The sequence below is a fragment of the Eurosta solidaginis genome, chromosome 4 (genome assembly GCF_040869045.1).
Source record: "Eurosta solidaginis isolate ZX-2024a chromosome 4, ASM4086904v1, whole genome shotgun sequence".
Taxonomy (NCBI): domain Eukaryota; kingdom Metazoa; phylum Arthropoda; class Insecta; order Diptera; family Tephritidae; genus Eurosta; species Eurosta solidaginis.
In genome coordinates this window covers 263,625,307-263,769,485 of record NC_090322.1, presented here as the reverse complement: position 1 = coordinate 263,769,485, position 144,179 = coordinate 263,625,307, and the positions used below count along the sequence as shown (strand labels likewise).

Sequence of the window (144,179 nt, the reverse complement as noted above, 5' to 3'; positions counted from 1 at the left end):
TGCGTACCCACTCCCAAGAATACAGCATATCTTAGATAGGCTACGTAGCGCGCGTTTTATAGCAGTCTGGACCTCAAAAATGGTTATTGGCAAATCCCGATGGAAGAAGATAGCAAGAAGTATACAGCATTTACCGTGCCCGGCCGAGGGTTGTATCAATGGAAAGTGATGCCGTTCGGTCTACATTCCGCTCCGGCTACGTTTCAGCGAGCACTCGACCGTGTTATTGGCCCAGAGTTGGAACCAAATGCGTTTGCCTACCTGAATGATATCAACATCACCAGCACTACTTTGGAAGAGCATATAAAGCACCTAGGGGAAGTATTTCGGCGGCTACGGAGGGCGAATCTGAAGATCAACCCAGAGAAATGTGAGTTTTTTAAGAAAAGTTTGAAATATCTAGGACACGTCGTCAGCGAGGAAGGAATACACACGGATCCCGACAAAGTTGCGGCTATCAAGGAGCTGACGCCACCACACAACATACGAGAGTTAAGGCGATTTCTGGGGATAGTTTCTTGGTACCGGAGGTTCGTACCCGACTTTTCACAAGTTGCGCACACACTGACGTCAATGTTGAAGAAGGGAAGTAGGTGGAAATGGTCCGAAGAACAACAGGTGGCATTCGAAGCGTTGAAGAATGCACTAATACAAGCACCAGCACTAGCTTGCCCAGATTTTACGAAAAGATTTCGATTACAGACAGACGCGAGCGATTATGGTCTCGGAGCAGTTCTCACACAGGGGTTGGATGACGAAGAGCGAGTAATAGCGTATGCTAGCCGCCGGCTGAATAAAGCCGAGACGAACTACTCACCAACTGAGAAGGAATGTTTAGCAATCGTGTGGGCAATAAGGAAAATGAGACCGTATTTAGAAGGGTACAATTTCACGGTTATCACCGATCACCTGGCTTTGAAATGGTTGAACGCGATCGAAAGTCCGTCAGGCCGGATCGCTCGATGGGCGCTCGAGTTACAGCAGTATTCGTTCGACGTGCAGTATAGGAAGGGCAAGATGAACGTGGTCGCAGATGCACTGTCGAGGCAGCCACTGGAGGAACAGCTGGGTAGCCTTACGGCACATGAAGAAAGTTTGAGTTGCAAGTGGTACACGTCAAAGATGGCTGAAGTAACGAGGACACCAGAGAAGTTTCCCGAATACGTCATAGAGGAAGGAAGACTATACAGACGAATTGGAAGTCAAATGGATGGTGAGGATGCGGTACCGTGGAAGTTATGCGTACCGAAATCGGAGAGGCGAAGAGTGCTTAACGAGATTCACGACACACCAAGCGCGGGGCACATGGGGATACGGAAATCCATCGCGCGTGCAATGATGCGGTATTACTGGCCTGGGATGTTCAGGGACGTACGGAAGTACGTGCAACAATGCCACGCATGCCAAGTCTACAAACCCAGCCAGCAACAAGCTGCAGGTAAGATGCTAACGCAGATTTCAGATGAACCTTTTGCTACCGTTTGTGCAGATTTCGTTGGACCACTCCCTCGTTCGAAGCATGGTAATACGATGGCATTAGTTTTCGTGGATAAATTCTCGAAATGGGTAGAGATCATAGCAATACGGAAGGCGACGACGGAGAGTGTGATCAGAGGTATGAGGGAGAGGATTTTGGCCCGATTTGGCGCGCCAAAAATTCTAATCACAGATAATGGAGCACAGTTCACAAGCAGGAATTTCAAGAAGTTTTTACAAGAAGCCGGCATAAAGCACCAGCTAACGGCACCGTACACACCGCAAGAGAACCCGACGGAGAGAGCGAATCGTAACATCAAGAGGATGATAGCACAATTCACTGGGAAGGAGCATAAGACATGGGATGAGTTGTTGCCAGAGATGACACTAGCACTGAATACGAGCGTATGCGAGTCAACAGGCTACAGTCCAGCATTCGTGGTACAGGGTAGGGAACCGAGGATCCCCAACGCCCTCTACGATGAGCAAATACTTGGCACAGGCGAGGAGAAGGTGGCTCTCAGCGAAAAGATGGCGAAAATGCGAGAGGTATATCAGATGGCACGTTGTAGACAACAGCAAGCGTCAGCGGAGCAGGCAGGGCATTATAATTTACGTAGGAGGCAATGGCAACCGGCGGTGGGCGACTTGGTACTAGTAAAAGAGCATCAGCTGTCCAAAGCAGTGGACAATTTCGCAGCAAAGTTAGCACCAAGATACAGTGGGCCTCATCGTGTAACGAATTTCGTATCGCCCGTAATCGTCGAGCTAGACAAGGTGCATAACGGCAAAAGGAGGACGGCACACATAAGCGAGCTAAAAGCATACCATCAAGCTACAGTCGAAGAAGAAGCAAGTCCAGAAACAGAAAGAAGAATACGTTCACCCCGCGAACGTGGTAAGTCGAAAGCGCCCCGCCAAGCCCCGAATTGGGGCTTCACCGAAGTTCCCATCGGGGAACAAACGGGACGACCGACGATGATAGCAACAACACAACGCGCACCATCATCAGCAACGTGTAGTAGAACCTCGAACCAACGTTCTACCGAGATATCCATCGAGGAACACACAGAGCAACTGGCCGTAGTAAGAGCAACGCCACGCGCGTCAACATCGCAAACAGTCCAGGTCACGGAAGAAGATCAGACGGATTACAGCACGGTAGCGACGTGTGGTTCACTAGCACTCGCCAATTCAGGTGCAAATGATCTCGGAATCGAACGCGCAGACATAATCAACAACCAACAGGTGGTAGATGAAGACCGGAGTGGGTGGCACACAGCACGAGCGCAAGCCCCAACCCTAGACAACGGGATCCTGACGACGATGAACTACGTCAACCACATAGCCAGCCAATGCTATAACCTGGTGACGGAATTCTGCATAACATTTCATTTTAGAACAAGACCCAAATCGCGAGAGATTACCCTATAAATAACGCAAGTATTGACCGCTACGAGAAATTGAATTTTACAATGGTGACAGTAAGTCACATTACGGCAGGTGAGGAGAGAGCGTGAGGACCCAAATTCATCGGCCTTGGGGCCACACACACAAAACCACATTTTTCAAATTTTACAATATTCAAATTTACCGACATAATTTTTTTGAAATACCCTAATGTACATATACGTATAACTTTGAATTTACATTCGTATATTGGTACATCATCATTCCGCAGCAGTAGGACCACATATACAGCGAAAACCAAAGCACATAAAGAGATCCAAATATCCTGCAACAACAAGACAACGTACCCAGGAAATCATGATGAGCGCTGCCGGGAATAATACCGTTAGACGATCCGCGAGGACTCCTATAAAAAGGGAGCACAACACCGAAAATAAATCAAAAGTTTCTAAACATGGACAAAAGCGACAACGCAAGTTATACCACCGAGAGTGCTAAGGACGGTTCACTCCGTATCAGAATCCGGCGGGACCTAAGCCAGCAAAACCACCATACGACGGGCCCAGTGCCACCAGAAGAGGAGGAAGTTGCCTACGACGGCGAGACCGACAGTCAGGGCACGGAAACGTTCGGGTATCTCAGGGGCGACGAGGGCGGCCCGATACTTAGCCCGAGGTACGAGACGGTGTCGGAGTGCGACTCGGCAGGGTCACTCGTCGACATGGGTAACGAGATCCAGAGCCCGACATACAGTACTGAGTACGGATATGAACCCGAGGAGCGTGCCGTGGTCCGGGACTCTACCCCAATTCCCATTTCCTCAGACAGCGAGGAAGAAGGCGACGAACCACCACCGAAGCAACAGGGCGAGCTTTCCATACGCCAAACCGACGAAGAGGTACAAGGCCGGGGGTTTGTCGAATACCAGCGGCACATCACCCTCCGCATGCGGATATACGACGCCAACGCAAGCACGGAACCCCCGACCAAGTGGAGGATCTTGGAGGCGGTAATGGGACCACCAACGAACGCCAACAACGACGACGAAGTATTTAGCCGCTTGACCAACGAGGTCAACGGCAGCCTCAACGACGACGACGAAGTATTTAGCCGTTTGACCAACGAGGTCAACGGCAGCCTCAACGACGACGACGAAGTATTTAGCCGTTTGACCAACGAGGTCAACGGCAGCCTCAACGACGACAACGAAATATTTAGCCGTTTGACCAACGAGGCCAACGGCAGCCTCAACGACAGCGACGTACTAAGTCTCAACGCGAGTGACGGCAACATAGGCGAAGGTGAGGATGTGCTCACAGAAATCGAGAGGTGGCTCGAAAAGACAACAGCGGAGGCGACCGAGACATGGACCAACCGAACCGGAGTCGAACCCCTCCCCGAGGAATTAGCGAGAGACATCAGGGAGCACGTACATGTAGTACGGACGAAGCGGCGGAAGAGAACGTTCCATCGGAACATAGACGGCCACACGTACCGAGTGAGAATCACTAGGACCGGCCTGGTAACGGTAACCCTGCTTGCGGCAGGTGAGGGGAGAGTGTGAGGACCCAAATCCACCGGCTTTGGGGCCCACACATTCGAACCTACAAATATTTATCAAAACTCATTAAAACGTGTATAAATCCTACTTGAATTACAATGAATTTATACATATAGCATGTAAAATGTACAAAACTAAATTATATGAATTAAATTTACACATACAAAATAATCATTTTTGAATTACCCTAATATACATGCAAACATTCATGACAACATCTAATTTCTTCGTTTAAATAATTATCTCTGCCCGCATACGGTAAATATTTTGGTTGAACATTATAATTTCCACAGATAACCCATAACCGGCTGGAATTGTAAATAATGCTGGGAATACAGCAATGCAATAAGCAACACACATAAGCTCCCATTGCAAGAACACCAAAAACATACAAACATACGTATACCAAGCCATTGCGACCAAGCACAGCAGGCATTAAAGCGAACCGTCGGGGCGGACATCGCACAAAGAGAAACGAAAAAATGCAATGTACTAGGAAGCGGTCACGTTAGCATACCAACAACACAGCGTGGGTACTAGACACAAGTTACCTACGAAGGGCAACCAACTCGTCGACAACAACAAGACCCAATAAGCAAGCAGCAGAGGGAAAACAAAAATAACTATGCTAGCTAACTGGAGATGCGTACCAACGAACTCACATGTTAGGGGGGGCAGTACAAGAGGCATTTTTACATACGCAATTTGGAGATAAATACTTATAATGCGATATATGGGTAGAATAATACAGTTAAATGTAAGATACCTTAAGTAAATACATATAATAAGTAAAATTTATTGTTGCAGGATAACTGTCCACCTGCGCGTGGACAAGTATAAAAGGGCGACAATTTCGCGAATTGAGACAGTAGCCAGCTAGGTATAGTAGCCTGCTAACGCCTTGTTTAGCGGTGAATGGGACTCCTGGGATTTTTCCATCTCACGAGTTCTTTATTTTAGCAACTTTGGGGGTTTTTCCAACCCCATCGTTAGAGGGATTGTGGTGGTTTTTCCACCTCCGCAACCTTCAGAAAGAGCAGGGTATTCTTAAGCTATATACTCGGTGGGGGTTTTACCAACTCCACCGACTGGGAGGAAGTGGTGGTTCTCCACCTCCACTTTCTTTACGAAGTAGGCTGAGATTTTTAGTTTAAGCGTAGTCCCGGTGGGGGTTTTCCCAACCCCATCGGCGTAGAACCGACGGTGGTTTCCCACCTCCGTCGCCATAGCTTTAAGGGTAGTTTGAATATTTCGGAATAAAGAGTTTATAACGTTTCTTTTTAACAACAAATCGGGATCTTTCTCTTTAAAAGGAGACGATAGGGATTCTTCTCTAATTCCACAGGGATCCTGGACGGACTGAGCATACCCCGGCGCAAGGAAAAGTCCGTCACAAACTATATATAGCTTCGATCAAAGTGATTTTTTCAGGATATCTTCTATGATATATTAAAATATATATCACCGAGTTTCACGTTTATACTTTCTAAATTAAGGGAGAAATGGCCAAAAATATTTCTATCTGAACGATCGGTTGTATGGGATATAACTATATATAGCTCCGATCAAAGTGATTTTTTCAGGATATCTTCTATGATATATTAAAATATATATCACCGAGTTTCACGTTTATACTTTCTAAATTAAGGGAGAAATGGCCAAAAATATTTCTATCTGAACGATCGGTTGTATGGGATATAACTATATATAGCTTCGATCAAAGTGATTTTTTCAGGATATCTTCTATGATATATTAAAATATATATCACCGAGTTTCACGTTTATACTTTCTAAATTAAGGGAGAAATGGCCAAAAATCTTTCTATCTGAACGCTCGGTTTTATGGGATATAACTATATATAGCTTCGATCAAAGTGATTTTTTCAGGATATCTTCTATGATATATTAAAATATATATCACCGAGTTTCACGTTTATACTTTCTAAATTAAGGGAGAAATGGCCAAAAATATTTCTATCTGAACGATCGGTTGTATGGGATATAACTATATATAGCTCCGATCAAAGTGATTTTTTCAGGATATCTTCTATGATATATTAAAATATATATCACCGAGTTTCACGTTTATACTTTCTAAATTAAGGGAGAAATGGCCAAAAATATTTCTATCTGAACGATCGGTTGTATGGGATATAACTATATATAGCTTCGATCAAAGTGATTTTTTCAGGATATCTTCTATGATATATTAAAATATATATCACCGAGTTTCACGTTTATACTTTCTAAATTAAGGGAGAAATGGCCAAAAATATTTCTATCTGAACGCTCGGTTTTATGGGATATAACTATATATAGCTTCGATCAAAGTGATTTTTTCAGGATATCTTCTATGATATATTAAAATATATATCACCGAGTTTCACGTTTATACTTTCTAAATTAAGGGAGAAATGGCCAAAAATCTTTCTATCTGAACGCTCGGTTTTATGGGATATAACTATATATAGCTTCGATCAAAGTGATTTTTTCAGGATATCTTCTATGATATATTAAAATATATATCACCGAGTTTCACGTTTATACTTTCTAAATTGCGGCAGGAATGACCAAAATCGTCTTATCTGAACGATCGGTTGTATGGGAGATATATGTTATAGTGGTCCGATCCTACCGGATCCGACAAATGTCTAATATAATACAAAAATACATCCTTGTGCCAAAGTTGATTAAGATATCTCAAAATTTGAGGGAATGGTTTGCGTAGACAGACGGACGGACAGACGGACAGACGAACATGGCTATATCAACTCAGTTCGTCGCCCTGGTATACTTAACGGTGAGTCTATATTCTATATTTCTCAACGTTACAAACATCGGACCAAAGTTAATATACCATTTCATGTTCAGGGAAGGTATAAAAATAAATTTAAGGCGCGATAACCTCCGAAGTGATCTTGTCTTCCAATTTGTGTCGTGCTCCTCTTGATTTTCTCTACAAATTGGCCGGACGGGATCTACATGTTTTATGCCGACTCCGAGCGGCATCTGCAAGGCAGATGAGTTTTCACTGAGAGCTTTTCATGGCAGAAATACACTCGGAGCGCTTGCCAAACACTGCCGAGGGGCGACCTCACTTAGAAAACTTAATTTCTAAAATTTTGATATTGCTTTGCCTGGGGTGTGAACCCAGGGCATACGGTGTGGTAGGCGGAGCATGCTACCATAACACCACAGTGGCCGCCGAGTTATTTTCTTTTAATAAATATACTGCTTTTAATTATATTTTAAAATATTAAATAGAAATATTTTAATTACTATACTTACTAACTAGTCTTCAGCAAAGCACTAGCTTTCCCATATCAACTTAAGTCACCATCACTATTAATTGGCGCTTAACCGCTTAAACTATTTTGGCAGTTTCTTAACAAATCACGCCAGCTATCCATGTTTTACCATAACTGGTGCCAATTGGGAGCACCAATGGAGGTCAAGTCTTCCTCCATCTGCCTCCCCAATTTCATTGGAAGTCTTTCCCTTCCTATAATTCCATAACATGACCTAGTCGCCTTAGACTTTGGACTTTCATTCGCTGCACTATCTTAGTATCTGAGTTAGGCTCACATAACTCATCCTTATACCTTGTCCAGCGAGTATCATTCTTCGTAATGGACAAGAGCACGTATCACCTTAAGAAGGAGCGAAAAACTCGCCGTCTTGTCTGCAGTCTTGGAGGAAGCTTGTTGGCATGCCAAGTATCGGTGCAGTAGCACAGTTATCTGTGATGACGTTCGTAACTACTACCACGTTAGGCTTATTCAGTTTCAGAAAAAGCTCACTACTTTCCCTTCCAGGAAACCCTTCATAACTCACAATCATCTCTCAAATAAAGCCAAGCCCCCAATTCGTCTTTAGCTTCTGTCTGTTTTATTTTGCCTGCTTTATAAAAGAAAACATTTTCAAGCTTAGTGTCTTGCTGCATCATCTTTTTCTATTTTCTCTGCAGAACACTTTAGTCTTTCGGGTTGAGATATAAAGCCAAGCCAAGGGTTGAGATATTGATTGTCCCATGCACCGAAGTCATAGGCTAATGCGCATAAGGCGCTTACATAACTCAAGGTTTCGAGCTACACAGGAGCTAATACGAATATGATGGCGGCGGATGGTTGGCCATACCATTGATGACGTGTCGAAAATGGAAATCATCGAGATAAGCTTTAACTGAGCAGCGCTCACGAAATCATTCATTTCAGAAGATCTGGCTAGATGTCTGCCTGTATTGCGAAGACGGAGCCGCAGACACAGACAACTTATGGGATTACTGGCAGGTCAGTTAGGATGTTATAAACTGATGACAACCCAATCAAGGAATATAATATCATTCATTCGTAGCAATTGAAGATTTAAAATAGATTAAAATGAATGCGAGAATAGGGAAATTGACTGAGAAAAAACGAAAGTACTTTAATATGCATTATTTATTTATTTATTTATTTATTTATTTATTTATTTATTTGGATTAAAGTCGATACTGACACGATGCGGTCGACTAAGATATTTTAACATAAAATTAATGTTATAATTAAAAATAATTAAATTCAAATTTATATATTAAATTTAACCATACATATGAAAGAAAGTAAAATATCAGGCCAGACGTGAGAGTATTGAATTATGCAACGCGGAAAACGAACATTCAAAGGTGATGCAGTTATACAAGTTGTTATAGTGCGAACACCAGTTACGCAGTGGATTTTTTTGGAAAAATTTTGCCGACAAAGTGGTAAATGAAAAGGCACGAAGTGCCTGGACATTCTACTAGGAACAGCAAAATTTATTCGACTAACAAGATCATAGGAGTCAATCTCGCCCATAATGAGCTTATGGATGAACATTACCCCGAGTAAAGTTCTTCGATTTTCTAAAGTTGGCAGATTAATAAGGAGAAGCCTATTTCTATATGGTGGCAAATGCACACTTGAATCCCAGTTAAGACCACGTAGTGCAAATATAATGAATTGCTTCTGTACCGACTCAATTCAGTGGTGAAGGATCAACTTGTGGCATACTTAGAGAAGCACAATGTGATTATCCCAGAACAATCGGGATTCAGGAAGAGCCATTCTTGTGAAACAGCGTTGAATATGGTAATTGCAGATTGGAAAGAAGACATGGCGGACAAAAAATTTACGGTGTCTGTCTTCTTGGATTTAAAACGGGCTTTTGAAACTGTCGATAGATCTGAGCTATTGGACGTTATGTTTAAAATTGGTATAAGAGGAAAGGCTTTGGAATGGTTCCGGAGTTATTTGGGTGACAGAAAACAGAGAACGATAATTGGAAAGGAGGTTTCATCAGTGGTGGATGTTAACATTGGTTTACCACAAGGCTCGGTCTTGGCGCCAATATTGTTTACATTGTATATCAATGATATCAAAAGATGCTTAAAATATTGTAAAATACGTCTATTTGCGGATGATGCATTGCTTATCATAAGTGAAAAATATGCAGAATGTGCCATGCTGAAAGTACAGGAAGACCTGGACTCGCTATACAAATGGTTATGCCTTAGAAAACTGAAATTAAATGTCGAAAAAACTAAGTTCATGATATTTTGTAAAAACACTAATATCATAAGTAACAATAGTTTAAATAATATTACGCTGAAGGTAAAAAACATGGAAATCCAAAGAGTAGACAAAATTAAGTATTTAGGAGTTTTGATTGATGATAATCTAAATTTTGGAGAGCATGTAACTTATCTGGAAAGGAAAATTGCACAGAAAATAGGCTTCATGTATAGAACATGTAAACATATCAGTCAAAGTCATAAAATATTGGTATATCGTTCAATTATTGAACCACACTTTATTTATTGTCCTACTATTCTGCTATTAAGTAATGATATATATATTAAGAAACTTCAAATACAGCAAAACAAGGCAATGCGATTTATTTTAAAATGTCCTCCAAGAACGCCAAAAATTGTAATGCTCAATAGATTAAACTGGCTTAGTATTAAACAGTCAGTTAGTTATTTCACATTGAAATTTATACACCAACTTAGGTTAGGAATGTTACCGAATTACCTGAGTAGTAAAATACATTATAATCATGAAATCCACAATTATGGAACAAGAAATTGCAATAATATAAGACTGCCTAGAATAAGAACTGAGTTCGCCAAAAGGTCTCTTGAATATTTAGGGTATAAAATGTATAATGAGTTACCTTCTGATTTGAAAGACTGTGAAAATATTAGTAAGTTCAAAGAAAAATTGTTTTTATATTGTACGTCACTAAATGTGACATGAGTATTTATGTTTAATCTCTTATTTTAACCTAAACTAGGTCTTAAAGACGGCCACCGTGGTGTGATGGTAGCGTGCTCCGCCTATCACACCGTATGCCCTGGGTTCAACTCTCGGGCAAAGCAACATCAAAAATTTTAGAAATAAGATTTTTCAATTAGAAGAAAATTTTTCTAAGCGGGGTCGCCCCTCGGCAGTGTCTGGCAAGCGCTCCGATTGTATTTCTGCCATGAAAAGCTCTCAGTGAAAACTCATCTGCCTTGCAGATGTCGTTCGGAGTCGGCATAAAACATGTAGGTCCCGTCCGGCCAATTTGTAGGGAAAAATCAAGAGGAGCACGACGCAAATTGGAAGAGAAGCTCGGCTTTAGATCTCTTCGGAGGTTATCGCGCCTTACATTTATTTTTTTATTTATTTAGGTCTTAAAGACCGTAATAATAAATAAATAAATAATAAATAAGAGTTCGGGAATGTATGAGAGTTTGAAGTAAGTCATTTATAAACAAGGTAAAAAGTAACGGACCCAAATGACTACCCTAAAGCACACCAGACGTTACATCAAAAAACCTTGAAAGATTATTTTTAAACAAAACTTGTGGAGTCCGATTCGCGAGCTAGCTTTCGAGCCACAAAAGTAAATGCTTCGGAAACCTAAGTAAATCAAGTTTGTAAACTAAAATCTCATGATTGACAGAGTCAAACGCTTTACTGAAATCGGTATAGATTACATCCGTTTGCCTATTGTTTAAAAATCCATCCATTACAAAAAAAGTAAACACTAGCGAGTTGGTAGTGGTTGATCTACGCGGCACAAAGCCATGCTGGCAGGGCGATAATATGGAGCTACACATGTGCTGAATCTGACATGTAATTCTTTGCTGAAATGCTTTGGGAATAGCTGAAAGCTTAGCTATACCTCTGTAGTGCTCGATACTAGACCTATTACCTTTTTTGTGCAAAGGTATAATAAATGATTTCTTCCAAATTAATGGAAAAGTGGCAGATTCCATAGATAATTGGAATAATTTCTGTATTGGCTCAGATAAATTAACTGCACACTATTTGAGCACACAACTAGGAACACCATCTGAACCCCGAGAAAAAATCTGTTTCAAACTTAGAAAGATCTGAAGAACAGTATTCTTATCAATTACTGGATTAGGAATGCAATTGAAACTTGCCAAATTGTACGAGTATTGACTGGGTTGAAAACGTTTGGATGAGTAGGCCGACTTGAAGAATTCTGCAAATAATTCCGCAAACTGGCATTCTTGCAATCAAAAGAAAAGGTAGCTGGAAAACCAGATGTTTTCCTCTCAGAATTAACAAAACTGTAAAATCTTTTCGGATTGTTGAAAAATTGAAATTTTCAACTGCTTAAGTACAACTTATAACATTGTTGGTTTAGAAAATGAAAGTTGAACGAGCAACTGAATAATTAGAAAAATCGGCAGAAGATCCTGATCTCTTGAAACGTTTATAAAGCCTAGATTTAATATTATCGAGTCTTATAAGTTTTCTTCTAAACCAAGGTGGTTTATTTGTTCCAGCACTAACACATCGAAGGGGAACACTGCTTTCCAAGAAGCCAGCAAAAATACCGTAGAATAATGAAGTCGCTAAGTCGACTTCGTTACACGAATAAAGATCCGACCAGTCATGAGTAGCAATCAATTAGACCCATAGCTTTCAAAGCTGATGTCCGTTGATGAAGTATCTACCATTTATCGAGACACGTCTGTCATTGTGGTAGGAAATATTCAAATTTACCTTATATCTTCATCATAATCATAGCAATTTTTCCACTTTCCCACTCTCACTCCCACTTCCGATCCCACTAGCACTCTCCTTCTACATAATTCTCAATGGCAGACGCCACGTGCAGTCTGCTACAATGGTCAAAGTAAAATAACGATATATTGCAGCTGAGTATATAGCTGTTGGCTTAGCACCTACTTGGCTTCCCTTCTTTACTTTTTTTCGCTAAACGTCTAGTACTTTGCAGATATACTTGAATATAGAGAAAAATATGTTCTTGTCCTCTTATAAGTACCAGATTATGCTGAGATTGCATGGCTCCTCAGGAAACACCAATTTAGAAAGACCGCAAACTACTAGTGCAAATCTGCAATAACAACAATTTAGTGAAAATTGAGTAGCGGTGAAATTAAGTTACAACGAAAATGCAAACAATGACATAAATCTTAACGAAATGATGCTGTTACATTCATGCAAGTGCCTTAGATGTGAATGTGTGAGTATGAAAAATATTTTTTGTGCACAATATAATATATATATCTACGTATATTCCTACATAAGTAAGTGGTAACGGATAAGATTATACTGCAAAGGAGCTTAACGAGTAGTTATAGCATACATAGACATACATACATAGATATGAACGAATATTACATTACACATGCGATATAACACATACAAAGGCTGGAGAAAGCGCGAATAAAAAATGCAAAACTGATTTTTTAAGTTCATTTCCCACTGCCAGTTTTGGTCGAAAAACTGGAGATTAGCAAATTCTCAAAATTGGATGTTCCGCTTAAAAGTCACTCATACGCCAAGTGACACTTACTTTATCCCGCCCATGTCGCATGGGCCATAGTCCAATGTGGCGTGAATGCTATAACTAAGCGATATATTCATATATGTACATATCTACTTACGTAGGCTTATCGTTTGGAAGTTTACAAATATTCATGTACCTGTGACTTTGTCACAGCGATTAAGAGATCACTGATTAGATGTCGTTTTATAATACTACTGAGGTGCCTATGCTACCGCTTTTGATTTCAGTCGCTTTCTGCTGTTAGATGTCTTAGTAGGCTAAGAGCTTGGGCGTTTGTCTAGCCGCTTTCTTATAGTTCTTTTATGTGAAATCTAGAATACATTGATTCACATTGTCGCAAATAAAAGTTCTTCTGTAATTGGGCTCGTGCTTTCCGTTATTGGAAAGAGTGATTGACAACTAAGACTTGGATCAAATTGCTCTTCTGCACCTGCTTTGTGGTAGTAGCGTGCTCCGCCCACCCCACCGAAGTTCCTGAGATCATCAAAAATTGAGAAAAAAGTTTTTTTAAGCGGGTTCGCCCCTCGGCAGTGACTTAGTAAATACGCCGAGTGGAAATTCATTTGCCTTGAAGTTGCTGTGAGAAGACGGCATAAAACATCTAGGCCCTGTTCCGCCAATTTGTAGGGACACGCTACAAATTGGAAGAGGAGCTCGCCCTAGCTTTCCTCGGAAGTAAGTCGCGCCAATTATTTATTTCTATTATTTACACCTGTTCAATAACAATCATGTATAGAACTTTTTAAAATCTCACAAGAACATATTCACCTTGTGCTAGCTAGTATAGTTTTCCCCAGCCAAACTTATTAGGTTTATGTCCGTTTCCCTAAAATGCCTAACCAACTCTATTTGAAGAGCTCGTTCCCCACAGTTCAACCAATATTTGATCAAAAGCTTTCCTGGCTAAGTCATGCCATAAGAATGGAAGGAGGCGGCCTGGCACAGAAACTATATCTCTCTTTACCCGTATTTGGGAGCAGAGGAGGCGGGAGGCATCCACAAAGCTTGTGTAAACGTTGGTGTGACTCGTACGCATCGGTCAAAATCGCGTAGATGATTGTGCGCCAATTCATGACGATTATGAGTACTCGAGAGCTGAAATGTTAAGCTTAGTTACATGATAAATCCTGTTATTGGCTCTACTCATATCCAGCAATTATTTAGCCTTAAGTAAAACATGGCCATGTCCGTCTAACGTTCAGAGCCCCTGTGTGTCACTCCAGTGATCGCAATACATGGAAGTCGTTTTACCCATCACCTAAACTCAGCGTTCGAATTACTGATTCATAACAATGGGTTCTTCAGATCCCACTTTTTCCTAAAACTGTTTTGTACGCATACGGATATTCGTAGGCCTATTTGGTTTCACAGATACTGATGTTATATCGGACTACCAAAGAAACGTAATTCTTGACAGCTTACTTGATGCTTGGGGCTCAATCCTAGATGTGAAGTGCACTTGCTCTGACTTCGAGGAATTAAAGCGTGGATTTTGGAGTCACCCTGTTGTTTTTGTTTTTATTTTACCTTGATGGCGACACCCGGTACGTTCTGGTAGTAGGAGCTTTTGATACAAGCTGCCACAAGAGCTATTTGCTCGAAACTTCAGTTGAAGTTTTCAGTTTCAAAGTGGATTTTGTCGAAAGCTGGTTTGGCACTCAACCAATTAAGAGTAAATTAGATGCCAGAATTCCTCTACTAAGGAAGGCAATCATATTTATTCCCGTTTTTTGAGTCAGACACAAACACCGTGACAGAGAGCCGTGACTAGTCAGGATGACGGGGAGATGAGCGGTAGTTCACTAAGGTTCAGGTTTAAGTTAGGGGGTAGCATGTGGGTAAAGATGAAGTCGTAGGGCGGTGCTAAAACTGCCAGTGTAAATCGGTAAACGTATGGCTGATGATACCATGGCGGAACGATACAAGGTGGCAGCATGGGCCAGCTGATTATAAACTTTTTTTATTTGGTTTAATACGTCAACTTACGGCGCAGTACGATTTTGACATTTGTCCATCGAATTTACAAAAACAAAGTACATGGCATTTTTATTTATGTTTGTAGGTATGTCACCATGCTGCCACCTTGTATCCTTCCGCCATGGATGATACATTCAACTGGTGTAAGGGGTTAATGGTGAATCGATTAACGGATCCGAAAAATAACTGTTAAGCAGTAGACTGTGGGGTTCAGAATGAAAGGTGGAGTAAGATTGTGGTGAATAAACAGCTGGTGGGTGGTGAATAATGAGCCGCTGACTGGAGTATGGTTAAAAAGGAATAGTGGATGTTGGATGGTCGGTTGGCAGATAGATATTAAAAATAAAACATACCGAACTTTAATTACGAATAATTTGCAGCAAATCCCGAAAACTATCCAGAAATAATGCCGGAAGGGCCTCAAAATCATCCCGAAATAGTCCCGGAAAAGTCCCGAAATTACCCTAACGGTATCCCGAAAACCATCCAGAAATTATACCAGAAGAGTCCTCAAATGATACCGAAATAAACCCGACGCGATCCCGAAAACCATCCATAAATGATCCCGCAATACTTCCGAAAAAGTCCCGAAATAATCCTCACGGAATCCCGGACGGATCCCGAAAACTATCCAGAAATAATGCCCGAAGGATCTCCAAATGATCCGGAAAAAGTCCCGAAATAACCCTGACGAGATCCCAAAAGTCATCCAGGAATGATACCGGAAGGATCCCCCAATGATCCCGCAATAGTTCCGAAATAACTCCGACATATTCACGTACTTAGCATTGAATTCAAGATATTTTTATATACAAGTGGGTGTGACTTTAATTCGATTTTAAAACTTTTTCCGTCGGCATGTACAAATACAAATATGAAGTTCGCTTACCAATTTGCAAAAATATTGCTCAAAGTATGTACGAGTTATCGCACTTGAAGGTCCAAAAAATCTTATTTGGAAAGTAGTTGGTGCCACACCCATTGTCCAAAAAAATTATGTGGATCAACTACATGCAATGTCAGTAATTTGCATGCCAAATTTCAATAACGTGGCTTAATTAGATACTCAAATATTGCATGTTCTGTGCGGAAATTTCTATATACAGAAAAAGGCGTGGCTACTGACCGATTACGCCCATTTATTTTTTTGGAAAGCTTTCCTATCCTAGCAGAATGCGGTTTACCAATTTTCACTCTAATAGCTGTATTGGAACGAAATTTATTGCAAAAATCCACTGCAAGTTCACCATTTATACTACGAGATTTTCGATCTAGTTTGTTTATGATAAATTTCTAGTATTATTAACAGAAATTTTCAAAAGTCTATAAGGTTTTAAATTTTAGGAATCCAGGTGAATCGATTGGTACCAAATTTTTTTAATTCGGATAAGCCGTTTCTTTGTTATCAAGCGGCATTTTATTTCGGCCTTAAAAATTAAAAGTCTTGATTTAACTTTTATTTCGGGAATTTTATTTTTAAAAGTCCGAGTTTAACTAGTTCTATCGGACTCAAAAAATAAAAATCCGAAAATAATTTTTATCTTGATCCAAATATATTTAATGTCCAAAATTAATAGTTTTGCAAGGACTTATATTATAAAAGGAATAACGGTTTTAGCCCCTGCTTTAAATGATTTGTCTGAGCGTGTGAATGTACCACGTGGGAACCACAACATAATGTCCTTCATGACAATCGCCAAATTTCCACTTACACGTGTAAGAAATGCAGCTGAAAAGGATAACAGAGAAAATAGAAAATATTCATTTCAGCTTGCAAGATATTTTATTGAGAAAAACTTTCAAACTAATGCGCTTGGAAGTAGTTCTAAACCATATTTTTTTGGGAGATTCGAAAATAAGCATTTTTCCGAAAAACTCTGAGTTCAAGCATCAGGCATGGGTACAAATTTTATTTTCAGACCGTCAATCTTCGATTTTAGGTCTCGTTTCGGCAGTGGTTTCCTGTTTCTTGTAGTATCTAGATTTCTCTCAAAATAACCGGCCTGCCGTCAAAAATTTATGCCGCTAGTCTATTCAACTTGTTGGCACTTCCCATGCCCAAGAAGAAATTACTTCAATCTACATACACGCTGGCAGATGGCATATAGCCCCCTTTGAAATGCTTATAATAGAATCATAAGTAATTACACCCCTAGCTGGGAGACTGCATCAGTAGCATTACAAAGAATCGCGCCTCAAGTCGTCACTAATCACTCTGTTACAACCGGTCAGCAAGAAAATGAAAGACACAAACTCTATGCAAGTACACGTTTCATGCGAACCAATCATCCTCTGAGATTGTGCAAACTTCTCAAACATTTTGTAATATTTTATATTTAAAATATACCAAATTGCGGGGGGAAACCTGTACCTCGGGTAAAACGACCACTTGCCTTGACCAGCACCAACCTTCCACTCTCGATTGTTTTACGTCTGTTAGTGACCCGGGATGCCAACCAGTTTTGGACCATCAGAGAATAATAATAATAATAAACCCAACGGATTAATACACTCCAAAACCCGGCCAACCGACACGAGGGGCGCACCCGCATTTCGCACGGATTTTCTTTTTGCCGAGTTGTTGATAGGCGGAGGTTTGTTAAGCGTCGAGATCTAAAACTGCTCAGCTACAGTTGAAAATTATATATATTTTTTTTTATTTTGTTACGAGTTAAGATAGGATAGGACAGTTTTCCTTATAGTAAAAAGTGAATCCGTTATATCAAATGAATTCGAATGAGAGTTAAAATCATGACAAAAACACCGAAAAGGTTAATTTAATTCGAAATTAGTTCTGCACTGCATCAAAAGAAGAGGTTTGTAATGTCTTGACGCTCGTGATGGGACATTGAAGCTTATTTCATTCAAAAGAAAGGGCCTATAAATTAGTCCATTCAGTAGTTTAGCCATAAATAATACGCCTAGCATTTATCTACGACTAGCGAGAGTTGGAAGATTAATAAGCTTTAACCGACTAGTATAAGGTGGAAAATTATATGCAGAGTCCCAATGAAAATTCCTTAAAGAAAAAAGTAAAAATTGCTTCTGTATTGACTGCATGAACTTGATATCGCGGATTCCAGACTATTGATCCGTATTCTAGTATGGGTCTAACTAATGTGGTAAAAAGGGCTTTGGTTACATAAGGGTCATTAAATTCTTTAGACCGTCTCTTCACGAATGATAGAACACCTCCAGCCTTATTGGCAGTAGTCATAATATGAAGGTTGAAACTAAGTTTAGCATCCATTGTGACTCCCAAGTCAACAAAATAATTTACTGATACAAGACAAAAATTATCAATTTGGTAAGAGGCTGCTGGCAAAGATCTCCGAGAGAGGTACATGAATTTACATTTATTGATGTTCAACGGCATTGAATTCGTGTTGCACCAAGCAACTAAGCAGTTTAAATCCGCTTGAAGCAAGGGACGTTCTTCAATAGGCGTATAGGACCTAAAAAGTTTTACATCATCAGCATACATTAAAATATTTTACTGGGAGTAAAGGTGGTATGTCCACCACCTAAATACAAACTGGCCCAGACCTCCGAATAAATTTGAGTTTCTTTTCATCATTCACCGAAGATCCGGTTATTGTACACACTCATGCCGGGCATACCGGGCTTACTATCCGTCATCTGACATTAATCAACAGATATCCACCATTATTCAACACTTTCGCCGTTCTACATCTACTGGTAACATTTTCACTGATGTACTCTCATTGTTCCACTATTGACGGTCTCGTCATCTACTATCCGTTATTCGCTTTTGACGCCTATCAGCCAATGATTCATTATTTACCACCCATCATGTGCATGGTCGCCATCACTTGGTAGCATCTGCTCACAGTCTTACCGTTCTCCGATTTCCCAAGCCGGTTGGCTTGAGCATGAGCCATCCGTTCCCCGATCCACCGATAATTTTGCTTATCTATGAACCAATTCACCTGTAAAAATCGGTAGGATTTAGCATCAGCTGTCTATTCGCCTTACGAAATTTCTTCCCACGGCTCTTTGACAGAATCATCGACTTTGCCACTTATCTGGCACCAGCGACCTACCTATCTACCTTTTATCTTCCCATCAACCCGCTTAGCTACAATTATCCGCCACATATTGGTTTGGCTTCGTATTATCTCATCCTTAGCTGAAACCCACCTTTCACCACCACCCACCTGCCACAAAAAATAACTCCCATGCACGCCGGTGTCGGGCGTGTCTAAATTACTCAAAGTTTCTTACTACTTCCAAAGCCCTGATTTGTCATTGCTTTCTGTAACTGTTGCTATCCCAACGACAGTACACGTCCTGTTGGTGTTTTCCTGATCACAGAATACAAAACCAATTTCACCACGTCCACATTTAGGCTAGGCGCAGCACTCTACGGGGCTCAATTATCGACTTGGACGACTACTTTGGGACAGCCAAGATAGGTCTCTATACAGCGAAGAAAGTGCATGCAGTGACCTAAGAAAACTTTGCCATCGAAAAGCTTCTCGCTTAAGAATGTATTCTTATCCGAACTCATATTTGGAAGCAGACGCAGAGGGAGATCTTCCCTAAGTAGGGAATTTGCATCAGTTATCGACAAACAGGAGTAGCTGGTGTGGCTTTTTACGTTACATCCAAAATCGGCTAAGAGGTTAAGCGGGAATGGTGGTGATCTTATCTTTTTCCTGATATAAATTCTGTACGTTCCCATACAACAACCAAGTGGTATTCTTCCGACTATCCGGAAGTGATTTTTTGAACCCTGTCGTATATTTAAATCATCTCGTCTTGGTTATCTGTTCTTCAAATGATGCATGGAGTTTACACATAGTGTGTCACTTAACGTGGAGGCCTTATATTCGTAGATAATTATGAAAGGGGAAGAAAGTTATTGCCTTGGAGTACAGTACTACCTTAAAAAAACTAGTTTAGTGGCAAACTGTAATAATCAATTAATTTTTCTATGTACTTTATATAAGGCTTATATCAATTGCTTATACGCCTTATAATTCGAGGCTTGAAATCTGTCAGAAATATTCGGTTTGGTTGAATTGGATGGTCCTCGGGGACCTCACATAGAATGATTCGGATCGATCCAGTTAGATTTTATTATGACCCAGAACTAACTGGAACACCCTTATTAAGGTCATTAGGTAAAAAAATTAGAATACTTTCCCTGAGAGGCAACCCTATGTCAAAGATTGACTTGCCATGTAAAACTGGCATAAGGTCTTATTATACTCATTGTTAAATTAAGCAATGTAACCTCTTATTGCCACTCACGCCACTTTTTGTTGGGTTTTCTGGCTCTACCACAGTCAGGTAAATGTGTGAAACTAGAAAAGCTGCTGCAACAAATGACATTTGCGTTGTGCCATTTTTGTCCTGTTCACTGTTTTATTTTATGTTTTTCCTGTAAAGTTACCGGTTGTTATTGTTATCATTTCTACTGCATTTGGAGAGAAAGCCAAATCCAACAGAACTAGAGTTGTGCTTTTTCGTTCATTTCAGAGATTCGGTTATTTCGTTATTTTTCTGATGAACGAACCATAGTGTACCTATACCAAGTGTGTTCACTAAGCGATAAACGTCAAAACTACAAACAGCCTCGCTCACCTGATGGAAATCTCAGGTCTAGAGTCGCATTTTTGGTCTCAACGACAACATTTTTGACTACCAATCGTATCGACTTTTTCAATTTTTCAATCATTCGGCGCACTCGGTAATGGTATCCATTTTGAATTCGCTGTCATTCCGAATCCAGCGAGTGCCTGTCAGAATGCTTGACAGATAAGTCAACACACTTGTACTTGTACACTATGGAACGAACAAGTTGTTCTTTTTCTTCATCTGTTCTTTTTTTTTCAAGCAAATTTGCTCACTGTTGCTCGCACCCGCGAAAAAAGCCAACAATGATGGGGGTGTCTATGCAGCAATGCTTTGTGTAGGTATATTTAAATGTGTTATGAATAAATGAGTTAATATATATGTATAATTAACTTCAAAAAAAGTTCCAAATTTCGGAAGATCCAGGAAATTGAAAGAGTATAGACACAAATTGTAAATCTGAACTTTTCAAGTTTAATAAATGTAATAATTAGTTTCTTACAAAATATGTTTTTCATAAATAGTCCATACATATCATTGTGAATGATAACTAAGTGTGATATCTTCTGCATAGACGTCAAAATTTTAAAGTGATTGGATCACCTGATTTGTAATTGACTATCGCTGTCTCATTATGTATCTCTTTCTATCACCCGCTGAAGATAGGCGCCGCCATATTGAACACCCTGTCAAAACGCTAAAAAGTAGCCATATTGAACATCCTGTCCGACATTTGACAGATAAGATATCACACTTAGTTATCATTCACAATGATACATATATTGTTGTAGCAGTGCCACACACCCCAGCGGGTTAGGGGGTCAGAATATTCCCGCGGTAGGTATGCCTGTCGTAAGAGGCGACTAAAACACCAGATTCAAGGGGCTGTGTAGCGCAACCCTTCAGGTTGCCAGCGCAATATATAGCTTCTCCAAACCCAATTGTCAACCTCACCTATCCGCGGCGAATACTGTTTAACTAACAGACGAGGCTCTGGCGACCCCAAGCTCCTCATGGAAGGGAGGCGATGGCCTGAAGGTTTAATGTGGCCACATAAATCGTTCCCGAGATGTTCGGGCTAGCACCTTAATGATGCTGTGGTACCGGAGCGTACCGGATCTGTATCCGGCAAAGGACCATTACATCGATAACATTCCCCAAAGCCTTCGGGGAGCAACCTTATCGCTACAACAACAACAACAAAGATGACCATCTTTAGTGTAAGTGGCATCATCGACATTCGTGCTCACTGTGAATTTCTGCGTATGTATGTATGAATTTACGTATGTATGTTCGCGAACGAGATGAGAGAAAGAATAACATTAGATAAAACGAACTAAAAGAACAAATGAACTAAAAGAACAAATAGAACCGAAATCGAAGATCTAGTTCACTTGTTCAGTTGAGAGACCCGGTCAATTGAACAAGTTCACAACTAAACGACCCAACTCTAAACAGAACTCGGCTAAGAACTCATGCATACGTACTTGTACTTTTTTACTTACATAGGTATGTATCTATTTATATTTTGCATGTCCTTGCACAGGTGCATATGCATGTATGTATGTATTTAGTGATTTACATATATATGAGAGCACATACATAAATAAACGCTCATTAAACGCTGAAAAATATGAACGTGGGGACAAACTTATGCATGTACTTTTGTGAATTAGAATGCCTCATCCGCCGCGGAAAAATGAGTAGAGGATGAAACCGTTCAAGCAGTTCACTACTTCGAACGCTTGCGCTCAACTATCCAACGGATGGCCACTGAACACTTGAGCTTAAATGAATAGGCGACAACCTGGTAAAACTACTCCGACATAATCGCTTTAAGGAATAGTTGTGGGGATTTATCGGGCGAATCCATCTAACGGGTTTCGACCAAGCGAATGGATTTGTATACATCATCATCAACATCATTACCCGCGAAGCAGGTTGAACGGTGTCTTTGGGACCCGCTACATAAAACCACATTTCAACCGAAAGAAAAACCAAATCCGTTAATGGGACCCACTCATTTTTATAACCTTTGTAAACATACCGTGGTGTCAAAAACATGGGATGAACGACAAATGAAAATAAGAACATACAACATATGACATTAACTTTAGCGACCATGTACACAAACGCAGTTTCGAGGAAGGCTTCATCGCCCAGTACTGCAGTTCACGCATATGGACAAACGTCTCGCCACTATTCACATGCAAGCAAATATCCTTAATATATCATCAAGAAGGATAATATGAAGGAAAGGGAATTTCACGCGCTTTACCCTAGTTGTGATGTAAAAATCGTGCCTGGCGCCATCAGCACCTGTGTGGGCAAAGAAAGTGTATTTGGTGCTACAGTCAGAAAGTTCAGCCTCTACTACGAAACCTCGTCTAATAGGTATATTGAGGCGAACAGACTTCGAAGTCACCCGAGACATAGTCATTATCCAACAACAGGTTTTAAAATATTTATCAAGCAAGCCGTCCGGTAATTTTATACGAAACCATGACACTCTTAATACACTTCCAAAGACGACAGAAATAAAACGCTTCCCAAGGCCGTCGGTTCTATATACCGGAGCGACTCGGGATTTTTCCCTACCAAGGACTGCCATTTCAGTGTAACCCCATTTAATTTGTTGCGTCCCTCCCACAAATTGTGATCCTCCCAGCAGCTCCTTGCAGCGGGACTGCTCCATATTCTCTTGCTCCGGGAAGGTATCGAACCCAATCCGGGTCCGTCGCCTGACCCCGGTCCTGAGAAATGGTTTTGCTGCATCTGCCGGAAAAGAATCTTTTTAGGACGGTCATACTCTTGTCAGTATTTCTCGTGTAAGGGATGGTTGCATCGGACAGGTTGTTCTGGGCTAGACCCCAAAACCAGACGTCCACGTAACTTTTATAAATCTTTTGTGGCTCCTTGCTGTTCACGTCCTGGGACGTCCCATAGTCTGCGCCTTAGCGCCCCCCCCCCCCCCGCTACCTTCCGGCAGCCCCGCTGCTCAGCAAGCCACAACAAGTACCCGCTGTCGCACGCGCCCCACGGCGCCACCAACTCACACGGCTGCTCCCACTCCTACCTACAATCTCCGTAGTAGAGTCGGGAGCAATTCCGAGCATCAGCCCCTGCCCCCGTCTTCTTCCCCCCTCTTTTCAGGAAGCAATTGTGTAGGTCAGGGAAACAGAATATTAATATATACGTTTGCGACATCCGCCCAATGCATCTCCTGCCATGGACGGTGCCTCTTTCCTAGATGTTCTGGTCTCCACGACGGCAACCCCCCGACGGGTTTCATTGCGCCATGTTGCCAGGCCGCATACCCAAATAGACCGGGTACCCCAATGCCTACCCAAGGAAGTCTAGTCCCAGGGCCTCAACAGCAATCGCGTCCTGGCCTTCCACAACCCAGGCGTAGTCACCCGTCACTTACTCCCAGAGTGACGACGTCTCCCCCTATACACTTAAGAATTCTGCAGTTAAACTGTAATGGATTAACTGGGAAGATCACGGATATAGTCGACTTCATGAAGCGGCACAACATCCGCATTGCTGCGATTCAAGAGACTAAACTCACAGCAAGATCTGCATTGCAGACCTGTTCTTGGTATAATGTCCACAGAAAAGATCGCGAGAGCGGAAATGGAGGCGGCCTCGCATTTATCATACACCATACTGTGCAATATCATATATTTGATCCCGACATCGACCGCAGGGACAGTGTCTTAGAACGTCAAGGATTATCTGTCCGGTCAGGCGATGCAAATCTGGAAATCATCAACATCCACATCCCTCCTGTCACCTGTTGCCCCAGTGGATACCGCCCTGATATCAGCGGCGTACTCACTGGAAACAATCGCATTATCTTAGGCGATTTCAATGCCCATCACGATCTATGGCATTCAAACTTGGGGGTGGACAGTAGGGGTGGAGTGTTAGCGGATCAAATAAAAGAAACGGCATTCTGCACTATAAACGGAGACGCCCCCACACGCATGGTAGGAAGCTGTCACAGTTCGCCGGATATTTCAATCGTGAGTGCAGAACTCGTAAACTGCGTCAACTGGCAGCCGATGGTAACATTGGCATCCGACCACCTGCCTATACTTATTTCGCTCGAGCGTCCCGGCGACTTCATCGTAGCAGAAAAACGCACTTTCATTAACTTTAAAAAAGGAAAGTGGGACGAATACAAATCCTTTACAGACAGCCGCTTTGCTGCCCTCCCTATCCCAACTGATGCCCGCCAAGGGTAGCGTGCTTTCCGCAAGGTCATTGAATCCGCTTCGGCTCGTTTCATCCCGCCGGTAGAATTCCCGAAATTCGGCCCCAGTTCCCGGCGGAGGCCGCAAGTTTAGCGAGAGAACGTGACCTTATAAGACAGCTCGATCCCGGCGACCCCCAAATTAGGGATATAAACCAACGCATCAGATTGCTTGTGGATGAACACAAGCGGGTGAAGTGTGAGGAACACCTAAGCGGTTGTAACCTCTCTGCCGGTGTTGGTAAACTTTAGTCCACTGTAAAGTCCCTATCGAATCCGTCTAGGCACAATGACAAAGTTTCCATCGCCTTTGGCGACAAAGTGCTGTCGGATGCGAAAAAATGCGCGAGCGCTTTCTGCCGACAATACATAATGCATTCTACGGTCGACAAAAATAGACGGAGGGCCAACAGACACGCACGTAAACATAAGTGCAGCACGTCACCAATTACCATCACCCCAAAGAGGTTGGGGATGCCATCGGTCATGCTAAACCATCCAAAGCAGTGGGCCCAGACGGCATAGCCATGCCGATGCTTAAAAGCCTAGGGAAAGAGGGTTTCAAATATTTAGCATATGTCTTCAACCTGTCTCTTTCCAACTTTGTCATACCCGAAAAATGGGAAATGGCCAAGGTGGTGCCGCTACTAAAGCCTGGGAAACCAACTAACATAGGAGAGTCATATCGCCCGATATCTCTCCTATCACCAGTAGCCAAGACGCTTGAAGCCATTTTGCTCTTCAAAGCAAATTTGCAGCTAACCTGTCATCAGCATGGCTTTAGAAAACTCCATAGCACCACCACCGAGCTGAATGCCATTAGCACCCAGATAAATTGTGGTTTAAATCAGAAGCCCCACCATAGAACAGTACTCGTAGCGCTAGACCTATCAAAAGCTTTTGATACGGTCAACCATGGCACGTTACTGCCAGACTTGGAAGGGTGTACCCTTCCCCCATGTTTTAAAAGGTGGACCGCAAATTATCTGGGAGGTCGGCAGGCATCGGTGCAATTCAGAAACGAAATATCAAAACCAAGAAGAATTAAACAAGGGGTGCCTCAGGGTGGTGTCCTATCCCCACTTTTGTTTAATTTTTACATATCAAAACTACCTTCGCCACCAGAAGGAGTTACTGTCGTTTCTTATGCCGATGACTACACAATAATGACCACAGGTCCGGGCCCAAAGATGTTGTTGTTGTTGTTGTTGTAGCAATGCTCGCCCCACCTAATAGCCGCGACCGATCACAAATTGTCATCAATATCCTCTAACGGGAGTCCAAGGAAACTTGCCGTTTCAACAGGGGTGGACCAAAAGGAAAGGGGTGTTAGAGGCGTTGGTTCCACATTACAATTGAAGAGATGGTTGGTGTCATGTGGGGACACGTTGCAAGCGGGGCATACATTTTGTATGTCGGGGTTGATTCTGGATAGGTAAGAGTTTAACCTGTTACAGTATCCAGAACGAAGTTGAGCAAGAGTGGCACGCGTTTCCCTGGGGAGTATGCGTTCCTCTTCCGCAAGTTTTGGATAATTTTCGTTAGCACTGGATTCACCGGGCAATTCCCGGCATAAAGGTCCGACGCCTGTTTATGGAGTTCACCAAGGACCTGCTTGTGTTTTTTCACTTCACACGGCTGGGTTCTCAGGTGCCGTATTTCCCCAAAATGCTTACGGAGATGACTCCTTAAGCCCCTAGGCGGTGCTGGTTCATCAATCAGATGTCTGTTGGGATGCCCAGGTTTCTGGGTATTCAACAGGAACTGTTTGGTCAGCATCTCATTTCTCTCCCTGATGGCTGATGGGGAGTATTCTCGCCTCATTATGCAGATGGTGTTCTGGGGCGATTCTGAGAGCAGTATTTTGGCAGGCCTGTAGTTTCTTCCAGTGGGTGATTTTTAGGCTTGGCGACCATATGGGTGACGCGTAGCACGTAATCGGCTGGCTAATTGCTTTGTATGTAGTCAGGATCGATGAGCTTTGTAACAAAATAAACGGCTACCTCCCTAATCTCTCCAGTTTTTTCGCCTCGCGAAACCTGGCATTATCACCGACATCCACGTCGATGGCACTACGATACCGACTGTCCTACGCCCCAAAATCTTGGGTGTGACGTTTGATCAGGATCTACATTTTGGTGAGCACGCAGCCGCAATGGTTCCGAAAATCCAGAGCCGTAATAAAATGCTCAAATCCCTTGCTGGAAGAAGCTACAGGCCTGCCAAAATACTGCGCTCAGAACCGCCACGGGATGTCTTCTTATGTTCCCAGAACACCATCTACATAATGAGGCGAGAATACTCCCCATCAGGGAGAGAAATGAGATGCTAACCAAACAATTCCTGTTGAATACCCAGAAACCTGGGCATCCCAACAGACATCTGATTGATGAGCCAGCACCGCCTAGGGACTTAAGGAGTCATCTCCGTAAGCATTTTGAGGAAATACGGCACCTGAGAACTCAGCCGTATGAAGCAAAAAAACGTAAACAGGTCCTTCAACCTCACAAACAGGCGTCGGTACTTTATGCCGGGAATTGCCCGGTGAATCCAGTACTCGGGGAACAGTACCCAAAACTTGCGGAAGAGGAACGCATACTCCCCAGGGAAACGCGAATCACTCTGGCTAAACTTCGTTCTGGATACTGTAACAGGATAACCCTTACATATCCAGAACCAACCCCGACATACAAAATGTATGCCCCGCTTGCAATGTGTTCCCACATGACACCAACCATCTCTTTAATTGGAATGTGGAACCAACGCTTTTCATTATGGTCCACCCCTGTCGAAACAGCAAGTTTCCTTGGACTCCCGTTAGAGGATATTGATGACAATTTGTGATCGGTCGCAGCTATTGGGTGGGGCGAAACATTGCTACAACAACAACAACAACAGAAATAAAAGTTTCAGTTTCTGCTCGGATGACGATGCAGCTAAAATCCGTGGCCGACCGGTCAGGTTAAAATCTCAGAATAAGACACACAAGGAATGCTAGACGGCCAAATACTGCAACTACAACACAATACCCTTGGCAACTGGGACCACAGACCTGCTCTCTGCGAGCACAAGCCAGCCCGATGGAATGCATGAGAAAAAAATTAGAGCTACTCTTCTAGCTACTCTTCTCAAATTGCTGCGCATAAAATTAGTACTACTAAATTTCAATACGCATTATACTCAGATTCAACTGAAATATGTGTCTATGTTTCACCTCCACACTAATTCTATGTATCACCTCTTGAAATGGTGCGTGCCCACAATTTATCGCAACTGATTCAGCTATATGTTATACACTATGGCCATCAGAGGGTTGTGTCTCCGCTTCGCGGTACACCCTGTAGTTATTATTTCACCACTGCCGCTAGATGGGTCTCATAAGCATTATTAAGCGAGGTTAAGCGTTTTTTTACGCGCAAACGTAAACGTATACGCGTGTAAAAGAAAAACGGCTAATGTAATGCCTTGCCGGTGTTTTTGTTACGCTGCGTCGCTGAACCGACTAGTTCAATGAAAGACTGCTCTTATTTCTTACTACACAAAGCTTTTGGAGTGTAATGCGGTGCAAAAAGTTGAAACATATTTTAAGGCGCTGTCAAAGTGTAAAATCGAAGTAACGCTGCAAGAGTTCTATGTAAAACCGGCTTTACTCCGTGTCATATTAAGCACCCTGTACGTAGTGTCCAATCAGCTGTTCCGTCTGTTAGCAACTTGCAGCAGATATCGCCGAACAAATTACCATAGATATTTTATTCCTTTATAAATAAGCCATTACCAAAATAATAAAAAAATATGCCTTTTATGATAGGGGAAGCGCCTATTAGGCGTACGCTTAAATATTTAAATGCCGGTCGCTTAGTTTTGAAGGACAAAGTTAAGATTTTTAGCGTAAATTACAATATACACGGCCCACATCACAATGGAGCGAGGTTACTTAACTAAATTTATTAGCATTAATACTTATCTTATTAAAACAATCTTTTATATTTTCACAGAGATTTCGTTTTTTGGAATTTATGTCAGGTTCAGTATAAAAATCCAAGTGTCCAAGTTATAACTTTTAGAAACATGACACCTTCGCCCTTTGTGCGTTGCTACTTTGAAGATGGACGTGATATGCTGATAGATATCGACAGCCGTAATATGGACGAGATAATGGATCATCTGTGTAAAGTAGTTGGTAAATCAAAGTAAGTCAGCTCAAAAAAGATCATGTTAACTAATACAGTCAAAAAACTGTTTATGATGATGGTTGTTTTTGCATTTTCAAAAATGCCATTTCTATTTCCAAATAGTGATAATAAATCTTTGTTTATAACTTTTTAGAGCCCAATTGGATGCTGAGGCGCATTTGGCGGAGAGTAAGGACAATCCTGCTAATTTCGGTTACGGCTGCGATCGACATTGCCTTTGTGAAATACCTGGTCAAGTTCCTTGTCCTAGCATTGTAAAATTACCGGACCATCTGCGTGGCAAACATATATTTGCACCGAAATGAAATTTGTTCAATGTAGTTTGAATCTGATTTTATTTAATTTAAATTTAGATAAGAAAATAAAACTACATAATGTCAAGAAATAAAACACTTTATTTGGCTTAATCCCGGAACACAGCAATTGATAAGTACCTTTAAGTATGTATACACATAAATATCGTGTCAATGAACAAATAAATAAATAATGAGAATGGTGACTTTTTAAAAACTGATGGTTTAAAAACTAAACAGATATTTATATTTATATTATATTATAATTATAAACGAGCTTATTCTATTTTCGTTTCGGTCGTTGCTGTCTATTATATGGCGCAGAATTATATGGCTTTGTATAGGTACGACCGCTTGAGGTACTACTGTTTGCATCACGATCCTTATTAAATTGATATCGCTGTATAAACGATGCCTTAGAGCTAACTGGAGTTAAAAGATTCAACTCCAAGTCTTCGTCGCCACTTCGCTCGAGTGCACGCAGTTTGGCTTCTATAGCTCGTATCGCTTCATCTTTATTCATTTTATCATCGCATGAACCAGCACCTAGTGCAGGTATTTCAATTTTCGGTTTTTGTTTGTTAAATTCGTCCTACAAATCAAAAAAGTATATACATAAAAGGATACACAACAAAGCCTGAAATTCAGGCATGCTTACATAATTAACACTTTTCGCCAATCTAATTACCAGTGGGCGATTTGCTACTATTGTGCCATTCAATTTTTCCAAAGCTATCAATGCAGCATCCGCCTGAACAAAAATAGTCATCATTAATTTATGTTTGTAGTATTGTAAGTGAATAGTATAGAGTATAGCTTCAACTTACTGTGCCAAAAGTGGCAAAGGCATATCCCCGCGAATGCCCAACCATTGGGCCGCTCTTATGAAAGAGCATATCAAACTTTTCGACAGGACCGCATTTTTGCAAAATTTTCAACAGTTGATACCAATAATAGCAAAGCATGAAAGGAAAGTTAACAGATTAGTTTCATATGCCATATAAGAGCATATTTTTAGGTAGAGGTAGACACTTACTCGGTTAGTCGTGTGTCTAAATTGCCAACCCAAATGCGACGGTCCTCCAAGACGCCACCACTGCCGCTGCTCAAATTTTTTGTACTTATTGGTTTTTCCTAAGAACAAATATTTTAATGTAATGTAGCCCAAAGATTTGCAATATTTACTAACCATTACTGATTTATTATTTTTTATGAAATAATCGTACTGCTTAAATGTGTGGGTAGATTGCAAATTAATCGATAAGAAATGTCACAGCTGTATACCAAAAATAGATTTTCATCGAAAGCGTTCGGAAAACCTTTGCATGATGTGGTGAATGGAGAGTTATATATGGTGAAATGTTTTCCTTAGTGATGTGCTGAACCGGATATTATTCGATCACCAACTTACAAGAATCGTTAGAGACGCTGGAGTTCTTATTTGGCTGTTGTTGTTGTTGTTGTAGCGATAAAGTGGGGGGAGTGTTATCGATGTATTTGTCATTTGCCGAATACAGATCCGGTACACTCCGATAACACAGCACCATTAAGGTGCTAGCCCGACCATCTCGGGAACGATTTATATGGCCACATTAAACCTTCAGGCCATCCCTCCCTCCCCACCACCAAGTTCCATGAGGAGATTGGGGTCGTCAGAGCCTCGTCTGTTAGTGAAACAGGATTCGCCGCGGATAGGTGAGGTTGACAATGGGGTTTGGAAAAGCTATATATTGCGCTGGCAACCTAAAGGGTTGCGCTACAAAGCCCCTTGAATCTGGTATTTTAGTCACCTCTTACGACTGGCATACCTACCGCGTGTATATCCTGACCCCCTAACCCGCTGGGGATTCTTCTTATTTGGCTCGTTTATATTTATATACCACTCATTGATGTCACCTTATAGGAGATCTCGTGGACCTGTGTGTCTCACATGATTTCTATCATTAAGGCTGCTGCTCGGCTGGGAAGTAAAACCGGATTTCCGGGATAGGGATGTAGATGTTGATAATTTCATTGCTGGCATCGAATGGCCGAACAAAGGTCAAATGCAATTAATTACTCGAAACGATGCGTAAAGAACGGGAGACTGCCACCATTTCTCTCCTGGCGATCTTTTCTTTAACGTTACAGCCGTAGAATGTCTTCAAATCAGATTGCGGTAAACTTCGTCCCTTGTGGCGCAGCAATCCTGATGCTGTTTTTTCCTAAAATCGATTATCTCTTATCTTTCTGTGGTTGTTGTAGCGATAAGGACACTCCCCGAAGGCCTTCGGGAGTGTTATCGATGTTCATGGTCCTTTCTGCCGACAATATATAATGCATCCTACGGTCGACAAAGATAGACGGAGAGCCAATATACATGCACATAAACACAAACTCAGCGCTTCACCAATTACCATCACCGCTAGAGAGGTTGAGGACGCCATTGGTCGCGCTAAACCATCCAAAGCAGTGGGCTCAGACGGCATAGCCATGCCGATGCTTAAAAACCTAGGAAAAGAGGGTTTCAAATATTTAGCGCATGTCTTCAACCTGTCTCTTTCCACCTTTGTCATACCCGAGAAATGGAAAATGGCCAAGGTGGTCCCGCTACTAAAGCCTGGGAAACCAGCTAACGTAGGTGAGTCATATCGTCCGATATCTCTCCTATCGCCAGTGGCAAAGACGCTTGAAGCCATTTTGCTCCCTTATTTCCAAGCATATTTGCAGCTAGCCCCTCATCAGCATGGCTTCAGAAAACTCCATAGCACTACCTCCGCGCTAAATGTCATTAGCACCCAGATAAATTGCGGTTTGAATCAATATCCCCACCATAGAACAGTACTCGTAGCGTTAGACCTATCAAAAGCTTTTGATACGGTCAAGCATTGATCGTTACTGCAAGACCTGGAAGGGTCTACCCTTCCCCCATGTCTTAAAAGGTGGACCGCAAATTATCTGGGTGGTCGGCAGGCATCGGTGCAATTCAGAAACGAAACATCAAAACAAAGGAGAATTAAACAAGGGGTGCCACAGGGTGGTGTCCTATCCCCGCTTTTGTTTAATTTCTACATATCTAAGCTACCTTCACCACCGGAAGGAGTCACAATCGTTTCCTACGCCGATGACTGCACAATAATGGCCACAGGCCCAGGCCCAGAGATCGATGAGCTATGCAATAAAATAAACGGCTATCTCCCTGATCTCTCCAGTTTTTTCGCCTCGCGAAACCTGGCATTGTCACCGACTAAATCTTCCGCGACCTTATTTACAACATGGACGCCCCAAATGTCGACCATATTGAACATCCACGTCGATGGCACTACGCTACCGACTGTCCTACACCCCAAAATCTTGGGTGTGACGTTTGATCAGGATCTACATTTTGGTGCGCACGCAACCGCAATTGTTCCAAGAATTCAGAGCCGTAATAAAATACTCAAATCCCTTGCTGGCAGTACCTGGGGAAAAGATAAAGAAACGCTCTTGACCACATACAATGCAATTAGCCAGCCGATTACGTGCTACGCGTCACCCATATGGTCGCCAAGCCTAAAAACCACCCACTGGAAGAAACTACAGGCCTGCCAAAATACTGCTCTCAGAATCGCCACGGGCTGTCTTCTTATGTCCCCAGAACACCATCTGCATAATGAGGCGAGAATACTCCCCATCAGGGAGAGAAATGAGATGCTGACCAAACAGTTTCTGTTGAATACCCAGAAACCTGGGCATCACAACAGACATCTGATTGACGAACCAGCACCGCCTAGGGACACCCCAGCGGGTTAGGGGGTCAGAATATACCCGCCCGCGGTAGGTATGCCTGTCGTAAGAGGCGACTAAAATGCCAGATTCAAGGGGCTGTGTAGCGCAACCCTTCAGGTTGCCAGCGCAATATATAGCTTCTCCAAACCCAATTGTCAACCTCACCTATCCGCGGCGAATCCTGTTTCACTAACAGACGAGGCTCTGGCGACCCCAAGCTCCTCAAGGAACTTGGGGTGGGGAGGGAGGGATGGCCTGAAGGTTTAACGTGGCTACATAAATCGTTCCCAAGATGGTCGGGCTAGCACTTTAATGATGCTGTGTTACCGGAGCGTACCGGATCTGTATCCGGCAAAGGACCATCACATCGATAACACTCCCCAAAGCCTTCGGGGAGCAACCTTATCGCTACAACAACAACAACAACAACAGGGGCCTAAGGAGTCATCTCCGTAAGCATTTTGAGGAAATACGGCACCTGATAACCCAGCCGTATGAAGCGAAAAAACACAAGCAGGTCCTTGGTGAACTCCATATACAGGCGTCGGACCTTTATGTCGGGAATTGCCCGGTGAATCCAGTACTTGAAGAAAAATATCCAGAACTCGCAGAAGAGGAACGCATACTCCCCAGGGAAACGCGTGTCACTCTTGCTCAACTTCGTTCTGGATACTGTAACAGGTTAAACTCTTGCCTATCCAGAATCAACCCCGACATACAAAATGTATGCCCTGCTTGCAATGTGTCCCCACACGACACCAACCATCTCTTTAATTGTAATGTGGAACCAACGCCTCTAACACCCCTTTCCTTATGGTCCACTCCTGTTGAAACGGCAAGTTTCCTTGGACTCCCGTTAGAGGATATTGATGACAATTTGTGATCGGTCGCGGCTATTAGGTGGGGCGAGCATTGCTACAACAACAACAACAACAACATGGTCCTTTGCCGGATGCAGATCCGGTACGTTCCGGTAACAAGCACCATTAAGGCACCAGCTCGACCACCTCGGGTTGGAGAAGCTATATTTTTCTCTGGCAACACCTTGAAAGGGTTGCGCTACACAACCCCTTAAAACAATTCGGTATTGTAGTCACCTCTTACGAGAGGCATAACTGCCGCGGGTACGTTTTAAGCCCCCTAACTTTCTGTGGTATTTTACACGAGTCGATATAGTGGTCAATTTTTTAGCTTACAAACTAAGTTAAAACGAAAGAAGTTTTAGAGTTTAGAAAGTGTTTTAGAACTATAAGTAAGGTAAGTATGGACAATGTTAAAAGACAGCTGTTAGTAAAAATAACCGATTCACTCAGACCGGCTATCAGCGGAGGATATGTTGTTGTTGTTGCAGCAGTGTTTTGCCTCATCCAATAGGTGCGTTTAGTCTCCAGTCGCAGCGATGGGGATGTTATACCGCTTCATGAAATCGACTATCTCCGTGATCTTCCCAGTTAATCCATTACAGTTTAACTGCTGAATTCTGAAGTGCAGCGGGGGGGACGGCGTTACTCTAGGGGTAATTGGCGGGTGACTACGCCTGCGTAGTGGGAGGCCGGGACGCAATTGCTTTTGTGGCCCTGGGACTGGACGTCCCTGGGTAAGCATTGGGGTACCGGTGTAGTTGGGTTTGCGGTCTGGCAACATGGTGCAATGAAGCCCGTCATGGAGTTGCCGTCGCGGAGACCAGAACATCTATGAAAGTGGAACCGTCCAGGAGGAGCTGAGCGGATGACGCAAACGTATATAAATTAATTGCAAACATGTATATTCTGTGCTGGCAAACGGTGCAAAAGGTGGTAGGGACTAAGAGTCTGTTTCCCTGACCTACACGACTGCTGCCGGAAATGAGGGGAGAAGAAGCCACCGCCCGGCATTGCTACCGACTCTACTACGGAGATTGTAGTTATGAGCTGGTGACGCCGTAGGGCGACAGCCCTTGGTCAGGAAAAATCCGAGTCGCTCCGGTACATAGAACCGCCTGCATTGGAAGCGATCAGTGGAGGATATCGTACCACGTACTTATTTATTATTTTTTAATCGGTCGTATCCCACGAAGATTTGAGATATTTCTATTTATGCAAAAAAAACATTGAATTTGAATTCATTTTACGCAAATTTTACGCATTTGCACATGACTAACCCCAGCGGGTTAGGGGGTTAAAATATACCCGCGGTAGGTATGCCTGTCGTAAGAGGCGACTAAAATACCAAGGAGATTCAAGGTGTTGTGTAGAGCAACCCTATAAGGTTGCCAGCGCAATATATAGTTTCTCCAAACACAATTGCCAACCTCACCTATCCGTGGCGAATTCTGTTTCATTAACAACCGAGGCTCTGGCGAATCCGAACTTCTCATGGATCTAAGGGGTAGGGAGGGAGGGATGGCCTGAAGGTTTAATGTGGTCATACCAAATAGTCCCCGCGTTGGTCGGGCTAGTACCTTAACCGTGCTTTTTACCGGAGCGTACCGGATCTATATCCGGCAAAGAAACATCGATAACACTCCCCAAAGCCTTCGGGGAGTGTTGTTGTTGTTGTTGTAGCAGTGCTTCGCCCCACATAACAGCCGCGACCGATCACAAATTGTCATCAATATCCTCTAACGGGAGTCCAAGGAAACTTGCTGCTTGCTGTTTCAACAGGGGTGGACCATAATGAAAGGGGTGTTAGAGGCGTTGGTTCCACATTACAATTTAAGAGGTTAGTGTAATGTGGGGACACATTGCAAGCGGGGCATACATTTTGTATGTCGGGGTTGATTTTGGATAGGTAAGAGTTTAACCTGTTACAGTATCCAGAACGAAGTTGAGCAAGAGTGACACGCGTTTCCTGGGGAGTATGCGTTCCTCTTCCACAAGTTTTGGGTACTTTTCGTTGAGTACTGGATTCACCGGGCAAATCCCGGCATAACGGTCCGACGCCTGTTTGTGGAGTTCACCAAGGACCTGCTTGTGTTTTTTTGCTTCATACGGCTGGGTTCTCAGGTGCCGTATTTCCTCAAAATGCTTACGGAGATGACTCCTTAAGCCCCTAGGCGGTGTTGCCTCATCAATCAGATGTCTGTTTGGATGCCCAGGTTTCTGGGTATTCAACAGGAACTGTTTGGTTAGCATCTCATTTCTCTCCCTGATGGGGGGAGTATTCTCGCCTCATATGTAGATGGTGTTCTGGGGACATAAGAAGACAGCCCGTGACGATTCTGAAGTGTCTTCATTGTTTATACAACAACAACAACAAATGTACAAGAGTTCAAACAAATCGCTCCAGCGGCAGTCGAATTTATATTCAAAAATTTGAGGGTTTTAGATTCTATATATATATTAAAGGTCATATCTCTTTTGAATATAATGCTGAAGTGAATTGCGTATGATGCACATGGTATAGGGTATAGGTTTCTTTTAAATGAAAGAAATATATTTTTTTTATACAAAATCTATTTGTATACTTATGTTATTGTTGAAACTTTTACTTGTACACTCTATTATAATGTTTTCTGCGGCGATCCTCTTCAAAGGTATTATTTCGAGCCCATTCCTTAAGATTGCCCTTCGACCGCAGCATGGCAGATTTCGAATCAATATCACGCATAACGAAAGGTGAAAATCCAGCAATATAATCTTCATCTAAAGCATTTGTTTTGGTTTTTGCAACACGTGATGGCATTTGTCTGGGTATGGGCTGATCTTCAAAAAGAATAGGATTACGCGAATGTTTTCCGCCCTGAAATCTTGGCAAGCTCTGATTCTTATATTTTGATGTTAATGGTCGACGTGTGTTTATGTGTATCTGAAAGTAAAATAATCACAAAAGCAATTTATAATTTTTATAGCAATTGTGCGTACAAATTTGCTACTTACAACCTGCTTTCCATTTTCATCTAAACTAACAGCAACTCGCTTCAATGTTTTATTACCACAATTCGGACAAAACACTTTGGTCATTATACTTGTTGTTTTGTAACATGCATAACACCGTAAAATATATGTGCGCAAATGTTTAATAACACATCCATCTAAGGCGCATATTTGCAAATTCATTTGTTTTAATACATTTTGTAGTGCATAATCTGTCGACATACATGCAACAATGGGCACATAATCAGATTCCACTTTACCTTCAAGAGATTTCTTAACTTTTTTTATGTTGGCTGGTGTAATCCAGCCACCATCTAGGTCGTCACCCAATTCAACATTTGATTCGTCTTTAAGTTCATGTTGGACAAATTTTCCATCACTATCATCCGCAGAATTCAACTGTGCCTGTTCATCGTTGTCTTCTTGGCATTTCGGCACCAGTATATTGTAATCAACGGCGTCATCACCTGAATCACATTTCAAATTTTCTATAAGCTTTTGTAGTTCTTCTTGCGTTAAATCATCTTCAAAGTTAACGCTTTCATTCGGGTTCGCAATTTGTTTTTCGATTGCATCTTTAACAGCATCGGTATCATCCTCATCCCCTACTTGCTCATCGTTAGATTCCTGCCCATTTTCACTGTCGCTTTCTTCGTCGCCGGAATCACCTGTCGGATTATACCAGCCAGCTAATTTTGTGCTATCTTGAAATTCTTCAGGTTTATCTTTAGATGCAATAACTTTCGATACGACAGGTTCAGTACGCAAATGTTGAATGCCAACAGTGTCGGACTCAAGTTCATATGCTAACGCAATAACTTTAATATCTATTCCTGATAGACTAACATAATCGCCAGTCTTTTTTGCAAATTCCACACAATGTTTTACACTCTCTGTTCGAGGTTCACGCACTTGCAAATCAAATGGCAACACGCAAAGCCGTCGAATCTGCCTTTTATTGCGTACCTCTTTGATAACATCAGGAACTGTGAGCACATTACTTGCATAGTCCTGAAGAGTTTGACAACTTATTTTAATGGTGGAGTAGAATATATCGCATTTACACTTACGTTCAGTTGAACCGCGTTGATGAATGCTGTGGTATCAGCCACCAAATACTCAATTTTCTTTCTAGTTTCGGCCATTGAATACTTCAAGATGTTTCTGTATTGTTGTTTTTATACACGTGGAAATATATACAAGATCTATTTGACAACTTGTGGTCAACCCATATGTTTTTTTTTCTGTACAAAAACCAAATAAAGCCGAATTTGAGCAACTTCGTGTTGACAAGGAACAGCGCTTTATTTATCTAGAGATGGATGCTTAACTCGGTCTATCGAATCTTTTGTGTAATGCGCCAAATACACGACACGAACATTTCCGTGAACATTCCCGTTATGTCATGTTTCGCCGACCTTTTCTGTCGTGTATGGTGGTGTTTGTTAAAATATTTTGATTTTTGGCGAACATTTGTGCGAACTGTTCGTGCGTGTATGGCGAAATAGCTCATATTCGTAGTAATTTCTGAACGGAACAGACGTGAGCGGAAAAGTAAAATGGACAATAAAAAATTTCTGAGTGAATTTATTGAAATGTATAAATCTTTGCCATCATTGTGGCAAGTAAAAAGCAGAGATTATTGTAATAGAATTAAAAAGAATAATGAATATGCGACTTTAATTGCCACAGCGAGCAATATTGCTGCAGCATAATTGTTGTCCGTATTCATCGCTGTCTGAAAGAAAACTAATGTTCGGCCAAAAGTTCGTATGGTGTATGGCCAAAGCTGCGAACAAGATTGCGGAATGTTCGCGGAAATGTTCGTGTCGTGTATTTGGCGCTTAAATGTCCACAGGGCAAAGAGGATAAATATAATAAGAGTCGTCACTCGTTATTTTTTAGGCATTTACTCGATGTAAACTATGAGATAGTCGCTACTTTTTTTTTGGGCGAGATGTTTATAAATGTCTTCTATACATTTTCATGGGGTATTTGTGTTTATTTTTCCGACTGTTTTTAATTAATTATTCAATTCTCTTTCCAAAAAACACGTTTGCATAAAGTGACAACGCCGCATGGATAAATGGAAGACAATTCAAAAATGTCCCTCATGTAACAAAACTGGCGACTACCTCACAGTTTATATCGAGTAAATACCTAAAAAATAACGAGTGACGGCTCTTATTATATTTATCCTCTTTGCACAGGGTACGTAGTTCGTGCTTCGAAATATATCACTACTTTGCTCGGGATGTGCCCAATTCCACAGGCACCTTTCGCCGAAAGGTGCTCGCTCATTATTTCAGCTTACTGCCCATTTCAATATACAACAACATGAATAACAATTTTTATTAACGGTAATAATTTAAAATAGGGGTCGACTGCTAATACGCGTCCAAATATACAAAAATATCGGGAGAGGTGTCAAGAGCTGTCTTTTGTTAAGAGCTAAATGTAAGCCGCTAGTTTAAGTTGGCTGATCACTGCAGTGTATTCCAAGCTGAAGTTGCTGCGATTGAGGATGCGGTGGATGGAATGCTATCCAGTGCTACTACGGTAAGGGAATTTAACATCTACTCTGATAGCCAAGAGGTTATCAAGGCCTTGAGCTCAACTGCAGTGAGTGCCTGACCTCGCTTGCGATTGCATCGAATTATTTTACAATTAAGATTATCTTGGTCCCGGGCCATAGCGATATCCCGGGTAACTGTCAAGCGGATATCTTAGCCCCCATCGATACAGCTGAACTGGATGAAGATGGCTGTAAAGATTTCGGGATTCCCCTGGCCACCTGTGGATTTGTTCTCCATAGCTGGGCCTCGAGTCAGCTCAGAAAACGTTGGGCGGACACCACGTCTTGGAGGGTAGCAAGATATTTCTGACCGAAAGTGGATGGCAGGAGGTCTGCTGAAATAATTGGCTTCACTAAGGCTCACCTATCAATGGTCATTGGGGTTTTGACCGGGCACTGTCCCATGGGTATCCATGCGGTACGTCTCAATATACTCCAATCCTCAAATCACTTTATGCTTGATTGCCCAGCTTTTGCCAGAACTAGGCGAAAGTACTTCGGTCGCGACTCACTTGGATCTCCCGAGGATTTATCTAAAGTTGAGATCGGTATCATTCGGAGCTTTATCGTTGCTACTCAACGATTCTCTAAGTAGCTAGATCTAAGTCACCGTTGTTTTTGATGTATGTGGTATCAGAACGGACCTTCGTGTTGTCCAAGTGAGCTATCCTTATCAGGGTAGCTACCACCTAACCTAACCTAACATAAGAAGTCCAATGTCTATCTGCCTTCATAACTTTGTATCAAATTATTAGCGCTAACATTTATCATCTTACATATTTTTATTTCCATTGCATGAAGGAAAAGTTCTTGAGAAACTTGAACTTCAATGATATTTCTAAATGGGCGATTATGGATGGTCTTAATTACATTAAAGTACATCCCGCCTTAATCAGATGGATCGGCTGCATGGTAAATTGTAGGAAGATTACATCACAATGAGGATTGTACGAGGCCACGAAATCAGTGGATAGGGTCACGCCGCAGGGAGGGGTGCTATCACCTCTGCTGTGAACGCTGACCTTCAACCAACTGCTCAGGCGATTCGATGAGGGACCCGTAAAATTTACGGCTTACGCAGATGACGTTGCAATTGTCATAAGTGCGAAGTGCCTTCCAACGATTAGTTCTTTGATGGATCAGGCGCTTCGGGATATTCATACCTGCGCATCTAATGTTGGGTTGAAAGTCAATGCGGAGAAGACGGATATGGTATTTTTTACAAAGAGGTACAAGGTCCCAGGACCAAGCCTAAGTAAGGAGGGGTGTCCTTACAGGAGAAACCTTGCACAAAATATCTAGGAATCATCCTAGACAGTAAGCTGTCATGGAAGCTCAACGTGGAGGAGAGGGTCAAGAACGCCTCAACGGCACTCTATGCATGTAAAAGAATGCTGGGGCTTATCGCTCTCTCTTTCTCATTGGGTTTTTACAGCGATTGTAAGCCCTATTCTATACTATGGAGTCCTTGTTTGGTGGAAAGCCACACAAAAAACAACATACCTCAAGAAATTAGAGGGGGTATGCAGACTATCGATACTTAGCATTACGGGAGCCCTAAAAACAACCCCGACAGCTGCACCGTATGCCATTCTGCACATTCCACCTGTAGACCTGGTAGCAAAGAATATAGCATTAACAACCGCAACCAGGCTCGGTGCCTCGGGGCAGATTGAGCGCCGACCGTATGGCCATAGTAGTATACCGTCATCAATAACAAGATGAACAAACTACCTGATTCCCTATCTGCGCTTCGAGGGAGATCTTAAGGCCACAATAGAGGTGGACGGTTGGCGCAAGGGTGCGCAAATGGCGGACGAGGCGATACATGTGTACACAGATGGTTCCAAAGTAGTGGAGGGAGTAGACTCCGCGGTATGCTGTGCTGATCCGGAAATAAGCAGATCGTACAGGCTGCCGGACTACTGCAGGGTGTTCCACGCGGAAATATTAGCCGTAACCAAAGCAATAGAAACCCTGGAAGAGAATAGCTTAAGCTGCAATCGTGTTAACTGTTATATTGACAGTCAAGCAGCAATTAAGGCAATAATCTCGCACAGCACAGCATCTAAATGCGTTAGAGTGTAAGCAGTCTCTGGAGAGAATCAGGACCGGGAGAAGCATACATCTATATTGGGTCCCAGGCCATATGGGAATAGATGAGAATGAAAAAGCGGAAGAACTAGCTAAAACGGGCGCATCCATTGAAGCTTGCTCCGTTTACGTCTCAATTACACTTGGCGAGATTAAGCGAAGGCGAGAGGTTTACATGATCGATCAAGCGCGGGGCTGTAAAGTATCGAAGACTATGTGTGGGTCTTACAACCTTAGACTAACAAAGTTGCTTCTATCATTAAAAAGAGAGGACTGTATACTCATGACGGGTATTCTGACTGGACACTGCCTTCTGGCGTCACATGCCTTTAAATTAGGCTTGGTCAGTGAAAGCAGATGTAGGAAGTGCGCGTTGCAGGAGGAAACGATCGAGCACGTTCTGTGCTCGTACCCTGCACTTGCCAGGATAAGACTCCAGCTATTAGGAGTGATACAGCTGTCAGATCTAGAAGCAGCAAGTGGCTTAAGTCCTAGGAAGCTTCTAGTATTTGCCAAGAGGACGGAGTTATTTTATAACATAGGTCCTGGTTTTTGATAGGGTTTTTCAGTTTGGTCGTTAAAACAAACTTCTGGTAACACGACGGACTCAATCAGTCTATGTGAGGTCCTCACGGACCGGCCAGTTCAACCTAACCTACACTTCTGAACTTGAATTGTAATTTTCTGAACTTGAATTTTAATTTTCCGAACTTGAAATGCAATTTTCTGAACTTTATTTGTAATTTTCTGAACTTGAATTGTAATTTTCTGAATTTAAATTGGAATTTCTGAACTTGAGTCGTAATTATCTGAACTTGAATAGGACATTTTGAACTTTAATTGTAAATTTCTGAACTTTAATTGTAAATTTCTGAATTTAAATTGGAAATTCTGAACTTGAATTGTAATTTTCTGAACCTAAACTGGAAAAGGTGTAGTCTGTAAGAAAGCATGTAGTTATCGACATGTAAGAATTGAAGTAGATTATGGTCAGCGCAAAGCATTTAGCAAACACCAAAGGCATGTCTCAATTGGGAGAATCCAATTTCAGGGGGTTGTGTTCGCAACCCTCTCAAGGGGTTGCCAGCGCAATATATAGCTTCTCCAACCCAATTGTCAACCTCACCTAACCGTTACGAATCCTGTTTCATTGACAGCCGAGGCTCTGGCGACCCCAAGTTCCTCATGGAATTAGGGGGTTGGGAGAGCGGGATGGCCCAGAAGGTTGAATGTGGTCATATAAATCGTTCCCGAGATGGTCGGGCTAGTACCTTAATAGTGCTTTGTTACCGGAACGTACCGGATCTATATCCGTCAAAGGACCATCAAAATCGGTAACACTCCCCAAAGCCTTTCAATTGTTATTCAAATTGCTTCACTTTTTGTTCCGTTTTGAAGTGGAAGCATTAATTTTGTTAGCATTATGCAAAAAAAGCTGCAGCAAAATTTCAAACCTATTTTATTTTGACTATAGCTGTGTTTTTTTTTTTACATCTATAGACGTTTACGCTTAAACTTTATATAGACTGCTAAGCGTCAAACTTTAAATACACCTCTGAAATTGCTGCGCATAAAATTAGTACTACTAAATTTCAATACGCATTATACTCAGATGTAACTGAAATATGTGTCTATGTTTCAGTTCTACACTAATTCTATGTATACCTCTTGAAATGGTGCGTGTCCACAATTCATCGCAACTGATTCAGCTATAGGTTATACACAGACATACAAAAGGTTCGTGTCTCCGCTTTTCGGTACACCCTGTGCTGTAGCTAGATATTTAACCACTGCCGGTAAATGGGTCTCCTAAGCATTATCTAAGCGAGGATAACCATTTTTTTACGCGCAAACGTAAACGTATACGCTTTTAAAAAAACACGGCTTTATATCGTAAAGTTATATGACCATCGTTCGTATTACCCCTGTTTTTTTACACGCGTATATGTTTACGTTTGCGCGTAAAAAAACGCTTATCCTCGTTTAGATAATTCTTAGGAGACCCATCTAGCGGCTGTGGTGAAATAACTAGCTACAGAACAGGGTGTACCTAAAATCGGAGACACAAACCTCTGGTGGCCATAATGTATAACATATAGCTGAATCTGTTGCGATGAATAGTGGATACACACCATTTTTAGAGGTGATACATAGAATTAGTGTTGCGGTGAAACATGGACACATATTTCAGTAACATCTGAGTATAGTGCGTATTTGAATTTAGTAGTGCCAATTTTATGCGCAGCAATTTCAGAGGAGTATTTAAAGTTTGACGCTTAGCAGTCCATATAAAGTTTAAACGAAAACATCTATAGATGTAAAAAAAACACAGCTATTGTTACGGTGAACAAGGAGCATATTGTAACGTAGTATTTGAGTTTATTTGGATGACAGTTTAGCGAGACGAAACGGTAGCCGAAAGCAAGGAGTAATCGAAACTCTTTCCAATATGCAGCTATCGGTTGCTATCGCCTATTTATAGCTTGTCGCATCTCAAATAATTAAATCCATTTTTTGCACGCAAAAAAATCGGGCGGTTTTTTTTTGTCCGGAAATATTTTGAAATATTCAAGCTGCTTAATCTATAAATAGACAATAGACGCCAAGTATATTAAGGGACAAATGTTTCAGTGAGATTGTTGTGAGTAATTACACACATATATCAATAGCGCAATGCGGACGAAGGCACGTTCAAAACGCGGGGTTGCAAAAAAGTATTTATGTGATCGTTGTGGTATTATATTCAATCAATGGAGTAATTTGTTTCAACATTACCAACGTAAGCATACTACAGATGAAGAACAACAAAGAGTCGAAACAAAGAAACCGGATAAAAAGTTTGAATGCGATATTTGCCACAAACTTTTCATTTCACCTTACTCTCTGAAATATCACATCTTACAATTTCACACTGACGAAAAGAAATATCAATGCAATGATTGTGGTCGTCGTATGGCAAAAAAGTTCATGCTTATCCAGCATATGAAATGTCATTTTCCTGGTAAATTTTCATGTGTGCATTGCGAGCGAAAATTCACCAGAAAATATGACATGGAAGACCACGTCAAAACTAAGCACATGATGCGATATACATGTGTAAACTGCAATGACTGCTTTGCAACACCAATGGCCTTAAAATATCATGAACTGATACATAAAGTAGAACCACCAGCAGATAAGGAATATGACGCCTGCATGGGGCAAACTTCTTTGGATAATTATCCTATATCATATCTAGAATTTACTGTCGACAATGAGACCATGGACACCTTCGATCTATGTGATGTTCTTTCGGATCAAGCAACTCAATCTGATACCCTGGTAACTTTTAATGGTGGGCCAAATTTATGTTATTTAGGTCCCACAACAACATATGTAATATTAGAAAACTGGAATACACAGTAACTTGCTCTTGGGATGACTTACAGTAATAGAAAATGGTTAACTGTTAATAATAAGTGCAAAAATTTCAAAGATGAGTGCCTTACTTCAGATCAAATATATACACCACACGTATTACAATACTCAAATTACTGACAATGAAAGTCGGTTTATTTTATAAGCATTTATTCTAACTTATTTATGATAAAGAATATACTATATTAAAATTGGTTCTTTTGATCAATTGATACATTTAATATAAAAATAACTACCTATTGTGCCTTTTCAAGAACTTTCGAGAAAACTGGAGTGTACAGCAACGTGGCATCGGGATGACCTACCGTAAAATAAAATGCCTTTGTATTAGGAATAAGTGCAAAAAGTGCCAAAGATAAGTGCTTTTATTCAAATCATGTACCAAATATAGACACCTTATATGTTACAATACTCAAACATTATTATAACGATACCCTAGATTAAAGTAGATCAAAAATTGGAAACTTGCTAATTGGTTAAGCTGTTCAATTGAATAAAAAAAAATACATATTGTGTTTTTTTCACTGGAATGTAAAGCGAATGTACCAAAGATGATTGCTTTCAACCAAATTAAACACCAAAAATCCATACCTGATGTATTACAATACTCAAAGAATTATTGACTATGAAAGTAGGCTTATTTTATAAGCATTAATTGTAACCTACTTATGATACACTAGATTAAATGGAACAATGATTGGAAAGTTTGTTAATTTAATTGGATAATTAATCTGATAAATTAAATATATAAATAAATGTGTGTATAATAAGATGTCAATAAAAACTTATTATGTGCCTTTAAAAATGTTGTTTGTACTGTCTCTATAAATTACTTAAGCTATCACCGGGGACATCAATTGTGTTAAATTAAGCGGAAGTTAACAATTGTCACTGCAAAGGGAAGGCATGTCCTAACAGCAACGCGATTTCTCTTAATTTTGCGCCTATTTTCATACTATGCTACAAGGGCGGTATCCCATACACAGCGGTTAAACATGTTTGAATGCATAAGCGCATTCAAGCATTGCGTACAGTATTGATTGAGTACGTTGGTTGCGAAAGGGGGAAAAGAAAACGTACAGTCAATGCAAAGTAGGGAATCATTGAAGATCTTGTAATAATTTCGTACATATATCGGAAAAGTTCAAGTCCTTTTTGGAATGAAATGTGTGCTAATCTGCTAAAAACCCAATACCTTTTGGCTATGATGTAGGTACTACTTCTCAACAATTTCAGAACTATGGGACTTTTTCAGAGGCATGCTGGCATGATTATGGACATTTTCGCAACCACTTGAGAATAGCCATGGTTCAACTATAATACATTAAAGCGATGTGAAACTATTTCTTAATAAAACATCCACCACGGCCGTAAACAAATTTTGAAATAGGGCGTTATTCAAACTCTTCTAAGATAGGGCGTCTTCGAAACGGCAGTTGAGGTGCGGTGACATTCCACTCAGCAGCCGATAGGAAGTATTATCTGAAAGGTTAGAACTTAACCGGAAGTTGAGGAGCATCTTTCAGACTCCACACTAGAAGGGGAAATTGTTGATAGCATGTTTTACATACATACATCAAATCTAAATGTATACCACGAGATCCAACGAATGGAAAAATTTGTAAAAACCGGGTCGTTGAGTTCTGTAACGTCTAGAGAAGGCTGTACTTTACCCAAAAAAGGGGATTTCTTATGATTTAAAAAAAAAAAAAAAATTAACCATCCATCAGTAAATGTTTTGAAAAAAATGGTTCCAGAATGCCGGGATTCTGGATCGGAACTCCCGGGTCTCGATGCCTTACTCTTAACTCTTGGTTAAAGGGGTGTTTCCACGCAAATGGAAAAAGTTTCCAAATCATACCGAAACAAAAATTACATCGAAATTGCTCCATAATAGAGTAAAGCCCGTGACGGCCAGACCTTTGTCATTTTATAAAAGTTGGAATTTCGTCAGTGCATACTTCCAACTGAAGCAGGATCGTTGGTCTATTATAAAATTTGAGTAATGATGGCTTTAACAGATATGCTGAAAAATAGACCTTTCTTTCGTCATTTTATAAAGACTGATGCCACTAGCCTCATTGCCAGACACTTTCCATAGTGGCTTTGATTAGCCAGACACTTTTAATCCTTCTAAACTTCCAAAGTAAACTTCCAAAGAGCATCGTAGAATTACCAAATTAAATTGGACATAAACACAAATTTAATAAATAACAAACATACATATAACTATAATTTGAAAATAACCTGGCGTGGTGCCATGAAAAAACCAGTTTACAAAGCACATAGTTAAATACAAATAGCAAGCTACTACACATGGTTCTGGCCAGTTGGTATTACCATTGTGTACTAGTGGAGCCTAAATTACTTGCATACTTTGGAACAGGCATGCTTAACCAACGAACCGATATCATTTCGTTACGATAATTAACGTTAATAAACGAAACAAAGTCATTTCGATTCGTTTATTAACGTTAAGAACGTCAAATTAACGAAATGATTTCGTTTCGTTTTCTGCCATATCAAAACGAAATCAAATCGTTTAAGTTGATTATTATTTTCAAACTATGCTGGCAAAGCTGATTGATGGCGGAGTCATTAAAGGTGAAAGCATTAGCCAAGCTGATTGCAACTTTTCTCATGAATTTTGAAAGTACGAACATTTCTCAGAGTATTTTTGACATTACCACCATCGAATTACACAAACAAACTACATGGAGTTTGTGTGTGTATGTCCGCTCGCTGTTACCACCTTACGGCTTCACCATGGATATAGCATTGCCAGCACAATTCAAACATAAAGTATCACGTTTTTGTTAACGTTTTTAACGTTAACGAAAGTTTTTCGTTTCGGTTAAAAACGAGATACAATTTATCTTGATAATTTCTTTATCGATAATATTTCGAAGTGTTTCAACGGAAACGGTGGAAATTTTTTGATAAACGATTAGCTTAACGTTAAGGTGCATCCCTGCTTTGGAAAGTTAATCCAGAAATTAATCATTTTATGCATTGGACAATAACCTGGAACTGGGACTTTCAAATATAAGAAGGTCCTCCTCCATGCAATCAAATCTCTAAAAAAAAAAAAAAAAAAAAGTTGACAGGCAGGCTGCATGCACGGCCGTTGTGAACGAATTTTGTAATTGAAATTTAAGTAACTTCCCGATAAGCTACAAGCTTGAAACTTGGAATATAGTTCAGAACCCGATGACAATGCAATAATAAGAAAAAAATAATTGCCGCAAGGTGGCGCAAGGATCGAGGTATTCCCAAAATTCGCCTTTATGGTCCGGTTTGGCTCATATTTGGAACACATAATACATGCAAGAATAGAAATCGACCTGTGAAAAAAATCGCCACTAGGTGGCGCATGGATCGAGATATTCACAAAAATCGCATTTGTGGTCCGATTTGGCTCATATTTGGAACACATAATACATGCAAGAATAAAAAGCGACTTATGAAAAAAAATCTCCGCTAGGTGACGCATTGAACGAGATACTCACAAAAATCGTATTTGTGGTCCGATTTGATTTGGTCCATATTTGGAACACATAATACATAGATGAATAGAAAGCGACCTATGATGCCCGATTTGGCTCATATTTGGAACAAATATTACATACAGTCCGGTAGAAGTGACATCAAAATATTTTGGAGTTGGAGGAAGGACAAGCATACGTGGCGCAGAGTCGAGTAAAGTCTTTGGAAGGATTATGTATTGAGGACTTAGGTTGTAACAAATTGTCAGGAAAGGGTCCTTGTAATAATGAGTCACAAAATGAACTAAATAGAATGAGAAATAAAAAAAATAAATAAAATTAAATAAAGACTAAAAACTTGAAAATTAAATAATTAAAAAAAATTTTTTAAGTTAAACGGTTTTATTGAAAACAATACTTACATGAAGTAGTAATAATACGAAAAGCTAGAAAATAATTAGGTAGGTCCTAGGTACAAGTCATCACACTCCTTATCAATCTAGGGCGTTGATCAGACAATTAAATAAAAGCGTTGGACGCGTCATATTTCTATTGATAGTCATAAGTAAAACCAACTGAACCTTAATCAGGTTATGCTACGCCTCACATTTTTAGAAATTTCACGCGCCCAACGCTTTTATTTAATTGTATGATCAACGCCCTAGATTGATAAGGAGTGTGGTGACTAGTACCTAGGACCTACCTAATTATTCTCTAGCTTTTCGTATTATTATTACTTCATGTAAGTATTGTTTTCAATAAAACCGTTTAACTTAAAAAATTTTTTTAAATTATTTTATTTACATCTATATACGTTTACGCTTAAACTTTATATGGACTGCTCATCATACAAAAAATGGAGGTAGTTCCATTTAGTGTGACGTTAGACACTTGACTTATGCGGGGACAATGACAATTTCACCAAAAACAAGCTACCAGATTGAAAAATGTTACGAATTTTTCTAATCTTGATGGATTTCATATTAACGAATACGACTAAATTACTTTCATAGTTATTTTAAAAATAAAGAAAAAAATTTGCCCCATACCATGGAAATATTTTAATACGAAATATCAGCATAGAAAAGAAGGCTTTTAATAAGTTTTCGAGCTCCCGAAAATGGTTTTGGTGGAAAAAACATAGATCGAAGTATGCAAGGAAAGGGAATATAGCCTTCTTAAGTGTCAGAACGTTTTCTCAGAACATTTTGACAAAACATTCACGTTTGTCTATTGCTTGCTCAAAGGAGGTCCTTATAAACCGACACCGCAATTTTTTATTTTTTAATTTATTGTATAATTCAAGCATTGCGCTTTGGGAGGGAATTGTTAAACCATTTTTTAGGGAGAACATTGCCCTGTAGCTCTGCAGGTTAGACACTAGTTATGAGAGTGTTTTTGCCCGTTTTACCAGGGGTCACCTTGGGGCAGCCCCACCTATATACATTCTGTGCCCTTTTAGCATTGACATAGATGTGCAGACTTTGGAGGCACACTTTTTCTTAACATGCCTTGAGAAATATTAACTGTAGTGGCATGATAATAAGGTCCTGCTAGAACAACAGGATTTTTCGTGTATTTTTTTTTCTTTCTAGGAGTCAAACTGCCATAAAGATATGAGTCATTAACCATTGCGTGAGCCATTATCCACTATTTTTCAATAAAATTGCATCTTTTACTGTATTCTCAATCGATATGTATGCACATAAATCGCCCTAAAGCATATTATTATTGTCTCAGTTGACCATTGCGTTTTCATCCTAAAGGAATTTTCCATCCCGAAAAACCACAATTTCTCCTTAAATAGTAACGGTATGGCAACGCTTCTGGCAAAACAAAAAACATTATGAAACTTCAAAAAACCCCAAATACGTCAAAAAAATTTGCGTGGAACTACCTTCTTCTTTGTATCATTTGGACTGCTAAGCGTCAAACTTTATATACACCTCTGAAATTGCTACGCATAAAATTTGTACTACTAAATTTCAATACGCATTATACTCAGATGTAACTGAAATATGTGTCTATGTTTCTCCCTCTACATTAATTCTATGTATTCTATGCGTGTCCACTGTTCATTGCAACTGATTCAGCTATATGTTATACATTATGGCAACCAGAGGTTTGTGTCTCCGATTTTAGGTACATCCTGTTCTGTAGCTAGTTATTTAACCTCTGCCGCTAGATGGGTCTCCTAAGCATTATCTAACCGGGGATAGGCGTTTTGTTTACGTGCATACGTAAACGTATACGCGTGTAAAAAACACCCGCCTATTACTGTCTTTAAGCGGCGGGAGTTATTTCCGACAACGCGTTTGCGCTGTGCTTTGACCGAAAGAGATCACTAAACAGCTGTTTCGTTTTGAAATTTTCATGACAAAACTTTTTGATAAGAAATTCTCAACAACAAAAACAACGTTGCTGGCCGGTCAACAACAAAACAAAAACAGAGCCACTCATCTCGACTACTATTTATTTGCGAAAATTGATTGGAGAATGCAGATCGTGTGTATATTTCACCAACTATAAAATTATTAAATAAAAATGTCTTTTCTCGATGAAAAGAATATTGAGATAAAGGCACGTGTTGGTAGTGATGAAGAATTTCAACACCGAGTTCAAATAGCGCGTGATCTTACCAAAACAATTGGCGAATTTATAAATCAAAAGGATGTATTTTTTAACATTCTGGGTAAAAGCGATGTGGGACGGTTCAAATTACGCTATCTGCGCCCGCCAACACCCTCACAACTGATTTACTATGAGCGTCCTAGTCAAGCTGGTCCTAAACTATCAACATACAATAAAACAAATGTCGAGAATCCTGCATTGCTTGAGAAGATTTTGGCAAAAAGTAATGGAATTAAAGGTACTTTGGAGAAGCAGCGGCATCTATTCCTATATGGTCAAACTCGTATTCATATGGATAAAGTGAAAAATTTAGGCAACTTTATGGAATTTGAAGTAAACCTGAAACCAGATCAGGGGATAGAGGAAGGGATGACCATTGCTAAAGATTTAATGAAAACCTTTGGTATACAAGAGGAAGACTTAGTGGCTGGAGCATATTTCGATGAACTAAAGTAATGTCGGCTTTCATGTAAAATATTTAATAAACAGTTTGTACTGTAATGCAAGCCTTATTTTGTGCGAATTCTTTGACTTTAGGTGGTAAAAGAAGGTTGGAATGGTGTCCGCTCTTCACATCATCATCTTAATATCACAATTGTTGTTGTATCGATAAGGATACTACGATACAATAACAAGCACCAATAAGGTACTAGGCCGACCATCTCGGGAACGATTTAGTATGAACACATGAAACCTTCAAGGCTATACCTCCCTCCCACCCCTTAGATTCACGAGGAGCTTGGTGTCGCCAGAGCCTCGCTGTTAAGGAAACAAGAATCGCCACGGGTAGGTGAGGTTGACAATTGGGTTGGAGAAGCTATACCTATATTGCGCTGGCAACCCCTTGCAATACACAACCCCTTGAATCAGTTTTGTATTTTAGTTGCCTCTTGCGACAGGCATAACTGCCGCGGGTACGTTTTAAGCTCCCTAACCCGCTGGGGGTTAATAGCCCATAACGGTCTATTCGATCTTATACTTTGCTTATGAAGTCATCCCTGTTTATAACTCAGCGGATGTCTCATCCTTCCTTTGCTTTCAAATACGGGTGCAGCAAGGCATAATTTCTGGTCCAAAACGTCTTCATTCAGACAACTTAGAGCAAATCAGATCAGCAAACAACAGCAATTGTATAGGTATATTATAATAGATTGTACCATAGCAGTTAGGACCTAAAAATTTTAGTCTGAAGCCGTATCTACGAGGCGCTTCCCAAGGCAGTCGGTTTTATGTACCGCAGCGACTCGGGATTTTTCCCGACCAAGGGCTGTCGTTTCAGTGTAACCCTCACTGCTACAACAAAAACAACAAGCGTGAATTTAAATTTGATAGAGGATTTTACTTTTCAATATCCTACTTATAGCGTTTTCTTTTCTGAAATAAATTGTTGCCTAAGTAAATGGTAAAGCCTTAATAGAGTTACTCCTACCCCAGAACATGTTCAACATTTATAGTGCATACCATAGTGTACCTATAGTGTACGATATCGAAAATTACGAAAAATGAAAAAAATGCCATAATTATATACCAAATACGAAAAAAGGGATGAAACATGGTAATTGTATTGGTCTATTGACGCAAAATATAACTTTTGAAAAAACTTGGTAAAATGGGTGTGACACCTACCATATTAAGTAGAAGAAAATGAAAAAGTTTTGCAGGGCGAAATCAAAAGCCCTTGGAATCTTGGAAGGAATACTGTTCGTGGTATTACATATATAAATAAATTAGCGGTACCCGACAGATGATGTTCTGGGTCACCCTGGCCCACATTTTGGTCGATATCTCGAAAACGCCTTCACATATACAACTAAGGGCCACTCCCTTTTAAAACCCTCATTAATACCTTTAATTTGATACCCATATCGTACAAACACATTCTAGAGTCACCCCTGGTCCACGTTTATGGCGATATCTCGAAAAGGCGTCCACATATAGAACTAAGGCCCACTCCTCTTTAAAATACCCATTAACACCTTTCATTTGATACCCATATAGTACAAACAAATTCTAGAGTCAGGCCTGGTCCACCTTTAAGGCGATATTTCGAAAAAGGGGTCCACCTATAGAACTAAGGCCCACGCCCTTTTAAAATAATCAATAACACCTTTCATTTGATACCCATCTCGTACAAACAAATTCTAGAGTCACCCCTGGTCCACGTTTATGACGATATCTCGAAAAGGCGTCCACCTATAGAACTAAGGCCCACGCCCTTTTAAAATACCCATTAACACCTTTCATTTGATACCCATATAGTACAAACAAATTCTAGAGTCACCACTGGTCCACGTTTATGGCGATATCTCGAAAAGGCGTCCACATATAGAACTAAGGCCCACTCCTTTTTAAAATACTCATTAACACCTTTCATTTGATACCCATATCGTACCAACAAATTCTAGAGTCACCCCTGGTCCACCTTTATGGCGATATTTCGAAAAGGCGTCCACCTATGGAACTAAGGCCCACGCCCTTTTAAAATACTCATTAACACCTTTCATTTGATACCCATATCGTACAAACAAATTCTAGAGTCAGGCCTGGTACACCTTTATGGCGATATTTCGAAAAGGCGTCCACCTATAGAACTAAGGCCCACGCCCTTTTAAAATTATCATTAACACATTTCATTTGATACCCATATCGTACAAACAAATTCTAGAGTCAGGCCTGGTCCACCCTTATGGCGATATCCCTAAATGGCGTCCATCTATAGAACTATGGCCCACTTCCTTTTAAAATACTCTTTAGTACCTTCCATTTGATACACATGTCATACAAACACATTCCAGGGTTACCCTAGGTTCTTTTTACAACATGGTGATTTTCCCTTACTTTGTCTCCACAGCTCTCCACTGAGTATGTAATGTTCGGTTACACCCGAACTTAGCCTTCCTTATTTGTTTTTTAAATAGAAAGATCAAGCTTTTTAAAGTAAGAACACCGGCGCGCCACCCACGCCGCCGCCGCCGGTATATAATGGTGCCGCCGGTATATAATGGAGCCGCCGGTGTATAATGGAGCCGCCGCCGCCGATAAAGTGATCGGCGTAAACCTCTAGTATCTATGACCATGGTATAGATGTTTGAAAAAGTCCTGCATTCGATTTTTAAGGACTACCCTAAAATAAATAGCATGCGCATTAGACTGTTAAAAAAACTATTTTCCCTCTTCTCCCAAACAAGCTCAAAGGTTTTATTTTGGTTTAATGAAAGGACTTTAAAATATGAGCTTTTAAGATTGGGCCTTTTATATATTTTACCAAAAAATTCGGCGACAGACGGAAGGTTTTGAGTGCAGGGCAAACTCCTGTAAGAAAAATAGCGGTGGCCTTGTAACTGATGTCCAGAGAGTACCTAGATTATGGAGGGAACACTTCTCTACTCTCCTATATGAAAACAGCGATGTACCGCCCAGGGATGATGAACCCGATCCCTCTATCGATGATGATGGAATACATGTAACCCACCCGAAGTCAGAATAGCAATATCCAGTTTAAAAAAACCAAGGCCGCGGGTGCTGATGGTTTGGTTTCGGAGCTATTTAAAAACGGAGGCGATGGTTGGTAAGGCGCATGCTCCAGCTTCTCTGCAATATATAGTCGAACGAGTGTATGCCTTACGGTTGGAATCTAATAGTTCTTTGCCTAGTCCACAAAAGGAGCTCCTGCAAACTGCGCCAACTATCGCGGAGTCAGCCTTCTTAATGCTGCATATAAGGTCCTCTCAGATGTATTGTGCTAAAGATTGAAGCCCACCGTGAATCGGCTGATTGGACTTTATCAGTGTGGCTTCAGACCATCTACCATCGAACAGATTTTCACAATGCGGGAAATATTGAAAAGGAGTTGCCAGACATCACTCTCATCACATCATCACTCTTCGTCGATTTTTAAGCAACCCTCGACAGCACGAAAAGGAGCTGCCGATATGCCGTTAGGTCGTTCAAAACGTATACGGCTGTGCAAAATCACATTGAGAAGAACCTGCTGCACTCCGCAACAGTTCGTCGAAGTAGCAGGATCGTTCTTTTCAAAATGTCGGTATAATACTTACATTATCGTTTAAATGTAGTACAGTACAAATTGTTTTGTAAAGATATAAGTTTTCGTGTAGCTTAAAAATTATGGTTTTACCTCAATTAAAATAAATGTGTTGTCTAATTAAATGGACTTTCATTAATTAAAAAAAAAAAAAGAAATAACAATAAAGATTAATAATGTGCAACATTAACATTGAATGCGTGATATTACGGAGTTTCAAAGCGAGCAATTATTTGAAATAATTATGTTAAATAACATTATTACAACGTTAAAAATATAAAATTAAAACAATTGTGTGAAATTAAACATACATAAACTAATATCACAGTATGGTTATATGAAAATATGTTGTTTAGACTTTTCGTGTAACCACTAGGCGTATACGCAACTTTCTCGTACTGAATGTACAGATCCAATTGTTTAGACTTCCCGTGTAACCACTAGGCGTATACGCGACTTTCTCGTATTGAATATACAGATCTGACTAAATTAATAAATTTCTGGATTCTTTTATATAAGAGCTATTAGGCCGGTGGTTTTTAAGTGAAAAACTAAGTTTTCCTTTATCCTCCTACGCGTTTCGGTACATTTTGTACCTTCCTCAGGGAGATCTGTTTTTATTAATAACATAAAACAATTATTTGCAAAAGAAACATTTTACACAACTTTGAGAATTTCACTTACATTATATTCAATTAAATTAAAAAAATTTTTTCAAAACTATATACACACATATATTCGCGCTGCATCCTTTACGTTGCTCATCTCATCACACTGTGTGCTTTCTGATTGCTGTGAAGTAAGCACAGTTGATATTGTCTACGTCCTCTTTGAAGTTCACACAGTCTTTTATTCGTTGTTGTATTCGCAAGCCCTCTAGTGTTAGCCTTGTTTTTGTTCTTCTTTCTATTAAATTTCTATTTAATATATATTATTTTATAAAATGTAATTTTTATTTTGATAGATATTTATCTTTTATTAAGTTTATATTCAACACAATTTCTTTTTGTAAAGAAAATTTTTGATAATCACAAAATCAATATTGAATATTAAAAATTGGTAAAACATTTCAAAATTACAAAATTCAAAGTAACTTAAACACAAAGTTAAATGAAAATAATAAGAATCCTACACACAGATATCCAACGGGAAATATATGTAACTGGATAGAAATTCAGCTAATACATACTTAAATGTACGGTTATGTACATTTTTACATAAAATTGCTACACTATATAAACCTAATACGACGAAAACGTTCTTACTAAGATTAATTAACCTAAAAATTATATAAATATTGGCAAAAAAGATTGGAATAGACACACACATGGAAAAAATATTAAATGGGAAAACAAGACACCACATGTCAATATCGGGAGGACTTTAAGGCTTCAATTATTAAACATCTACATAAATAAACATGTTACTACAAATTGCACTAGCTGGATGATTTAGCACAACAATTTGTCACATTAATATTTCTATAACAATTGGAGGATGTCTACTGCTAATGGCTTGGGCATGTTTGTTATTGTAGGAAATGAACATTAGAAATTTACATAAATAAAAAAAATCATCACATTTGGAACTAATTGGATTAATTAACACATATGGTGGCATGACATAACGGAGCTACAAAACTTGACTAAAATTAAATCTATTTCAACATAATTTTTGGATATATGAGTACATGAGTAACCACAAATAAGAGATGCTATACACATTGAAATCATAAGTGACGTTAATCTTTGTAATAGATTGTTTGCGATCTATATATATAATAAAAGAATCACTACATATTACAATAGCTAGATGGGAGAGAAAATAGTAAGCTGTAACTTAAAGCTACTATATAAATGTATATAAAAACATAGTAATACTGGCACAAAAATATAATTCACGAGGAATTACAAATCTTGAAAAAGCACATGGCAACAAGCCATATATTAAAGCTTAACATTTACAAGAAAACATCTTTGTGCTACGGGTTTTTACTTTGTGACATGTGTTAGTTGCTTAGGCACGCCTAAATGTTGCATGTATATTACCCTTATACGTTTGTTAACCTGGCGATTAAAGAGGCAAATTAAGGGTCCTCTTGCCATCTTTTGGAATTGAAAGATTCAATTCCTAAAACAAAAAAAAAAAAAAAAAGAAGAACCTGCTGTCGTCATGAAAAGATTCAGCGCATTTGCGGCTTGCCAACCACGCCACTATTTGCAGCCATAATTTCGAAATGGTAAAATACTTCTTTTATTTGGGAATAAGCATTAACATAAGCAGAAACATTAGCGCTTTGAAGTTCTGTGAAGAGTCACTCTTCCCAGTAAATGCTACTTTGAACCAGTCGGGCAATTGAAAAGTAAAATCCTCTCTCGAAAAAAGAAAATCATGCTCTACAATCCACTTAACGTACTGGTCCTGCTATATATGTATGTATGCAGATGCATGAACCATGACAACATCAGATAAAGCGGATCTGGGAGTGTTGGGGAAAAAGTTCTACGAAAGAGTTACTGACCTCTACGCGTTGGCGATGGCGAGTACCGAAGAATATTCAATGATGAGCTGTACGAGCTTTACGCCCCTAATTAAGTTAGTACATAAGTAAGTAAATATGTACATCTACTTAATATACCTACATATATCTTTTTATATGAATATACTACATGGGAAAAATGGAGATTTTTATCTTGCGCTATAAGATCAATTTACACATTCACCAAATTTGACGGTCTATGGTGAATGAATTATCGCATTTGTTCATTTCTTGAAGTTTTAGGACGATGGGACTGAAATGGCTAAATCAAAACCTCTCTCGGATAGCGACAGTTTTGATATACCTATGGAAGTATATATCTATTTATTTTAATTCCCTTACACCATTACAATACGCCGTTATGACATTGACGTTCATATCCTGTGTATAAGTTTAGTGGGTATACATTTTTTTTAAATCAGTCTAACGTACATTCAATCTGTACATATCTTAACAAAACAATGCCAAGTTCGTTGGGGTGCAATCCATCCCACGCAGTTTAAATATGTATGTATGTAGGTATACTAAGCGTATGTAAATTCTAACGCAAAGATAATGACTCAAACATGAACTTCATTATGCTGATGACGCAATGTAAACAGATTCTCGCATGCGGCATTTATTTATTTTGTGTTTTTTTATTCTTTTTAACAATTCACATCAATTCTTACTAAATACATATAGATGTATGTATGTGCATATTTACTTATGTATACAACCCTGCGATGGGTGTGGAGATAATTACATACATAGCTTTGCGTACTAGTTCATTAGTATTTATTTGGTCATCAAATCGAAGTGCAACCATCTACATAATTTGGGCAAAATTTCATTACCAAGAGCCATAGACAATTTGGTGTTAAGGTTACTCAACCCTCCATTCAATAGAGTCTATTGAAACATACTACTAATCTGCCAAAATTTTCTCTTCGCTGGCTACGTAGTTCCAACAACTCCAAGTTAAGTTCTGATTGCCACGTACCAGTGTCGACCCCAATAAACTGGTTACCTCAATACTTCATGACAACAAGGTTTCGCTTGTATGAATAAACAAAATTATTTTGAACATCTACGCCGTCGCATTAGACGCTTTGTAGTCTAGAGCATTTACTTTGACCATCTTTTAGAGCAGTTGCCTTTGGTTGCTGTGTGTGTCAAGAAGTGTGTGGAGCGTCCTATTTTGTTAATATTATTTTAAATTGCATTTCTTATCAAGCGTCGTATTTGCTCGTATTAAGATTTATAAAAAGCTAATATTTTCGATGATTATTACCTACCACTTGATTATTAATGGTGAGCAAGCTATAAAAAAAAAAAGAAATCGTTTTAAGTGCGTGTGAGTGTGTATCAGCTTTTGAAAAATGCCCGCTGAATTAAATTGTTTGTTGTCTTAAAAAATTCGAAATATTACTGTGATAGAGTACATATGTATATTCGTACATCACATCATGAATGTACTAGAGATATACGCCGCCGCCGCCGATTTTGGTCGTTCTTCACACGCCGCCGCCGAATGTCAAAAATATCAACGCGGCGGCGGCGGCGGCGATACTATATTTTCTACTCGTTTAGGCCATTTATTGTTCATGTCCAAAATTGGTCGGATATGGTCAAAAGTGGTATCAACGGATGCGCATCACTGCCAGTCAGAAGAAACTAATTGCGAAATTTAAATCTTTGTAACTGTTCAAAAGTTATTTAAAAAAACAGGTGCTTTCGATGTCAACTGAGCACGGACTTTGCATCACCCAATCCACCAAGTTATTAAAACAAAACACTAAAAGAAAAGTTATATAATAAATTTATATGCTCACTTTGCATTTTTTTTTTTTTTCAAAAAATTAATAATGAACAATGAATTCAAATAAAATGACCCAAGGCGAACATGTGTTCAAATTGTCCTCAAGTTGAAAAAAAAGCATTTTACCCAAAACGGTGCCGATTTTTAAAAAAATGGTATATTGCGATTGGTTGAAAGAATAAGCGGAATCAGTGATGCAAAATCCTTTAGTAGGTTCTAAGCGCATAAACACTCCTTTGAAATTATTCTTGCCTCATACTTAAGTTGAGGATATATGTACGTATGGGAAGGGTTTGAAAAATCACTTGGGTCTACATTCAAACATCTGTTGTTTATTTGCGAAACTATAAAATCGCGTCTGAAATGTTAATATTGATTTTCACACTTCATCCTTCAACACCGGTTTGACATTTCGTAAAGTTAGCGGCCCATTCCAAAACTAGTCCCTTGGAGTGAATCACATTAATTATAGCCTATCAACCAAGTTTAAATATCACCTACAGGTAGGCACATATATTTACCAAGTGTGCTTTGTCCTCCGCACACTCAAAGAGGTGAAGCAAAAGCTTTCGCAAGAATGACCATGTGTGCTACTACCCTAACGTAGTGGACAGTGGAACTAGTATGAAAATTAAAGCTACGCGGTTAACATCATTCAACTTAAAATCGGTCCACTTTCATTCTAAAATATCGTTTTGATTTAAAGAAGATTATTGAAATCAATGCTGTGAACACAAACATTTGCAAACTTTGGTCTACATTTAAAAAATTGTATCCAGGGTCCTTACGCCGAGGATTATACGATTTTCACCCATGAGTTACGCAATGACATCCACTTAGACTGCTTATGTTTTCGAGGGCGGCATCCTTGGCCGAATAGGCACTCCCTAACGTTTCAAGGTGTTTCTCTGGTGTAGCTCGGCAGCATAGCGCGACAAAACATCCGTTAGAAAGTGTTTGGAACTACACCTAGAGCTTCTAGGAAAGTGATGTCGATGAAGGTAACATACGAGTTCGAAGTCGCAGCCCTATAGTTTCGTGCTGGCGTATGGTGTGAGGGTCAGGAGGCGTGGATTTCGGATCTTTCCGAAATGGCCAAAACGTTAATTTCCTTAAATACATACAAAAAAAATTTTTCCTAAATATTATTTTTTTAAAAACAAAAATCAAGCTTTTTATAGTAAGAACACCGGCGCGCCGCCCACGCCGCCGCCGCCGGTATATAATAGAGCCTACGCCGTCGATAAAGTGTTAGGCGTAAACCTTTAGAATGTACATATACATATGTATGTTTATACAAGTATTTGATTTGATTAACACAAAAAAAAGTTCTAAACAAAAAGTGAATAGAAAGAAAGCAATAGTTGTACCACGCTACATAGTATGTATATTGCGAAAAATTTTAAAGATGACATCACATAATTGCCGAAAATTAATCTATGTATATTCATTCATATTAACCTACATATGTATTTATGAACACTAGACCGATCCATTGGAGAAAAAGGTGTGAGTAACATTAAACACACGAAATTCGATGTGTAAACATACATACATATATATGTAAACATATGTAAGTGAACTCGTAGAAAACTAATGTTTTTATATACACACAAAAACGAACCAATTGATAGCCCGTCGATAACAAATTTCGATAATCGATAACTCTTCAATAAAAACCCAATATATCGTCAATAAACACCGTTAACCCGTGGACAATAAACCGATAACTCATCAATAACTACTTTCGTCAATAATGAACTCAAAGCACTTCAATAACAAATCGATAAATCGTCTATATCTCATCGAGGCGTAACTATTCCATCTGGGGCCCATGGCAAATTCTTTTGATGGGCCCTATCAATAAAAATCGTCACGTCGTACTCAGTTAAATTTTAATAAACTGCAAGATTTTCAGCGAATTAAATTACACGTTGTATATATCCCACTAATGGCCATATGTCTCGAAGGAACAACATCTTGAGAAAACCTGCATGCATTTACAATTTAACCTTTATTATTTTATTTTTTATTTAGAAAAATCTTTTTTTTTTGAGATTTCTGTTCCTCAAAAGGGATAGACCCTTTCACATCATCAAAGCTAAAAGATCGGGCCATAGAATTTTCAATAGACAGAACAGCCAAGTTACATAACCTGTCTTGTCTCATAGAGTTTCTTAAATATGTTTTTATCAATTTTAGTTTTGAAAGCTGCAAGACATAAAATTAAATTTTTATTATTAATAAAGAGATACCTTCTCTAAACCACGACGGTTTTTCTATTTCATCTGTCAAAGTGGACCGTAAACTAAGAATCAGATATGTCATTCTTATATATCTTAACAAATTCTAAAGCTTTTTTTAATAGATCAATAAATACATCAATAAAGGTATTAATGAGGGTTTTAAAAGAGAGTGGCGCTTAGTTGTATATGTGAAGGCGTTTTCGAGATATCGACCAAAATGTGGGCCAGGGTGACCCAGAACATCATCTGTCGGGTACCGCTAATTTATTTATATATGTAATACCACGAGCAGTATTCCTGCCATGATTCCAAGGGCTTTTGACTTCGCCCTGCATAACTTTTTCATTTTCTTCTACTTAATATGGTAGGTGTCACACCCATTTTACAAAGCTTTTTCTAAAGTTATATTTTGCGTCAAAAAACCAAACCAATCACTATGTTGCATCCCTTATTTCGTATTTGGTATAGAATTATGGCATTTTTTTTAATTTTTCGGTATCGAAAAAGTGGGCGTGGTCATAGTCGGATTTCGTCCATTTTTAATACCAATATAAAGTGAGTTCAGATAAGTACGTGAACTAAGTTTAGTAAAGATATATCGATTTTTGCTCCTGTTATCGTGTTAACGGCCGAGCGGAAGGACAGACGGCGACTGTGTTTAAAAACTGGGCGTGGCTTCAACCGATTTCTCCCATTTTCACAGAAAACAGTTATCGTCATAGAAGCTATGCCCTTACCGAATTTCACAAGGATTGGTAAATTTTTGTTCGAATTATGGTATTAAAAGTATTCTAGACAAATTAAATGAAAAAGGGCGGAGCCACACCCATTTTGAAATTTTCTTTTATTTTTGTATTTTGTTCCACTATATCATTACTGGAGTTGAATGTTGACATAATTTACTTATATACTGTAAATATATTAAATTTTTTGTTAAAATTTGACTTAAAAAATTTTTTTTTAAAGTGGGTGTTCGTCATCCGATTTTGCTAATTTTTATTTAGAGCACATATAGTAATAGGAGTAATGTTCCTGCCAAATTTCATCATGATATCTTCAACGACTGCCAAATTACAGCCAGCAAAACTTTTAAATTACCTTCTTTTAAAAGTGGGCGGTGCCACGCCCATTGTCCAAAATTTTACTAATTTTCTATTTTGCGTCATAAGGTCAACGCACTACCAAGTTTTATCGCTTTATCCTTCTTTGGTAATGAATTATTGCACTTTTTCGGTTTTTCGAAAATTTCGATATCGAAAAAGTGGGCGTGGTTATAGTCCGATTTCGTTTATTTTAAATAGCGATCTGAGATGAGTGCCCAGGAACTTACGTACCAAATTTCATTAAGATACCTCAAAATTTACTCAAGTTATCGTGTTCACGGACAGACGGACGGACGGACAATGCTAAATTAATTTCTTATATATATCCCGATTATGCGAACAAAAGTAATATACTCTGTGAGCTCTGGTTTTCTTTGAAACCCAACTAAATAGTAACACATTTTACTTTTATAGGTATGAAAGTAGATTTTGTAATATTTTTCACATTTGGTCGTATTTTTAAAAGATTTTTTTCTCAAATTATAATAAAATATTGGCATTTTTTGAGCAATTTTCTGGTTTTCTTCAAGCTGTATTACCAAACTATATCACAGGAAACTAAAAATACCGCCCTTTTTAACAAGTTTGGACAAAGAAAAACCAAACAGCTCATAAGCTTCTTTGCTCACGGTAAGAAGGAATGCAGAATGTAAGCGTAAACGCAAGAGTAAGTGTAAGCGTTATATATAGAAGTGGTATGCAGTGCAGGGGATTACAGAATATGTGTGCAGGGTAAGTGTAGGCGTTAGTGGTATCCTTATAGGGTATAGAGCTCAATCTTCCCTACAAAATTCGAATCTATTATTATTTCATTAGTAGCTAATCGAATGCCTAATGAAGTCAAAAGCACAATGCAACTCTGTTGGCAGCGTTCCGCCTCCGTTTCCGCTTCTTAGTTTTCAAAGCAAATGTCATTGTGTGCATGGCGGAACGATACAAGGTGGCCGCATCGAACAGCAGATTATAACCTTTCTTATTTGATTTGTTACATCAACTACCGGCGCAGTACGATTTTGACATTTGTCCATCGAATTTACAAGTACATGGAATTTTGTTTGTTTGTAGGTATGTCACCATGCTCCCACCTTGTATCGTTCCGCCATGATTGTCTGTCTCATCCTTCATACTAATCGAGCAGTTACTTCTGTGTGAAAGCAAAAAATTTACGATTTCATTAGCAGGTGAAATGAGATCATTAAGTTTCTGTGTGAAAACAGTATTAATGTAGAAAATTGCCTTTATTATTCAATAAGCCGTCTGTGTGAAATTAGTATTAGATTGATTAGAAATCTGTCAATTTTACAAAATTTCGTTAACTTAAGAGCGACAATTTCTCTTCTGTTGAAATGCCTAAACTAATTTGTTCACTTGACAAAGAATTCGGTCGAATTAACCATAATTCGATCAATTTCACCGAATCTCCGTTAAGTGAAGAAGAAGAGAACCGATTTGTTGATTTTAATAGCACCATTTCTTTCAGTGTGGCTAACCCTTTCACTACTGTGCTATACGTAGTGGTCTGACACATATTAGGTAAACTTTTTCTAGATAGCTAAGAATAGTAACCAACTTGGCAAAAAACACTTAAAAAAAAAAACAGTGTAAATAAATCCCACTGGTTTTCTTACAAGCCTTTGAATGGGACTCATGAAATGATACCGATGGATTTATTTAAATAAAATGTACACCAATGGGATAATAAGTCCCAGTTTTTGGGTTTAACCATATCCATTGGATATAAAGTCCGAAATTAAGTCTAATTCACTCGTAAATGGATGCACTTTTCAATAGAACTGTCAAATTGCGCATATGTATAGTATATGTTAAAAAAGAATTGTAAAAATGTATAGCCTCGTTGAACTAACCTAAAACAGTTGATAGTGAAAGGAAAATACTCATAAGAACCAATTAGACGCTTGCTTATTCAAATAGGACGCTACGCCCCACATTTTTAGAAATTTCACGCGCCCAACGGTTTTTGTTAATTGTCTGATCAACGCCCTAGATTGATGGGAGCATAGTGTACCTATACCAAGTGTGTCAACTAAGCGATAAACGTCAAAACTACAAACAGCCTCGCTCACCTGATGCAAATCTCAGGTCTAGAGTTGCATTTTTGGTACGCAGGAGTACTTCAAGCTGAGTTGCATTTAATAGTTATATAAAACTTTGTAGTATTTACAGATGTAATAGTTGCATATATTTCCGCGGAAATAAGAATACTAGATTTGTAGCCTGCAACAATGCGGAAACATACGGAAAGCAAAATTTATTTAAATTAGAGTCAAAATATAAAGCGCCACACGTGTAACATGGAAAAATTTCACTTCTAAAGCCCCCATTACTGATACTTAGCATAGACTTGACTTGCCTTGGCGTAAACTTGGCAACTTAGCCACGATTATACTCCACTTGGCACATACAATCTGGCATCATAATCAGCGTTGAAATTTATTTTTAAATAAATGTCAATTTGTATGACAAAATGTCAAAATGAAATGGAAACAAACAAATGGCATCTCAAAATGTAGACGTCACTTAGAACTTACATAGAAAATCAAAATTCAACAGACTTCTAAGTCAAGTTAAGTGTTGCCAAGTTTTCAGTAATCAGTAACATGCAATGTTCATCTAACAGAACTGTAAGTGACAGTTCCGAAGTCAAGTCAAGTCTATGCTAAGTATCAGTAATGGAGCCTTAAGGCTGCTTACACAAATGCATAAGGGCAAAATTATATAAAACGCTTTGGTCACTTCAAAAGCGTATATGATACTACTTTATTTTTGCTTGGATTTCAAGCTAAAAAAACTAACGAAACTTTATCGGAACTTTAAAATACAAAAAAAATTTCTATCATGAAAAAGCGAGGCCACTATTCCCCCATAATTAGCGAGTTTGTCATGTTTTTGTTTATGTTTTACATTTTATTTTTACATTAACATTTTTAACAATAAAACAATGCAAATAACACGCGCAAATTATTTCTTTCTCTAATGGTTCACTTTTTTCACAAGAAACTTGATTCTAATTGTGTTTTTATGCACCAAATTTTCAAACTAAAAAAAAAAATTTCATTTGTCTGAAAAAAATAAAGAAAAAACGGCCAAATGTCAAAAAAACCTATCGAAAAACAAACTGGCTCGTTTGTTTTTAATGAAAGGTTGTATTTTTCTTGTATTTCGTTAGTTTTTTGAAATATAGTTTAGCGTAGGCACGCCACCAAAGCATTTATGTAAATTTTTCGATACTTCGCCCGACAGATGAATTAATGAATGCAACACAACCAAAGCGTCTGTTTAAATCCGCCTTCATTTTTGTAGCTATGAAAGCCTCCTGCAGATATAATGGTGCTTTAATTGCAAACAAATCAAACTCCTATATGACGCTACTTTATTTTCTATGTATTTTTCTTGTATTTTCTCTTATATTTTTTGTCGAGGGAGCCAATAAGGTTTCAATACTGGTGAAAGTATGTGAACTATATTTGAAAAAACTAACGAAATACAAGAAAAATTCAACGTAGTTCATTAAAAACAAACAAGCCAGTTTGTATTTCGATAGGGTTTTTTGACATTAGGCAGTTTTTTCTTTATTTTTTCTGACAAATGAAAATTTTGTTTTTAGTTTCAAAATTTTGTGCATAAAAACACAATTAAATTCAAAGTGTAAATTGTGTGTGCAAATGAGTTTTCAATAAGTGTACATTTTTCAGTTTTCATAGTGAACTTGGGTACAGAAATTCAAATTAAAAAGTTTTTCACAATAATTTGAAAAACTCTACGTTTTCTCTGCTTTTTACAATTAAAGGAGTAACCCTCCGTAATAAATTAAACTTTTAATGAAAATCAATAACTCTGAACTGAACACTTTTCGCCATGATATAAAATTAAAATGCTGTGGAACAGGAGCAACACTTTTGTGACTACATAAACCCTGTTTCAATCTTTTACGTCTCTGCACAGAACCCTAATTGACCTTTTTCAACCGAAACAACAATGGCAACCCAGATTTTCCCGTTATGCCCACTTAAGCGAGTGCCTGTCAGAAAGAAGTCAACACACTTGTACTTGTACACTATGATGAGGAGTGTGAAGACTAGTACCTAGGACCTACCTAATTATTTTCTAGCTTTTAGTATTATTATTTCTTAATGGAAGTATTGTTTTCAATAAAATCGTTTAACTTAAAAATTTTTTTTTAATTATTTTATTTTAAGTTTCTATTGGGATGTATAATCCCCCCGTGGTGAAAGGGGTAAGGGTGCTAAAGTTAATATTACTCTTGGAGATGCATGGGATTTATAATTGAACGTTTTATTTTCGAACCAGTGAGCATACTTAAACATTTTTATTTTTGGTTTGGCCTATCTTATATACATATATTTATGAGTTCAAGCGTAAATACAATTGTTCTATTGTTATATATTTTTTTTTAACAAGCCTCAAGCGGTTGCCTGTAAAGGTATTAATAATTTCAATTAATTAAAATACGAAAATATTTTCAGTATAATTTAAAATGAACGTTCATAAGAATTTTTTCAGTTGTATTTAAGCATTCTGCTCTGAGACAATTAAATAAATTTATACAATTCAATTCACACAGTGACAGACAATAGTCTACACACACCCCCTGTTCCCGCTGCGTTAAAACACTTTACAACTTTAACTAAAAAGGTGTTTATGCAGCATTTTTTTAAGCCCTATTTCTAATCATAATAAACTAAAAATTTTCATACATTAATATAAAATAGCAGAGTTGTGGGGAAGGAACGTAAAAATAACATTGACATTGACTTTCTACAGACATTACACCCATAACCTATTTTAGTATAAACAAGTAAGGAAGTCTAAGTTCGGGTGAAACCTAACATTGCATACCCAGCTGTACACTTGAAATGCTGTTGTTGTTTGTGTGCTGAATAGTGGTAGAAGGCTGCGCAATAATACATATACATATGGTTCTATTCTGAACTGATTTTCGCTTAAAAGAAGCAAAAAGGATACAGAGGCTAACATCAATGACCTTGAGTGGGTAATAATGCAGTTTCCTTCAGATATGGGGATTTCCCTACTGTTTATTTTAAAATAAATGTATAACAGAACAATAAACATAAACACACAAGTGCAATTGTACTAAAAAGCGTTATTACAAAAAAAGGCAGGGTTATTAACGAAATTTTCCAAGTTTTAGTAGAAATAGCTTATTACCTGCTGTAATCGCTGGACGAGTTTAGCACATTTAACGCGTTTAAAAGTCCGAATTAATTATTAAAGGCAAAACGGTTTAAAAACGGAATAGTTACGAACGGTTTATTCTGCTGTAGTTTGGCCGGCTGACGACCAACGAATCATTCCTCTTAAATTCCTACAAACTATCAGCAGTAGAAAAAATATGACAGTACATTGACACGAAATTCAAATACAGGAAATTATATGCTAAGTTCTTATGATCTATAAAATATTTCAAAGTATAAGTACATAGGACAAATTATCTCATCAACAACACCTGCATCTACGAACTTTTACAAAATCTTTTGTATAAAAGAAGGCGATTTAACCGATTTCGTCCATTTTACTGAAAATATTTCCTGTTAAACACCAAATTTTTGGTCGAGTTATGGCTCCAGAAACGTTGGGAAATGCATTGTAAGAAAGGGGCAGTACCACGCCCATTTTTCAATATTTGAATTTTGTCCCATTTCTTGTTATAATGGCACAAAATCCGTGGTACAAAACTATTTTTCGCTAAGATTTAACTTATTATTTTTGCCTACGACCCTTTTTGAAGTCATTTATATAAAAGTGGGCGTGGTCCTTAACCAATCTTATCCATTTTTACTAGAAATATTTCCTGCTATAAGGAAAATATGTGTACCCAATTTTGTTACGATCCGTTAATTTTTCTTCGGGTTATGGCTCTCGAAACATTGAAAATTGCTTAGACAAAAAAAGGGCGGTGCCACACCCATTTTCAAAATTTTTAGTGTTTTCCAATTTAATGTTATAATTCAATTTAGAAAGTAAAATTCTATTGATACAAAGCTATTTTTCGCTAAGATATAGCTTATTATTTTCGTCTACGACCCTTTAAAAATCTTTTATATAAAAGTCCATTTCTCGTCCATTTTTTTCTAGAAATATTTCCTGCTACAGGAAAAATTTGTGTACCCAATTTTATTACGATCCGTTAATTTTTCTTCAGGTTATGGCTCCCGAAACATAGAAAATTTCTTAGTCATAAAAGGGGCGATGCCACGCCCATTTTTTAAAATTTGAAGTTTTTCCTATTTATTGTTATAAATCCACTTGGGAAATGAAATAAAAAATAAAAAATAAATAAATGTAAGGCGCGATAACCTCCGAAGAGATCTAAGGCCGAGCTTCTCTTCCAATTTGCGTCGTGCTCCTCTTGCTTTTCCCTACAAATTGGCCGGACGGGACCTACATGTTTTATGCCGACACCGAACGGCATCTGCATGGCAGATTAGTTTTCACAGAGAGCTTTTCATGGCAGAAATACACCCGGAGCGGTTGCCAAACACTGCCGTGGGGCGACCCCGCTTAGAAAAATTTTCTTCTAATTGAAAAACCTTATTTCTAAAATTTTGATGTTGCTTTGCCCGGGGTGTGAACCCACGGCACACGGTGTGGTAGGTGGAGCACGCTACACGCTACCATCATACCACGGTGGCCGCCATGCCTCACGCTTTTTACTCTGAATTAAATTATTCTGTTAATAACTTAAATTTTATTATAATTTTTTTTTGAGGTGATTAACTATAAATGATTGTTTGACCTTCTACTACTGTTATATAAACTCTTTTTAATTGAAAATTAATTTTTATTTTTTAGTTCGGTTAGCTATAAAAGCGTGTTTTTTCAGTTTTTTTAAACTATTATTTATTTTTAATTAGCGGTCCATGGATGAATCTAACCCCACGGCACCGAATAGGGTCAAGACGCAGGGAGGCTGGACGCGGTCTTTCACCGAAATTGCCAAGGGTCGGCAGATCATTGGCATTATAGACGAGAGCAGCGAAGACGGCAGGTTCCCGAAAAATTAAATTAAATTTTATTAATAACTTAATTAACTATCGTTAACCTTATGTCACCCCACCATCACATTATTGCATTGTCATCGAGCCTTGATGCGTGTGCAAAGTTTCAATCAAACTTATGGTCATAAGGCCAATTGACCTTATGGCCGTTGACCTTATGTCACCACACCATCACATTAATGCATTGTCATCTGTCCTTGATACGTATGCAAAGTTTCAAATTAATCAGACTTCTAAAAACCGGTGAAAATTAAGCTCAAATATTCCGTTACATACATACATAGATACAGGCCAAGCTAATAAAAGCGTGTTAAAAATGTTTATCAACTTCCGGTTCAGATAGTACTTCATATCGACTGCTGAGTGGAATACCACCCTATCTCGACCGCCGTTTCGAAAACGCCCTATCTCAGAGTTTGTTTGAAGAACGCTCTATCTCAGAATTTTTTCATAAAGCTTATGGCAAAATGTATTGAATTTGAACTCAGATAAGACGTTCTTGAAACAAATTCTGAAACAGGGCGTTATTCAAACGTTTTCTGAGATGGGGCGTGTTCGAAACGGCAACCGAGATAGGGTAATAATCCACTCTTTGTAATAAAGAAATGCTTTGAATTGACTTTCACAATTAACACTTGTGTTAAAGTGAACAAGACAATTTAATTATTTTTGTTTAAATGAAACAATTTTTTCATTTGTTTATAAAATTATAATCTTTTTTGAATCAAAATTCAAAAATAACAGTCTCTGGATAATCCCAAAAAATAACGGGATTCCGGGATTGCCATTTTAAAACCCGAAATACCGGTGCTATACTGTTTCCAGTGGTAGAACCTGTTTCTATACCCAGTTAAGCAGAGCTCGCAGAGTATATTAACTTTGATTGGATAACGGTTGGTTGTACAGGTATAAAGGAATCGAGATAGATATAGACTTCCATATATCAAAATCATCAGTATCGAAAAAAAATTTCATTGAGCCATGTCCGTCCGTCCGTCTGTCCGGTAACACGATAACTTGAGTAAATTTTGAGGTATCTTGATGAAATTTGGCACGTAGGTTCCTGGGCACTCATCTCAGATCGCTATTTAAAATGAACGATATCGGACGGTAACCACGCCCACTTTTTCGATATCGAAAATTTCGAAAAACCGAAAAAATGCGATAATTCATTGCCAAAGACGGATAAAGCGATGAAACTTGGTAGGTTGGTTGACTTTATGACGCAAAATAGAAAATTAGTAAAATTTTGGACAATGGGCGTGGCACCGCCCACTTTTAAAAGACGGTAATTTAAAAGTTTTGCAAGCTGTAATTTGGCAGTCATTGAAGATATCATGATGAAGTTTGGCAGGAACGTTACTACTATTACTATATATGTGCTAAATAAAAATTAGAAAAATCGGATGAAGAACACGACCACTTTAAAAAAATTTTTTTAAAGTGAAATTTTAACAAAAAATTGAATATCTTTACTGTATATAAGTAAATTATGTCAACATTCAACTCCAGTAATGATATGGTGCAAAAAAATACAAAAATAAAAGAAAATTTCAAAATGGGCGTGGTTCCGCCCTTTTTCATTTAGTTTGCCTAGAATACTTTTAATGCCATTAGTCGAACAAAAATTTACCAATCCTTCTGACGGTAACTGTTTTCTATGAAAATGGGTGAAATCGGTTGAAGCCACGCCCAGTTTTTATACACAGTCGACCGTCTGTCCTTCCGCTCTGCCGTTAAAACGATAACTTGAGCAAAAACCGATATATGTTTACAAAACTCAGTTCGCGTACTTATCTGAACTCACTTTATCTTGGTACAAAAAATGCTCGAAATCCGACTATAACCGCGCCCACTTTTTCGAAATCGAAAATTACGAAAAATGAAAAAAATGGCATAATTCTATACCAAATATGAAAAAAGGGATGAAACATGGTAATTTGATTGGTTTATTGACGCAAAAAATAATTTTAGAAAAAACTTTGTAAAATGGATGTGACACCTACCATATTAAGTAGAAAAAAATTAAAAAGTTCTGCAGGGCGCAATCAAAAGCCCTTGGAATCTTTGCAGGAATACTGTTCGTGGTATTACATATATATATAAATTAGCGGTACCCGACAGATGATGTTCTGGGTCACCCTGGTCCACATTTTGGTCGATATCTCGAAAACGCCTTCACATATACAACTAAGGGCCACTTCCTTTTAGAACCCTCATTAATAACTTTAATTTGATGCCCATATCGTACAAACACATTATAGAGGCACCCCTGGTCCACCTATATGGCGATATCTGGAAAAAGCGTCCACATGTAGAACTAAGGACCACTCCCTTTTAAAATACTCATTAACACCATTCATTTCATACCCATATCGTACAAACACATTCTAGAGTCACAGCTGGTCCACCTTTAGAACTATGGTCGACTCCCCTTTAAAATACTCTTTAATACCTTCCATTTGATACCCATGTCATACAAACACATTCCAGGGTTACCCTAGGTTCATTTTCCTACATGGTGATTTTCCCTTATTTTGTCTCCAAAGCAATCAGCTGAGTATGTAATGTTCGGTTACACCAGAACTTAGGCTTCCTTACTTGTTTTTCTTATTTTCTGTCCCAAAATTTCCCAGATATGTTCACTAATATGTATGTATTTAATGGTTTTGAAGCCCAGTAAAGCAGTGCATCCTTAACAATATGTGCCGTGTGATTTGTATCGTCATCCTGCTAAAGGATAAAACGAAACTGCATATACCTAAAAATTTTGCGGCAATGCTTTTGTACTTTCTAAACAACGAAAGTATGCGATGTATACAGACTTCTGTCCATCACTGTATATTAAAACGTCTTTTTTTACTCAACTAAATTTCACATATTTTTCTAAACAAAAAAAGATTTATAAATAAATGTGCTAATGTGTGATTTTTGTAATCTTACAACAACAAAATACAACAATACGTTACAACAACAATAAATATAAGCAGTTGGTGGACTATGAATATTTGCTATTAACAAAGTTATCGAAAATTTACTCAAAATATTAACACGTCTTTTATCTTCCACACTTCTACATATGTCAATATTTTTCTTTCTACCCAAGCGATAATGTCTGTGCCTAATTGTCGCTCCCTATTTACATATTTGTATGTAAATACATACATAGTTATTACTAGTAATTGTAGCCCAAAATATATCAATCACCTTATGCTTATTCGTCTCCTAACCCAGTCTGCATTTTTAACCGTAGAAGAGTGCTATTAGGTAAAGCTAGATTTGATTAAATTTTTTTGATAATCGATTTTTTCCGATTTGATTCTCAATAAAAAATCGATTTAATCAATTAAATCGAATCGAAAAAAGTGTATTCCTGCCAAATTGCTTATACGATTTTGACTGTTTCATAAAGCTCGCCAGTTCCTTCCTCGTTTCGTTAACTGACGCTAATTGGCAACATCACATGGTTCTTCACTTGGGCATCCGCCGGAGGGGGATTATAAGAGTATTCGACATATAAATCTCATATTATAACTGTCCCGATGTATGGATCAAAGTTATGGTCCGTATCGAGAGACGATGGGATAGCCCTTTTGGAGCGTTCGAGATAAAAGTCTTGCCGACGTTTCTCTCTGTTTTGTTAACTTCTAGGTCATGTCATGATATGTCATGAGACGCTCAGAAACGATTCCGTATTATGAAGCAGACGAAGGGGGGACCCCCACTAAGAATACTTGATCTCCCTTGGTATTCGCAATTGGTGTCAGCTATGTTGAAACTAACCCTAGTTGTCGTGTTTGTTACGAAACGCTAAAATCGCCTCGGTGGTTAAGCACCAATAGACGGTGATGATGAAATTTCTTCATCTTTCTTCTTTCACACGAAGCCACCAACACAATGACGCATAGTCTTTGTTTATGGCTCTGAATTAATTCGATTTTTTCTCCTCTGTCTAACAAAAGTCTGCAACTAAATTGAAAAACTATGCGTCAGTTGAGCTAAATTTATAATATAATTACAAAAAAATTTTACCTACTTTTACTGTCAGGTGATCAAAAAACAAAGGTTCAAAAAATCGAATGATTCTAAAACAAATCGATTCTTCATTCCTTTAAAAAAGATCGATTAGGTCCAATAAAAATCGAATCCAAATGTAGCTCTATTACTAAGGCCCTGTTATTTTGTGCGAGTTTAAGTTTGGCTGCTTTAACTGAGATTAACAGTACAATTTTATGTTATCGACTATTCATTGGAAATCCAAATTTTATATACATGGGTCTAATTAAAAGTTTCTATGTGATTTGTTGAATGAGGATAAAACGAAATACCTGCTGTCATCTAGCAAAGAGTCAGCGCATAAGCGCCTTGGCAACCACGCTACTCTTGGTAGCCATAATTTCGAAATAGTAAAATACTTCGTTTATTTGGGAACCAGCATCAAAACTAACAACAACATCGTGTCTGAAATCCAGCGAAGAATCTCTCTAGCCAATAAATGCTACTTAGCACTAGGTAGGAAATTGAAAAGTAAAGTTCTCTCTCGGCAAACGAAAATCTTACTCTACAAGTCACTATCGTACCGGTCCTGCTATATGGTACAGCAGCATGGACCATGAAAACATGAGATGAACTCTGGGAGTGTTCGAGAGAAAAGTTCTTCGAAAGATTTATGGATCTCTACGCGTTAGCGATGGCGAGTAACGAAGAAGATTTAACGATAAGCTGTACGAGCACTACACAGACATCAACATAGTCCAGCGAATTAAAACGCAGGGGCTGCGCTGGCCAGGCCATGTTATGCGAATGAAAGACGACGCTCCGGCCAAGAAAGTGTTTCTATCGGAACCCGCCTATGGAAGCAGAGGTAGAGGGCGGCCGCCACTCCGCTGGAAGGACCAGGTGGAAAGCGATTTAAACTCCCTTGGTGTGACCAATTGGCGCCGCTTGGCAGAGCAAAGAAGCGACTGCCGCTCCTTGTTGGACGGCCATAACCGTTTAAAAGGTTAAGTGCCAATTAAGTAAGTAAGTAAAGTGATTTATGCATAGTTTATCTATGTGCATATATCGAGATTATCTTTATATTCTAACTGGTAATTTAATAACTAGATTCCCCGTATAAATTTTCCCATTGACAAACGGTAATTTTGAGCAAGTTCTAGGTAGGTATGCCTATCGTAATAGGCGACTAAAATACCATATTCAAGAGGCTGTGTAGCGCAACCCTTCAGGTTGCCAGCGCTATATATAGCTTCTCCAAACCCAATTGTCAACCTCGCCTATCCGCGGCGAATCCTGTTTCACTAAAAGGCGAGGCTCTGGCGACCCCAAGCTCCTCATGGAACTTGGGGTGGGGAGGGAAGGATGACCTGAAGTTTTAATTTGGCCATATAAATCGTTCTCGAAATGGTCGGGCTAGCACCTTATTGCTGCTGGGTTACCGGAGCGTACCGCATCTGTATCCGGCAAAGGACCATCACATCGATAACACTCCCCAAAGCCTTCGGGGAGAAACCTTATCGCTACAACAACAACAACAATATGAGAAAGTTCTAGAGATGTCGCTACCTTTTCCTACGCCTTGAGATGATTATCGAATTTCCTCTTTGAACGGAAACATGAAAATGTGTGTCAACGTGTAGATGAACATTTGTGGATTTATTTAAGATTAGTGCATGCGTGAACATGGCCCTATGACTTAAAGCTCCTATTTACGAAAAATCCTAGCCAAAACGACGGAACGAGTTTAGATGAAATTTGGCATACAAATAGGCAATAAGTAGTCTGCAAGCATCTGCCGGGGGTCTTTCTCACCTTTGAAAGTAGTTTCACTTTAATCGGTTTTATGGCTGAACCACACCACAATTGATGGATGTATTTGGACAAGCTTGGCTCACGAATAGCGTATATACTGGCTTTTTTTTCTGGGAAAACGCTGAGCGTTTCCACTTCCTTTGGGAACAGTAACTGTTTAATCTCTATAACTTTAAGTATACAAACTTAATCGATGGTATTGCATTTGGCAAAATAGGTTAAAATCACCAAGCTGTTAAGAGCCAATGAATGATAATAATGTTGAACTCACACAAACCTTCCACCCAGATGACTTTAGGGGAGTTCAGGAAGACAGTAACCAATTGTTTCCCCTAAGTTTTCTATCGAGTTCAAAAATATGCGGGACAAACCTTTTTATAATCTTTTAAGAATAAGATAAACGTAATTATACTCAGCTGAGCAGAGCTGACAGAGTATATTAATTTTGTTCGCATAACGGTACCCCGTAACGGCATAAACTAATCGAGATAGATATAGACTTCTATATATCAAAATGATCTGGGCGAAAAAAGAAATTAATTTAGCCATGTCCGGCCGCCCGTCTGTCCGTAAACACGATAACTTGGGTAAATTTTGAGGTATCTTAATGAGATTTGGTATGTAAGTACCTGGGTACTCATCTCAGATCACTATTTAAAATAAACGAAATCGGACTATAACCACGCCCACTTTTTTTATATCGAAAATTTCGAAGAACCGAAAAAGTGCGATAATTCATTACCAAAGACGGATAAAGCGATGAAACTTGGTAGGTGGGTTGACCTTATTTCGCAGAATAGAAAATTAGTAAAATTTTGGACAATGGTGGCACCGCCCACTCTTAAAAGAAGGTAATTTAAAAGTTTTGTAAGCTGTAATTTGCCAGATGACTATGTAATGTTCGGTTACACTCGAACTTAGCCCTCCTTACTTGTTTTTGATTAGAAAACGTACGGGATTACTTTCAAGTTTGGTGCCTATCTACACTCAAAAGGCGAAAATCCCTTAGAACATGCAAAATGAGAGTGATTTTTTGCTTTCGAAATATTTTTTTAGTTAGTTTGTACGTTTGCCCTCCTAATAACATTGGTTTACAGCCAAAATGCACCAGAGACGCTATTATGAAATTCCTATATAAAATCACCCCCTGATTTCGAAAATCAAGGTTATTTTTAATTCTATGCTAACGTTTTTGAGATATTTACGAATAACGGTTTTTTCCAAAAAAAAAAAAAAAAAAATTGGGTCCACTTTATCATATATATCTCAAGAACGAAATGAGCAATTCCAAAACGGTTTTAGGGGTTTTAAAGGCAATACAATTTTCTATAAACTGTTCACTACTAGGCCCTGAAGATTCAAAGATAACGAACAATCATTACGGATTTTTTCCATTTTTTTGTAAAAATATAAAAAAATTTGTATTTTGCGAGGAAGGATCTCGAAAACTTTAAATTTTTTTGCAAATTAGTTTTTTTCTCTCTAAGCTCTGTTTTGTTACAAAAAAATAAGCTTTCACTTAACAAAATCGATGAACTAATACAAAAGTTATAAGCATTCATGTAAATATTCACATTTAATACTTAAGTAGCCTACTGGTACATATGTGTTAATATTCGCTAACTAACTGATATACGATTCGATTTTGTTGAATGAAAGCTTATTTTTTTGTAAGAAAACAGAGCTTAGAGAGAAAAAAACAAATCTGCAAAAACAAAAAAAAAAGGTTTTCGAGATCCTTCCTCGCAAAGCATAAATTTTTTATATTTTTACAAAAAGTGTTGTATGCACAGTTTATAGCAAATTTTATTACCTTTTAAAAGCTTAAAACCCTTTTGGCACTGCTCAATTCGTTCTTGAGATATATATGATTAAGTGGACCCAATTTTTTTTGGAAAAAACCGTTATTCGTAAATATCTCAAAAACGTTACCATAGAAATAAAAATAACCTTGATTTTCGAAATCAGGGGGTGATTTCACATAGGAATTTCATAATGGCGTCTCTGGTGCAGAAAAAAATTGGAATTTCTGATCCAGTGTAATTAGTGTTAATTAAATAAATTTCTTTATTCTAAATTTCCATTAAGAATGTAAATGCACTGATCAAATATTATTTAATATTGTTAGTTTACAATGAAATAGATGCTTTTCCCATTTAATAAACATTCAATAGATTACCAAAATATTATAAGCGGAAGGAAAACCAAACTAGTTCGAAAAAGCACTAGTTACCACTTTAATTTTATAACTGGCATCAAACTAGTAGAAAAAAAACCAAACTTGAATCAAGTAAAACTCAAAGTTCTACATCTAATGTCTAATGTCAGTTCATCCACACCACATGCTTTTATGTCATCTTTGCTGTCATCTTTGCCGCACCCGGCACGATTTTTCCAGTCCAGCGGCGTTAAAATTTTTATATTTCTTAAGATTTTACTAAAAATGTTTTAAAATTCACATCTCGTGCCATGGCAGTTGCGTAAAAATTAATTTTTGTCATGAAAAGCTTCCTAGCGCAGGTTCATCTGCCTTTTAGGGAAAAATAAAAAGGAAGCATGATGTAAATTCAAAGAGAGCTTCGGCCAAAATACATATATGAAGGTACTAGTTTATGCGCGTGGGTTTCACCCCACGTTTCTATAAAAATATGCAAAATAAATAACACAAATTTTAAGGTTGTGTTTTTGCGAATTTAGGTACTGCGGACAACCATAGGATATACAATATTTTTTTAAAATATTATTTGGAGTATAAATAAAAAGATTTTTCGATGAGCCAAGTATGGAGCAGGCTACTTATAATTGGCCATGGGTGAAACATGAGATTGAATCGTGATATAGCTAATGACTGTCCTTGAGCTTTATTGACAGACATTGCGAAAACCAAACTAATGGAGTCCTTGGTACGAAAACTTTGTTGTTTTCGAAATTTCCCGATAAAATCATTGCTTCAATGACATTTGGTAAATATTTTGTGATGATAAGCCTTGTCCCATTGCATAAGCGCGTAGGATCCAAATTACGAAGCATAATTATTATGGTCCCTTTTTTAAAGATCAATCGATGAGGAGGAATTCCTGGTGGCTCCAAGGAGTTAAGAAGCTCAACCTGATAATGCACAGCTTGCGAGACTGTGTCAATGAATCGATAAGTTGTCTCGTTTGTTTGAATTTTATATAGATATAGAAGATGTAGCCCTTTGTACCCATATGGGAACTTATGAATATTAGGCCCCTTTCGGTTCAGACACACAACCAGATTGTTTGCCAAGCCATCAAATCTATTTGATGTAAGTTGTTTTCCCGCTTTTCAAAAAGTAATTTAGGTTCGGTATAGGGCTCCGCATTTTTCTTAAATAATTCGATTCCATCCCCTGTAATCTTTTTTATTTTACTCATTTCGCTGCCTTTTTTAATATTTAGGGATTAATCGCACGATTTTTTACAGGGTACATACACATGCATGACACATAGACATATTGTTTGTTGTTTTCTAGTAAATTTGTTTTACTTGTTTTTTTTTGGTTATTGATAATTAAGTATTTGGACTACATTATACCTCTCTTTTACTTAATAGCATAAACGGCATTTGTTTATCTAATCAATCACACGGCGGCGTAACTATGCATGTACATATGTAAGTAGGAGAGCGGGAAATAGTGAGATAATTAAGGTAGTAGGTACTACATTAAATTATCGAAACTACTTTGGTTAGGCGGCGGCGTGAACAAATGGTCTAGTAATGCATAGAAAATTGATCGGTTGATACGAGAGCACTGGCATAGCCATGCGAAATTACGACCACGAAATCGTCGCCGCGCCTATATTACCTGATAACCGTACCAATGGCCAAACGAACGCAGTCAAGCCCGTGGCGCCTATATCAAACCACGTTACGATGAGACGTACAAAATTTGTAATTATTCTTATAAGCCTTGGAATTTTCGCCACCTTCCTGCTTATCGTTCATATATACAGCAATTCACCAGAATTTAACCAATACAGAATTTTACGCGCTTATCAGCATCAGATCGATAATGAATTGATATCAGTGAAATCAGAAAGGCGTCCACGTACCATACTCTTTTGGACAAGTTTTTTTGCGGATAAACGCTGGAGTTTGGACGAAGACACTGTGGGCCTTGATTATTTTCGTGATGTTTTACATTGTCCTGAATATCATTGTGAGCTAACAAACAATCGTGACTTTTTACCCACCGTTGAAATGTTCGACGCCGTGCTCTTCCATACAGCAGAACCCTTTCCACTTATACAATCAGTACCTAGTAAACGTTCAGCCCATCAACAATATCTATTTGCTTTAATGGAACCACCCGGTGAGACAAAACATGTACTTTCTGACGAAGAGGGCTTTTACAATTTAACTATGAGTTATCGTCTCGATTCGGATGTGGTATGGCCTTATCAGTTTATTGAGGACATTGAGACTGGAGAATTAGTTGCACCTGCTATACACGCTAAATGGCGTCAAGTACCTACGGATTGGAATGATACGATTATAGAGCAATTGTGGAAAGGTAAATCGAGAATGGCTGCTTGGTTTGTATCGCATTGTGACACATTATCGAAGCGGGAAAAATTGGCTGAAGCACTACAAGACCATATTGATGTTGACATATATGGGAAATGTGGTAATTTCAGGTGAGTTAACTAAGATTTTAGATTAATCGTGCTACAATCCACTGCGGTCCGGATTAGGTTAAATAACTATTGCTTGGCCTTGGTTAAACTCATCTCTAGTAACACTATTCACATTTCGAGCTTATAATGCAACTAAATTTTGATAGGCTGTTACGCATAGCTTGACCTTTCATAAATTGGGCTCGTCTACAAATTTCGAACGCTTGTGTATGTGTGTGTGTTTATTAGGCGTCCTAAGTTCTCAAGAAATCTTGACGAAATTTTCATGTACATTCACGTGATCTTTCAGTATTTGCACAACTACATATATAAAATTTTGGAGAAGTTGGCGGGGCTATGCCTTCTGGCAATAGCCAAAAAATTCATATCTGTAAGACTGAAATGAGTAATGCTTGGGTATATGTACCCTATATGTACCTTAGGGTGGTCGTTATAAATCAAATAATAATTTTTTTTAGTCTCAACCTTCAGTCCCCGAGATGGATGGATGGATGGAGGATTTTATTCAGCGCCTTCTCGAAAGACCGGCACGTGCACTCGAAAGCGATTGAAGCTTACCCGTGCGTCTTCAAACCTGGTATGCCTACTTTCGAACAAATCTTCACGCCAAACTCCACCGAGCTGGTGCTCAAAATCTCAAGGATCTTGTGCAAGCCTTACGATATTAAACAAAAATAGCTGATTCTATCTCTTACTAGAGAAGACTCAAGGCTCAGGATGGGGGACATTATATGACACTGCCTTCGGGAAGCACGCGCTTATGAAATAGGTTTTGGTGAGAAACAGATCATCAGTAACAGCATACTTATGTACATAGAAAGTGATAGATGCAGGAAGACACAGCGGTAGAGATGTTAAAGCTAGGTCAATTATCTCATAACATGAATAATGATGCTTTAATGAGTTTCTGCCTCAGTTCGTCGAACAAATTCTGCTAACACTACTCTACAGTCGGCACAATAAAGGTTATGATCTACGTCACAACGAATATGAATCCCAATCCAACTACTCATACACCCGTAATTTCTTTATATGAATTGTCAAGTTTCAGATTTCGGACAGAAGTTTTAGTACAACTAGTTCAAATGTAACCCTTAAGTTTTGCTTTAATTATGGTTGGTAAAAAGAATATAAATGACGCCCAACGTATTGGATTAGTATATGGATTAAATGGGAGAGAAAATGGATTTGTTACCTGGCACCTCAAACAGCAAAATTAAATAAAAAATTCTAATCTGCCTGAAGTCAGTCAGAAAATTGTAGTTGAAATCCAGTATTTTCTTTGACTATAGTACAACAATAAGAGTGACCTTATTTCACATCTGGGAATTTTTAATTAGGGTGTCTGCTATTTACTTCAAAAATAATTGATTGCCACTTCTTTGTATGAACTGGATGAGGTAAGAAAAAAATTATTGCAAAAGTACAAGAGATTTACGTATGTATATACAAAGTCTGATAGTTCTTCTAGGGCATAAACTAAAAATTTCACAGCCTCTGCAATTTCGAAAACCAAATTTGTAAATAACGGACACCCTAATACATATGTCGATAGATACGTGCATACATAGATATTGCATGTGAAAATTTGTTCACAATTTCATTTCATATATATGTATATAATCCCATGCCTGCTATCGCAAAAGGTGTTAAAAGCGTAATTATTAGAGAATATTTATCGAAAACCTGATAACATAGAGATTTTAGTTATTGTAAGACCATTGTACCTAATTTCGTTTTAACACATTTACATATGTATGGCCTATGTTTACACTACATAAGTAAATGTACATATTATATATATGTATATGTATGTAAGCATTTCAGAATTGAGTACTTAACCCTCGAGAACACGCGCTATGAGCATTTTGCTCAAGCAATTTTTCATTTCGCGAAATTTCTATGTTCTATGGAATTCTGGCACTTATTGTGGTGAGTACCTTCACTATTAGTTGTGCTTCGTACTTTGACGAGCATTTATTTCGATTAGTGCACGATCGGTGTGTAGGTGGGTTGTTGATTTTTAAGAGCGGCATTTTGCTCATTGCGCGAGAAACAATAGCCGTGTTTTTTAACACGCGTATATCCGTTTACGCTTAAACTTTATATTGACTGCTAAGAGACAAACTATAAATACACCTCTGAAATTGCTGCGCATAAATTTTGTCCTACTAAATTTCAATACGCATTATACTCAGATGTAACTGAAATATGTGTCTTTGTTTCACCCTGTACACTAATTCTATGTATTATATGTGTGTCCACAATTCATCGCAACTGATTCAGCTATATGTTATACCCTATGGCCATCAGAGCGTTGCGTCTCCGCTTTTCGGTACACCCTGTTGCTGTAGCTAGTTGTTTTACCACAGCCGCTAGATGGGTCTCCTAAGCATTATCTAAGCGAAGATAGGCGTTTTTTAACACGCGCAAACGAAACGTATACGCGCGTGTTAAAAAACACGGCTAATGTAAGTGATTCAAGATTTATCTTTTTTGTTGAAAACCTCGGTTTTAACTCTAAGATTACTTTCTTTCACAATATTTATATTAGTATTTCCTAGTGTTGGTCAAATGGAACGAAAACGTCGTCGTTGTGCAAAAGATACTTCACAACTTGCTGCCTGGTTGGAAGAAGTGTTAGACGATGATAGCTCGGGTTATGATGAAAATGAATTATTTTCAGATAGTGATGGTGAAACAATAAATAGTGACCACAACACTGACTCTGAACAATCCGCTGAGAAGGAGGAGGAGGAAGAGGAGGAGGGCGGCATTTGTGAGTATACTGAGATACCACGAGGTAGACGCAGTGTGTATTGGGGAAAAGATAAGTGCACCAATTGGGCACTTGGTCAACCCCTTCGCAATGTTCGTACGAGGCAGTGTAATATAATAACACACTTGCCAGGAGTTAAAAGTATAGCAAAAAATGCTCGAAATCCATCAGAATGTGTGGCTTTGTTTTTGTCGAATACTTTGATAGAAAAAATTGTGACATATACAAATATATATATTGAAAAAATTAGAGGCACTTATGCACGTGATAGGGATTGCAAATCGACAGATGCGGTTGAAATAAATGAATTTATTGGCATCCTTTACATGGCTGGACTAAAAAAAATGAATCATTTGAATTTAAAAGAGATGTGGCTTCAAGACTCAACTGTTCCTGATATTTTCAGAGCCGCAATGTCCATAACTCGTTTTTTGTTTTTGCTCCGTGTTGTTCCATTTGATGACATTGACTCTCGCTTACAGAGAATCGAAACTGATAACTTAGCAGCTTTTCGTGAATTATTTGAAACATTTAATAAGTCTTGCAGTGACTGCTATATTCCTGGAGAGTATTGTACTATTGATGAAATGCTTGAATCCTTTAGAGGACGCTGTAAATTCAGAGTATACATCCCTAGCAAACCGGCCAAATATGGCTTAAAAATTAAGGCTTTAGTTGACTCAAGAACATTTTATACTTGCAAAATGGAAGTTTATTGTGGTAAACAGCCAAGCGGTCCTTATGAGCTCGATAATTCAGCTGCGAGTATAGTGAAAAGGGTTGCTGCCCCAATTTTGAATAGTGGAAGAAACATTACCATGGATAATTATTTTACTTCAATACCTTTATCAGATTAACTATACAAACAACATAGAACGACCGTTGTGGGTACAATAAGAAAAAATAAAATGGAAATTCCACCTCAATTTATTTCAACAAAAGGAAGGCCGCAACCACATACAATGACTGCATTTGCCGAAAACAAGGTTCTTGTCTCTTACGTTCCAGTGAAAAAAAACGAAAAAAGTTGTACTTATGCTATCATCTCTTCATACCGATGGCCAAGCTAATGATGAAACATCTGATGAGAAACCCGAAGTAATAACTTTTTACAGCCAGACGAAAGGGGGTGTAGACACTGTTGACCAAATGAAAGGCACATATTCAGTTTCCAGGAAAACCTGCAGGTGGCCAATGCGCCTCTTTTTCACGCTAATTGACATTGCTGGCATAAACGCACAAATTATTTACAAATCAAATACAGGCAATTTAACTCAGAGGAGGACGTTTCTGAAGGAAATTGCTCTCGAGCTAATAAAGCCACATATTTCTAATCGGCAGGCCATAAAAACTTTACCTCTTGATTTAAGAAATACTATGGATCGCATTGTACCAGCAAAAGAACCTGAAAACCAACACGTGCAACCTGGTTTTTGCGAGCTTTGCCGCAGGAGTAAAAACAGACGTTCAAAAAAAGGCTGCACTTTATGTGGAAAATTACTTTGCACGGAACACGTTAAGTATATGTGCCCATATTGCTTCGAAAGCAACGTAAATGGCAATCTTACCGAAGACTGATTTTCGTATTTTATTTATTTATTTTGTTACAAGCATTTTTTTTGTTAATATACTAAAGTATGAATGTAAAATTTTTGGTTATGTTTTGATTGAATGAATTTATATAATTTTACAGTGTGAATTTCTTAAATAAATACATAATTGCAAAAAAAAAATCTTTGGTACTATAACTATGTTAAAAAGGAAATATTTAAAAATCGTAATCCATTAAAAAGTTACATTGTTACATGAAGTGAGCAAAATGCTCATGCGCGAGAATCCGTGCTATCTTACGAGGCGCGTGTTCTCGAGGGTTAATATTTTACTTTACGTCATCAATCTGTATATTAATACCCTAAGAAAATTTCCATACAATCAATTGACAGACGGCTTCGCATGGTTAGCATACGTAAAATCATATAAAAGTTATATGAATCGATTCGTATGCATCAGTCGCAGTGCATAGTCCTATTTTTGTTAACAAATATCACTCTATTTGTTTATAATTAATAGAAAAAGTTTTTTGTAAATCCAACAATCTCTCCAAATATCGATATTTACTTTCTTGCACAAAAGCGCGCCATCTGTGGACCAATTATGTAAGTGCTCTAAAACACAAACCTACATAAGCGTACGCGCTAGACGGTGAAAGATTAAAACATGGCTTCCCATTGTTGCCACTTACCTATAATAACCTCTACCAAAATCCTAAAAAATTGTTCCAAAATAATTTTTAGCGTACCAAAAAATCTTAAATAGAATTAATTTTTGACCGGCCCATTTTTTGTGGCAAATTTCACTTACACGTAAATACATAGGTCTTTATTTAACAGATGCTTTGTTTTTTATTTTAGTTGTTTTCAAAAAAACATGAAAACAAAAATAATGAGTTAACTCTTGTAGAAACTTACTAAATTTATTTATAACAATTAATGGAAAATTTTCCCGAAAATGTTTTTGCATTTGCAGATTTATCCTCATTTTAGATAAAGTAGGTCTAATATTGAACAAAAAAAAGTTACAAAAATATAACATTAAATTTTTTATATTGTCTTTTATGCTAATTTATTTTATTTCTTATTTTATTTTATTATATATTCTTTTATTTCAACTTAGTTTATTATTATTTAAATGCAACTTGACTGAATAGGACAATTTTACGTTGTATATTAAATGAAAAAAAAAAACACGTCCTTTGGTTTTAGGTGAAAACGGCAACCGGCATCATGGCAGCCGTATTGCATAAGCAGTATATTACCCACTATATTTATTATTAGGCTAACTTTGTTGGATTATATATCCATTAATCGGATGCTTAGATCCCATAACCCTAATTTGTTTATGCAGCTTAAAGTTATGAAATTAATTTCATTTTAGTAAATATGTTTGCGTGAATAATCCAATGTTTTTGTTTGTTTTTATTTTCTTTCTAATTTATTCTGCTTTGTTATATCTTAGTATTATATCGTACACAGATGATATTTTAATGTAGATATGGTCATATATATTCATTAAATGGAGTGTTTACAAATTTAATACAAATTAATTACGTGCATAGATCTCAATGGGAGTCCCAACATTAAATATCCGAACATTAGAATCTTCATATTTCCCTAGTGATAACATTAAAACCCGGAAAAAGTCTAAGTGCACTTATTGCGTTTTTATATGGAACTGTTTGTTCACTTCAATTAATTTTCTCGTAATTTAAGTACTTTATTTTTTTCTTTAATAAAAATTTTGTTTAGTAAACTCTGCCTTCTTTCTCATTACATAATATATATTATTATATTTTTATTTTATTTTTTATGAAGGTATACTCTATTCTACTCGAAATTTTCGTTTTGTGTCACACTTACATATTACATATGTATGTATTTATACAAATTTAGCAGACCCGTCAGACGTTGTTCTGCCCTAAATTTGGTCTATCCTCTATTTTCCATCTAACTATCAGTTTTGCCAAGTCAATGCAACTAAATCGAATATCACAATGAAAATTACTTTAAAGCTCTCAGCAACAACTTTCATTTGATATCCATATTACACACACATTGAAGGGGTATCAAGGTCCAGGTTTTGCCCATATATTGAGACCCTAGTCACCCAGCGGTATAAAAATTTCTCTGTACTAAAGCACTCATCAACAGCTTCAATTTGATACCCATAATGTAAAAACACATCCTAGTGTTACCCTGATGCACGTTTTGGCCTATATCTCGAGATTCTTCACAAATAGTATGAAAACTACCCTGTACTAAAGCACTCATCAACAGCTTACATTTGTTATCCATATTCTATAAACACATTCTAGGGGTACCCGCGTCCACGTTTTCGCTTATATCTCGAGACCCTAGTTACCCGCGGGTACGAAAAATACCCCGTATCAAAATACTTATAAACAGCTTACATTTGATACCCATATTGTACAAACATATCCCAGGATTACCCAGGTTCACGTTTTCATCTCAAGACCCTATCCAGAACGGGATAAAAATTATCCTATGTCTGTCTCCTGGTTCTAAGCTACCCCTCCACCAATTTTCAGCCAAATATGTTCATCCGTTACTTCCTCTTGAATCACTCGTTTTCTATTAAAATAAGCGCATTAAAATCTGATGCGTATTTTTAAAGGTTTAAGCATTCAAAGGGACATAGGGACAGCAAAAGCGACTTTGTTTTATACTATGTAGAGATGTACCAAAAATTTTTGAATATAAAGATATTGCATGCGCGAACTTCGGTGGAAAGCAGCGGAGCGTAACAAAATTTTAGTAGGTCACTTTCACCACACCAAAAAGTTTAACACAATTTTTAACATAATTTAAGCACAGAAATACACTGTTTGGAGTTTTAGTGAGTAAAAGTTAAAATTCTGAACACATTATCTGAATAAAAAGTGTACAAATAATTATTAAATAACAAATACAGACAGTGGCAGTTTAACAAATTCTGCTGTGGTAAGTGGTGAATGTGACCTACTAGAATTTTGTGAAGCTTGCCTCACACGATTTTTCGTCTATGCAAAGATTTTAAAAATTATAAGATGGTACATTGTAGACTTGTAAAACTTTGTGGAACGGCTGCGCGAGGAATTCACCATACTTTTTGCTATGCTGTCCGCCTCAACATAGCTGATTTTTTAAGGCTGTTTAACTCTGTAATCTTTGCTGTAATTTATTTTGCTTTTGGAAAAATGACCTATTTGAAATAAGCTGGCTGAAAAATGTTGGCATAACAGCTTAAGTTAAATCAACAATGGAAAATTTGAGCAGATGTGGCAATTTCGCGCGTTCGTTGAACGAAATTTTGACTATCTATTGATCATCACTAGGAAATTAAGCAGCACTTTAGCAATACTACTGTTATTATTTGGCTGCTCAAACACACCCATATTAATTGTGCATTAAATATAAAATATACAACTCAAAAATGGCTCCGGTTGTTATGTCCGCAACATTTATTTGGTTCAAATACACAACCAATAATAGCCAAAGCCATAATAATTTACACGGGTCATCAATTCTTTCTCTGATTCAAAAGCTGAACTTCCAGCGCTACCGTCATCAGCTCAGTGTCATCATTGCCAGTAGCGCCAATAACACCAAACTCGTGCCTGACACACAAAAGTCGTTTCACTCTATAGCGCAAGTGAAATGTACTACGCACTCACTACTAAGTAGCGTCAAAAATTCGCTTGGAGTAATTGCGTCAATGAGTTACCATTGAGCTGGCACCGCATTGGCGCTGACGCCATGAAATTTACATCACTAAAATTGCGCGAATACCCATGCTCATGACTTTTTTAATCCCGATGGTGAAAACGAAACAGGGGCAAAACGTATGGTGTATTCCTGGTGTATCCGTTCCACTTTGTGGAGAATGAACGACTCTACAATGCTCCCTCTTATTAATCTACGCTCTTTGGTCTATGCAATGTCTCTATATTATATCGTTTCTGGATGTACATCTATCCATACCTATAAACCTACGCCCGAGGTTAAATAACGCAGCGAATACTATATATGTACGTATGTATGTGTCGCATCAAGCCTCACTCAAAAACAATTAGCTCGACAGTTCACAGCGAACAAACACACATAGGCACTTCTTGATAAAAATGTTCCTTTTGTTTAAACCATTTGGCTGATATAAGAAAGGAATCAAGTATTTTTTTTGATGCAGATCGAAGGTAAATATTTCAAAGTTTTACTGAAAAGTATAATTTTTTAAATCCATCTATCCGTTTATGAGTTATAGCTGTGTGAACAAAAATTTTATGATTTTTGACTACATTTTAGCAATTTGGAACGCCCCTATAATATATACCTTCATATTACATTAACTGTACCATCTCACGTAGCTAAGCTTTCAAATGCAAAAAACCGTTTTAAAATCGGAGCATTCTGTGTGAAGTTATGTGCATACATGGTATTTAGCGACTTTATTTTATAAGATTTATAGATATAGATAGATTAAAGTCGGTAAAGCGCAAATTCATATTCATATTCATATTCATATTCATATTTATTGAGTCAATGGCAGAAACCTTACTGACTAGATTTACAAGTTTGCAAATTAACTTAAAACTAAGCAACTAAAATTAATTAATTCAAGGATGAGATAAATTTTCTCGATAGTAAGACTCAATCCGTAACTTAAACAAAGGCCTGGGCATTGCAACGTCAAGATTTAGCATTATGGAAATTTTATTAAACTCTTCGAGACCTCTTGTGAGAGGGGCAAAGCTAAGGTAATTGGTTCTCAGAACTTCACCGTAGAATATATTATGAGAGCGTAGAGATCTACTAGGAACTAGAAAATTTAACTGCTCCATTAATTTGCCCATTGGCAAAAGCAGCAACAACACTATGCACATTCTTTAGTTCCAATGATAAAGTAGAGATTTCTGTGATTTTATCAACAATCGAAGATATTAGAGAGCGAACTTCAGCAAATAGAGCATCTTGCTTTTGCGACAGTTTAATGTTATCGTCTTTTAACGCATTCATTGTAGTGAGAATGAGAACATTTTCAGCGCGTAACGCCTCAATATTTTTAGAAAAGTCAAGCAAAAGTAGTTGTTGGTTACTTATATTTTCACTTGCACTCATATTGTTACCGATACTGTTTACGGCACTAGAGAGAGAGAGTTTGGTGGCGGACTACGTATAGAGGCGCGCCGCTCTGCCGTACAAGATTTACAGAAAAAATGTCTGTTTGATGCGAGAAGAAATTCGAGATCAGTCGATGATATGTTCACACACTTTAAGTGGAAGAGGTCATTGCACTTCGCACAACATACTTTCGGCTGACCACGATCAACCTTTTGACCACACACACACGGCATAGTAAAAAATTTAATAATAAGAAAACATTAGTTATTTTTGCATTTATCATTTGTAGATAAATTATAGTAAGTATATACTTTGGAACAAGATTCCAGTCACTAACTCAAATCATTTATTAATTGAGGATTAAAGATCATTCCCAGATCCACTTTGGAAAAAAACATAAAGATAACCAGGAATACACACAAAAACTGCGGAGCAAAAATAAACACGTCCGCGCCGATCGAACTTTCTTTCATATAAAATGCATACCTAACGGGTGGCGTGAAATAGGCTAAATTCCTCTAGCACATTTCTTCGTTTTTAACTAAGAGTTCGTGTTTTTTATACCTTTCATGAAAATGAAATGGTATATTAACTTCGTCACGAAACCCAAAATTGTAAGTCCTTAAAGGAAAATAGATAGACCCACCATTAAGTATACCGAAATAATCAGGTTGAAGAGCTGAGTTGATTTAGCTATGTCCGTCTGTCCGTCTGTCTGTTTGTATGCAAACTAGTCCCTCAATTTTTGAGATATCTTGATAAAATTTGGTGAGCGGGTGTATTTGGGTGTCCGATTAGACACTTGTCGGAACCGGCCGGATCGGACCACTATAGCATATATCCACCATACAACCGATTTTTCAGAAAAAGAGGATTTTTGTCATATCTTACTCAATTTAACAGATTGAAGCTTCAAACTTCACCATATAATTTCGTATATTGCACATATTGTTGCCTGAAAAAATTGATGAGATCGGTCGTATATATAGTATATATCCCCCACAACCGATTGTTTAGATAAGAAACTTTTCGTAATTACTGCCCTATTTTAAGAGCTAGAGGCTTCAAATTTCACCAATTGCTTACGTATATAGTATATATTGTTGTGTCAAAAAATCATAGAGATCGGTGATATATATAATATATATATGATGGTATATATAGTATATATATATTATATATATATATTTTTTTTTGCGATTTCGGCCCCATTTTAACAGCTAGAAGCTTCAAATTCCACCAAATGCTTACGCCTATAGTATATATTGTTGTCTGAAAAAATCATAAAGGTCGGTAGTATATATAGTATATATATGGTGGTATATATATTATATATATGTAGTATATATATATATATTTTCGCAATTTTAGCCCCATTTTAACAGCTAGAAGCTTCAAATTTCAGCGATTGCTTACGTATATAGTATATATTGTTGTGCCAAAAAATCATAGAGATCGGTGATATATATAATATATATATGATGGTATATATAGTATATATATATATTTTTTTTTTTTGAGATTTCGGCCCCATTTTAACAGCTAGAAGCTTCAAATTCCACCAAATGCTTACGTCTATAGCATAAATTGATGTCTGAAAAAATCATTGAGATCGGTGGTATATATATTATATACTTTATATAAACTGTCATTTTTGCCCCTTTTTTACGGCTAGAAGCTTCAAAATTCATCAAATTTCATCAAATAGTTACTTTTAGGTCATATATTTTTGAAATACGTGATTCGTAGTCATAGTTTTTACAGGCAGACCATAAAAAACGTGAAGCTTTGCATCCTCACACAAAGTACCTACCTATTTTTATACCTTTCATGAAAATTAAATGGTATATTAATTTCATCACGAAACCCAAAATTGTAAGTCCTTAAAAGAAAATAGATAGACCCACCATTAAGTATACCGAAATAATCAGGTTGAAGAGCTGAGTTGATTTAGCCATGTCCGTCTATCCGTCTGTCCGTCTGTCTGTTTGTATGCAAACTAGTCACTCAATTTTTGAGATATCTTGATAAAATTTGGTGAGCGGGTGTATTTGGGTGTCCGATTAGACATTTGTCGGAACCGGCCGGATCGGACCACTATAGCATATATCCTCCATACAACCGATAAAAGAGGATTTTTGTCATATCATACTCAATTTAACAGATTGAAGCTTCAAACTTCACCATATAATTTCGTATATTGCACATATTGTTGCCTGAAAAAGTTGATGAGATCGGTCGTATATATAGTATATATCCCCCACAACCGATTGTTCAGATAAGAAAGTTTTCGTAATTACTGCCCTATTTTAAGAGCTAGAGGCTTCAAATTTCAACGAATGCTAACGTATATAGCATATATTGTTGTCTGAAAAAATCATAAAGATCGGTGGTATATATATTGTTACGAATATTAGCAAAACTAAGGAGTGCTGCCATTTCCAGGCCGATGCTAAGCAGTGACGTGAATGCACATCAATAATTCAATCATTATGTATCTACATAAACGAATCAATAATTGCGTCTACACATATGTACACATTCCGACGAGCACCATTTACATACAAGGCAGCGAGAGATGAGATGTCACACACAGATGAATTTACCTATACGCTTATGTGTGTGCGGGAGACTGTAAACTACAAACTCACATATGTACATCTGAGAAGCGTTAAAAAGTAGACAATTGTAAATAAGTAGAAACTATATGAGAACTATACACACACGAATATAGTTGGTAAGTTATGGAAATGGAAGAGCGTAGAAGTATGCAGCGTAAACTATAAAAGCGGGGCAGGCGAGTAAGAAGTAATTCAGTTTGATTTGAGTTGTCAAGCAGTTGCGATTAAGACGATATCTAGCGAGCAATAGCAGTATTATTTTGAATAGTAGTTTCATTGAGCTATCAATCAGTGTGGTTATTAAGCAAGCTATTCGTTGCACAGTTTGAGTGTATTGTGAAGTACTTTAATAAAGGCCATTTTGCATTATTACAAATTGGAGTTATTTATTCAACAGTTTAGTGATTCGAACTTAGCAGAGGATTGCAAATAAGAGGATTTGCAAGCAAATTCATTACAATATTAACCGTGTTTTTTAACACGCGCGTATACGTTTCGTTTGCGCGTGTTAAAAAACGCCTATCTTCGCTTAGATAATGCTTAGGAGACCCATCTAGCGGCTGTGGTAAAACAACTAGCTACAGCAACAGGGTGTACCGAAAAGCGGAGACGCAACGCTCTGATGGCCATAGGGTATAACATATAGCTGAATCAGTTGCGATGAATTGTGGACACACATATAATACATAGAATTAGTGTACAGGATGAAACTAAGACACATATTTCAGTTACATCTGAGTATAATGCGTATTGAAATTTAGTAGGACAAAATTTATGCGCAGCAATTTCAGAGGTGTATTTATAGTTTGTCGACTAGCAGTCAATATAAAGTTTAAGCGTAAACGGATATACGCGTGTTAAAAAACACGGCTATTATATATATATATTATATATATATTTTTTCGCAATTTTAGCCCCATTTTAACAGATAGAAGCTTCAAATTTCACCGAATGCTTACGTATATAGCATATATTGTTGTCTGAAAAAATCATAGAGATCGGTTGTATATATAGTATACATATATCTCATTCAACCGATTGTTCAGATAAGAAACTTTTCGCAATTGCTACCCCATTTTAGCAGCTATAAGCTTCAAATTTCACCAATCGCTTACGTCTATAGCATATATTGATGTTTGAAAAAATCATTGAGATCGGTTGTATATATATTATATACTTCATATAAACTGTCATTTTTTCCCCTTTTTTACGGCTGGAAGCTTCAAAATTCATCAAGTTTCATCAAATAGTTACGTTTAGGTCATATATTTTTGAAATACGTGATTCGTAGTCATAGTTTTTACAGGCAGACCACAAAAAACGTGAAGCTTTGCATCCTCACACAAAGTGCCTACCTATTTTTATACCTTTCATGAAAATGAAATGGTATATTAATTTCGTCACGAAACCCAAAATTGTAAGTCTTTAAAGGAAAATAGATAGACCCACCATTAAGTATACCGAAATAATCAGGTTGAAGAGCTGAGTTGATTTAGCCATGTCCGTCTGTCCGTCTGTCTGTTTGTATGCAACTAGTCCCTTGAGATATCTTGATAAAATTTGGTGAGCGGGAGTATTTTAGTGTCCTATTAGATATTTGTCGGAACCGGCCGGATCGGCCACTATAGCATATATCCTCCATACAACCGATTTTTCAGAAAAAGAGGATTTTTGTCATATCTTACTCAATTTAACAGATTGAAGCTTCAAACTTCACCATATAATTTCGTATATTGCACATATTGTTGCCTGAAAAAATTGATGAGATCGGTCGTATATATAGTATATATCCCCCACAACCGATTGTTCAGATAAGAAAGTTTTCGTAATTACTGCCCTATTTTAAGAGCTAGAGGCTTCAAATTTCAACGAATGCTTACGTATATAGCATATATTGTTGTCTGAAAAAATCATAAAGATCGGTGGTATATATAGTATATATATGGTGGTATATATATATTATATTGTAACGAATTTGCTTGCAAATTCTCTTATTTGCCCTTTTGCTAAGTTCGAATCACTAAACTGTTGAATAAATAACTCCAATATTGAAGAATGGAAAAATGGCCTTTATTAAAGTAATTCACAATTACACGTATACTTTGCTACTCGCTGGCTTAATAACCAAACTGATTGATAACTCAAATGAAACTCTACTATTCAAAATAACACTGCTATTGCTCGCTAGATATCGTCTTAATCCAACTGATTGATATCTCAACTCAAACTGAATTACTTCTTACTCGCCTGCCCCGCTTTTATAGTTTACGCTGCATACTTCTAGGCTCTTCCATTTCCAGAACTTACCAACTATATTCGTGTGTATATAGTTCTCATATAGTTTCTACTTGTTTACAATTGTCTACTTCTTAGCGCTTCTCAGATGTACATATGTGAGTTTGTAGTTTACAGTCTCCCGCACACACATAAGCGTATAAGTAAATTCATCTGTGTGTGACATCTCATCTCTCGCTGCCTTGTATGGAAATGTTGCTCGTCGGAATGTGTACATATGTGTAGACGCAATTATTGATTCGTTTATGTAGATACATAATGATTGAATTATTGATGTGATTTCACGTCACTGCTTAGCATCGGCCTGGAGATGGCAGCACTTCTTAGTTTTGCTAATATTCGTAACACTGCCCTCCACCTAAGTCTGATCGTCCCGATCAGACAAATCTCTCGATCTAAACGCTGCTAGCATCGCCAAATGTACCACTCTTCTATTTCGTGATTTCCCAATTGCTTGTATGCGGCAGATGACATCACTGATCGTCTTCACAACTCTGTACGGGCCTTCCCAACTGCACCGATATTTGGATGGAACACCTTTCCGCCGGTGAGGGTTGTATAGCAGTACCAAATCTCCCTCCCGGAAACCTTCCGAATTATTTTCCTTGTCGTACCTGTGTTTCATCTTACTATTCATTATCCTGGATCGTTCCCTTGCACTCTGTTGCTCGGCCAATGAAGAACTACTTCGCAGAGCTTGCGCTGGACGGATTTGCTTTGCATAATCAGCATCGTTCCGACGCTTCACAACAGCAGTGTGCCTTGGCTTGAAACCACCCTTGCATTCTTTCTTCGTTTTAGTACGTCCGTTAGGGATTTTCAATGCCAGCGTTTCTCTCACAGGTACCTTCGGTTTTGATTTGTTTGGCCCATTTGTTCCATCAACCTTTACCTTTGAATTTCGTGGCCTTCGTCGAGTCTTCTCCACCAGTACCCGATTACTGCTGAACCCTTTTTCCAAACTGAAGTTAATTGGCACATCCTGGTTCTTATAATGCATCACCCTTCTCTGCATATCGATCTTGATGTCATGGTCAACCAAGAAGTCCACTCCCAATATAACTTCATCAACAATCTTCGCCACAACAAATTTGTGTAGAACCATGACCTTCCCAATTAGGACTTCACATATCACTTCTCCCTGGACTTGGTTATACTCGCCTGTGACCGTACGCAACCTTGCTCCAGGTAACGGTTTTACTCTCCTGTTGACCAAGTCAGATCGGATCAAGGAATGAGATGCGCCCGTATCTACAGTCAGTACATGTTCTTTGCCATCCACATTCCCTATGACGGTAAGACTGCTCGATTTTCTACCAATTTGCAACACAGGTATCACAGGGCATTCAATAGCTGGATCTAGCTCTCGATCTCTACCTCTTACTCGCTCTTGCTCATCTCCTCCAGCTTTGCGTTTACGGCCACCCACATTGTTGGAACTATTAGGACCAAGATCGCAATGACGTGCAATGTGACCGGACTTCCCGCATTTGAAGCACTTGATAACTCTTTCACTCCGCTTTTGCGATCCTTTCAGCGCCTCCAATATTGCGTCTACCCACTCTGGCCTTTCTACTTCCACACGGCGTACTTTGAAAACTGGCTTACACAGAATCGACGCTGTTTCCTGAATCAGAGCTTGTGACACCGTTTCTGCGAATGTTGGCTTTGGGTTTGCGTATGTAGCCCGCTTCGTTTCCACATCTCGTATGCCATTTATGAAGCTCTGGATTTTTACCCTTTCAGTGTATTCCACGGGTGCGTCCGCATTCGCTAAATGTGCTAGCCTTTCAATATCCGACGCAAACTCTTGCAATGTTTCACCAGGCCTCTGGAAGCGGTTCAGCAACTCCATTTGGTATATCTGTCTCCTATGCTCAGTTCCGTATCGTCTCTCTAGAGCGCCCATCAATGCTTCATAACAGTTCCGTTCGCCCTCTGGAATGGTTTGTAAAATCTCAGCTGCAGGCCCTTTCAACGCCATGAACAGTGCAGCAACTTTATCTTCCACATTCCAGTTGTTCACTGCTGCGGTCTTCTCAAACTGTAGCTTAAAGACCTGGAAAGGAACAGAACCGTCAAAGGATGGTGTCTTTACCTTTGGATTACTCGCTGAAACAGCTGGGCGGTTTAGTTGTAACTGCTCCATACGACCTTTTAACGCTTCTATTTCGGCATCAATTTTGTCCTCGAGTTGTAAAATTTTTGCATCCTGCTCTTCCAGTTTCACAAAGAGCTGCGATGATACCTGCTCCGAAATTTGTGCCGACATTTCAGATATACGTGCCTCTTGCGTTTCCAGTTGAGATGCCAAATATGTCTTCTGTTCTTCCAATTGTGATGTTATACGGGTTTCCTGCGATTCCAGTTGGGATACCATATACGTCTTCTGTTCTTCAAGTTGTGAAGAAATTTGTGTCGACATTTCTGAAATACGTGTTTCTTGTGCTTCAATTTTCGATGTTACTGTCGACGTTTGTGCCGATATTGCAGCCAATATCACGTTCAAGTCTGTGCTGGTAACCGTTTGCGATGTTTCGTTTTTCTCTTCAATTTTTGTTGTCTCCTCGCCATCAAAATGAAAGACATACTCTTCCACATCAATTCCTTCTGCTTCCATTGCCTCTCGTAGCCGTGCCTGAAGTTCAAGTTTAACGCCGCTTGTATTCAATCCACGGGTCTCCAACTCCTTCTTTAGTTGCTGGATCTTCAATTCTCTGAACTTTGCCATGTCCTTGTTGTCCTTTGGAATTTATTCAACAATTCCTCTTCTGACACCAATTGTAACGAATTTGCTTGCAAATTCTCTTATTTGCCCTTTTGCTAAGTTCGAATCACTAAACTGTTGAATAAATAACTCCAATATTGAAGAATGGAAAAATGGCCTTTATTAAAGTAATTCACAATTACACGTATACTTTGCTACTCGCTGGCTTAATAACCAAACTGATTGATAACTCAAATGAAACTCTACTATTCAAAATAACACTGCTATTGCTCGCTAGATATCGTCTTAATCAAACTGATTGATATCTCAACTCAAACTGAATTACTTCTTACTCGCCTGCCCCGCTTTTATAGTTTACGCTGCATACTTTTAGGCTCTTCCATTTCCAGAACTTACCAACTATATTCGTGTGTATATAGTTCTCATATAGTTTCTACTTGTTTACAATTGTCTACTTTTTAGCGCTTCTCAGATGTACATATGTGAGTTTGTAGTTTACAGTCTCCCGCACACACATAAGCGTATAAGTAAATTCATCTGTGTGTGACATCTCATCTCTCGCTGCCTTGTATGTAAATGTTGCTCGTCGGAATGTGTACATATGTGTAGACGCAATTATTGATTCGTTTATGTAGATACATAATGATTGAATTATTGATGTGATTTCACGTCACTGCTTAGCATCGGCCTGGAGATGGCAGCACTCCTTAGTTTTGCTAATATTCGTAACAATATATATAGTATATATATATATTTTCGCAATTTTAGCCCCATTTTAACAGCTAGAAGCTTCAAATTTCACCGAATGCTTACGTGTATAGCATATATTGTTGTCTGAAAAAATCATAGAGATCGGTGGTATATATATTATATACTTCATATAAACTGTCATTTTTGCCCCTTTTTTACGGCTAGAAGCTTCAAAATTCATCAAATTTCATCAAATAGTTACGTTTAAGTCATATATTTTTGAAATACGTGATTCGTAGTCATAGTTTTTACAGGCAGACCACAAAAAACCGTGAAGCTTTGCATCCTCACACAAATTACCTACCTATTTTTTATTTTATATTTATCTTAAAAATCGTTTAGGTATGTAGATCGGTTCATTATATATTTCTTATCTTATACATCCGATTATTCGGAGATTACGAACGGCATAAGATTATTGTTCAGCCCCATTCATGAAAGGTATGAAGTCTTCGGCAGTCCCGTCCTTACTTGTTGAATTATGACACTATTGAAGTAAATGGGCGAAATATGTATATGGGTGACATAGGCCTACTGGGGAACCGAGCACCCAAAACTAACATCGGTAGCGCGCCAACGGGGACCTTCCGGATGGTGTGGAAAAACCTATTCTTCAATTCAATTTAAAGTAATTTTACCATAATTCTATGCCAATTTCATATGATTTTCCATAATTTTTGTATTCTTGTTTAAGGAGCTTTATACCAAACGCTGTAATTACATTTGAAAAGTTTGTAGAAAATTTAAAAAAATGCAATCAAAAAGTACAGCGTCTTAGATCAAATTTAAAATTTTAATGAAAAATTTAAGTAAGTTAGACCAGTTTGCTATATTTCCAACACTTGATGCATAGACTGAGTTGAAAAAAATACAAGTTGGTCGAATTTCTACCACAGGCGATACTAGTTATAATTAAAGCATTATTAAACTAATCAAATTACGTTGTATATACAGCAGCGAACAAGAAAATAGCAGTGCCAATTTGTATTAATGTTCGTAAATTGAATTCTTCTTTTTTTATAATCTGTAGTTTAAATAAAGGTGCTATAAATTTTGTAATTGAAACTATGCAAACCAATCTTAAAAACTTTTTCGAGAATATCTGAAAAAATGTTTTACGAAAATTTCGCACTTTTTGTACTCAGCGTGCTTTGCAAACAGAGTATATTAACTTTGATTGGATAACGGTTGGTTGTACAGGTATAAAGGAATCGAGATAGACATAGACTTCCATATATCGAAATCATCAGTATCGAAAAAAAAAAAATTTGATTGAGCCATGTCCGTCCGTGTGTGCGTCCGTCTGTCCGTTAACACGATAACTTGAATAAATATTGAGATATCTCCACCAAATTTGGTACACGAGCTTATCTGGACCCCGAATAGATTGGTATTGAAAATGAGCGAAATGGGATGATAACCACGCCCACTTTTTATATATATAACATTTTGGACAACACAAAAAACCTGATTATTTAGTAAATAATACACCTAGAATGTTGAAATTTGACGTGTGTACTGATATTGAGACTTTTGATAAAAATCTTAAAAAGTTTTTAAAAAAGGACGTGGCACCGCCCACTTGTAATAAAATTAATTTTACAAATATTATTAATCATAAATAAAAAATCGTTAAACCTATCGTAACAAAATTCGGCAGAGAGGTTGCCTTTACTATAAGGAAGGGTTTGAAGAAAAATTAACGAAATCGAAATCGAAAAGAGCTTTATATCAATGGTATTTCATTTCCCAAGTCGATTTATAACAATAAATAGGAAAAACTTCAAATTTTAAAAAATGGGCGTGGCACCGCCCCTTTTATAACAAAGCAAGTTTCTATGTTTCGGTAGGCATAACTCAAAGAAAAATTAACGGATCGTAATGAAATTGTGTAAACATATTTTCCTTATAGCAGAAAATATTTCTAGTAAAAATGGACGGGATCGGTTAAAGACCACGGCAACTTAGATATAAAACAATAAGATACAACTTAGCTAAAAATAGTTTTGAATCAATGATATTTCACTTATCAAGTTTTATTGTAAGCGGAAATGGGGAGACATTTTTTTAAACGGGTGGTGCCACGTGTTATGTAGAAAAGTAATTTATCTGAAATGAAATGTACAATTGAAGCTCACGCTGAGTATATATTGTTCGGTTACACCCGAACTTAGACACCTTTACTTGTTTATTTAGAGTTTTCTGAATTGAGCATTCAGTTTTATAGCCCAGTCAATTTTAGTCTAACAAAATACAAGTTACAGGTATCTCAAAATGCGAATTGATTTTTTAACAATTTATTCTTTCCGAAGAGTATTTAGGATTTTCGTCCATATAAAAAATAAAGTTATGCGAACTTTTTATGGAAGAGAATATAAAATATGCTTCGGAAAAAGTTGCCAAAAACCAATACGAGTTGTAAGAGGCCTATAACGTGTACTGCGTTAGACTAAAATTGAATGAGATAGTAAAATTTGTAAATAGCCTGCTTCTTGTGAAATTTGATGGTCCGTTAGATCATCTAGATATTTTCAACCACTTCATATAAGCACATGCAGATCGAATATTGAAATTCGATTTTAATACGCACTGCAAAAAAATTTATACTTGCGACTCACTTCGCGTAATAAAAAATATCTACTGACTACCTTAAATCCGCAATGATTTGGGTGTGTGGCTTGGAATCACATCCTTTCCCACCTTCCAGACAACGCAGCTCTAACTATTGTGTGATAAATATACACTATATGCTCGAAATCATGTCCATTCCGACAGCACTAATAATCAATTCCCGTTGGTCGGCATCGCAGTCCATCCCGTCAACTGATTTATTAATATACATATTGTGACGAATATTAGCAACACTGAGGCATACTATCATCTCTAAGACGATACTAAGCAGTCAATTGTATCTACATAAACAAATCAATCATTATGTCTACACATATGTACATACAAGAAGCGGAGAGATATGCACAAACACATGCATATATCTGAGATACTCAAAAAACTAGGCAATCATCGGTGGAATGATCACTCACATATACAAGCGCATATGAGAAGCTATAAACGTGCATCTGTAGTTTATAGCTGGTGAGTTTATAGCTGGTAAACAAATAGTAAATTCTAGAAGAAGAAACGCCTAGAATTATGCGAACGACACAGCAGAAAGTATAAAAGGAGCAAAACCTGAGTAAGCAGAATCAGTTTGATTTAATCACGCTATTGGTTGTGAAGTGTTATTGTGAAGTATTTTCAAGTAGTCTAATAAAGATGGCGGCCACCGTGGTGTGATGGTAGCGTGCTCCGCCAACCACACCATATGCTCCGGGTTCAACGCCCGGGCAAAGCAACATCAAAATTTTAGAAATAAGGTTTTTCAATTAGAAGAAAATTTTTCTAAGCGGGGTCGCCCCTCAGCAGTGTCTGGAAAGCGCTCCGAGTGTATTTCTACCATGAAAAGCTCTCAGTGAAAACTCATCTGCCTTGCAGATGCCGTTCGCAGTCGGCATAAAACATGTAGGTCCCGTCCGGCCAATTTGTAGGGAAAATCAAGAGGAGCACGACGCAAATTGGAAGAGAAGCTCGGCCTTAGATCTCTTCGGAGGTTATCGCGCCTTACATTTATTTTTATTTTTTAATAAAGATCATTTTAGCATTATTGAATATTGGAGTTATTTATTCAACAGTTTATTGATTCGAACGTTAGCATAAGATTTGGAATAAGCGGAAATATTCCCTGAAATTCGTTACAATATAAATCTTATTTAATAATATAATAAAAAGTTCGAAATCTTTGTAAAATATTCTCGAATTATAAAATGTATTCGAAAATATTCTTGAGATTGGTTTCAGTAACAAAATTGATACAACTTTTTCTTTTAAATTATCGAAAAAAAAATATTTGAATAGCAGCTCGAAGTTTTTATAAAATTTTTTAAATTTTTTTCGAAAACATTTTTGAAATTGGAAAGATTCAGTTATAAAATTAATAAAAGATTTTGCCGTCATTATCAAAAAAAAAACAAAAAACAGTTTAAACGAGGTTCGAAATTTTTGTAAAATTTTTTGAATTTTCGAATGTTTTCGAAAACGTTTTTGAGATCGGTTTGCATTGTCTTAATTACAAAATTCATAAACGCTTTTTCTTAATATAGCGAAAATAAAGAACAGGAAAGATTTACTTGACCAAATATGAAAATCACGATAACTTTCAGTTTGGTGGGTTACCAGGGCTAAGCAAAACTTATTCGAATACGAGTAATCGATAAATATTTTCTTTGTCGGCTATTTACGAATACAGATAATTCTGTTCATTTAAAGAAATGTTATTTAAGTGACAAATAAATCAATTTGCTTGTTGTTCGATTAATAAATATAAATGCAAAGAAACATTCAAAATATTTATTTTTGGTTTTGAGTAAACTATGATAATGAATCAAAAATTCGTTCATGAGTAAATTAATTTTGAATACATTTGTTAAGGTACATTTTTATTCGAATAATTATATAATTAACAAGTAAGGAAGGCTAAGTTCGGGTGTAACCGAACATTACATACTCAGCTGAGAGCTTCGGAGACAAAATAATCGAAAATCACCATGTAGGAAAATGAACCTAGGGTAACCCTGGAATGTGTTTGTTTGACATGGGTATCAAATAGAAAGTATTAAAGAGTGTTTTAAAAGGGAGCGGGCCATAGTTCTATAGGTGGACGCCTTTTCGAGAAATCACCATAAAGGTGGACCTGGGGTGACTCTAGAATATGTTTGTACGATATGGGTATCAAATGAAAGGTGGTAATGAGTATTTTAAAAGGGAGAGAGCCTTAGTTCTATAGGTGGATGTCTTTTCGAGATATCGCCCTAAGGTGGACCACTGGTGACTCAAGAATGTGTTTGTACGATATGGGTATGAAATGAAATATGTTAATGAGTATTTTAAAAGGGAGTGGGCCTTAGTTCAATAGGTGGACGCCTTTTCGTGATATCGTCATAAATATGGACCAGGGGTGACTCTGTAATGTGTTTGTACGATATGGGTATCAAATTAAAGGTATTAATGAGGGGTTTAGAAGGGTTGTATATGTGAAGGCGTTTTCGAGATATCGACCAAGTTGTAGACCAGGGCGACCCAGAACATCATCTGTCGGGTACCGCGAATTTATTTATATTTGTAATACCATGAACAGTATTCCTGCCATGATTCTAAAGGCTTTTGATTTCGCCCCGTAGAACTTTTTCATTTTCTTCTACTTAATATGGTACGAGTCACACCCATTTTGAAAAGTTCTTTCTAAAGTTATATTTTGCGTCAAAAAAACGAATCCAATCACCATGTTTCATCCCCTTTTTCGTTATTGGTGTAGGATTATATTTAAAAATTTATTATTAATAATGCCCAACTCTGGATTTTCTCCTTTTCCTTTTCTTCCAGTTGCCCCCGTAACTCCAATGCATGCGATGAGCTTCTGGACAAACGTTATAAATTTTATTTCTCTTTTGAGAATTCACTGTGCAATGATTATGTAACCGAAAAACTTTACAATGCTATGAAACGTAATGTGTTACCTGTCGTATTCGGCGGTGCCGATTATAGTCGCTTTGTTCCACCTCATTCTGTTATAGATGCTGAAAAATTCGAAAATGTTGCACATTTGGCCTCATATCTCCGTTACGTTGCCACACATCCAGCTGAATATATGCGCTACTTTTGGTGGCGCCGCTACTATCGTCTTACCTATCGTTCACCGTTCTGTGATCTTTGCGAAAAGTTGCACAGTGTAACATTTACACAAAAAACACAAACTTACTTGAATATAGAAAAATGGTGGATGGCTAATCAGTGCAGCTTTGAGTCTAAAATTAAATTTTAAGTTTATTTAATGAGAAAAATAGCGGAACAAAGTACCTACTTTTGTAATAGTATTTTCAGTAAAGTTTATAAGTATTTAATATACACATGTATATATATATGTTTTTATGTATACCTTTATATAAGCATATAAAATTGTTACTAATTGCCTTCAAAGTATTTCGATATGATAATTACATATAAGATAAATAAAAAAACATTTGTGGTCACACTTTGAAATAAATATTTATTACTTTTGAAGACCATTAAAAGCCTCTCTACGAAACTTTATCTAACTTGCAGATGTCTTTCGAAGTAGCACGCCGTAAATCGGAAGCGAAGCTCGGCCTATATCTCCTGGAAGGTATATCGGCTTTAACTAACTAATTTGTGTTATTATTTTATCTCCTAGGAGCTGAAAGCTGATCATTTTCTCCGACTCCTGCTGTGGCTCTTTTTAATTTTTCCAAAAAATTTTGTATGACGACTCCCAATGGAACCTGCTAAGGCAGCCTAATTTTTGGTGAGAAGCGATGTAGTGGTACCGGTGGAGGCCCTAAACACAACTGATTATAATTTTAAAAAAGTTCGATGGTTTTGCAAGCTCAGGGACTTTCACACCACTCATGATCGCACGGTAATTGAGCTCAGGACTTTAATATCCGTTTCACAAATTCTCGAAACATTTTCGCACCGAATAGCATCACAAAGCTTTAATTGCTGCATCTTTCTCCTGGAGGACGTTTTAGTCATTAAACAGCTTTAGTTGGCGACTAACGTCGAGTTGCTAACTTCACAGAGTTTCTATCCCCACTATTCTCTGGTGGGAATAACTGATCTATCGGATGTACATATGTTTCGCATGGCATTCAATGCAAAGGTGGGTGTGCATCTAAGAGCGTCGCTGATGCCAACCAACGCTATTAATTATATTGACACAGGCATTCTCGTATTGCTCGCCGTGCCCAGTACGCTATCTTATTCGGAAAGGCTGTCTTTTTGTGTCTATAATAATTTACTCCGTGCTCGATTAATCAGGCGCTTCAACGTTTTTAACAGTTAGGACGAGAAGCTTATTGATTTGAAGTCCTTAGGTGAAAGTTAATAGATCATAGCGTTTTGATTACCTCTTCTATGCGGATACTATTTGGCTATCCTTATTTCATTCATGTTAATTGCCAGCTTCAGAGTAATATTCTTCTCCTTCTCTACGTTTTCATAACACAGTCCTACTGAAAGGCGCTCTTGCATGTAGCGTTAAAGATCTTTACAAAGTGCCTGTTTCAGTTTCAGCAATAATGCAATACCGGTCCCGGTTAATGCTTTTAGAGTTTCTGAAATATATATTCCGAAGGCGTATTTTATTTGGAGAGAATTGAATATATCAGTGATCAGATAAGAAATGGTTTTTTAGAACCCATAAACACGATATCCGATAAACAATTTTCCTACTAAATACGGTGGGGTTCAAAACATCCTTCCTTATCGTCTATTGAAAGTTATGGCATGAGGTATTTGTCATTTACAATATAAGTATATATAGGCTTAGCCCTATAGATCCCAGCCTTGCTTTTCAGTAATGATATGCCGAAATCACCCACAGATTACCGTCTTTTGGATCCTCATTGATGTTACTGAAATTACAGGCAAGCACATAATTAGTTATGATTGCTAGGTCTGCACCTACTTCGCTTTGTTCTACGCTTTAAAGAGCCAGTGCGGGATGACTGGTTACCCTGCAACAATCTTCGACGGTGTAGGTAAAGGTTTCTGGGAATCAGGAACATCAGGAAAGTGATCGTCCACTGGGAGGGTTCAGGGATTTCCATTCATTGACTTTCCTCACGTACCCCAAAACGCCAAGATTTCTTTAAGAGATTTTTTGCTGATTTCCATGTCTTTATGTCAAATTTGTAAATCCATAAACTCAAAAACTTTACAACAGGCATGACGTAGCTGAATGCGTTTATAATCATTTCAACTATCGTAGGAGTGCGAGTTCGACTCCCACTCTCGGGAGAAAAGGCTTTGAAGAGATTTACAAGGTATAATCGAAACAGCTGTCGCCTTGTCCGTCCTGATGTCACGTTTTTTAAATTTTTCCCAAATTATTAAATAAATTATAAAATTAAAAAAATTGCTTCAAATAAATGTTTTCATACATTTAAAAAAGCAATATGGGCAATCCCCGATTATTAAAATCACCTCAAGATTGTTTATTTTCTCTACTGTCTTCTTTTTTAAAGATAAGTTTGACTTGGAAATATTTGCAGTGTGTTGGGAAACAACCGAAAAGTGTAATGGAAAACAACCCTGTGATATGACATTTCATTTCATATGACATCTGAGATATTAAGAGAAGCAGCCACGAAAAAATACGCTTCTGCGCATTGCACCGTACTAACATTTACATAAGATTTCGTCGTTGACAAATGCCAAATTAAGGAAAAACAACATTGATTTAAATCACATAAATTCACCTCATATTAAAAGCTTGCAATTGAATAATTGAATATAAGACAAGGGAAAGGAAAGCGAATTGCTGTAAGATTTGAATCACTTTTATTTTAAAAAGTTGTATTAAATTTATGTCTGAAAAGATACGAAAATTTATTCCACGCTGAGATATTTCTCAAAGCAATTTACACGAAGCTTTCTACTTAGCTTTCTTCGGTTACACAAAATTAAGCTCTACAGGACGATTTTGCCAAAAGCACATTGTGGTGTGTGTGAAATACTGCGATTTTTCTCAGCGTTCAGTCAAATTCTTTCCGATATAACGTGCACTTCGACAACCTTCGACGGTAACGTGTTTCAAAGTCAAAGTGTGAAAAAAGTATAAAATTTAATTTTATATAAAATTAAGTAGAGTGCTTTAAAAATACTCGTTTGTTAATAATTGTATCATTAAGCGCAGAGAGACGTAAGTTGAGTAATTTACTTCAAAGAAAAATTAAAGAAAAAATCCACTTTGAAGAAATAAAAATGTGTGTAAAGGAATACATTTTTTCCTTGACTTTTTTCTTGCACTCCCACACACTCACACAATTTTTATTTTTTCATGCCATAAAATCTTAAGTTTTTGGTTTGCTTTTTATATTGATTTGTTCCCAGAAATCCTGTGACTATCCTGTTTTGTTAGATAAATTATATTGAGTTAAAATCTTTAGCGAAATAAAGGAATTTTTTTCCTTACACTTATTAGTAGTAGTACCTATGTGTATTTGTGTGAGTGTAAAAATCGATTTTCAACTCAGTCGTGGGCAGCGGCGAATCCCGAATCTAGGTTTCCATATACCATACAATTCGTAGTCGAATTTCATTTTTTCTTTCTCAACACCTTTTTCGCATATCTAACTACATACCTACATAAAGGTATATTACATACATAGTTACATACTTATTTTCTGTACATATATATTATGTTCTCCCTGCAATATTAAATAATTGAATGGGTTAAACGCTGTCAGTGGTAAATGCTAGTGGTGGATACGCAGTGGCCGTGCTTGTGTGGTGTAATTATTTTTGACAGTTTGCGGGAAGTGTTGCTGAGCTTTTACCATTATAATTGAGATGTATTGGTAAGCTAACGGTTCTCAAAAAAACAAAAAAAAAAAAAAAAAACAAAATGAAAATGGTGAAAATATGAAAGAAAGGATTTTTCAAAATTATTGCTACTAATTTGGTACAGAATTTAGTGAAAAATGGACATGTGTGTTTGTGGCCAAAGGCAATGGTGAGTTATATAATATTTTTATATTCAAATATAAACCCCTTTAAATTAATGCTTTAAACTCAAATTAAATTCCTTTAATATTTACAATTTAGTACTTGTAAAATATGTGTATGTAATTAATAATACAAAATAGTAATTCCTATTAAGTTTATGTTCGAGAATATTTGCGCTTGTAATCGAAGCATGTAATATTCAATTGATGATGTATAAAGTTAGTGACTAAGTTCAATAATAGTTCAAGGTCAGCGTACGATTCTTAGTTTTCTTTTTCTTATTTCTTCTTCATGTACGTCATAACAATAGTGCATCTCACAACTATATATGTACATACATATCTACATATCACATACACATAAGTAAGCTCACACACACAAATATGTTCATCTTATATAAGCATTATTTCATTTCATCAAAATACTCAAAGATTAGTCATAAAGTTTGTAAAAAGTTCAGTTGTATGCAACAAGCCTTATCGTACTCCTAGTTTGTTGAGTTGCTGCTATCTTTACTTATAAATAAATAATAGTTAAAAAAACTAAAAAAACACGTTTTTATAGCAAACCGAACTAAAAAATAGAAAATAATTTTCAATTAAAAAGAGTTTATATAACAGTAGTAGAAGGTCAAACAATCGTTTATAGTTAATCACCTCAAAATAAAATTATAATACAATTTAAGTTATTAACAGAATAATTTAATTCACAGTAAAAAGCGTGGAGTGCTTGATATTGAATATTACAATCATTCTATTGGCAACTATCTGAGAGGAAAGATATGAAATGTAGTCAAATGCAACCCACACATTTTACTCTGAATTAAATTATTCTGTTAATAACTTAAATATTATTATAATTTTATTTTGAGGTGATTAACTATAAACGATTGTTTGACCTTCTACTACTGTTATATAAACCCTTTTTAATTGAAAATTATTTTCTATCTTTTAGTTCGGTTTGCTATAAAAGCGTGTTTTTTTAGTTTTTTTAAACTATTATTTATTTTTAATTTTTTAGTTGAAGTAATTTTAAAAGTTTTAGTCGAGAGTAATGATACCTCGAAACGCCAGCGGTCCATGGATGAATCCAACCCCATGGCACCGAAAAGGGCCAAGACGCAGGGAGGCTGGACGCGGTCTTTCGCCGAAATTGCCAAGGGTCGGCAGCATTATAGACGAGAGCAGCGAAGATGGCAGGATCCCGAAACAACAGTGGAAGTGGATCGAGGCCGCGCTCGCTACGGTGGCCGTTAAGGTTAAAAAGACAACCCTGGTCCACCGCCATCTTACACCGATGCAGGGTGGTTCCAGGGCAATGTCAAGCTAATTGCCTGTGACGACGACAGGTCGGTCAACCCCTATAGGGCCGCCGGCACGCTGATAGGGGTGGTATATCCGGGCGCGTGCCTCAAGGTAGTGGAGGCGCGTGATATCCTCTCACGACCAAGGGCTAGAGCCTGGGTTCCAGTGACGCCAACGGACCCAGCTGACATCCTGAACTGCTCCAGGAGTACAACCCGACACCCGCGATCAAGTCAAGTATTTGGGAGTAATTCTGGATAGGAAGCTATTATGGAGTGACCATATAGTGGAGCAATCCAAGAAGGCAGCAGCAGAGCTGTTCACCTGCAAGAGGGCAATTGGCACCTCCTGGCGATTCTCCCCTAAGGTGACCTACTGTATTTTAACAGCCATTGTGGGTCCGATTCTTCTTTATGGAGCCTTGGTGTGGTGGCCTGCACTAGCTAAAAGTACCTATCTTAAAATGCTTCAAAAGGTGCAACGGAGTTCGGAGCTCTGCATTACCGGGGCTCTCGGCTCCACTTCAGATTCCGTTACATACTTACATGGATACATAGATACATAGATAGATACAGGCCAAGCTAATAAAAGCGTGTTAAAGAGGGCTCCAGTATGCTCTTTCGTAGATGTGCCATGCATCCATTTCTATCATTAACAAATGAATGCGTTTTTCGCATTATGCGCAAGATTTCAAATCTATGGCCATTTGGAGTAGTCACAAGTTCAATTGACCTTATGTCCGTTAACCTTATGTGACCCCACCATCACATTATTGCATTGTCATCGAGCCTTGATTCGTGTGCAAAGTTTCAATCAAACCTATGGCCATTCAAAGTGGTAATAAGGCTAATTGGCCTTATGGCAGTTGACCTTATGTCACCACACCATCACAATAACGCATTGTCATGAGCCGTGATACGTGTGCAAAGTTTCAATCAAACTTATGCCCATTCAAAGTGGTAATAAGGCCAATTGACCTTATGGCCGTTGACCTTATGTCACCACACTATCAAATTAATGCATTGCCATCGAGCCTTGATATGTGCGCAAAGTTTCAATCAAACTTAAGGCCATTCAAAGTGGTAATAAGGCCAATTGACCTTATGGCCGTTGACCTTATGTTACCACACCATCACAATAATGCATTGTCATCGAGCCGTGATACGTGTGCAAAGTTTGAATCAAACTTATGCCCATTCTAAGTGGTAATAAGGCCAATTGACCTTACGGCCGTTGACCTTATGTCACCACACCATTATATTAATGCATTGTCATAGGTCCTTGATACGTATTTAAAGTTTCAAATTAATCAGACTTCTAGAAACCGGTGAAAATTAAGCTCAAAGATTCCGAAACATAGATACAGGCCAAGCTAATAAAAGCATGTTAAAAAGGGCTCCAGTACGCTCTTTCGTAGATGTGCCATGCATCCACTTCTATCATTAATAAAGGAATGCGTTTTTCGCATTATGTGCAAGGTTTCAAATCTATGACAATTTGGGGTGGTCATAAGTTCAATTGACCTTATGTCCGTTAACCTTATGTCACCCCACCATCACATTATTGCATTGTCATCGAGACTTGATACGTGTGCAAAGTTTCAATCAAACCTATGGCCATTCAAAGTGGTAATAAGGCTAATTGGCCTTATGGCCGTTGACCTTATGTCACCACACCATCACATTAATGCATTCTCATCGAGCCTTGATACGTGTGCAAAGTTTTAATCAAACGTATGGCCATTCAAAGTGGCAATAAAGCCAATTGACCTTATGGCCGTTGACCTTATGTCACCACACCATCACATTAATGCATTGTCATCGACCCTTGATACGTGTGCAAAGTTTCAATCAAACTTAAGGCCATTCAAAGTGGTAATAAAGCCAATTGACCTTATGGCGGTTGACCTTATGTCATCACACAATCACATTAATGCATTGTCATCGAGCCTTGATATGTGAGCAAAGTTTCAATCAAACTTATGGCCATTCAAAGTGGTAGTAAGGCCAATTGACTTTATGGCCGTTGACCTTACGTCACCACACAATCACATTAATGCACTGTCATCGAGCCGTGATATGTGTGCAAAGTTTGAATCAAACTTATGCCCATTCAAAGTGGTAATAAGGCCAATTGACCTTACGGCCGTTGACCTTATGTAACCACACCATCATATTAATGCATTGTCATCGGTCCTTGATACGTATTTAAAGTTTCAAATTAATCAGACTTCTAGAAACCGGTGAAAATTAAGCTCAAAGATTCCGAAACATAGATACAGGCCAAGCTAATAAAAGCATGTTAAAAAGGGCTCCAGTACGCTCTTTCGTAGATGTGCCATGCATCCACTTCTATCATTAATAAAGGAATGCGTTTTTCACATTATGTGCAAGGTTTCAAATCTATGACAATTTGGGGTGGTCATAAGTTCAATTGACCTTATGTCCGTTAACCTTATGTCACCCCACCATCACATTATTGCATTGTCATCGAGACTTGATACGTGTGCAAAGTTTCAATAAAACTTATGGGCATTCAAAGTGGTAATAAGGCCAATTGACCTTATGGCCGTTGACCTTATGTCACCACACCATCACATTAATGCATTGTCATCGAGCCTTGATATGTGTGCAAAGTTTCAATCAAACTTATGGCCATTCAAAGTGGTAATAAGGCCAATTGACCTTATGGCCGTTGACCTTATGTCACCACACCATCACATTAATGCATTGTCATCGACCCTTGATACGTGTGCAAAGTTTCAATCAAACTTATGGCCATTCAAAGTGGTAATAAAGCCAATTGACCTTATGGCGGTTTACCTTATGTCATCACACCATCACATTAATGCATTGATATGTGAGCAAAGTTTCAATCAAACTTATGGCCATTCAAAGTGGTAGTAAGGCCAATTGACTTTATGGCCGTTGACCTTATGTCACCACACAATCACATTAATGCATTGTCATCGGTCCTTGATACGTACGCAAACGTTTCAAATAAATCAGACTTCTAGAAACCGGTGAAAATTAAGCTCAAAGATTCCGTTACATACAGGCCAAGCTAATAAAAGCGTGTTAAAAAGTTGCAACAAGTCGTTATCCAAGAAAAATTGATTAAAGAATTTTAAACCCAATAGACTTTAATCAGACGTTTTTTAAATATTTGATTATATGTCTTTGTTTGACCACGAGGCACTCAGGAAGCAGTGCATAGATTGAGTGGAACTTTCACCGTTGTACCAACCGAGGTGTGACTTATAGTTGAGGATAACCTTCGAAAGTATTTGTGGGTATTATCTATGTTGAACGAAAGTTGATGATAAAAGTCTCAACACTGTGTAAATTTGGTTGTAATATTTCAATCCGCTTGCGAGAAATAAGCTTAAATGTGGATAGGCGGTTAGGTTAGGTTAGGTGCGCTGGCAGGTCAATAAAACAGAAGAGATACTATTATAGGGGATGGCGCTACGGACATATAGCTCAGAAGTGCAAAGAGATTATATATAGGGCAAAACTTTGCAGGAAGTGCGTTCAAGTGGGACATAAGGCCGCGAACTGCTCAAACATACCGAAATGTGCGTTATGTGTGGGACAACATTCGACAGGCAGATGCTCACAACGGGAAGGAAGCAAACAGATTGCCTTATGAAATTGTTGCTACTCAATTTAAACCACTGTCAAGCGGCCCAAGTCCTTTTATTCCAAACAATGTTTGAAGGAGGGTTTGATATAGCAGTGAACTGATGGCTCGTGGACTTAGCCGGGAAAGCATCAATTTGGATACCAGGAAAACTGCTTCCGAAGAAAAAGGTGGCACCGATAGTGGAGGAATTCACGTGGAAAAAAATCAAAGGAATATACATTTTTAGTTGCTATGCATACCGAGCATGTCTAGCACAGAGTTTGAGAACATTATTCTTTAGATGACCATAGAACAACAGAGTAAAAAACACCCGGTTATATGCCGAGGTCAATTGTATGGGGCAGTAGTTGAACTAACGATGTAGGTAGAGTTCTTCTCGAAAGCCTCTCACCCCTTCGGCCAGGGAAATTAACATTTGACACTAGCAATAGATGCTTCATTATAGATCTCACGTTTGCTAATAGCGAAATATCGGGAGTAGCACTCTAGAATTGTTGTAAAATATCTGGTTGTAGTGCTGTACACCTTTGTTACCATGTTTTGTATGGACTAAAATCACCATAAAATGAAGCTTATTTCTCATTTTTTTGTACAATTGCCTACAGAATTTTTTGCTGCATAAGTTTTTATGAATGTTCATTTGCCAAGCATGATTTCAAGTATTTTTATGAAATACAATACATTGTACTTACGTACTTTCTTAAATTTATATTGGAACATAGCGGAACCAGAAACAGGAGACGGGCGGAAATCAGCTGATTGGTACTTGTTTAGTATGATTTGACACTTGAAATTCCGGCACAGTACGATTTTGACATTAGTCTATCGATTTACAAAAACATAGTACATGTAATTTTTATTTATGTTTCTATGTGTCATTGGCGGCCGCCGTGGTGTGGTGGTAGCGTGCTCCGCCTGCCACGCCGAAGACCGTGGTCCCGGTCAAAGCAACATCGAAAATTTAGAAACAAAAAATGTTCAGTTAGAAAAAAAGTTTTTCTAAGCGGGGTCGCCCATCGGTAGTGATTTGGCAAGCACTCCGAGTATATTTCTGCCATGAAAAGTTTCTCAGAGAAACTCCTCTGCCTTGCAGATACTCGGAGTCGGCTGAAAACATGTAGGTCCCGTCCCGCCCACATGTATGAAAAATTAAAAATGGAGCACGGCAATGGAGCGTGGAAGAGAACTTCGGCATATAATCTCTTTGGGGGTTATGGTGCCTTGGATTTATTTTATATAATTTTCCTTGAAATTGTTTTTTTTATTTTTTAAAAGGCTGCGGTTGCCATTGATACTTCAAATTAAATTAGGTTGCCATAATGGCGAACTGATTTCAAAGATCTTGGTACCATTGGAAAGGTATTCAGATCGGCTTTCGAAAACATACACTGTAAAAATTTTAATACACTCAAACAATTTTTTTTTCTAAAATAAAATTTTAAACTTGAAAAAAACTTCAGAGGCCAAGTGTTTTAAAATAAAATATATTTTTCTTAGAAAGGTCTATTTAATATATATAACATATCCAAAAACTAAAATGGCGTATTTTTTCTTCTTTATACTCAGCTGAGCAGAGCTCACAGAATATATTAATTTTGTTAGCATAACGGTAATTCGTAACGGCATAAACTAATCGAGATAGATATAGACTTCTATATATCAAAATGATCTGGGCGAAAAAAGAAATTCATTTAGCCATGTCCGTCCGTCCGTTCGTCTGTCCGTAAACACGATAATTTGAGTAAATTTTGAGGTATCTTAGTGAAATTTGGTATGTAATTTCTTTGGCACTCATCTCAGATCGCTATTTAAAATAAACGAAATCGCACTATAACCACGCCCACTTTTTCGATGTCGAAAGTTTCGAAAAAACCGACAAAGTGCGATAATTCATTAGCAAAGACGACTGAAGCGATGAAACTTGGTAGGTGGGTTGACCTTATGACGCCAAATAGAAAATTAGTAATATTTTAGAAAATGGGCGTGGCACCGCCCACTTTTAAAAGAAGGTAATTTAAAAGTTTTGCAAGCTGTAATTTGGCAGTCGTTGAAGATATCATGATGAAATTTGGCAGGAGCGTTACCCCTATTACTATATGTGCGCTAAATAAAAATTAGCAAAATCGGATGACGAACACACCTTTTACACACACTTTTAAAAAAAAAAATTTTAAAAGTCAAATTTTTAATCTTTACAGTATATAAGTAAATTATGTCAACATGCAACTCCAGTAATGATATAGTGAAACAAAATATAAAAATAAAAGAAAATTTTAAAAGAAGCTCTTCTTCATTTAATTTGTTGAGTATACTTTTAATGCCATAAGTGGAACAAAAATTTACCAATCCTTGAGAAATTTGGTGAGGGCATAACTTCTATGACGATAACTGCCCGCCTTTAAGGCGATATCTTGAAAAGGCGTCCATCTATAGAACTAAAGATCACTCCCTTTTAAAATACTCATTACCACCTTTCATTTGGTACCCATATCGTACAAACACATTCTAGAGTCACCCCTGGTCCACCTTTATGGCGATATCGCGAAAAGGTCCACCTATAAAACTATGGCCCACTTCCGTTTAAAATCCTCTTTAATACCTTCCTTTTGATACCTATGTCATACTAACATATTCCAGGGTTACCCTAGGTTCATTTTGCTACAAGGTGATTTTCCCTTATTTTGTCTCTAAAGCGCTCAGCTGAGTATGTAATGTTCGGTTACACCCGAACTTCCTTACTTTTTTTTTTTAATTTTAAGTAAATGCATCTCTTTATTTTTGATATTAAGGTACTTTTGAGTTGTGATAACTACAGAATGGCTTTAAAATTTTATTTTTGAAACAGAAAATTTTTTGTGTCATAAATCTATTTTACAGTATATGTGTTCGAAAGCCGATTCGAATACCTTTCCAATGGTATCAAGATATTTGAAATTGGTTGAGTCGTTCCGTAGTTATCACAGCTCAAAAGTACCTATTACCGTCATTTTTCACGCATTTTTCACAACTTTGATACCTCGCCACGCCCACAATTTTTCAAAAATGCAATTCTTAAAAAAGAGGTGGTGTTTGTATAGGTAAAGTGTACTTCTGTGCAAAATTTCATCAAAATCTGAGGGGTCGGGTTCAAAATGTGCATTTTTTTATGTTTTGATATGAAATTCTCTATAGAAGAGCCTGCCTTAAAATGTGCTACACATATTGCTTTTCACAGCTATAGTTTCCGCCTTAAAAGGGCTGCAGTAATCTGGTAGCCTGTAGGATTTTCTTATTTCTGAATCGACATAGTAAACAGCAGACCCGACCGTCCATTAATTTGGAACCATCCGTATACATATTGTAACGAATTTACTGCAAATCCTTTTATTTGCAACCTTCTGCTAAGTTCGAATCACTAAAATGTTGAATAAATAACTCCAATATTTAATAATCCAAAATGGCCTTTATTCAAGTACTTTCAAAATAACACTTCTATGGCTCGACAGATAGCGTGCTTAATCGAAACTGCATATCGCGCCTCTACTGTTGCTGCTTTTATACTGTGTGATTTCCTCTTTGCATCTTCTAGGCGCTTCCAGAATTTACTTAGTTACTGGTATATAATTATAACTACAGATGCACGTGTGTAGCTCTCATATGTGCGTGTATTTGTGAGCGACACTTCCACAATTACAATTGTATACTTTTGGGAGCTTCTATATATATCTGCATGTGTTTGTGCGTTGCTTCTCCGCTGCGTGTACGTACATATGTGTAGACATAATGATTGATTCGTTTATGTAGATACATAATTATTGATTTATGGATGTGCATACAAGTCACTCTTAGCAGCGGCTTAGTGATGACAGCACCCCTTAGTGTTGCTAATATTCGTAACAATATGTTTAGTACGTTCTGTAATTTCTGCACCCTGGCACTAACCCTCCGGCTCAATTCTAGTCAGCAGAACTCTTTCAAAGCTCAGACAGGGGACCATGTATTCCGTTTGCCCGTTATTAGATGGCACTATGCTGCTACGACCATGAGGGCTGCACTCAAGCTGATCCGAGGCCTTAAGCCTTGTTGCCATTAGGCCATTAGGTCTGTAGGCCCGATGTATAGAATGGCATGCAATGCTGCTGTCGGGGTAGTTTTTAGTGCTCCCGTTATGCTAATCATTGATACCCTGCTGTCCACCAAACAAGAACCCCATAGTAAAGTATGTGCTTAACAATTGACGTAAATACCCAATGAAAGAGCTTGGGTGATAAGCACAAAGTCCATCCTGGCAACATCTTGCATGCATACAGTGCCGCGGAGGCTTTCTTCGCTCTCTCTTCCACGTAGAGTTTCCAAAATAACTTAGTAGCTAGTATATATATGGTGCTATATTCTTCTTGTTGGGTTACCTCTCCAAACTTGGGCTTAGTCCATTTAGAGACCTTATAATAGTGCGGTGCGATGTGTCTAATTGTGTGTTTCTAAAGCTCCACTGCTGAGCTACAGTTGTAGATGTCACACTCTATGAACCCCGCCATACTTTTTATTCCAAGGGGTTGAAAACATATTAAAACTTATAAAAATAACATAACATAAATACTTAAAGCTGTATTTATTATACTTAGGGTAATCACAGTTTGGAGACAAAGCTAAAATCTGTAATTTTTACGTAGATATCGTGAACATCCTTTCATTAGTCAATATATCACCTACAAAAATTGAATTTTCACATTAAAAACTGTGATTAACCCCAACTATTATTTATTGCTTTTCATATATGTACATATATTCCACTTATGTAAATATATACTAATCTATTTAATCCATTGTAAATACATTGGAAAGTCATTCAAATGTAAATGTCAATCCCTCTTCGACACTATATTATCTCCCTCTCTTACTTATAGACCGATATCGATGTCTCCGTAATTAGAGAATGCTTAAGTTACCAAAAGGTTTAAAAAAGAAAAAGAAGAAGTCTAAAAAGGATCAAGAACTCTTCACTGAAGAGGAACTCGAACAGTACAAGCGTGAGTTAAAAGCCAAACAGGAGACAGCCGCTGCTAAATCGGACGCTGGTGAATCGGACGCAGCATCAGACGTTGAAGGTGTCGTAGCACCAAATACTGCATCCACTTCGAATTCAACTGCAGCGCCAGCCGAAACAAACGAAGCAAAGGAGGGTAACGCAGACACAAGTACTAACGGTGGCGCAGCGCCAGCAGCTGCTGCAAAGAATACCTCCGAGGACGAAGAGTGGGTGAAATTTAAAGCACTTACGTCCGGTGTAGATTCTATACTACATAAAACTCAAGACGAGTTAGATCGTATTAAGAAGGAATCATTTTATCAACGTTTACCATCTGCCGCCGAGAAAAAGAAGCTCGAGGAAGAAGAAGCTGCACGCCGTGAGGCGTTGCGTTTAGAGGAGGAGCAGCGCAAAGCTGCTGAAAAAGAAGCACAACGTGACAAATTAGCCGAAGCGGTTGTTGAGTTATCCGATTCGGAGGTTGAAGAGGACGAGGAAGTAGGTGATATATTTGCCACTGATTATATAGAAGCAATAACTAGCGGTGAAGTACAATTAGCTGTTGTACCTGAATCACCGGTCCTAGAGTTTGACGACGGTCCCGATCCGTTTGATACTGCCTATGCGGAAAAAGTTATTGTTGGTGCAGACAAAGCTAAGGGTAATAAGAAGCTTGTAAGTCTTGGTGCTGCAGTTGAAGTCCTATCGGGACGTGTAGATCGTGAGCACGCACTTGCACTTGCCAAACCAAAACGTAAACTAAGAAAAGGTATACAGAATTTGTTGTTAAGTGAGAGTATCGACCTTGCCGATCAAGAAGTAGAATTAGCTGCACCTGAACCACAGAAAAATTTACTTGACGAGTTAGTTGATGACGTACCGGGGTCAGATGCGCCTATTGACTTAAGTGTCTCATTACATTTGCATTTAATACAACAAAAGAAGCCAGAAGAAGAAGAGGACGAAGAAGAAGCTGATCCTGGTTGGCCATACTTGTCGGAATTTGATACACTGAAGGATCCTGAAGACGATGAATTTGCCGAATTAGCAGCTGAATCGCTTACAAAAAAAGAAGAGGTCAAAGTCATTACGCAGATATCACTTCCTCCACCGGAAGTACTTTCAGAAGTAGTAGAAGCCGATTGGGCTGAATTTGAACAGTTACCAGAGGAGCAAACAACAACTTTAGGTGCAGACGGCAAAGGTAATAAAGCAATATTAAGAAATTATATATGATTTGTATTTATAACTGTTTTCAAATCTCTTTGCAGTTAAACCAGCGCGCCCACCGCCACCCGCACGACCTCCTACAGGTGCACATATTATACCTGGTGCTATTTATGTGAGCGACGACGAAGAGGAAAACGCTGACGACGATCCCTTTAATACAGCGTATGCTGAACAGGTTATAAGAAAGACTACTGTACTAGAGGAGGACGACGATTTTGATCCTCGTGCTGAGGAGAAAGCGGAACCACCCGCCAAACCCCCACCACCAGCAGAAAACTTACTAACACAACTCACACGTGATCTTTTAGGCGGTAGTGCTACTGAATTGTCTAAAGTTGGACCAGCACCTATAATACCTACACAAGAAAGTGAAGAAGAAGCCGCAGATTTCGACCCTTTCGATACTTCAGCAGTTAGTGCCATTGTACAACCCAAGGCGACAGAGTTGAAGTGTTTGGAACGCGAGCTTCTCACAGAAAGCAATCTTACACATTCACTTAGTGATCCTGATTTTGATCCACGTGCAGACGAGGCGGATACACCAAATTCTCACGCTGCGAGAGTAGCACCGCCTCCGCGGCCAGCTGCTTCACCAGTGCAAATACTATACAATAATAGTACTTCACGCTCTGAAATTGCACGTCGCAAGTCTTCCCTAAGTTTGAACGTTCAATCAAAGAGTGTAGGATTTTTGGTGCCTTCACAAGATTTGCTCGGTGCAGCGAATGACGCTCAAGGCAACAAAAAGCCTTTAACTCCCTATTACGCACCAAATTTAGGAGCAGAGAAAATATCCGAACAAAGCAGTGAGGATCCCTTTGATACATCGTACGTGCCAGATACGAAGCCAACTGAAGTAGAGCTGAAACATTTGGAGCAAGATTTATTGGCAAAAAGTACCTTAAAACATAGCCTATCTGATCCAGACTTTGATCCACGTGCACCTCCAACACCAGTGCCTGCAGAAGATCTGTTAGCAGTGAAAGAAAATATAAAAGTCAAAGTACTTACTCCATCTCAAGAGAGCAAAGATATACCGGACGACAGTACTGAGTACAAAGATCCTTTCGATACATCGATTGCGTCTAATCTACAACCAGGTAGAGCGGAGCTAAAGCAACTAGAAAGCGAACTTTTGCCTACAAAAGAGCCAGAGATAACTACTGGTGTGCTTGATACTCAAACCGACGCGCAAGAACTAGGTTTGGGAGATAAGGTGTTGACTCCCTCAGTTCCTGTGAAACAAATCATACTTCCCGAAGAAGTTGATCCATTTGACACTTCAATCGCAGAAAATCTAGCACCAGGTGCAACCGAAATTAAATTACTGGAGAGCGAATTAATTGAGCATTAATTTGAAGTGTGAGCGAGGGCGTTAACAGAACAAAATGGCAAATCCATTCTTGATGGATGATGACTTGGGTGGCGTGGAAGTCGAGCCTGCCCCCAACCCATTCTTTTCAAAGGCAGATGTTGGCGAAGCTGAAGAAACAGAAACAGATAATCCCTTTGCTAGTCAATCGAACCCGTTTGCCTTTGGAGATGAGCCTGAGGAGAGCGCCGCACTAGCGACTGATATTGATCCAGCAATGAGCTTCTTTGGTACCACTATAGAGGCAGAAGATGATACGCTCAGTATCAAGTCGACAGTTGAAGAAGACGATGAGACTACCAAACGAGCAGGTCCACCACCCAGGCCTGTGCCACCACAAACACAACAACTCATAAATACGGTTTCCAATCAAATGGAGGAGACTAGCTCAGAGTTATTAGGACGCATACCGGCTACACGTTCGCCAAGTCCAGTCTCTATGCGTGATCTACATTCACCTAGCCCTACACCTGACTCCGGTATGGCTGATTTATTAGATGTATCTGACAGTGGTTCGTCTGGTAATATGCAGGGATTTGATATGGACTCAGGCGGTGCTGGCGGCAATAGCGGTGTTGATAATCCTTTCGGTGCACCTACGGCTATATCCAGCTTACATGGCGCAACACCTGTGCCATCATCAGCTAAGCAGCAACCGCCGAGGCCCCCACCACCACGTCCAGTGCCACCGAGACCAGCACCACCAAGCGGTGTGCAAACAAATCAAAATCAACCGCCACCACGGCCAACACCACCCGTAGTTGCGGCAGCAAGCGCTGAGCCGAGTACTGTACCATCTGATTCAGAGGACCTCTTTGATATGTTTGGCACTACTAAACGACCTAAACCGCCACCGCCAAAGACAAAGGAAGATATATTGAGCTTATTTGAAAAACCAGCACAACCAGTAATTAAACCAGATCTATTAAGTGATGATCTAGTACTTGAGCCTTCAGTAGAAGCGCCACCGGATGACGACGAGCAAGAAGAAAAACTATCTGAAGAAGATCCAATATTTAGTTCAATGCTAACACGACCAGATGACAGTACACACGATATTACTTGTCAGCCACAAGCGGCAGACCTTAACATATCGCAGATAAATAGTATAGAGAGAAAAGAGTTAGTTGTCAATGACAATAAACCACGTGCACCTACACCGGATATAGAAATAACGACTGTTGAAGATCTTCCTCGTTCCGACGATGAGGATGAACCAGAACCGGCGCCAGTAAAACCAGTACCGCCAGTAGTTATTGAAACCGAAGCAAGTCCCGAGGCGGAAGAGGAAGAGGAGAAGCAAATAGAAAAGGATACAACTCAAGTGGCTGCAGATCCTTCAGCTTACACCGCCGACTCTGATCACAGTCCACCTACAGAATCTGCGGCTACAACGCAAGCTGTGCCAGAATCGTCATATGAGGCTACTACCGAACAGCAGAATAGTGAACTGGAGCAAATGGATACAGGTTTGGACTTTGCACCACTTAGTGGTGTGGCGAGTGGTGCAGCCTCAGCAAATCCTTTCGCTAGCCCTGACGAGGAAGAAGAGACTTTTCCACCGTCTTCAGTGGTGACGAATATATTTGCTGTTGATGATCTAGACACCGGAATAGTGACAAATATTTTCACAACAGCGTCTGATACAAACACAACAGCAGCTGTGCCCTTGAATATTTTCGCAGCAGATCCTGAACCAGAACCAGCGGTAATCAGCGCACCCGCATACACAGCTAACAATATTTTTGCTAGCGAACCGGATGAATTCGATGCATTTTCGGCGAAATTCGACTCTGTGAAAAAGGATAATATAAGTATTCTTGATGGCTTTGGTGGCGGCTCGGGTGCGGTAACACCTTCTGGTGGGGATGGTAGGTTTTCTCGCGGTAGTAGAGTTTGTTGTAAAGATAATATAAAAAGTTAACTTTTTTTCAGCTTGGGGTAATAGCGCATTTGGATCACCTGCTGCTGCAGTGCCCGACGCTTTTGGCGCAACTGATTGCTTTGAAAATGAGGACGATGGTTTTTATGCTATGAAAGCACCGGTACGCGCCGACTCTGTGGAATCCGTTGACAAAGAATTCAGTGTGGTTATACGCCCTAAAGGAGATAACTCACAAACAATTACACCACAGTTGGCACCACCACCGCCACCAGCGCGCAATATAATTGGTCAAGCGATTTCAGGCGATACAGCACCTGCTGTCAATCCCTTCGAAGACACTGGGTTCCCAGCGCCAGCACAGCTGGAAGAAAACAAAGTCAAACGCACAGACTCACAAGATACACCACAAACACCGTTATATGACGAAGACGTGTCACAGCCACTTGAAGATTTTCCGCGTCTCGATTATGTGGGACCTGGCTGGGAAATGCAATTGAGGCAACCGAATAAAAAGAAGATTACAGGCCAACGATTTTGGAAGAAAATCTTTGTACGTTTGGTAATACAAAATGATGCGCCCGTGGTTCAATTGCTTAATCAAGCAACAGATAAACAACCATTCCAAGAGCTCCCCTTACAATCGTCATACTCAGTGTCTGATATTGGCACCCAACAGTATGATCAATTTGGTAAAATCTTTACCGTCAAACTACAATATATATTCTATAAAGAACGTCCCGGTGTAAGACCTGGACAAGTGACTAAAGCCGAACGAATTACCAACAAATTAACAAAATTTGCACAATACGCGATTGCGGGCGATTATGAGGGTGTTAAAGAGTTTGGTAGTGATTTGAAGAAACTTGGTTTACCTGTGGAGCATGCACCACAATCGTCACAATTGTTCAAGATCGGTTCAATGAACTATGAAGATATGAAACAATTTTCGGTTTGCATTGAAGAGGCACTCTTTAAATTGAACGCGTTACGTGAACGGGCGCTCACCTATAAAATGGAGGAAGTTCAAGTGACGGCCGTCGATGAAATTGTTGTTGAACAAGACTTTGAGGGCAAAATTTTGAAACAGATAGCACGTGTGCGTCTTTTCTTCTTGGCTTTTCTTACAGGTGAGTGTAGCATAATTTTATTGATTGCTTTACTCACAATTCTCTCTCCTTCAGGCATGCCAACCATTGAGTTGGGTGTAAACGATATGTGGCGTCAGGGTAAGGAAGTGGTGGGCCGGCATGATATTATACCAGTTGCTACAGAGGAATGGATACGTTTAGAAGCAGTTGAGTTTCATAGCGTGGTCAATCAAGAGGAATACGAGAAGACGCGTACAATAAAGTGAGTATATAATTTTGTGACAGCAAAGAGAGAAACAGCGCATTTAAGGCACAAATTATGTTTTATTTTGATTAAAGGTTCCAGCCACCGGATGCGAATTATATAGAACTATTACGTTTCCGCGTGCGTCCACCTAAAAATCGCGAACTTCCATTACAGCTCAAAGCCACTTGGTGTGTGACTGGCAATAAGGTTGAGTTGCGCGCGGATATTCTGGTGCCCGGCTTTACATCGCGCAAGTTGGGGCAAATACCTTGCGAAGATGTTTCAGTTAGATTTCCCATACCTGAATGTTGGATCTATTTGTTCCGCGTAGAAAAACACTTTCGGTGAGTTTGAAAAATATAATAATAAGGCTCAAACTCTCAAATGCCTCCTAACCATGAAAAGCTCGTTAATAAAAAAAAATGAGTTTACGAGGTTTGCGCGATTTGCGACCTTTATATGGCATTTGCAAGTTTTTTGAGCTGCTGTAGTGTTATCTTTTAAATATTATTACTGTTTATTGTAAATATATAAAGTGTGAGCTTTTGGGTTTGGTGGTTTTAAGATTTGTTGGAGTAGATTCTTATCTACTTGCTGTATATTTATTTGAAAAAAGGGGGTCGAATGTCCCCCGACACAGTTACGTTATTTGTGACTCAATCACAATATAGGTGACAGAGGGTGTGGAAATTTCTAGTGTAGAGATGAGCAGTGTCCTCTCTGAAAAGTTGAGCTGTTAAATCCTTTTCATACGTTTCGGTTTCATTTAGAAATTTTTACCGGATCACTTTTCGGTTATTATTGGATCACTGCCGATCTGTTTTCGTTTTCAGCATCAGTTAAAGACCATTTCCGAATTTATTTATCTGGATATTTTGGCACCTCTTCGGTTTCGGACAAAGTTTTTGATTATGCAGGACCGTTGTGTTACTATTGTTTGGGAACTATCTACAGATATATATGGGGTATTCCATCCCATTTCGACCAATTTTGAACCCGACCCCTTTAGAATTGGCTGAAAGTTTTTCTTCTTTTTCTAGCTTACGAAAGACGTTTTTCAGAATTTTTTCAAATTTTTTCATCCAACTCAAAAAAAGTTATGAATTTATAAAAAAGCACCGTTTTTGTTTTCAAAATGCTATAACTTTTTCAAAAATTTACCGTTTGGGATCTTTAGTTTTTTTAGAAAATTTGTTTTTAAATGTACTTTTCGAAAAAAATACAAACAAATTTTTAAAGTTTTTTTTTTTTAACTTTTCAGTTTTTCGAGCGAAAGCGAGTCACTTTAATCGTAGATTCCCATAATATATAAAGAAAAGAATACCTAAAAATCATTTTCTTACATTTTTTTGTTATATAAATAAAATTGATAAAAAAAAATTTTATTTTTGAAATAAAAATAAAAAAAAAAATAAAAAAAAAAAATCGGCCCACTCCGGGATTAGTGGGGATGATTGCAGAATTGATTGAAGTTTTTTGAGAAAAAAAGGCGAAATTCGAAAAATCTCGAAAAACTGAAAAATTAAAAAATAAAACTTTAAATTTTTTTTGTATTTTTTCCGAAAAGTACATTTAAAAACAAATTTAAAAAAAAAGAAGATCCCAAACGGTCAATTTTTGAAAAAGTTATAGCATTTTGAAAACAAAAACGGTGTTTTTTTATAAATTCATAACTTTTTTTGAGTTGGATGAAAAAATTTGAAAAAATTCTGAAAAACGTCTTTCGTAAGCTAGAAAAAGAAGAAAAACTTTCAGCCAATTCTAAAGGGGTCGGGTTCAAAACTGATCGAAATGGGATGGAATACCCATTAAAAATTAATTAGAAATTAATGAAGAGCGAACTTTTTCTGAAATGGTTACTATTCCTAGAAACTTAAAGTAGTAATATCTATCGATTTTAAAACAAGTTTTAAATATAAAAAATTCTCAATACTTAGTTTGAAATTTTTTTATTACATACTTGCAGATATGGCTCTGTGAAATCGGCTCACAGAAGGACTGGCAAAATTAAAGGCATTGAACGTATTTTAGGTGCTGTCGATACATTGCAGGAGTCTCTTATTGAAGTAACTTCTGGACAGGCAAAATATGAACATCATCATCGCGCTATTGTTTGGCGTTGTCCACGTTTGCCAAAAGAGGGACAAGGTATTGTTGAAAACAACAGAGAATAAAATATGATTTAAAGGAACAAAAATAATTGTATCTTATATTTTTTAGGTGCCTATACAACGCATCAATTGGTTTGTCGCATGGCGCTCACTTCCTACGATCAGATACCAAGCGAGTTGGCACCTTTTGCCTTCGTTGAGTTTACAATGCCAGCGACACAAGTTTCCCATACGACAGTACGTTCGGTGAGTGTACAGGATTCGGATGCTGATGAACCACCAGAAAAATATGTGCGCTATTTGGCCAGACATGAATACAAGTAAGATAATTCACTTTATAACTTAAGTGGTGCACGATGGTGGAAGGGCTTCTCAGACGCAAACTAGCCGATTTTCTTTCGCTAGTGGCACGAACACACAATTTTCAAAGTTGAGTACAACGGGATATATTAATTTCGCGTTGCTTGTGAGTTAAAATCGACCACTGAGTGTCGCCACCGACTGCATTACTTTTACAAACCTCAAAATAGGAGACATGGCGGAACCATATAAGAGGAAACACGATGATATACATACAAACATAAATAAAAATTCCATTTATTTTGTTTTTTGTAAAAAGATGGACTAATGTCAAAATCATAATGCGCGGAAAGTTTAAGTGTCAAATCATATCAAAAAAGTACCAATCAGCTGATTTCCGGCGGTCACCTGTTGCTGGTTCCGTCATGATAGGTGAAATATGTTTTAATTCTATTGCTTTTCTATATAGAGTTGGAATTGAGACTACGCATGGTGAGTCGACAAATGCTTATCTGGCAGCTACACGTCCAATACGTGAAGAGCCCACACCCACACCCAAACCATTGGCATCACCAGTGCCACCAAGTGATTCGGACACAGACTCAAATTAAGATTAATCACCGTGAGAGAATGAGAACACCGTATAATTAAAAATAAAACTATATACTATACATATATATATAATTAAGGTATACAGACATGCATACAAATATAGAAAATAAAATAGAAACTACTACAAAAACTATTAATGTAGAAAAATTCATAAAAAAATAAACAAAAACCTACTAAAAAAAAGCAAGAAAATAACTGAGATTGTTAAAATGGCATATTCATTATTTAAGTAATTGTTCACACAAGTCAATAAACTAGCAATATTTTGTTGTATTCATATACATACATACATAAATACATATGTATATGTTTATGACATTAGCATACATACATACATAAATATTCGAAATTGTAGTGAAATTAGTTTCTGTAAATGTTAATCAATATCTACACATAGAAAAATATACAAACTTACATAGAAACTAAAATAATCGTACATACATAATTGCAAGCAAAAAGATAAGTATGTAAAAAATAAAGTCGTAAAACTGCAATTGAGCTTACGCTGACAGAAACTCATTGAATAACAAACGCATCGAAGCAATTTAGTGTAACTTGCTAACAAATTGCGTGTAGTTAAAGGATATTTAAAGGAAATCATTAGCGAACATTCACTTTACCATAAAAACGGATATATACATACATTTTTAGCTAGATCTGTGTACACAAAAATTAATTTGTTTGATCATTAACAGTTAATGTAGAACCAAATAGCTCTTATGTAAATCATTACACTCATATATACCAGCGAGCAAAAAAAGAGCAGGAAATGTGATTCGATTTTTTTAAGCTATTTTGTTCTTGTTTCGGGTTCGAAAATTTTTTGAATTTTTATTCAAAGTTTCAGTTAAATTTTTGATTACGAAGTTTGGTAGCGCCCGTTTATTTTAGTTTAATAAAGTACAAGCTTCGAAGCCTCTCAAAATTTCCATTGATTTTTGAAAATTTCACTGGACTACAAAACTGAATTTTTATTTATTAATTGAAATTTTTTATTTGTTGTTTTTCGGCCTTCAATATTTAAATTATTAAATTTTTCGAGCTCAAGGCCACGCATAAATAAAAACCAAATATTTTATATCTTTCAATAAATATACTTGTTTAATGTTAATCGATATTTCGACCTCAATCTGAGATCATCCTCAGGACTGAAAAGATTACAAACAATAAAAACATCAAAAAGTGCATTTTACGTACATCCTTATACCACAACTTACACTCTTGGCTGTGCCTGATCGACTAATTTTAAAAGATTACATATTAAACGAATATAAACAATATAATGTAAACAAATAAATACCGTAAATATAAACAAATTTTGACAAAAAAAGCAGGATTGAAAAATACGAGAAATCCAACGTAATATACCAAATTAATTGCAATGGTGACGGGTCCCACTTATGCAATAAAGTATATGTGGGGACAACTAAATCTAAGCTTAAGACAAGGATTTCCGGACACAAGTCGAATATAAAAAACAGAAATAATTTGAACGATAACAAAACAGCCTTAACACATCATTGTAGCGCTACGGGACATTGTCCAGATTTAGACAATGTGAGAATCTTGCAACAAGAGAAGCAATATAACAAGAGATACATACTTGAAATGCTTCATATTATCAACATAGAGAGCGAAAAACGGATAAATTTTAAAACAGACACGGAAAATTGTGCTTCGGCCTATAGGCAGCTAATAAGCAGAAACAAAAAAGCGCTTTGAGAGTAATTTGTTAGTTTAATGTCCCACCAATATTCGTATTATAATGTTAGACAACAACAGTTTACCTGTAGCTGATATATGTACATATATATGTATGCTGAGCGCCACGTACAGTTGGAGAAATTTGTACATGGTTGTTTTTGTCAAAATTTGTTTATATTTACGGTATTTATTTGTTTACATTATATTGTTTATATTCGTTTAATATGTAATCTTTTAAAATTAGTCGATCAGGCACAGCCAAGAGTGTAAGTTGTGGTATAAGGATGTACGTAAAATGCACTTTTTGATGTTTTTATTGTTTGTAATCTTTTCAGTCCTGAGGATGATCTCAGATTGAGGTCGAAATATCGATTAACATTAAACAAGTATATTTATTGAAAGATATAAAATATTTGGTTTTTATTTATGCGTGGCCTTGAGCTCGAAAAATTTAATAATTAATTGAAACTTTTGAAATTTCGGGGGGATTTTAAAGGATTTTTGTTTTACTTTGTTCGAAGTTCGGTAACATTCAGAGTTATATTAACCAATTCGAAAAGGTTTTCGAAAAATTAAAGAGTTCTTAAGAATCCTCCAGAAAACTTCCAAAATTTCAATCACTATTTTAGTAAAGTATTTGATAACACAGTTTTATGCTGCCGTTCAATTGAATTTTCAAAGATCATTTCGAGTTCTGAGATGCCTCGAAATCTGTACCTACTTTGTTAGACTACAATGAATTGGTACTACATAACTCCATGCTTCAAAAGTTTACTGAAATTTTCAACAAAAATTTAAAAGTTTTCTTGAAAATTTTTAAACTTATCTCAAATTGAGTTTTTCCCAAATAGTTTTCACAATTGGCTTACATAGTTTTAGCTAAATAATAAACTTGATTTTTTTTAAATTATGATAAATAAAAAAATTGAAAGTAACAAATACAATTGAAAATAATTTTCGTTAACTTTAAGCAATACTATAATGAAAACCAAAATAATGTCAACCAATTTGGAAAACGTTTCCGAAATATATTAAAAGCACGAATTCGAAAGATCGTTATAAAAATGTTTGTTTAAAATTTTGTGTAAATTTTATGAGCCTGAAGTTTTGTAGTAACCATGTGTTGATTTAAGGGAATATGCTGTATTTCGAGTTTTTTAAACAGTTTTGAAATTGGTAGCTCTAACTTAAAATCTTCTTACAGATTTTCAAAAACCTCGAGCTTTCAAGTTTTTTCCGCAGTTGGTTTAAGTACTAGCTTTCGCTATAAAATTATTTTGATTATTTTTACATTAAGTAAATAAAAAAAAGTGGAAAACAACTGATACAGTTTGAAAATCATTGTTGCTGCTATTTTTTTACACGCATGTGTATATGAAGCTATTATCGTGCAAACATACAAACAAGCAGCAACGTATATATGGATGTATTAGCGATATTACGGAGTTAAGGTATCAATTCAAAAACGGTAAAAATTCGGTTGGCTTAGACAAGAGATGTCCTCAAGAGCTTCATGGAGCTTCGTAAATATGATGAGCGTAAGCCAACATGTCATGTGAGCGCAGCAACTGAGATTCAGTATTCGTTTCGAATTCATTCACTAGAAAGCACCTTTCCTTATTATTCGGTCATAATGATACGGAGCTAAACATTTTTCCACGTAAATGCATCAATAACGATTTGAGCCGGATACATGTCTGCCTCAATTTGTGAGCCAAATAATTTGTTAAGCTTATGGTCTTTAGTTTGGACACGCTACCTTTAATAAACCGGCTTTTTCAAAAATATATGTCGCTGCTCGGCCATTAGCCTTATATGTAAAATGAAATACCTTAGCGACATCTGTCTATAACAACTCATATGCACAAAAATATCAAGAAATCTGCTTCTGAAGTCTTTCAGTGGTCCAGAGCATTCCTGTGAGAATTGAGCGTGACCCGAAGCTGGAAAATTCACTGGATGCCTGGCTATTGTTAAATTCTATCCAAGTACCTTGAAGTTGTTTCATGTTCAGCTAATTGTTGGAGTGCTGCTTTATATTTCGGGCCAACTGTGTACCATCGCGAAAGTTAATAAAAAGGGCCACGAAGTATTATCTCATTTTGTTTCCAAACTATTTTGAGAGCCTTTTGTGAAGCTATAACGAGTTTTTGTTGAGACATAAATATAGTCAGGGGTAGTGCACTAATTTTTGATTATATTACACCTTCATTAGCACTACAATATATTGGAAAAATTTGAGTGGGCACTATTTTTTATCACTATAGGAGATAGTGCTGCCTTCCTCCACTACGACCAAAAAATGTATTGCAGGCATTTTATTCCTTCACTACCACTCAGCTGAGTGAATCACTTTAACTCTACTGAAATGAGTTAAAAAAGAATTTGTGTGCACTTAGCTGAAGCTGAAAATATTTCCAGTACCAGCTTACAAATTTTAGTGAAATATTTTTCAGCTTCACTACCAATACCACTGAGTGAGGCAGATATTTTTTGCATTACCAATCAACTGTGAGTGAAGGCTGGTGCATTAATGCACTACCCCCATCTCTGGATATAAAAAATATATTGAATTTTCTTATTTTATTTCTATTATAAATGATCATATTAGAACAATAAGAGAAGTATTTTTTTTTTTGAATTAAATATTTGCCAAAATCATATCTACTATGCACAAGTTCACCGAAGTTGTTTTTTGTATGTACATCCTCCTAACATTATTTTATATAGAAAGTCTCTCGTGTCCTGCTTTGTTCCGCGATTCAAATAAAGCAAATTTGAAAAACTCGATTTCGATTTTGGGTCAGGTATATTCGTAACTTCCCTAATATATATATAAGTATGTACAAAAGTGAAAGCTGTGGAAAACTTAACAAGGTGTTGAATCATGACTAGAAATATTTTAGTATTGACCTTATCAGGTTGTTTTCCCTTGTGATTCCTTCAGAGTTTGAAAATTTAACAATTGTAAGTCAGATTGGGCTAGAATTTCCACAAAATAGATAAACAAAACACTAAGCGAGCATGACTGTTGTTCCTATGTACAGTATGTCAGATATTAAGGCACAGTTTTCAGTTCAACTCAGTTTGTCAGTTAAACTAGGCTCAAACTTATTCTGCAGTTTTTAGTCTACTTTAACTGAAGTTTAAGCTGAGCTTAAGCGGCCGATCTTGTAGGGTTAAACTCTAGCTAACATATCGGTGATTTGCGTTCGCTTGAAATGGCGTCGAATATACTCATCAAGCATTTGGGCTTGAGTACCATTAGAGGTCATGTTGGTAAATAGCATACGTCTAAAATCTCAAGAGTTGTTACGAAACAGTGGCTCAACTTGAGAATCATAGTGTACTCAGCAAAATACGGAATTTTTTTTATACTATTACTTAAGTTGAAAAAATGATAGTTCCCAACTTGTGGTTCTTTGACTGGACTTAAGTGTAAAATTCCAATAATTTTACGAAAATAAAATAAAATATATATAACTTATTTTTGATAAATAACGCCTCATTACTGCTATCAATCAGGTGTTTATTTCTCACAATAAATAGCTGTTGTCTTTGGTGGTACCATCTTGGAGATTTTTTTTCAACTTCACTTCAACTCGATATCTAAGTTAGGATATCAACTGGAGAAACATGTTGAATATTCATTTGAGAACTGTACATTTCTCAAAATCTCTCAAAGGTTGGATAATAATTTGAAATTGTTAATGACGTCGGAGATCAATTTGAGAGCTATAAATTTAACAAAATTTCTCAAAGGTTGGATAGTGATTGGAGAATGAAGTTGGATATCAACTTGAGAACTATCTGTTTAAGAATAACGAGATAATGATGTTGTATATCACCTCCGGAACTAGATATATATTTATATCTTTTAAATGTTTGTTGGGTAAGCGAAATCCAGCTGTTATCGTATCTACAAATAATCTAGATAATAAAAAACCAATGTTGCGGTACAAAAGAGCCTACTCCAAAGGCGGCCTTAAATTGTGACTGAAAAACTGCTCCGTAGTTAAACTGCAGTTTAAATTTGACTAGAGTTTAAGCAAACTTAGTTTAAGCATAGCTTAACAAACTACTAGAAAACCGGGCCTAAGGCGATATTTTACTCTAACGTTTTGAATTTCTCTTTATTTGAATAATTTTTGAGAAATCTTTTTTCAATTCCATGTTTTGCATTTCCTGAAGACGTTCTTATGGTCATGGCCCAAGCAAAGATTTTTTTGTAAATATTATATTCTATTTTCTTGCAAGAACATACACCGCGATCTTGTTTATGGGGCCCGAATTCATTCGCATTTTTCGGATTACCTGACTTCTCAGCTTTGGAAAAATTATCGGTTTCTCTTTTTGCATCAGAAATTGTATCCTGCCCACTTTTGTCAAAAAATTTTCTCGCATCATTGATTTTCTTCTTTGTTAATGTCAAATCCCAAAAATATCCTATCGAGTTAGTTACTTTCACGATACAAAAAATTCTGTATCTAAATGTCGTTTTGCATTGGGGGAACAGTTCTTCTCTTCGTGTGATAAGAATTCGAAACAATGGCGATATTTCCGGCGATCATTTCCTCAGAAATGTCGTATAGAATAAGTGACTTGCACGATAGAGAATGTTGGCAGGATTATCTTATTTTAAATTTTCGTCGTCTGTATGGGTAGATTAGACATTCACAAAAATAATTATTAACCTCAATGAAAATGTGTTAAATTATTCTAGTTTGGGGGAAAAAGTCAAATTTCGCAGCTCTCCATTTCAATACAAGTGTCCGTCATGGAAGCGTACATCTTTCGTATGTAGCGTCTAAGACGATACGATTCGTGTGAAGTAAACAAATAAGATTGTTTTGTACGCTTATAATGGCCGAGCCACAACGAAGTTTTTCATATGGATGCATTCAACACAATCGTATGCACGATTGGTATATTGCACAAATTTTTATGGAGAACGGCATATCGAGCGAAACTAACGCCATCTGACATAAAAACGTAGCCAACTTCCAACTTTTGTTGCAGGAAAAGCATAAGAAGAAGAATTTGAAATGTGATTTGGCTATAAGTGCTTTCACACTTTGCAAGTGAAATTATTCTTCCCAGTCGTTGGTAATTTTCTAACATTTTTCACAGTTAAAAACTGCATTTTAACAGATGAATAAGATACAAAAAAAAAAAAAAAATGAATATGATCTGTGAGCGCTGCTCAGCTGAGTATAAATATGTAAGCTAGTACTTTTCTTTTATAGTGATAATGTAGTGCTTCGCGAAATTTTGTATGTGAAGGGCAAGGAGAAATAAACTTTAATTGCCAAGTCTGGAGTTCCTTTATATTACGAACGAAAAATATTGCGTGATTGTGGCGTTTTATTGGCATGCAAAGATTGCGTTAACCGCATCTATATATTATAAATTCATTATGACTCAGCCATAAGGTGTAGAAGAGCATGTAGTATATTTATTTAAGTGATCGCAGCAATACAAATTACTTAGAAGATAAATACTCACTTCTCATTATACATATTGGCAACATAAATGTATCTCACCTCAGAATCAAAAACAGTCAGAATTCAATATTAGACCAACATTTAGTGAATTTTTTATATTTGTAGGTTTGACTATAGTTTTTTAATTGAATGTGATTACTATTGAGGAAAAAGATAAATGTAAATCGATTTTTTTTTGTTGGATCTGTTTTTCATTTATAGTGGGATATATCCTCGTACACACATTAGTTGACAATAAGAAAATTAGTTTGTTGTTTCATTGTTGCACATATACACCCATCAGTTTGTACTTAGCTTAATTTAATATTCACTTAATTACATGTATGTTAGCCTCGGTCGACTTATTAACCGATATCGCGCCATCGATTTTTCGATAGGATTTGCGCTCAGGAAAAAAAGTTCCATCGATTTTTTCGATTTTTTATGCATTTTTTTTTTTTCATTTTCAAGGCTCCAAATCATTTTTTGTATTTTTTCATGTCAGTTGGAAAATGCAAAATTGGTAAATGCAGTTTTTTGGAAAAAAAATTCTTTTATGGAGATTTAGAAGAATTTTGGTCGAAAAATCGACTTTTTTCGCAGGCTCGAAAATAATTTTTTTGGGTATGCATAGTGGAACTTTTTTTTCCTGAGCCCAAATCCTATCGAAAAATCGATGGCGCGATATCGGTTAACTTTCGTGCATACAAATCGACCCAACCCAATGTATGTGCTTACTCAATATACTTATGAGAAAATCAGGAAACTTGAAATAACTTAAAAACGCTTTTATTGTTCTAAGAAGTTATTATGTACAAAAAAAAAGGATCCATACCATTTTGAAAAGATACTCGCTTATAATTTTCTATCTTCGTTATATTATTTTTATTAATCATTCTCTCTTAATGTTTATAAATAATATGTAAATATGATACCGATATTTAAAAACCGATTACATTATAGCAGTAGTTCAAAAAAAAAAAAAAAAAAAAAAAAAAAAAAAATTCCATGATTTATTTGTAAAAATTTGTTCAAATTAAATATATGACTTCATTACATAGTTAAGCTATATTATTACACTGAAAGAAAAAGACTGGTAGAATCAACCGAAATACGGGTCAATTCAACCGAAATTTCTGTCAGTTTTTATCCATCGCAACAAGATGTTGAATCAACTGCGCACAAATCGTTGATTCGTAATTAAGGAGGAGTTATTCTTTAACATAGGTCCTAGTTTTTGATAGGGTTTTTTAGTTTGGTCCTTAAAACCAACTTCTGGTAATACTACGGACTTATTCAGTCTATGCGAGGTCCTCATGGACCGGCCAGTTCAAGCTAAGCTAACCTTTGTATCAAAGTACCTATGTTGCCATATAAATAAATAAATGTAAGACGCGATAACCTCCGAAGAGATTTTAGGCCGAACCACTTTTCCAATTTGCGTCGTGCTCCTTTTTAATTTTTCTTACAAATTGGCGGGACGCGACCTTTCCATTTCCCATTTTGTGTGTTTTCTCGATTCGATGGTTTTCTTATTTTGGTGTTTTTTTTCTAATAAGTGGCACCATCGTCATAAGTACAAAGTAGAGAGCGCAGTGAGCGTACAATTCTCTTTGAAATTTGCTCATGTATTGACAGTTGATCGCCGTCGAAATGACCTGTAAGATCAGTTGTGTTACAAAAAAATCAGTTAAATTGATTAGGAATCTGTCAATTTTACAAAATTTTGTTAACTTAAGAGCGAAAATTTCTCTTCTGTTGAAATGACTAAACTAATTTTTCGCTTCACAAAGAACTCGGTCGAATTAACCATAATTCGATCAATTTCACAGAATCTCCGTTAAGTCAAGAACAGCAGAACCGATTTGTTGATTTTACTAGCACCATTTCTTTCAGTGTATATATGTATAAACACAACCTCCAATAATTCAAACCTTCAAAGTATGTTTGCTTAACTTTTTGAAAATGTGTACTACTTAATCAGCTTAGTATTGTAATTAGCTAAAATTAAGCTTTTAAATATAAAGTGAAAATAATACAAAACATTTAAAATAACTATGAACAAAAATTTCAATAAAATAGTCTTCAGACTTACATTTTTTCCAAATTTAGTGTTTTTTATTTGTTGTTTTTCGGCCTTCAATATTTAAATTATTCAAATTTCCGAGCTCAAGGCCACGCGTAAAAAAACCAAATATTTTACACACAAAATATTTGGTTTTTATTTATGCGTGGCCTTGAGCTCGGAAATTTGGACAAACTAAATTTTGTTTTCCTAATTTATTCCATAAAAAAAAAAAAACCTAAAAAATATCTTAATCTTACAATTTTTGTTTAGTAACGGTATTTCGTTTTAGAGTATAGGGTAATTTTCTAACATAGTTCATAAATCTTCAGGGGTTTTCAGTTTGGACGCTTACAAACGTCCGGTAACGCCACACTCTAACTGAAGCTCTTACGAACCGGCCAGTTCTATTTAACATTTATCCTTACTTGTGCCCCATTTGTTCATGAAATGATCGGGTTAACTCCAGCTTACAGTTTTATACTCTTCATGCATTATCTAATTTGGCCAACATAGCGACTTTTTATTATCTATCACGATCCGTACCTTTCATTTGCTATAGCAAAGTTTCAAACACCAAATACACAAAATTCTGAACTCCTCTATAATGTAAAACAACAACACTGACAAACAGAATTTTACACACAATAATCCTATGCATCACTAAAATCTCAAGGCAGAAATAATTTGAAAAAAGCGTAGTAAATTATTAAATTATAACAAGAAAATCGTAAAAGCAATTAATGTAACTTAAAGCAAAGGTAAACTATATCATTCATAAAAATTTATACATAATACATTCAAGCAAACATACATATATACACACCATGAAGTGGAACTAAAAAACTAGCGCCAGAAAATGTAAAATCTCAAAAAGTATAAATAAACCAAATTTGAAAATGAAAACACATAACTACACGCCTGATAAAGCTGAATCATATAGTCTTTTAAGTTGTTGAAAAGAAAAACGAAAATTATTTATAAGAAAACTAAAATAAAATTTAATTAAAAGAGAAAATAAAAATTTTAATTGGTAATAATAAAGAATAAAGAACTGCTCTAATTGTAGGATGTTTATATTAAAAAATAAAAATTATATATTTATTATGTGTATGTTTATGAGTGTCTCCTTCTTTGCATGAAAAAGTTATGACTTGAATAAAAATGTGAAATACACAAAAATATATCTGAATGTTTTTACTAATTTTAAAAGAAATTTAATTACAATTTACAAATACTTTGATTTAAGGTCAAACAAACTCAGAGCAAATACATTTGAAAAATGAATAATTTGTTCTTTGAGCACGTTTATAATGAATTACTCACGCGTAGCCGCCACTATTGTGAAGAAACGAAAATAAGAACGATTAAAAAGTTTCTTACGCCACATTAATTTTTCTATGCATTAGTTAATATCGAGCTCCCGCACCAATTCTTGTGTATCGAAAACGCTAAAAGAGTTGTTGGTTTTTACCTAGTCTTATTTTGATGTGTAGTGCAGATACAATATCACAATCGACTAAACGGATTATGTGACATTGAGCATGGAACCCTATAATATGAGCAATTTAAAATGCTCTATATACTGTAAAGATTTTAGTGTAATTCCGCTTATTTGCAACCTTTTGCTAACGTTCGAATCACTAAACTGTTGTATAAATAACTCTAATATTCAATAATGTAAAATGGCCTTTATTTAAGTACTTCACAATAACACTTCTACTTCTCGACAGATAGCGTGCTTAAATCAAACTGATTACTGATCTCAGCTTTACCTCCTTTTATACTCTGTGCTGTCTCGTTCGAATACTTCTAGGCGCTTCTATTTCTAGAATTTAATACTCGTTTACCAGCTATAAATTTCTCAGCATAACTACATATGCATAAGTATTATAGCTTCCGCATAAGCCAAGCGCGTGTATATGTGAGTGATACTTCCAGAGATGATTGCCTACTTTTAGGAGTATCTCAGATATAGATATAGATATATATCAATAACTAGCTACAGGACCGGCTGTACCGAATAGTGGAGACACGCGCCTCTTTTGGCGATAGTGTATAACCTATAGCTGAATCGGTTGCGGTGAGTAGTGGACACACACCATTTCTAGAGGTAAAACATATACGCACATTTCAGTTGCATCTGAGTATAATGCATATTTAAATTTAGGAGTACTAGTTTTCTGCGCGACACTTTCAGAAGTGTTACTGGTTAGCTACCGTGGCAGCAAAAATATGTAATACATTTTTTCGTTATAAACTTCTTTAGTATATTGTTTTTGTTGGAATTGTTATATTACTATATACATTTTCAATAAGGTGTTTTGAATCAAATTAGAAAAGCTGTAAACTTAAGAGCCTTAGAGTTAGTTTTGCAACTTTGTTTCATACAAAATGGATAATTACAACTTAATATAACACTAAAAGTCCTACTTACTTGAAGTAATGGACTCAATAGTATAGTTTGAGCTCTCAGCTATTTTCAGTTCATAAATACAATTAATAATTAATTTACCCATAAAGTTATTATAAATGAGTTGATAAAGGTTATTTATAAACTTTATACAAACAATAATGTTACAAAATTATATACAATAAATAAAATAATATATAAAAGTAATATGAATGAGTCATGACGATAGTACACTCTAGCAAAGAGAGTATTCCTTAACACAACAAAGAAGCTCTAAACAAATTGCAAATATTAACAAAAGCAAAAATTAATCCTAAAATTACTGCATAGATGTTAATAAAGATCCTACTACTGATTGGTACTAAAAAATTTCAAAAAACTTACAAAAAAAACAAGCTTCTAAAAAATTAGATCTACATACATTTGCGGAAAAAATTGCGTACAAATTAAGCATCATCATAGCGATTCATTTAAGGTTTGTAAACGGGTTTTCAGGGTGCGCATGTTGGGTGGAGAAGTTTAGTAGTATAAAGTGAATCTGAACTGTACATACGAGACATATAAAGTTAATGAATATGTTACACAATAGGATCTATATATAAATATATATACATACATAAATACTACATACATACTACTTATAAATATTACCGTGAAAAAAATACATTAAATATATTATGAATTTAATAGTTAATTGATGAAATAAATATTGAGAAATTAAAAAAAAAAAACAAACAACGCTGTGTGTAATTTTTTGTTTTTATTTATGAGGGCTAAGCAATATTTTTGGCGAAAATTAAGGTAAGTATTGTCAGAGGCGATCCGTATGAAAATGTTGTAATTTAAAGCGTGCTTTATCAGGTGGCATGCGTCATCTCTCAAGTCTCTGAGACACTTTTAAATGAAAGAATCCAACATGTGGCAATCAAACGATTATGGACAGGACGATTAAACGTTGTAAAAACTGACCTTACTTCTTGACTTGATACGAACTATAATGCAGCAGCTTTTTCTTTCCAGCAACAGGCATTACTCGAGGTTGGAATAGGAGAAGGGTTTTTCCAGTGGTAAGGACATGACATGGTGTACAGATGGTTCAATAATGGGGAAGCGGGGTGCGAAAAAGCGCAAAGTATACTCGAAGCATTTGCGGGTCGGTCCGTCGTACCGACTTTCTAACTTTTCTAGTACATACCAGCTTGAGTTATATATCATGGAATATGCAGCTAGACTGCTCCAGGACAGTAGAGAGTAACGTTATTTGTTGACAGCTAGTGTGTCTTAAGAGCATTAGAATCTAATTCTCCCGTGGTGTTTATGGGGCATAAAGTCTCTCTTAGCAGCGTCGACGAGCTCACAAATATTAAAGGGAATAATTTTGCTAAAAAGATGCACAGGAAACGAGGTGGACAGCTTCGTACGACCATAACTAGGTTACCTTCTGCGAAAAAGCGAGGAATATCTATAAAGTATGATTGTGAAGTCTCAAGATCTTTATGGCCATGTTGTTTGGGTAGGAAAGTCTCTGAGAAGCACCCTTATGGAAAACATTATACAATGAGAGTACTTCGGGCCAAGTGGCCTAGAATATTTCCACTTAAGAGTCATCTAAAATTCACATACTCAAAGGATCGAGGTGTTTTCAGTCAGTCTAAGACTTTAATTCCACGAAACTTCCCACCGCCAATAGACGGTTTATCACCTCGCAGATGAAAAGGTTAGTTAAAGCCATAAATTGTGATAATCTAAATGCTTCTAATGAACTCTTTAAATGTCGTTTCCGCAGCAGTCGGGCTAGGAATATAAGATGATGGTACCTGAGGGTACAGGACTGCAAAAGATAGCAAAGTACATCTCACATACGTAAAACTCCCATAAGAACTCCGCGAGGGTTTTTGCGGTTACAACAACAAAAAGGCATTTCTGCTAGAGCTATAAGGACGAGGATGAAGATTCCTCACTTTCCTTTCCGATGTTCTAATGTGCAGACAAAACGTCTAAGGTGTCTGGGTACGTGGTATTTTGACAGTCTAGTGGGGGTTGTTGCTGTCGTTGCAGTAGTGCTTCGCCCCATTCAATAGGCGCGACAGATCACAAATTGTCATCAATATCATCTAACGGGAGTCCAAGGGACTTGCGGTTTCAACATGGGTGGTCCATAGTGAGATGGGTGTTAGAGGCGTTGGTTTCACATTACAATTGAATAGATGGTTGGTGTCATGTGGGGGCGCATTGAAAGCGAGATATAAAGTTTGTATGTCGGGGTTGATTCTGGATAGGTAAGAGTCTAACCTGTTACAGTACCCAGATCAAAGTTGAGCTAGGGTGACGTGCGTTTCCCTAGGGAGGGTACGTTCCATTTCTGCGAGTTCTTGGTATTTTTCTCTAATTTCTCTGGATTCGCCGGGCTATTCCTGGCATAGAGGTCTGACGCCTGCTTGTGGAGATCACTGAGGACCTGCTTGTGTTCTTTGCTTTATATGGCTGTATTCTCAGGTGCCGTATTTCCTCATAATGCTTACGGAATTGACCCCTTAAGCCCCTGGGAGGTTAGGCCTCATCAATCAGATGTCTGTTGGTGTGCCCAGCGTTTTTTTTTTACGGATGTGGATTTTATTTACATGTGGGAGAGATTGAAGACATTCGCTAGAAAATTAAATCCGCCTTTGCCTAGTTTTTTAAGCATCGGCATGGCTATGCCGTCTGGTTCTACAGCTTTAATTGGTTTAGCATGAACGATGGCATCTTCAACCTCTTTGGCGGGGATGGTAATTGGGGACGTGCTGTGTTTATGCTTGTGTGCGCTTCTGTTGGCCCGCTGTCTGGCTTTGTTAACGTTCGAATGCATTACATATTATAGGTAGAAAGCGGTTGCGCATTTTATCGCATCCGACAGCACTGTATCGCCAAAGGCGATGCTGATTTTGTCATTGTGCTTACTCGGGTTCGATAGGGACTTTACACCATAGCTTACCTGTAGAGAGGTTATAATTCTTTAAGTGCTCCTCCCATTTCGCCCGCTTGTGTTCATCCACTAGCAACCTGATGCATTGATTTATATCCCTTATTTGGGGATCGCCTGGGTCGTGCTCTTTTATAAAGCCACGTTCTCTCGCTAGAGTTGCGGTCTCCGCTGGAAAATGTGACCATATTTCGGGGACTCTTCGGACTACGGGACGTCCTTTGGCGTGAACAGCAAGGTACCACAAGAGATTTGTAAAAGTTACGAGGACGACGGATTTTGGGGTCCCGCCAAGAATATCCCATCCGGTGTAACCGTGACACACTGACAAGAGTGTGACCGTCCTAAAAACTTTCTTTTCCGGCGAATGCAGCTAAACCATTTCTCTAGACCGGGATCAGGTACATGTCCCGTATTGGGTTCGATGCCTTCTCGGAGCAGGATAATGTGGCGTAGTCCCGCTGCAAGGATCTGCTGAGAGGATGACAATTTGTGGGAGGGACGCAACAAATTAATGGGATTACACTGAAATTACAGCCATTGGTCGGAAAAATACCGAGTGGCTGCGGTACATAGAATCGGCTGCCTTGGGAAGCGTTAATAAGGTTGTAATATGTATTGTGGTGAATATTAGCAGTTCGATACGTCGCTATGCTGCTGGTAAATAAATGCACAACAACAGCAAAGCAAGCAGTTTCACACATATGTAAACATCTATGCAAGCAGCCACACATGCATACATACATCAGCGAAACCAAGAGCGAAGATAATATTTTATACACAAGTATTTAGCTGCTAAGTAACCAACTATGTGATACAGAAACGGGAAATAAACAAGCAAGTATTCGAGATGGCTGTTCGTGAGATCTGGACCCTAGGAAGGCATGCGAACGAGGCAACTGAGAGTTTAAAAGCAGCACAGCTGAGGAATAATGAGTCAGTTGGATTTTATTACGTTATAAGTGAAGTACGCGAGTAAGTAAATTGTGAACTATTGACAAAGTAGTGATGTCAATAGAGAACATTTCAATGCAGAATAATTAAGGATTCCTAAAACTCGTTATAATATTGTTACGAATATTAGAAACACTAAGGGGTACTGCCATCTCTAAGCCGATGCTAAGCAGTGACTCTATGCACATCCATAAATCAATCATGTATTTACAGAAACGAATAAATCATTATATCTACACATATGTACTTACACGCAGCAGAGAAGAGATGCACAAACACATGCAGATATCTTATCTGAGATGCTCCCAAAAGTATGCAATTGTAATTGCGGAAATGTCGCTCACAAATACACGCATATGAGAAGCTATATACGTGCATATGTAGTTATAATTATATGGCGGTAACTAAGTAAATTCTGGAAGCGCCTAGAAGATGCTAAGAGGAAATCACAGGGTACAAAAGCACCAACGGTAGAGGCGCTAGAAGCAGTTTTGATTAAGCACGCTATCTGTCGGGCAATAGTAGAGTTATTTATTATGAAGTACTTTAATAAAGGCCATTTTGCATTTTTAAATATTGGAGTTATTTATTCACCAGTTTAGTGATTCGAACTTAGCAGAAGGTTGCAAATAAATTCGTTACAGTATGTTAGAATATATTTCTTATAACTATTTCTAATTCACTTGCATAAACCGACCCATCCTAATTTCCATAGCTGATCATGTACGCGTACGCTTATTTTTTGCTAGCAGCATCTTGAGGCCTTGGTCAAGTCAAACACTAAAGTCAAGTACAAGCAGAAGCATATACTCGTAAAACTAACGCAACTGAGCTTTTATATTCGTACATACAAATGTGCTTAAAAACTTGTGTAAATACTTTCATGAGCACAGGACACACCTCGTTTGTACTACCATAACGTTTTTCTTTTACTACTTTGGAAATGTTGATGGCCTTTTTTTAGCCAGCTGGATACAGTAGTTTTGTTTTTTTATATACATACTTCAATGCTTGTGTGTATGTATATTTGCACTTAGCAAGAGTACTTTCATCATGTGGTAGCTTTTACATTTCTTTTCGACAAACCTCTGCTCTTTTCTTTACTGTTTTAGATTTATCAAGAATCCCGCAACGTTAGAAAACTGACCACTACATTTAGTACATGCGTCGGTATGTAACTATGTATGTACTTACATATATGATACTCACCTTCTTTATTTTTACAAGCACTCGTTTGTTTCGCTGTGGGGATAAGGGTCATGTCTGGAAGTAAATGACAAATTGCTGGATAAAACTTGAGCATTGTGGTCGAGGGTTGCACGTTATGCTACAACGCCGTTCACTTGTTTGAAAAATCTGTGCACATTTGGTTTAATTTTGAAAATAATTTAATTTACATGAGTACATACAGTATTTGGTCTTTATAAACATAAAAATACGTGGCCTGGATTTTAAATTTAGAAAACGAAGTAAAAAATAATATAAAAAAGAAAAAGAAGGATCTGTTAAGCTAAGTTTGGTAAGGGCTATAAATATTCGTAATGAAAAGCTTATTGAATTTAAAAAAATTTTGAGATACAAAAAGAAGTTCTCCAACTAATATTTGACGGCTAAGTAGCAGTTATTATCTGCTGAGCTCGGTTGTGGTTTCATATTGCTAATAACCACCACCAAAGCG

The 144,179-nt window shown here is 37.7% G+C and overlaps 6 protein-coding genes across 7 annotated transcripts; 4 read left to right on the top strand and 2 right to left on the bottom strand.

The window, feature by feature from the left end:
• The first annotated feature begins 28,828 nt into the window (after positions 1-28,828).
• Positions 28,829-29,719, top strand: mRpS25 (mitochondrial ribosomal protein S25). Its single transcript, XM_067781024.1, has 3 exons — positions 28,829-29,065; positions 29,132-29,326; positions 29,463-29,719. Exons 1-3 carry the CDS (start codon positions 28,929-28,931, stop codon positions 29,632-29,634), a joined length of 504 nt encoding a protein of 167 aa, XP_067637125.1. The 5' UTR covers positions 28,829-28,928; the 3' UTR covers positions 29,635-29,719.
• On the bottom strand, positions 29,707-30,940 carry LOC137249483 (probable RNA-binding protein 18). Of its 2 annotated transcripts, none has more exons than XM_067781026.1 (5): positions 30,812-30,940; positions 30,659-30,756; positions 30,450-30,570; positions 30,281-30,373; positions 29,707-30,214 (listed from the first exon to the last, which is right to left on the bottom strand). In XM_067781026.1, exons 1-5 carry the CDS (start codon positions 30,812-30,814, stop codon positions 29,906-29,908), a joined length of 624 nt encoding a protein of 207 aa, XP_067637127.1. In that variant the 5' UTR covers positions 30,815-30,940; the 3' UTR covers positions 29,707-29,905. The 2 variants fall into 2 exon arrangements, with proteins under 2 accessions (XP_067637127.1, XP_067637126.1); XM_067781025.1 differs by having other exon boundaries at positions 30,450-30,524; positions 30,812-30,853.
• Positions 30,941-36,776: 5,836 nt separating this feature from the next.
• On the bottom strand, positions 36,777-38,468 carry LOC137249481 (RNA-binding protein NOB1). The gene is made up of 3 exons (XM_067781022.1): positions 38,294-38,468; positions 37,227-38,234; positions 36,777-37,155 (listed from the first exon to the last, which is right to left on the bottom strand). Exons 1-3 carry the CDS (start codon positions 38,366-38,368, stop codon positions 36,835-36,837), a joined length of 1,404 nt encoding a protein of 467 aa, XP_067637123.1. The 5' UTR covers positions 38,369-38,468; the 3' UTR covers positions 36,777-36,834.
• A 12,739-nt stretch (positions 38,469-51,207) lies between these two features.
• On the top strand, positions 51,208-51,937 carry LOC137249480 (uncharacterized). The gene has a single exon (XM_067781021.1). It carries the CDS (start codon positions 51,339-51,341, stop codon positions 51,879-51,881), a length of 543 nt encoding a protein of 180 aa, XP_067637122.1. The 5' UTR covers positions 51,208-51,338; the 3' UTR covers positions 51,882-51,937.
• Positions 51,938-59,142: 7,205 nt separating this feature from the next.
• On the top strand, positions 59,143-104,644 carry FucTC (alpha-(1,3)-fucosyltransferase C). The gene is made up of 3 exons (XM_067785887.1): positions 59,143-59,302; positions 79,605-80,689; positions 103,973-104,644. The coding sequence occupies exons 2-3, from the start codon at positions 79,815-79,817 to the stop codon at positions 104,409-104,411; spliced, it is 1,314 nt and encodes a 437-aa protein (XP_067641988.1). The 5' UTR covers positions 59,143-59,302; positions 79,605-79,814; the 3' UTR covers positions 104,412-104,644.
• Positions 104,645-107,121: 2,477 nt separating this feature from the next.
• LOC137248832 (protein stoned-B-like) lies at positions 107,122-127,995 on the top strand. Its single transcript, XM_067779729.1, has 11 exons — positions 107,122-107,312; positions 107,860-108,125; positions 117,954-119,279; positions 119,347-120,652; positions 120,684-122,548; positions 122,613-123,689; positions 123,744-123,912; positions 123,990-124,241; positions 125,864-126,045; positions 126,118-126,328; positions 126,778-127,995. Exons 3-11 carry the CDS (start codon positions 117,983-117,985, stop codon positions 126,917-126,919), a joined length of 6,501 nt encoding a protein of 2,166 aa, XP_067635830.1. The 5' UTR covers positions 107,122-107,312; positions 107,860-108,125; positions 117,954-117,982; the 3' UTR covers positions 126,920-127,995.
• Positions 127,996-144,179: the final 16,184 nt, after the last annotated feature.

What these genes read in the sequence shown, in the direction of transcription:
- LOC137249480 (XM_067781021.1), top strand. Translation starts at nt 51,339, where the DNA reads ATGTCTTTTCTCGATGAAAAGAATATTGAGATAAAGGCACGTGTTGGT.
- LOC137249481 (XM_067781022.1), bottom strand. Translation starts at nt 38,368, where the DNA reads ATGGCCGAAACTAGAAAGAAAATTGAGTATTTGGTGGCTGATACCACA. An exon ending in TCAACGCGGTTCAACTGAAC is followed by an intron (nt 38,235 to 38,293) that starts GTAAGTGTAAAT and finishes CAAACTCTTCAG; the next exon opens with GACTATGCAAGTAATGTGCT. An exon ending in ATGAAAATGGAAAGCAGGTT is followed by an intron (nt 37,156 to 37,226) that starts GTAAGTAGCAAA and finishes TTTTACTTTCAG; the next exon opens with ATACACATAAACACACGTCG.
- mRpS25 (XM_067781024.1), top strand. Translation starts at nt 28,929, where the DNA reads ATGCCTTTTATGATAGGGGAAGCGCCTATTAGGCGTACGCTTAAATAT. An exon ending in CCACATCACAATGGAGCGAG is followed by an intron (nt 29,066 to 29,131) that starts GTTACTTAACTA and finishes ATATTTTCACAG; the next exon opens with AGATTTCGTTTTTTGGAATT. An exon ending in AAAGTAGTTGGTAAATCAAA is followed by an intron (nt 29,327 to 29,462) that starts GTAAGTCAGCTC and finishes ATAACTTTTTAG; the next exon opens with AGCCCAATTGGATGCTGAGG.
- LOC137249483 (XM_067781026.1), bottom strand. An exon ending in TTAGACACACGACTAACCGA is followed by an intron (nt 30,571 to 30,658) that starts GTAAGTGTCTAC and finishes TTGCTATTATTG; the next exon opens with GTATCAACTGTTGAAAATTT. An exon ending in TGGCGAAAAGTGTTAATTAT is followed by an intron (nt 30,215 to 30,280) that starts GTAAGCATGCCT and finishes TTTGATTTGTAG; the next exon opens with GACGAATTTAACAAACAAAA.
- FucTC (XM_067785887.1), top strand. Translation starts at nt 79,815, where the DNA reads ATGCGAAATTACGACCACGAAATCGTCGCCGCGCCTATATTACCTGAT. An exon ending in GGGAAATGTGGTAATTTCAG is followed by an intron (nt 80,690 to 103,972) that starts GTGAGTTAACTA and finishes CTTTTCTTCCAG; the next exon opens with TTGCCCCCGTAACTCCAATG.
- LOC137248832 (XM_067779729.1), top strand. Translation starts at nt 117,983, where the DNA reads ATGCTTAAGTTACCAAAAGGTTTAAAAAAGAAAAAGAAGAAGTCTAAA. An exon ending in CTGGAGAGCGAATTAATTGA is followed by an intron (nt 120,653 to 120,683) that starts GCATTAATTTGA and finishes GCGAGGGCGTTA; the next exon opens with ACAGAACAAAATGGCAAATC. An exon ending in GAGAAGACGCGTACAATAAA is followed by an intron (nt 123,913 to 123,989) that starts GTGAGTATATAA and finishes TTTTGATTAAAG; the next exon opens with GTTCCAGCCACCGGATGCGA.